Source organism: Pseudophryne corroboree, chromosome 10, assembly GCF_028390025.1.
Source record: "Pseudophryne corroboree isolate aPseCor3 chromosome 10, aPseCor3.hap2, whole genome shotgun sequence".
Classification (NCBI taxonomy): Eukaryota; Metazoa; Chordata; class Amphibia; order Anura; family Myobatrachidae; genus Pseudophryne; species Pseudophryne corroboree.
Window position 1 is genome coordinate 355,563,588 of NC_086453.1, and position 144,179 is coordinate 355,707,766.

Consider the following 144,179-nt stretch of genomic DNA (forward strand, 5'->3'; position numbering starts at 1 on the left):
AGAATCCGACAGCGTGATGATGACGTTCGGGCGCGCTCGGGTTAACCGAGCAAGGCGGGAAGATCCGAGTCGCTCGGACCCGTGTAAAAAAACATGAAGTTCGGGCGGGTTCGGATTCAGAGGAACCGAACCCGCTCATCTCTACACACAACACACACATACAGTATACACACACAGTACAAACTACACAAACATAAAGTACACCCAACCCACCACCACATAAATAAACACACACAATACACACTACACACACAATACAAACACATAGGGGTAAATTTACTAAGATGGGAGTTCTATTAAGGATGGAATGTTGCTCATAGCAACCAATCAGATTCTACTTCTCATTTATCTAGCACCTTCTAGAAGATAATACCTGGAATCTGATTGGTTGCTATGGGCAACATTCCATTTTAAATAGTACTCCCATCTTAGTAAATTTACCCCATACAGTATACACACCACACATACAGTATACACACATTCAGTACACACACCACACATACAGTATACACACATACCACACACATACAGTAGACACACACCACACATACAGTATACACACACCGATTGATGCTACTAATCAAGAAGCCATTAAAATGACCAGGCTTCATGCAGCAGCAACTTCCCGTGTAGTAAGGGGGCGGAGCCTGGGACTGTGAGTGACAGGCTCAGGACCCCAAGTAAAGGAGAGACTAGAGAAGGGGAGGGGCGGCCAGCACACTGCCTGCACAGATCTCAAGTGAGAGTGCTCACTGCTGAAGCCAGAGGAGGAGGTGTATGAGAGAGAGGATGGCCGCTGGTAGTCTGTGACAGGGAAAATATTTTCTTGTCAACGCTGTTACTTCTGTGGGACTATTTTCAATGGGGGCCTGGAGCTGCAAATCCATCCGCCCCCTTGTTAATCTGGCCCTGAATGTGACTAATGGGCACTAATGTGCGGCGTATCGTGACTAACTGGCACTGCTATGCGGTGTAATGTCTATTGGTACTATTCTGTGGCAACGTCCCATCCCCATGGAGCCATATCCCAATTTATTTGCTGAGCGCCTTCAGCACGCACTGTCTCTATATTTAATATATGGTGGCATCAGTTCTCCTTCTGACACAGCTCTGATAATGACCATCTGTTGTCCACCATTGCACATAAAAACAGCTGGAAGATGTAAAGGGTGCCTCATTCAAAGTGTACAATAATGCACAATTCCCATCATCTCTGAGGAACCCTTCCAGAAAACAAACAATGCCTCCCTAAATATTTCTTTCTCAGTTATTAAAGCTCCATATAAAACTGTATCCTATTTCTCATGTGGTGGCATGGCTAGTCCTAGATCCCAATGCACCTTATTGTGTTTGTATATTTCAGTGACCAGTGTCAGGACAACGACATACCTCTGAAGACGGCAATAACAAAGATAATGAAATGTGACATTGATGATGAGAATCTTGCAGACTCGGAGGTGGTCCCACCAGCAGACTGTATCATCTGCACAGGGATGTTGGACATCATTAGCAAAGACCAAGTTGATTATATAAGGAATTTCAAGAAAATCGTGAAGCTACTGAAACCTGATGGACACCTGATATTGATGGGGGCTTTAAATACATCTTATATGAAGATTGGGGGGGATAAGATTCATATGCTCCAATATGATGAGAACTTTGCAAGAAAAGTTATCATTGATGAAGGGTTTGTTATTGACCACTGTGCAGTCCAGAAAAGAACATCAATGAGTGACCTTACTGACTATGGGGCAATTCTATTTATTGCAGCTCACAGAGAGTAATAAGGGCCTGATTCTTAGTCACATGCTGGTTCAGGCGCAGTTGAGCATTTTATTTCTAGTGCGCGTGCATCTAAATTGCACCACGCATGTATCCTGCTTGTATTTGCACATATTTGAATGATTGATTATAGAAACATGCATATAGGAGTGTATTGACAGTGCCTTGGGCATTCCTGGGCGGTGATCGGGTGATGACAGCAGGTGGCATGCATTATTGTTTATTTATTACCAGTTTTTTATATAGCGTAGCATGTTCCGTTTGCACTTTACAATTGGAACAACGGTAATAAAACAAAATTGGGTAAAACAGACAGACATAGAGGCATGGAGATTGTCCAGCTTAAGGGAGTGCAGGTCTGAAGTGGTTGTGTACACAGACGTTTAGTCATTCACATTGAAGGCTGTACTCAGATAGAAAATCTACAACAAGTATGGGGCTGGGGCAAAAATCTATGGTGCGACTGATGGCAGGGCCGAAACTAGGACTTTTGACAACTGGGGCAAGGCAGTTATGATGTCATGCATGCAGTGCAGATATTAAAAAATAACTTTATTGCATCAGGTGATCCGGTCCCTCTCTGCCTGTGCCCTGCTGACTAGTCCAGTGGCATAGCCACGGAGCCTGGTCATAAACCTAGCCCCACCACGGCATACTTCCGGCTCATCAAGGGATTCCCATTTTTTGAATCCAACTGTCTTGGAGCCCCCTTAAATCTGAAACCCGGGAACGTACCTCCCCAGCTGCCACCTCCCTCCATTTGCAGCCCTGCTGATGTTGGCGTGTAAAGACACACCAAGCGGTATTACAGCATCTAAGGATGATGGAGGTCAGCGTCTCAGTCCTGGCACAGTCAGACACAGCTTGTATACCAGGAGAAGGGCTATTACCCGCATTAGCATATAGTCGCAGACACAACTACACCAACAGAAGCGGCTGCAGCGTGTGACTCAGATCAGCCCCTACTGTAAGTCTGAGATGCAAATAGACATAAATATACCAGATCTTCCTGACAATGTGCAAATGATAAACCTTAATAATAAATAATTTATATTGAGCTGATGTTAAAACCTGATCAACAGACAAAGTAATTGTCATTTCTTGCAGTTTATTGTGTGATTAAAGAGTCTGAGATTCATGTGTGATCTGTGATTGGTTCTGTCACCCACCAGGGACCATTGTTGTCATTCACTCAGCAGACTCGTAGTTACTACAATGACCCACATATCATTTTATTATCCCCCTGATATATGACATAGAGACAAGGAATAGATGAGGATTCATGTCACAGAGAACAAGAGATTGTTTGTGGATTACTTTAATGTAACCTTATAACATTTTCGATATGTTGTTAAATTAGAAGTTTGATCCTTCTAAGTAACTCTCTGATTCTCCCAGCCAGCAAACATTTACAGCAAGACCCCACATCTTTCTAATAGCAGTGGCGTCAGAAGGCAGGTGCGGGCAGAGCCGGCCTTAGGCATAGGCAAACTAGGCAATTGCCTAGGGCATTTGGTATGCTTAGGGGCACCAGCAGCTTCTGCTGATTAAAATGATATGCGGTATGCCTATATTCTGTGTGTGACTGCGGCTGTATCTGCATACAAAATGCTACGTTGCTGTGTAGTCCTGGAAACCATTGTAATGTAGCATTTCATATGCAGATACAGCCGCAGTCACACACAGATTATAGGCATGCTGCATATAATTTTAATCAGCAGAAGCTGCATGTGCATCCTAGCCACATAGTAATGCAAATAAGATGCATTTTTATAAACAAAAGGCGCCCGACATTAGCAGAGCTACCAGCTGACTCATACCATCATCTCCTGTAGAACTAGCGGCGGTGCTAGGGGGCACCAGCCAAAATCTTGCCTAGGGCATCATATTGGTTAGGGCCGGCTCTGGGTGCGGGGGGTGCTAGCCACACCCAGGTGTCACCCTCAGAAGGGGTGACACCAAAGTGCCGGCTCTTCTGTAGTGACCGGAGCCGAGTGCTACAGTGTGATAATCCTCTGCAGCACTCGGCTCCTGTCACAGATAAGGAGTCGGCACTGCACTGCACAGTCTCCGGGAAGCAGCCAGCATCTCCGACCCAGGTAAGCTGAACACGCCCCCGGAGTGAAGAGGAGACCCACGAGGCCACGCACCTTCAAATCAGGCCATGACCCCATTTCAGGTGGCCGCGGCTCCGACGAGGTGAGTGGGGGGTGCAGTAATGAAGAGTGCGCACCAGGTGTCTCCACACCTGGTGACGCCTCTGTCTAATAGGCCCCACATCAGACATTTTTCAGATCTGGTTGGAGGTGCTGCATCCATTGCAAAGTACCGATTATTAGTACTTTGTGCATGTGCAGGAGCTGTTCTACACACGCAAGTACGGGTCCTGCGACGACGGACACAGATCGGCATCAGGATATCAGTGACTCATAGTCTTATGCCGTTCGGTGGTGGGTAGGGGGTGGCGATGACCTACGTTTCCCCACACAGAGGGATCCTATTCTTTTACAGCTTTGACTCCTCTGTGAATAGGACATTCTCTAAGAAGCAATGTGTCAGTACACAGTTTTCCAAATTCTAGTTTAGATTATTTTTTTTTTAAGCGGAGTCCTCCTTGGTCTTCTTCCACAGAGCTGACTGTTTTGCTGACTGATTTTACTGCTTAACCACTTGCCCGGCATGGTCAAATCAGAGGCGACCACGCCAGCAAGTGCCTTATCTAACCTGGTCGCACAGGATGTGACCAGTCAGATAAACAGCATGTGCAACTGAAGGGAATGGAAACTGCATGTAGCTGCATGTCTCAGAGGGACCAAATGGTCCGTCTGCCTTCCTGCACCCTCCCCCAGTGTCTGCCGTGCTGCCTATCACTGTTGATCGATCAGCATGGCAGGACCCCACACCCAGTGGCTGCAGACAATAGTAGCCACTGGGAAAGTGTTCATTAACCCCCTCCAAGCCCACTTCCCCCCCATACCTGGTGGCTGTCCTGACTGTCCTGAGGCATGCACACCCACTTACGTAAATCTGTTCTTAGAGTGGTGGGAACATACCTTTATGCATGTCTTCAGTGATGCCAATGATGAATTTACCACAATTATACTAATGTAGATTCATTAAATTGATGAAATTTTACTTATTTAAAATGGAACAGAACTTCATGATGAAGCTCAACAATAACAACTTCAGTTGGAAATTTACCTGTGAAATATCAAAAAACTATAAATTTTCTTGACCTGAAACTTACATTTTATGAAGATGGCAATATTTTTTCTGACCTACTGTATATAGGAAGCCAACTGCAACAAACAGCCTTCTTTACTACAAATGCCATCACTTTCCACCAACAATACAACATTTCCTGAAAGGTGAGTTTATAAGATTACGGAGAAATTGCTCAAATAACCTCACCTTCCAAATGTAAAACGAAGACTTGGCTGAGAGATTATGAAAGAGGGGGTAGTGTAATAAACTGTTAAAAAAAAGCCCAATACATGGTTGCCAAAACAGCAAGGGACTCACTTATCTTCACTCATAAAAAAAAACTGCTGAGAAACAAAATTAGGGTTTATTGGTAACTTCTGTAGCGAGAGGAAAGATTTGAAGGTTAGCCTACAAAAACACTTACAGTACATATATTACTGCTGGACGTAGATTTACAACAATGGGGGTGATTCCGAGTTGTTCGCTCGCTAGCTGATTTTAGCAGCATTGCACACGCTAGGCCGCCGCCCTCTGGGAGTGTATCTTAGCTTAGCTGAATAGCGAACGAAAGGATAGCAGAATTGCGAATACATATTTCTTGGCAGTTTCTGAGTAGCTCCGGACCTACTCACGATCAGCGATCAGTTCAGTCAGTTTCGTTCCTGGTTTGACGTCACAAACACGTCCTGCGTTCGGCCAGCCACTCCCCCATTTCTCCAGCCACTCCCGCGTTTTTCCCTGGCACGCCTGCTTTTTTCCGCAAATGCCGTGAAAATGCAGAGTTTCCGCCCAGAAACACCCACTTCCTGTCAATCCTATTACGATCACTTCAGCGTGGAAAAAACTTTGTTCGCTCGTGAGTAAATCTACTAAGTTATTAGTAAAATTACTAAGCGCATGCGCTCTGCGTACCATGCGCATGCGCATTTTCCACCTATTCGCAGCGTAGCAAAAATCGGCAACGAGCGAACAACTCGGAATGACCCCCTATGCCTCTAATATCATCTACTGATCTGACTCAATAGCTATGCCAGTATAATCTAGCTCTGCATATTACAGCTGTACTTCTAGGACTATAATTATCATCATCATGATCTCTTAGGTATTATTTTTATTATATTATTCGAATATGTACTTTCTTTTTTTTCACTCTCTTTTCTATTTCTTCTTTCTTTTATCATCTTCCTTCCCTTTTCCCTCTTTCTTCTTTTTTGTATCCCCCACCTGCTTCCACTCTCTCTAACAATTATACGCTGTTCAAACTTAAAACTTGTTTTTAAACAAATGACTATGGCTTTGAAGTTTGATTCCACAATGGCAGGCCCAATATCTGTATACTGTATGTGTTTGCATTAGAAAGATTTTAATTAAATTGCTTAAATATTTGACAATATTTAAATATAAAATGAAAAAAATAATATTATGATAATTTATTCTGCTTTAGGAGATGATTACACTGTCATCTGCATTCCCATGACAGCTGCTGAGGCTGATAAACCATCATGTGATAACACTGATATCCTGGTTACTGATGAATATAAATAACTGGGTCCGGGTGAAATGTATATACTACACCTCACTCCCTCCTCATACCCCTCCATCTCACTACCTCCTTCCTTCTCATACTCCTGCACCTCACTACCTCCTTCTTTCTCTCACCCCTGCACCTCACAACCTCCTTCTTTCTCATACCCCGGCACCTCACTCCCTCCTCGTACCCCTCCATCTCACTACCTCCTTCCTTCTCATACTCCTGCACCTCAATACCTCCTTCTTTCTCTCACCCCTGCACCCCACTCCCTCCTTCCATCTCTCGACACTGTACCTCTCTCTCCTTCTTTCTCATACTTCTGTACCTCACTTTCTCCATCTTTCTCTCACCCCTGCACCTCACTCACTCCCTCCTTCCATCTCTCGACACTGTATCTCTCTCCCTCCTTCTATCTCGTACCCCTGCATCTCACTACCTCCTTCCTTCTCATACCCCTGCTCCTCACTCCCTCCTTCCTTCTCATACCCCTGCACCTCACTCCCTCCGTCTTTCTCATACCCCTGCACCTCACTCCCTCCGTCTTTCTCATACCCCTGCACCTCACTCCTTTCTCATACCCGTGCACCTCACTACCTTCTTCTTTCTCATACCCCTGCACCTCACTCCCTCCGTCTTTCTCATACCCCTGCACCTCACTCCCTTCTCATACCCATGCACCTCACTACCTTCTTTCTTCTCACACCCCTGCACCTCACTTCCTCCTCATACCCCTGCCTCTGTTCTTCCTCATACCCATGCACTTCAGTCCTTCCTCATACCCCTCCACCTCACTACCTCCTTCCTTCTCATACTCCTGCACCTCACTCCCTCCTCATACCCCTCCACTTCACTCCTTCCTCATACCCGTGCACCTCACTACCTCCTTTCTTCTCACACCCCTGCACCTCACCCATGTTCCCAGTGTACCTTCCCCTAGCATGAAGAATAGGCATTGTTATGGGAGAGAGGAACTGGGGGTTACACAAATGAACCACTGCATCCAGTACAAAGGCAGTGCCCCAGTGAGGTGGGTACTATAGAGATGCTGCTGGTGGACACAGGCAGCGATGCATGATAAGGTCCAGCACAAACAGAGCACATGCCGGCACTAGGCTCTACAGCTACTTTACATCTCATTACACTAAGCGTCACGAACCCATTAGATGCTGCGGCGCCAGTGTGCCTGCTCCCAAACTGTTCTCATAGCCGCCACTTCCTTTATTCCCAGAGCCACATCCTTAGCTGGGAGGCGGAGCCCAAGTATAAGAGGTGCAAGTGGCATGTGGGATTACACCTGCAGCGTCCCGAGCCGGACCTCCCTCTCTATCCACCAACCGATAACGAAGGGTGTGGTCTGTATATGCGGCAGCAGCCAGAGCACTGAGGGAGCGGTACTTTGAGCACAGAGATTGTATGTGGTTATTCCAGCATACTAGTTGTAGCCGGACAGAAGGGTAAATGGTGGGGGTGTTGGAAGGGGTGCGGGAACTCCGATGGCCTCCGGCGCTGGCTGAAACAGATAAATATTTTTTCCCCTTTACATGCTGCCAGCCTCCAGCGGATCCCTCTGGGCCTATTTTCAGTGGGGGGCCTGGAGCTGCAGCTCCATCCCTCCAATTGTTAATCCTGCCCTGTATACAGCAGTATCAATGGACATATACCGCAGTATCACTGGACTGTACATATACGCCAGTACTACTGGACTTATACGGCAGGATCACTGGAATTATACGGCAGGATCACTAGAATTATACAGCAGGATCACTGGAATTATACGGCAGGATCACTGGAATTATACGGCAGGATCACTAGAATTATACAGCAGGATCACTGGAATTATACGCCAGTACCACTGGACTTATACGGCAGTACCACTGGACTGGACTTATACGCCAGTACCACTGTAATTATACGGCAGGATCACTGAATTTCTATGGAAGTACCGCTGGACATATATGGAAGTATTATTGGACATGTTTATAATACGGCAGTATCACTGGACATATAATGCAGTATCACTGGACTGTACTTATACACCAGTACCACTGTAATTATATGGCAGGATCACTGGACTTATACGGCAGGATCACTGGATTTATATTTCAGTACCGCTGGACATATACGGAAGTATCAATGGACATATACGACAGTATCACTGGACATATATGGCAGTATCACTGGACATATACGAAAGTATCACTGGACATATACGGCAGTATCAATGGACATATACAGCAGTATCACTGGACTGTACTTATACACCAGTACCACTGTAATTAAATGGCAGGATCACTGGACTTATACGGCAGGATCACTAGATTTATACGGCAGTACCGCTGGACATATACAGAAGAATCAATGGACATAACGACAGTATCACTGGACATATACGGCATATGGACGTATTCGGCAGTATCACTGGACTGGACTTATACGCCAGTACCACTGTAATTATATGTCAGTACCACTGTAATTATACGGCAGGATCACTGTACTTATTCGACAGGATCACTGGATTTATACGGCAGTACCGCTGGACATATACGCAGTATCAATGAACATATACGGCAGTATCACTGGAAATAAATGGCAGTATCACTGAACATATACGGCAGTATCACTGGACTGTACTTATACGCTAGGATCACTGGACTTATAATGTCAGGATCACTGGAATTATACGGCAGTAGCACTGGACTGTACTTATACGCCAGTACCACTGTAATTATACAGCATGTCACTAGACTTATACGGCAGGATCACTGGAATTATACGGCAATATCACTGTAATTTATATGGCAGGATGACTGGAATTATACGGCAGGATAACTGGATTTATACAGCAGTTCCGCTGGACATATACAGCAGTACCTGCTGAACATATACGGCAGTATCAATGGACATATACGGCAGTATCACTGGATATATACGGCAGTATCACTGCACTGGACTTTTACACCAGTACCACTGTAATTATATGGCAGGATCACTGGACTTAAATAGCAGGATCACTGGATTTATACGACAGGATCACTGTAATTATATGGCAGGATCAATGGAATTATACGGCAGGATCAATGGAATTATACGACAGGATCACTGGAATTATACGGCAGGATCACTGGATTTATACGGTAGTACCGCTGGACATATACGGCAGTACCAATAGACATATACGGCAGGATCACTGGACATATAAGGCAGTATCACTGGACTGGACTTATACGGCAGTACCACTGGAATTATACGGCAGGATCATTGGATTAATACGGCAGTACCGCTGGACATATACGGCAGTACCACTGGACATATACGGCAGTACAGGGACACCACCATTGGCTGATGCAGCACAACACAGCACCACTGGACTGGACTTATACAGCAGCACTGGACATATGGCAGCTGAAGACACCACCAATGTGACTGGACTGATGCAGCACAACACACCACCACTGGACTGATGCAGCACAACACACCACCACTGGACTGTACTTATACAGCAGCACTGGACATATGGCAGCAGAGAACACCACCACTGTGACTGGAAGGATGCAGTACAAGACACGGACAATGAGGACGGAGACACGTCCTCTCTCTACACTCTCCAATGCCAGAGTGAAAATGGCAGTGACGCGCGGCTCCTTATATGGCATCCAAACCCCGCGGAAATCCGACAGCAGGATGATGACCTTTTGCCTCATTCTAGTTTCTGAGTCAGGCAGGAAAACCCGAGCCTTACTCGGATCCGGGCTCGTGACGAGAAGTCCGGTAGGGTTCGGTTCTCTGAGAACCGAACCCGCTCGTCTCTAATTACTGTACATCATTATATCTGTCACTGACATACTGTAAAGTTATAATGAAAACAGTGTAGACTGAAGAATCCTGTGTAATCACACTGTCAGATGACATGGACTAGCAGGGGCAAAGTGAGCAGTTGAAATGGCCTCAGACAAGACCAACAAAAATGTAGGTGGGGTTGGGACTAGTGATGAGCGCCTGAAATTTTTCGGGTTTTGTGTTTTGGTTTTGGGTTCGGTTCCGCGGCCGTGTTTTGGGTTCGACCGCGTTTTGGCAAAACCTCACCGAATTTTTTTTGTCGGATTTGGGTGTGTTTTGGATTCGGGTGTTTTTTTCAAAAAACCCTAAAAAACAGCTTAAATCATAGAATTTGGGGGTCATTTTGATCCCATATTATTATTAACCTCAAAAACCATAATTTCCACTCATTTTCAGTCTATTCTGAATACCTCACACCTCACAATATTATTTTTAGTCCTAAAATTTGCACCGAGGTCGCTGGATGACTAAGCTAAGCGACCCTAGTGGCCGACACAAACACCTGGCCCATCTAGGAGTGGCACTGCAGTGTCACGCAGGATGTCCCTTCCAAAAAACCCTCCCCAAACAGCACATGACGCAAAGAAAAAAAGAGGCGCAATGAGGTAGCTGTGTGAGTAAGACTAGCGACCCTAGTGGCCGACACAAACACCGGGCCCATTTAGGAGTGGCACTGCAGTGTCACGCAGGATGTCCCTTCCAAAAAACCCTCCCCAAACAGCACATGACGCAAAGAAAAAAAGAGGCGCAATGAGGTAGCTGTGTGAGTAAGATTAGCGACCCTAGTGGCCGACACAAACACCGGGCCCATCTAGGAGTGGCACTGCAGTGTCACGCAGGATGGCCCTTCCAAAAAACACTCCCCAAACAGCACATGACGCAAAGAAAAAAAGAGGCGCAATGAGGTAGCTGACTGTGTGAGTAAGATAAGCGACCCTAGTGGCCGACACAAACACCGGGCCCATTTAGGAGTGGCACTGCAGTGTCACGCAGGATGTCCCTTCCAAAAAACCCTCCCCAAACAGCACATGACGCAAAGAAAAAAAGAGGCGCAATGAGGTAGCTGTGTGAGTAAGATTAGCGACCGTAGTGGCCGACACAAACACCGGGCCCATTTAGGAGTGGCACTGCAGTGTCACGCAGGATGTCCCTTCCAAAAAACCCTCCCCAAACAGCACATGACGCAAAGAAAAAAAGAGGCGCAATGAGGTAGCTGTGTGAGTAAGATTAGCGACCCTAGTGGCCGACACAAACACCGGGCCCATCTAGGAGTGGCACTGCAGTGTCACGCAGGATGGCCCTTCCAAAAAACACTCCCCAAACAGCACATGACGCAAAGAAAAAAAGAGGCGCAATGAGGTAGCTGACTGTGTGAGTAAGATAAGCGACCCTAGTGGCCGACACAAACACCGGGCCCATTTAGGAGTGGCACTGCAGTGTCACGCAGGATGTCCCTTCCAAAAAACCCTCCCCAAACAGCACATGACGCAAAGAAAAAAAGAGGCGCAATGAGGTAGCTGTGTGAGTAAGATTAGCGACCCTAGTGGCCGACACAAACACCGGGCCCATCTAGGAGTGGCACTGCAGTGTCACGCAGGATGGCCCTTCCAAAAAACACTCCCCAAACAGCACATGACGCAAAGAAAAAAAGAGGCGCAATGAGGTAGCTGACTGTGTGAGTAAGATAAGCGACCCTAGTGGCCGACACAAACACCGGGCCCATTTAGGAGTGGCACTGCAGTGTCACGCAGGATGTCCCTTCCAAAAAACCCTCCCCAAACAGCACATGACGCAAAGAAAAAAAGAGGCGCAATGAGGTAGCTGTGTGAGTAAGATTAGCGACCGTAGTGGCCGACACAAACACCGGGCCCATTTAGGAGTGGCACTGCAGTGTCACGCAGGATGTCCCTTCCAAAAAACCCTCCCCAAACAGCACATGACGCAAAGAAAAAAAGAGGCGCAATGAGGTAGCTGTGTGAGTAAGATTAGCGACCCTAGTGGCCGACAAGAAAGAAAAAAAAACCTCGGGTAGGTGGTATACAATTATGGACGGACTGCCGAGTGCCGACACAGTGGTAGCTACAGCCGTGGACTACCGTACTGTACTGTGTCTGCTGCTAATATAGACTGGTTGATAAAGAGATGTAGTAGTATGTATGTATAAAGAAGAAAGAAAAAAAAACCACGGGTAGGTGGTATACAATTATGGACGGACTGCCGAGTGCCGACACAGAGGTAGCTACAGCCGTGGACTACCGTACTGTACTGTGTCTGCTGCTAATATAGACTGGTTGATAAAGAGATGTAGTAGTATGTATGTATAAAGAAGAAAGAAAAAAAAACCACGGGTAGGTGGTATACAATTATGGATGGACTGCCGAGTGCCGACACAGAGGTAGCTACAGCCGTGAACTACCGTACTGTGTCTGCTGCGACTGGATGATAAATAATGATATAAAAAAATATATATATATATCACTACTGCAGCCGGACAGGTATATATTATATAATGACGGACCTGCTGGACACTGTCTGTCAGCAGAATGAGTTTTTTATAGAATAAAAAAAAAAAACACCACACAAGTGAAGTCACACGACGAGTGTTTAACTTTTTCAGGCAATCACAATATAGTATACTATACTACTAACTATACTGGTGGTCAGTGTGGTCAGGTCACTGGTCAGTCACACTGGCAGTGGCACTCCTGCAGCAAAAGTGTGCACTGTTTAATTTTAATATAATGTGTACTCCTGGCTCCTGCTATAACCTATAACTGGCACTGCAGTGCTCCCCAGTCTCCCCCACAATTATAAGCTGTGTGAGCTGAGCACAGTCAGATATATATACATAGATGATGCAGCACACTGGGCTGAGCAGTGCACACAGATATGGTATGTGACTGAGTCACTGTGTGTATCGTTTTTTTCAGGCAGAGAACGGATATATTAAATAAAACTGCACTGTCTGGTGGTCACTGTGGTCAGTCACTAGTAAACTCTGCACTCTCTACACTTCTACAGTACTCCTAAGCTCCAGTAAATCAGGTCAATCTCTCTCTCTCTCTCTCTTCTAATCTAAATGGAGAGGACGCCAGCCACGTCCTCTCCCTATCAATCTCAATGCACGTGTGAAAATGGCGGCGACGCGCGGCTCCTTATATAGAATCCGAGTCTCGCGAGAATCCGACAGCGTCATGATGACGTTCGGGCGCGCTCGGGTTAACCGAGCAAGGCGGGAGGATCCGAGTCTGCTCGGACCCGTGAAAAAAACCATGAAGTTCGGGCGGGTTCGGATTCAGAGAAACCGAACCCGCTCATCTCTAGTTGGGACACCAATATCTCTAGCACTCTGCTGGTAAGTCAGGCTATAGACGATATACTCTTTCACCAGGGGTGTAGTAAGAGAGGAGGGGGCCTGTGTTCAGTCCCTGTCTGGGCCCCCGCTTTAGCCAGCAGAGCACTAATAGACTATGGCGCTGTGCCAGAGTCTGCTGCGCAATTCTCCAGGGAGATATTGCGGTGGCCATTTACCTAATGATTTAGCGTGTGACTCCAGAGAAGTTAGTGTTAGATAAATTGGTGCAGGGTGTGCTGTTTGGGCCTCCCTGGACCCAGGAGGTCAGTGTAGGCAGGGAAAGCAGAGCCTCACGTTGTGCGGTGTATTGTGAATTGGAACTATTCAGTGGGCATGCCCTTTCCCTGTGAAGCCATGCCCCTTTATTTTTGGTTCACCCCTTAGGCGTACACTGTCCCTATTTTAGCTATGGGGGGCACCAATTCTTTTTCCTGCACAGGGCACCAAAAAGTCTAGTTACGGCACTGGTCAAAATCTCCACCAAATCATATGTGTGTGTGTGTGTATTCTGGCTCGGATACTAGCCATTGCCCTCACCGCACTTCACTTCACCACACATCCTGCACCCACTATAGATATGCCACTGGCCTTCACCCTCATAATAAGACCCACTAATCCTAACCAACACCTATATTCTCCACATTTCATTTTTTTCTAATTTGTTCTTATTCCTACATCTATCCCCACTTAATAGTTCAGTCACCTCTTCTCTCTTTGGTGCTGCCTCACAGGTCCCACAGCAGCACTGAGGAGGTGTAGGTACCAGAGAGGAGGCACGAGCCATGCCAGCAATACGCTGCATAGTCCCCATAAAAGAAGGATAAAATACCTTTTGAAAAACATTGCTGATAAGGCTTCCTGCCTAGAGTAGCGCTGAGATGGGAAGGGCTGGGAATCTTACGTGGGGCCCAGAAGCTACAGGGGGCATGGCCAAATCCTAAAGGTGTGGCTATGTCTCCTCTAAAAATAGAATGAAAAACAATATGCATACACCTTAGACAGGGGCATTCATCCTCCTCAACAGCTGGGCCAGGATTCTGCCAGTACCCTCTGACAATCCTGGGCACAGGTAATGAGTCTCTATTTATATATGAAGTGCTACAATGCAGCGACAACAGTTTGTTTCCATGCCAAGTTCTGTTGTGCTTCGTATACAGACTGCGTATGCATCACTAGCCAGCTCCCATTAGAATAAAAGGGTGGTGGGAGCATGTATATGAACGCAACCACCAAGTCCTACTCAAAGCTAGCATAGCGTACAGTACACAACGCTATGCCGGAATTTGAAAGCTGTGATGCATACGCATTGGAGCCACAATGGATGGGGACATGTGACAGTAAGTGTGCATGTTTTCTAGTGATGAGCGGGTTCGGATCCTCGGGATCCGAACCCGCCAGAACTTCACCTTTTTTCTCACGGGTCCGAGCGACTCGGATCCTCCCGCCTTGCTCGGTTAACCCGAGCATGCCCGAACGTCATCATCCCGCTGTCGGATTCTCGCAGATTCGGATTCTATATAAGGAGCCGCGTGTCGCCGCCATTTTTCGCTCGTGCATTGGAAATTATATTGAGAGGACGTGGCTGGCGTCCTCTCACTTTGTTTCCGGAGGCTGCAAATATCTTTATTCTGGGGACCAGCAGTATTATAGGAGGAGTACAGCGCAGAGTTTTGCTGACCAGTGACCACCAGTATTATACGTTCTCTGTCTGAAAAACGCTCCATATCTGTGCTCAGTGTGCTGCATATATCTGTGCTCACACTGCTTTATTGTGGGGACTGGGGACCACCAGTATATTATATAGGAGGAGTACAGTGCAGAGTTTTGATGACCAGTGACCACCAGTATTATACGTTCTCTGCCTGAAAAACGCTCCATATCTGTGCTCAGTGTGCTGCAAATATCTGTGCTCACACTGCTTTATTGTGGGGACTGGGGACCAACAGTATATAGGAGGAGTACAGTGCAGAGTTTTGCTGACCAGTGACCACCAGTATTATACGTTGATCTATTACTGGCATATAATTCCACACATTAAAAAATGGAGAACAAAAATGTGGAGGGTAAAATAGGGAAAGATCAAGATCCACTTCCACCTCGTGCTGAAGCTGCTGCCACTTGTCATGGCCGAGACGATGAAATGCCATCAACATCGTCTGCCAAGGCCGATGCACAATGTCATAGTAGAGAGCATGTAAAATCCAAAAAAATAAAGCTCAGTAAAATGACCCAAAAATCTAAATCAAAATCGTCTGAGGAGAAGCGTAAACTTGCCAATGAGCCATTTACAACACGGAGTGGCAAGAAACGGCTGAGGCCCTGGTCTGTGTTCAAGGCTAGTGGTTCAGCTTCACCTGAGGATGGAAGCACTCATCCTCCTGCTAGAAAACTTAAAAGAGTTAAGATGGCAAAAGCACAGCAAAGAACTGTGCGTTCTTCTAAATCACAAATCCCCAAGGAGAGTCCAATTGTGTTGGTTGCGATGCCTGACCTTCCCAACACTGGACGGGAAGAGGTTGCGCCTTCCACCATTTGCACGTCCCCTGCAATTGCTGGAAGGAGCACCCGCAGTCCAGTTCCTGATAGTCAAATTGAAGATGTCACTGTTGAAGTACACCAGGATGAGGATATGGGTGTTGCTGGCGCTGTGGAGGAAATTGACAAGGAGGATTCTGATGGTGAGGTGGTTTGTTTAAGTCAGGCACCCGGGGAGACACCTGTTGTCCGTGGGACAAATATGGCCATTGACATGCCTGGTCAAAATACAAAAAAAGTCAGCTCTTCGGTGTGGAATTATTTCAAAAGAAATGCGAACAACAGGTGTCAAGCCGTGTGTTGCCTTTGTCAAGCTGTAATAAGTAGGGGTAAGGAAGTTAACCACCTAGGAACATCCTCCCTTATACGTCACCTGAACCGCATTCATCAGAAGTCAGTGACAATTTCAAAAACTTTGAATGACAGCGGAAGCAGTCCACTGACCACTAAATCCCTTCCTCTTGTAACCAAGCTCCTGCAACCCACACCACCAACTCCCTCAGTGTCAATTTCCTCCTTACACAGGAAAGCCAATAGTCCTGCAGGCCATGTCACTGGCAAGTCTGACGAGTCCTCTCCTGCCTGGGATTCCTCCGATGCATCCTTGAGTGTAACGCCTACTGCTGCTGGCGCTGCTGTTGTTGCTGCTGGGAGTCGATCGTCATCCCATAGGGGAAGTCGGAAGACCACTTGTACTACTTCCAGTAAGCAATTGACTGTCCAACAGTCCTTTGTGAGGAAGATGAAATATCACAGCAGTCATCCTGCTGCAAAGCGGATAACTCAGGCCTTGGCAGCCTGGGTGGGGAGAAACGTGTTTCTGGTATCCACCGTTAATTCACAGGCAACTAGAGACTTGATTGAGGTACTGTTTTCCTGGTACCAAATCCCATCTAGGTTCCATTTCTCTAGGCAGGCGATACCGAAAATGTACACAGACGTCAGAAAAATAGTCACCAGTGTCCTAAAAATTGTCCACTTAACCACGAACATGTGGACAAGTGGAGCAGGGCAGACTCAGGACTATATGAGTGTGACAGCCCACTGGGTAGATGTATTGCCTCCCACAGCAAGAACAGCAGCGGCGGCACCAGTAGCAGCATCTCGCAAACACCAACTCGTTCCTAGGCAGGCTACGCTTTGTATCACCGCTTTCCATAAGAGGCACACAGCTGACAACCTCTTACGGAAACTGAGGAACATCATCGCAGAATAGCTTACCCAAATTGGACTCTTCTTGGGATTTGTGACATCGGACAACGCCACCAATATTGTGCGTGCATTACATGTGGGCAAATTCCAGCACGTCCCATGTTTTGCACATACATTGAATTTGGTGGTGCAGAATTATTTAAAAAACGACAGGGGCGTGCAAGAGATGCTGTCGGTGGCCCGAAGAATTGCGGGCCACTTTTTAGTGCCGCCGCTCACCTTGTCAGCAATCGGCGTACGAGGTTACATCCAGAAAATGTGGAGAAGATGATGTTCATTAAAATGAATTATAATCAATTCCTCCGTGAAGAAATTCACCAGCAATTGCCTCCAGAAAGTACACAGGGACCTGAGATGGTGGATTCCAGTGGGGACGAATTAATAATCAGTGAGGAGGGGGATGTACACAGTAAAAGGGGTGAGGAATCGGACGATGAGGAGGAGGTGGACATCTTGCCTCTGTAGAGCCAGTTTGTGCAAGGAGAGATTGATTGCTTCTTTTTTGGTGGGGGCCCAAACCAACCAGTCATTTCAGTCACAGTCGTGTGGCAGACGCTGTGGCTGAAATGATGGGTTCGTTAAAGTGTGCATGTCCTGTTTATACAACATAAGGGTGGGTGGGAGGGCCCAAGGACAATTCCATCTTGCACCTCTTTTTTCTTTCATTTTTCTTTGCATCATGTGCTGTTTGGGGACTATTTTTTTGAAGTGCCATCCTGTCTGACACTGCAGTGCCACTCCTAGATGGGCCAGGTGTTTGTGTCGGCCACTTGTGTCGCTTAGCTTAATCATCCAGCGACCTCGGTGCAAATTTTAGGACTAAAAATAATATTGTGAGGTGTGATGTGTTCAGAATAGACTGAAAATGAGTGGAAATTATGGTTATTGAGGTTAATAATACTATGGGATCAAAATGACCCCAAATTCTATGATTTAAGCTGTTTTTGAGGGGGTTTTGTAAAAAAAAACCCAATCCTAAACACAACCGAATCCGACAAAAATTTTTCAGGAAGGTTTTGCCAAAACGCGTCCGAATCCAAAACACGGCCGCGGAACCGAATTCAAAACCAAAACACAAAACCCAAAAAATTTCCGGTGCACATCTCTAATGTTTTCTAAACATTACATAATGGCACATTATGGACACTTTTGAGATCTGTATATGTCTGTTTGTGTAGGCAGGAAAGGTGGCTCCAGTTACTGGAAATTCTGCTCAAATAACCCCTTACATTCCGCATACATTACACTGAAGGAACAGCAGGTATGTGGTGAGGCAGTTGCCTACCTGTAAGAGGACATTACAGAATGATACATAAAGTATATGCTCCATAACAAATTGCACTCTATAATAGTGATGTGCACCGGACATTTTTCGGGTTTTGTGTTTTGGTTTTGGATTCGGTTCCGCGGCCGTGTTTTGAAATCGGACGCGTTTTGGCAAAACCTCCCAGAAATTTTTTTGTCGGATTCGGTTGTTTTTTTACAAAAACCCCTCAAAAACAGCTTAAATCATAGAATGTGGGGGTCATTTCGATCCCATAGTATTATTAACCTCAATAACCATAATTTCCACTCATTTCCAGGCTATTCTGAACACCTCACACCTCATAATATTATTTTTAGTCCTAAAATTTGCACCGAGGTTACTGGATGACTAAGCTAAGCAACCCAAGTGGCCGACGCAAACACCTGGCCCATCTAGGAGTGGCGCTGCAGTGTCAGACAGGATGGCAGATTTAAAAAATAGTCCCCAAACAGCACATGATGCAAAGAAAAAAAAAGAGGTGCAATGAGGTAGCTGTGTGACTAAGCTAAGCGACCCCAGTGTCTGACACAAACACCTGGCCCATCTAGGAGTGGCACTGCAGTGTTAGACAGGATGGAAGATTTAAAAAATAGTCACCAAACAGCACATGATGCAAAGAAAAAAAGAGGTGCACCAGGGTCACTGTATGGCTAAACTAAGCGACCCAAGTGGCCGACACAAACACCTGGCCCATCTAGGAGTGTCACTGCAGTGTCAGACAGGATGGCAGATTTAAAAAATAGTCCCCAAACAGCACATGATGCAAAGAAAAAAAGAGGTGTAATGAGGTAGCTGTGTGACTAAGCTAAGCGACCCAAGTGGCCGACACAAACACCTGGCCCATCTAGGAGTGGCACTGCAGTGTCAGACAGGATGGCAGATTTAAAAAAAATAGTCACCATACAGCACATGATGCAAAGAAAAAAAGAGGTGCACCAAGGTCACTGTGTGACTAAGCACTGTATAGTACTGCGCACAACTAAAATGCACCACAGGTATGGATGAATAGTATACTTGACGACACAGAGGTAGAGCAGCGGACTACTGTACCGTACTGCTATATATTATATACTGGTGGTCAGCAAAATTATGCACTGTCCTCCTACTATATATACTGCGCACAACTTAAATGCACCACAGGTATGGATGGACAGTATACTTGATGACACAGAGGTAGGTAGAGCAGTGGACTACTGTACCATACTGATATAATACTGGTGGTCACTGATCAGCAAAATTCTGCACTTTCCTCCTACTATATACTACAATGTAGCACAGATATGGAGCGTTTTTCAGGCAGAGAAAGTATAATACTGGTGGTCACTGGTCAGCAAAACTCTGCACGGTCCTCCTACTATATAAGACTGGTGGTCCCCAGTCTTCACAATAAAGCACACTGAGCACAGATATTTGCAGCACACTGAGCACAGATATGGAGCGTTTTTCAGGCAGAGAACGTAGATATTTTCAGCACACTGAGCACAGATATTTGCAAGCACACTGAGCACAAATATTTGCAGCACACTGAGCACAGATAATTGCAGCACACTGAACACAACTGAGAGAACGCTGCACATCCTCTCCCTTTCATCTCCAATGCACGAGTGAAAATGGTGGCAACGCATGGCTCCTTATATAGAATACGAATCTCGCTAGAATACGGCAGCGGGATGATGACGTTCAGGCGCGCTCGGGTTAACCGAGCAAGGCGGGAAGATCCAAATCTGCCTCGGACCCGTGTAAAATGGGTGAAGTTCGGGGGGGGGTTCGGATTCCGAGGAACCGAACCCGCTCATCACTACTCTATAATCACTGTAATCTTTCCCTGCAGGTCACATTAAGGGAGATTTTTTGATTGACATCAGTATTGGATCCTTCATTCATCATCTCTATACAGCCAGTGGATATTTCAAACAGATCTGCGCGCTGAAGTGCTCTGAGCAATGCAATATGGAGCTGAACAAAAGGAATAACAAACGTACCGGGGCGTTTGATTGGTCTCATATAATAAAACATAATAATTGCCTTTCCTACAGCATAATTAACCTCAACAACATTTATTTCCAGTCATTTCCAGTCGATTTTGACCACCTTGCAGCTCACAATGGGGGTCATTCCGACCCGATCGCTTGCTGCAGTTTGTCACAGCGCAGCGATCGGGTCGGAACTGCACATGCGCCGGCGCATGGCAGTCGTCGGTGCCCAGCAATCGCCTCTGAGACAGAGGCGGTCGCTGGGCGGGAGGGGGCTGAACGGTGGCGCGGTCCGGCCAACGCAGGCGTGGCCGGACCGTTGGGGGGGGCGTGGCACCACGGCTGCGTGACGTATCACCTTTGTGCGATCGCCTTTGTGTGATGCTTCTGTATTTGTGCGGGGGGGCCGGCACTGACATGTGGGGCAGACTAGCCCTGTGCTGGACGTCCCCCTGCGTGTCTGAGTTTACGATCGTAGCTGTGCTAAGTTTAGCACAGCTACGATCAACTCAGAATGACCCCCTATAATGTTTAAATCCAGTTTAAGCCACAGGTGCAGTGAGCTGGCTGTTTACTAAGCAACAGAGCAGCGACACAAACCCACGGCAGTTTAGTATAGCATATCTATGAAACAATGCCACACAGTAGTGGAAGACAGAAAAGTCATGCAAGATGGAATTGTCCTTCTGCCTTCTCATCCACCCTTATGTTGGATATTTATAAGGACAAGCACAATTTAACAAACCAAGCACTTCAGTGACAGGGATTGACACTTTTGTGGTTGAAGTGCTTGGTTTGTTTGGACCCCAACAAAGCATGAAACCAATGGGCCTAAAGCATATAAGCTGACAGTGTTGTCAATGATCTCTACAGTGGCAAGATGTCTTTTATGGAATTCCAGCTCAATTGTGTAAGACCCCTAGAGCCCATGAGAGGGTCTTCTGCTTATAACAGCCACTCACTCTACCCTTAGTGCCCGATATGCACACCGGTACTTAAGTTACCAACAGGATTTAAACCTCTAGCTGTAGGGGCTTACTCAGTTAGCTGGAGATTATTGTCTGGAGTGGTAACTGCAGGCAAATGCAGAATGGCATTGAAACAGTGAACTGGATACGTAACTGTGGAATACTTGATGTGTTCAGGATTCTGGAGCAAGATATGACAGGGATTTTTCAGTGTAGTAATATGAAAACCGTGTGTGTAGACTTTACTATAAGGTAGTATTGTGAGGTCTGGAATGCAGTACAATGTTTAGCATAGATGAGTAGCAGCTGATTGGTGATTGCACATATCTGATCTTGGTCTTGAATGTAGCACTATGCCTCCTGCTGAAGGAAATGAATGTTCACAGATATGAAGGTATCCTTAGTACTTTGTTTTAGCAGCAGACTAACAATGTATAAACACAGGAACCCACAGTTGATATACAAAAGTACAAGGAAGGCAGTGATTCTATAGCAGTCCATTAGTTAGCTAGTAATGCCAGCAGTCACAGGTGAGATCCACAAGCTCAGAGAAAGTACTTTAGTAGCAAGGATAGAATATATTGCACAGTCACTTAGCTGAGAGTCTTTAGGTACTTGACTAGGCATGGGAAGGCAAGGTAGTGTTAAGGAACCAGCCAGCATAGCATCCAAACAAGATTCTTTGCACAGGAATCAGGTACTGGAACTCAGGAAACCCAGATAATATCACCGGCAAGACTGTGGAGGGCTGGCTGCCTATTATCATGAGCAAAGACCAGTAGCAGAATGCCAGGCAGACCAGCCCCCTTAATGATTAACAGATTACAGCTGTAGAGCTACAAGTACAGCAGGGCTGGCTGCCTATTATCAGGAGCAAGGACCAATAGCAGAGTGCCAGCAGAACAGCTCCCATAATGATTAAAAGATTGCAGCTGTAGAGCTACGAGTACAGTATCAGAAATGTCGGGTTCATAAATAGCACTTGTGGACACACTTAGACTCTCCTCATGGATTTGTGGTGTTTCTGAACACAGTTTTTTCTACTGCCTTAATGCTTTGTTTCAGTATTGATTTTCTGTTTTTCATTTTCTTGACACCTCTTCTTCACTCTGAATTAGAAGGGTTTGCATTGTCATGAGAGGCAGAAGAAAATACCTCACTGACAGTTGCATTATCACCACTCATAAATAAGGGCCAAGGACTGAGCCTTTCCTTGCCACTGCATGTGGTGAATGGCATGTTGCCAATTTTTTATTTTTTGGAAAAACTTTCCTTTTATTAGAGGTGTTTTTTTCTTTACCACTGTAAAATATAGTTTTTGATTACAGATACACTGACTTAAACCCTCTATGCCCTTAGGTATTGGCTTTAGTAGATGACAGTGTAGGACTGGTATCATCATGACTGGGGGCAGCAGCTGCAGCACTAGTATATAGTTGATGCTCCTGCTTTTCTCTCAACTGATCGTTATCCATACTGATGAACACATACAAGTTTTACAAACAAAAGAACAATTTTTTTATTTTTTCACAAATGACAAATCACACTGCAGGGATTTGCACTGCTTATGTTTATGTGAACAAAGATACAGCAGGGAACAGCACACACATGTTGTACAAACAAAAGAACAATGGGGGTCATTCCGAGTTGTTCGCTCGCAAGTGGATTTTAGCAGATTTGCTCATGCTAAGCCGCCGCCTACTGGGAGTGTATCTTAGCATCTTAAAATTGCGAACGATGTATTCGCAATATTGCGATTACACACCTCGTAGCAGTTTCTGAGTAGCTCCAGACTTACTCGGCATCTGCGATCATTTCACTGCTTGTCGTTCCTGGTTTGACGTCACAAACACACCCAGCGTTCGCCCAGACACTCCCCCGTTTCTCCGGCCACTCCTGCGTTTTTTCCGGAAACGGTAGCGTTTTTTCCCACACGCCCATAAAACGGCTGTTTCCGCCCAGTAACACCCATTTCCTGTCAATCACATTACGATCGCCAGAACGATGAAAATGCCGTGAGTAAAATTCCTAAGTGCATAGCAAATTTACTTGGCGCAGTCGCAGTGCGGACATTGCGCATGTGCATTAAGCGGAAAATCGCTGCGATGCGAAGATTTTTACTGAGCGAACAACTCGGAATGATCCCCAATCTTTTTTTTACTGTTTTCGCAAATGACAACTCACACTGTGGGGAGTCACTATGCTTATGTTTATGTGAACAAAGTCACAGTGAGGTACAGTGCACGCAGGTTGGCTGCCTCTGCCCCGTAACGCTCCGTCTCCACCTAGGAAACGGAGCATTGCTGCCCCACCCGCTACCGCCTCTGCCTGATTGACAGGCAGAGGCAATCACATTTCTGTGGCCCCCTTGCAGAAAATGCAGGCGGATGTGCAGGATGGGTGCTGTACATGCGCCTGCATCTTTTTAGCATTTTTTGCAGTTGGATCACATTTTGCAATCCGACCTGAATAAGGCCCTATATCTCAAAGAAGCCGAACATCAATTAGCGGAAAAACTGAGAATTTTCCCATCCTCTATAATCAGATCATCATTGAGGCCAAAGCAGATGGCATTATCACAAAATATTAAAATGCATTGATTCGTGTAGCCCACCCGAAGATACCCATGTTTTACCTCCTGCTGAAGGTGCATAAATATCTCACGACCCACCAGGTAGGCCAATTGTGTCTGGCATAGGAAGAGTTTCCAAACACGTGAACATCTATTTTTATTATATTATTGCAATATGCACTTACCCTCTTTGTTCTTAACTCTTTATTTACTATTTCTTCTTTCTTTTTTCATCTTCCTTCTCTTTTTCCCTTTTTCTTCTTTGTGTATTCCCCACCTGCTGACACACCCTCTCACACAATTATATCCTGGTTGGCAATGCATATATCTATTACTAGGTGATTCATCGCGCCCTATGGGTGCTCTTCACAACGTTGTAAGGGGCTATGCCTCCTTAACCCTTGCATACCCTTCTGGCGTGCAATTTTTGTATTATATGGAGTATTACCTCCAATCATAATTGTGTGAGTGGTTAAATATTGCATGGATAAAGGGCGTGCGATGGTTAAGGGGTCGTAGTCCCTTGCAATGGCGTAAACAGCGCACGCATGGCCTGATGAATCACCTAGTAGGTGCTGTGGTTGGGGGAGTAGTAGATGCGGGGGAGATGGGGAGGGGGTCCGAGGGTGTCGCGGGGGGAGGGGTGGTTGCGGGGTGGTGCAGGTGGGGCTGGTGTGGTGGTGGGGGAGGGAGCCTCCGCGGGTGCAGGGGTGACGCGGGTGGGCAAGGGGCAGGTGCGGTGGTGCAGCAGGTGGGGGAGGGGTGGTTGTGCTGCAGTTGGGGGAGGGGAGTGGAGCCACCATGGGTGGTGGAGGGTGGGTGTGCGGGTGCCAAGGATGGGGCCCAGAGGTACTGCGAGTGGGGGAGGGGTGGGTAATGCTTCTCCTGCTTCTCATGGAAGCAGCTAGTCTGCTGTCCTCCCTTTGCCAGTGGCTTTCCTGGAGACTCGCACAGCAGCCAATCACTATTGTTAGCGCCGGTGTCACAATGCACCACATTACAGGGAAGAAGATGCACTCAATAAATGACAGCTCCCAGCAGGCCTTAGTGCCAGAATGCTTTGGCGCTAAGGGCTGCTGGGAGCTGTAGTTTATTTATTGCGTTTACTTCCCTGTAATGCGGCGCGTTGGGACACTGGTACTAACAATAGTGACTGGCTGGAAGAACTGACTGACTCGCTGAATTAATGTAAAAGGTGAGAGTGCTTTGCAGTGTCAGTGACACTACGCACCAACTGCACTGCACAGCGCTGTCACCTTTTACATTGATTCAGCGTCCAGACATTACCCTCCGCGATATAACCCACTCTATCCATTACATTAGCCATCTCGGGGCTTCCAGGCCGGCAGGCCAAGTGTGTTGCGGAGTCAGGGCCTCTGGGGATCTGTGCGCGGCAGAGGAGGCTCCAGGGCTCAGAGAGTATGCGGCGCAGGGAGGGCTATGAAAGCCTTCTGCTGTGCCGCTTTCATACAGATCTATGCCGGTGGCCACAGCAGCTATTGTTCCATCTGCACCGCGGCAAGGAGGTGGGGATTGTGGATGCCAGAGGGAGCAGGTGGACTGGAAGCAGGATATAGGGGGTTATTCCGACCTGATCGTAGCTGTTCTAAATTTAGCACAGATACGATCATTTACACAGACTTGCAGGGGGATGCCCAGCACAGGGCTAATTCACCCCGCATATCAGGCCGCCCCCCCCCTGCGTAAGTACAAAAGCATTGCACAGCAGAGATGCTTTTGTACTTGAAGAGTAACTCTCAGCCAGCGCAGCTCTTGCGGCTGGCCAGGAGTTAGTCATCGCTGTCCTGGTCACAGCGGCTGTGTGTGACATCACGCAGCTGCTGCGGGCCACCCCCTCACGGTCCGGCCACGCCTGTGTTGGCTGGACCATGCCCACAAAACAGCGGCCAAACACCACTGTGCTGCCCCCTCCCGCCCAGCGACCGCCTATGCCTGAGGCAGAGGCGATCGCTAGACAACGACAGCTGTCGGCTGTCAGCCATGCGCCGGCGCACTGTGGTGCCGGGGCATGTGCAGTTCTGACCTAATCGCTGCGATGAACTGCAGTGAGCGATCAGGTCAGAAGGACCCCCATAGGACGCTGCAGTAAAAGGTTTTTTTTTCCCCTATCTACAGCACAGAGACTTGCTGCAGATGCAGTGGCATACCCTCCAGCTGGACCTTTTTGGCAGGTACAGTACCTTTTTATGGTCTGTACTGATTTCTGGCTCTCCATACTTCCATTGAAAGTATAGGAAAAGGGGCGTGAACACGCTACTGCACCCGTGGCCACGCCCCCTTTTCGAATTTGTACCGATTTTTATATGTAAATTGTTGGAGGGTATGTTGCTGCAGATGCAGTGGGCCTATTTTGGGGTGTGGAGCTGGAGCTGCAGCTCCATCAGCCACATTGTTATTCCTGCTCTGGGAACACAGCAGCCAAAGGGCAGAGCCTCCCATTGGATGTAACCTGTGTGGCAGGGTGTTTCTCACCCAATCAGCTGTGGACTGGGTGTGACAGACCTGCTGCTAACCCAATGAGAGCTCCTAGCCACGCCCAGTGTTATACACACAGTCACAGAGTGACAGATCTGGGCTATTATATAGGAGATATGTGTAGTATGTTATGACGGCAGTCGGGATCCCAGCGCCCAGCATACTGGTCTCGGGATCCCGACCGCTGGCTTACTGGCAGCGGGGCGAGCACAATAGATCCCCTTTTGGCCTCGCTGCGCTCACCACGCTGTAGGCACGGTGGTGCACTATGCGTGCCACGCTATTTATTCTCCCTCCAGGGGGGTCGTGGACCCCCCAAGAGGGAGAAAAGTTGTCGGTATGCCGGTTGTTGGGATTCCGGCGCCGGTATAATGAGCGCCGGGATCCCAACGGCTGGCATCTCAAATCCCACCCATCTATTATTAGTGTTCTACTTTCACTGTTCAAACTTCAATATTATTTTCAAACAAATGACTATGGCTTTGAATTTTGAATTCACAATGACAGGCCCAATATCTGTATACAGTGTGTGTTTGCACTAGAAGTATTTTAATTAAATTGCTTAAATATTTTACAATATTTAAATATAAAAGTAAAAAAATAATAGTATGATAATTTGTTCCGCTTTAAAGAGATGATAACACTGTCACCTGCATTCCCATGACAGCTCCTGAGGCTGATAAACCATCATATGATAACACTGATATCCTGGTTACTGATGAATATACATAACTGGATCCTGGTGAGTATACTGTACATAGATATCCTGGGCCAGTCATATATAAGAGGGAAGACGTGAGAGTCAGACAGTCTGTGATACAATAATACAAGATGGATTCCAGCTCACATAAATTCTATCCTGTACACGGCTTTGATTCTAGAGAACATCTGGAAACATATTTTTCTAACAAACCTGAAGTGGTCTTTGGAGACGATATAACGAAATTTCCAATGGAATGTTTACACCGTGCTTTCAGTGAGGGTATGTATATTATACTGACAGTGTGTATACTATACTGACCAGCTTACCCTAGTGTGAGTGTATGCTTGTGCACAGGTGTGCATTAGGGAATTTCGACTGTATTCTCCAATGGGGCAGGGACTGGTACACATGACAAATATTTTCTCTGTATACTGCTGCATAAGATGCTTGGATAATATAAATAAATTGTAACAATGAAAATTTATGATGAATCTAAGATTATATATTTTTATTTTTAGTAGAGATGAGCAGGTTCGGTTCCTCGAGATACGAACCCCCCCGAACTTCACCCATTTTACACAGGTCCGAGGTAGCCTCCGATCTTCCCGCCTTGCTCGTTTAACCCGAACGCGCCCGAACGTCATCATCCTGCTGTCGTATTCTCGCGAGATTCGTATTCTATATAAAGAGCCGCGCGTCGCCGCTATTTTCACTCGTGCATTGGAGATGATAGCGAGAAGACGTGGCTGACGTTCTCTCAGTTTCTGTGTTCAGTGAGCTGCAAATATCTGTGTTCAGTATGCTGCAAATATCTGTGCTCAGTGTGCTGCAAATACCTGTGCTCAGTGTGCAGCAAATATCCATGTTTTCTGCCTGAAAACACTCCATATCTGTGCTGCATTGTAGTTGTGTGCAGTATATAGTAGGAGTACAGTGCAGAATTTTGCTGACCACCAGTATATATATAGCAGTACGGTACAGTAGTCCATTGCACTACCTCTGTGTCATCAAGTATACTATCCATATCTGTGCTGCATTGTAGTTGTGTGCAGTATATAGTAGGAGGACAGTGTAGAATTTTGCTGACCACCAGTATATATATAGCAGTACGGTACAGTAGTCCATTGCTCTACCTCTGTGTTGTCAAGTATACTATCCATATCTGTGCTGCATTGTAGTTGTGCGCAGTATATAGTAGGAGGACAGTGCAGAATTTTGCTGACCACCAGTATATATATGGCAGTACGGTACAGTAGTCCATTGCTCTACCTAAGTGTCATAAAGTATACTATCCATATCTGTGCTGCATTGTAGTTGTGCGCAGTATATAGTAGGAGGACAGTGCAGATTTTTGCTGACCACCAGTATATATATATATATATATATATATATATATATAGCAGTACGGTACAGTAGTCCATTGCTCTACCTCTGTGTCGTCAAGTATACTATCCATATCTGTGCTGCATTGTAGTTGTGCGCAGTATATAGTAGGAGGACAGTGCAGAATTTTGCTGACCACCAGTATATATATAGCAGTACGGTACAGTAGTCCATTGCTCTACCTCTGTGTCGTGAAGTATACTATCCATATCTGTGCTGCATTGTAGTTGTGCACAGTATATAGTAGGAGGACAGTGCAGAATTTTGCTGACCACCAGTATATATATATATAGCAGTACGGTACAGTAGTCCATTGCACTACTTCTGTGTCGTCAAGTATACTATCCATATCTGTGCTACATTGCAGTTGCGCGCAGTATATAGTAGGAGGACAGTGCAGAATTTTGCTGACCACCAGTATATATATATATAACAGTACGGTACAGTAGTCCATTGCACTACCTCTGTGTCATCAAGTATACTATCCATATCTGTGCTGCATTGCAGTTGTGCGCAGTATATAGTAGGAAGACAGTGCAGAATTTTGCTGACCACCAGTATATATATAGCAGTACGGTACCGTAGTCCATTGCTCTACCTCTGTGTCATCAAGTATACTATCCATATCTGTGCTGCATTGTAGTTGTGCGCAGTATAAAGTAGGAGGGCAGTACAATATTTTGCTGACCACCAGTATATATATATAGCAGTACGGTACAGTAGTCCATTGCTCTACCTCTGTGTCGTCAAGAATACTATCCATATCTGTGCTGCATTGTAGTTGTGAGCAGTATATAGTAGGAGGACAGTGCAGAATTTTGCTGACCACCAGTATATATATAGCAGTACGGTACAGTAGTCCATTGCTCTACCTCTGTGTCGTCAAGTATACTATCCATATCTGTGCTGCATTGTAGTTGTGCGCAGTATATAGTAGGAGTACAGTGCAGAATTTTGCTGACCACCAGTATATATATAGCAGTACGGTACAGTAGTCCATTGCACTACCTCTATGTTGTCAAGTATACTATCCATATCTGTGCTGCAATGTAGTTGTGCGCAGTATATAGTAGGAGGACAGTGCAGAATTTTGCTGACCACCAGTATATATATGGCAGTACGGTACAGTAGTCCATTGCTCTACCTATGTGTCATAAAGTATACTATCCATATCTGTGCTGCATTGTAGTTGTGCGCAGTATATAGTAGGAGGACAGTGCAGATTTTTGCTGACCACCAGTATATATATATATATATATATATATATATAGCAGTACGGTACAGTAGTCCATTGCTCTACCTCTGTGTCGTCAAGTATACTATCCATATCTGTGCTGCATTGTAGTTGTGCGCAGTATATAGTAGGAGGACAGTGCAGAATTTTGCTGACCACCAGTATATATATAGCAGTACGGTACAGTAGTCCATTGCTCTACCTCTGTGTCGTGAAGTATACTATCCATATCTGTGCTGCATTGTAGTTGTGCACAGTATATAGTAGGAGGACAGTGCAGAATTTTGCTGACCACCAGTATATATATATATAGCAGTACGGTACAGTAGTCCATTGCACTACTTCTGTGTCGTCAAGTATACTATCCATATCTGTGCTACATTGCAGTTGCGCGCAGTATATAGTAGGAGGACAGTGCAGAATTTGCTGACCACCAGTATATATATATAACAGTACGGTACAGTAGTCCATTGCACTACCTCTGTGTCGTCAAGTATACTATCCATATCTGTGCTGCATTGCAGTTGTGCGCAGTATATAGTAGGAGGACAGTGCAGAATTTTGCTGACCACCAGTATATATATAGCAGTACGGTACAGTAGTCCATTCCTCTACCTCTGTGTCGTCAAGAATACTATCCATATCTGTGCTGCACTGTAGTTGTGAGCAGTATATAGTAGGAGGACAGTGCAGAATTTTGCTGACCACCAGTATATATTTAGCAGTACGGTACAGTAGTCCATTGCTCTACCACTGTGTCGTCAAGTATACTATCCATATCTGTGCTGCATTGTAGTTGTGCGCAGTATATAGTAGGAGGACAGTGCAGAATTTTGCTGACCACCAGTATATATATAGCAGTATGGTTCAGTAGTCCATTGCTCTACCTCTGTGTCGTCAAGTATACTATCCATATCTGTGCTGCATTGTAGTTGTGCGCAGTATATAGTAGGAGGACAGTGCAGAATTTTGCTGACCACCAGTATATATATATATATATATATATATATATATATATATATATAGCAGTACGGTACAGTAGGCCATTGCTATTGATTTATTACTGGAATATAATTCCACACATTAAAAGATGGAGAACAAAAATGTGGGGGGTAAAATAGGGAAAGATCAAGATCCACTTCCACCTCGTGCTGAAGCTGCTGCCACTAGTCATGGCCGAGACGATAAAATGCCATCAACGTCATCTGCCAAGGCCGATGCCCCATGTCATAGTAGAGAGCATGTAAAATCCAAAAAACTAAAGTTCAGTAAAATGACCCAAAAATCTAAATTAAAAAAGTTTGGAGGAGAAGCGTAAACTTGCCAATGTGCCATTTACGACATGGAGTGGCAAGGAACGGCTGAGGGCCTTGCCTATGTTCATGGCTAGTGGTTCAGCTTCACATGAGGATGGAAGCACTCATCCTCCCGCTAGAAAACTGAAAAGAGTTAAGATGGCAAAAGCACAGCAAATAACTGTGCATTCTTCTAAATCACAAATCCCCAAGGAGAGTCCAATTGTGTCGGTTGCGATGCCTGACCTTCCCAACACTGGATGGGAAGAGGTGGCGCCTTCCACCATTTGCACGCCCCCTGCAAGTGCTGCAAGGAGCACCCGCAGTCCAGTTCCTGATAGTCAAGTTGAAGATGTCACTGTTGAAGTACACCAGGATGAGGATAAGGGTGTTGCTGGTGCTGAGGAGGAAATTGACAAGGAGGATTCTGATGGTGAGGTGGTTTGTTTAAGTCAGACACCCGGGGAGACACCTGTTGTCCGTGGGACGAATATGGCCATTGATATACCTGGTCAAATTACAAAAAAAATCACCTCTTCGGTGTGGAATTATTTTAACAGAAATGCGGACAACAGGTGTCAAGCCGTGTGTTGCCTTTGTCAAGCTGTAAAAAGTAGGGGTAAGGACGATAACCACCTAGGAACATCCTCCCTTATACGTCACCTGGAGCGCATTCATCAGAAGTCATAGACAAGTTCAAAAACTTTGGGTGACAGCGGAAGCAGTCCACTGACAACTAAATCCCTTCCTCTTGTAACCAAGCTCCTGCAAACCACACCACCAACTCCCTCAGTGTCAAGTTCCTCCGTAGACAGGAAAGTCAATAGTCCCGCAGGCCATGTCACTGGCAAGTCTGACGAGTCCTCTCCTGCCTGGGATTCCTCCGATGCATCCTTGAGTGTAATGCCTACTGCTGCTGGCGCTGCTGTTGTTGCTGCTGGGAGTCGATCATCATCCCAGAGGGGAAGTCGGAAGACCACTTGTACTACTTCCAGTAAGCAATTGACTGTCCAACAGTCCTTTGCGAGGAAGATGATATATCACAGCAGTCATCCTGCTGCAAAGCGGATAACTCAGGTCTTGGCAGCTGCGGTGGTGTTAAACGTGTGGCCGGTATCCACCGTTAATTCACAGGGAATTAGAGAATTGCTTGAGGTACTGTGTCCCCGGTACCAAATACCATCTATGTTTCATTTCTCTAGGCAGGCGATACCGAGAATGTACACAGACGTCAGAAAAAGAGTCACCAGTGTCCTAAATAATGCACTTGTATCCAATGTCCACTTAACCACGGACATGTGGACAAGTGGAGCAGGGCAGACTCAGGACTATATGACTGTGACAGCCCACTGGGTAGATGTATTGCCTCCCGCTGCAAGAACAGCAGCGGCGGCACCAGTAGCAGCATCTCGCAAACGCCAACTCGTTCCTAGGCAGGCTACGATTTGTATCACCGCTTTTCATAAGAGGCACACAGCTGACAACCTCTTACGGAAACTGAGGAAGATCATTGCAGAATGGCTTAGCCCAGTTGGACTCTCCTGGGGATTTGTGACATCGGACAACGCCACCAATATTGTGCGTGCATTACATCTGGGCAAATTCCAGCACGTCCCATGTTTTGCACATACATTGAATTTGGTGGAGCAGAATTTTTTTTAAAACTACAGGGGCGTGCAAGAGATGCTGTCGGTGACCTGAAAAATTGCGGGCCACTTTCGGCATTCAGCCACCGCATGCCGAAGACTGGAGCACCAGCAAACACTCCTGAACCTGCCCCGCCATCATCTGAAGCAAGAGGTGGTAACGAGGTGGAATTCAACCCTCTATATGCTTCAGAGGATGGAGGAGCAGCAAAAGGCCATTCAAGCCAATACAGCTACCTACGATATAGGCAAAGGAGAGGGAATGCACCTGACTCAAGCGCAGTGGAGAATGATTTCAACGTTGTGCAAGTTTCTGCAACCCTTTTAACTTGCCACACGTGAAGTCAGTTCAGACACTGCCAGCCTGAGTCAGGTCATTCCCCTCATCAGGCTTTTGCAGAAGAAGCTGGAGAGATTGAAGGAGGAGCTAAAACAGAGCGATTCCGCTAGGCATGTGGGACTTGTGGATGGAGCCCTTAATTCGCTTAACCAGGATTCACGGGTGGTCAATCTGTTGAAATCAGAGCACTACATTTTGGCCACCGTGCTCGATCCTAGATTTAGAGCCTACGTTGTATCTCTCTTTCCGGCAGACACAAGTCTGCAGAGGTTCAAAGACCTGCTGGTGAGACACTTGTCAACTCAAGCGGAAGGTGACCCGTCAACAGCTACTCCTTCACATTCTCCCGCAACTGGGGCTGCGAGGAAAAGTCTAAGAATTCCGAGCCCACCCGCTGGCGGTGATGCAGGGCAGTCTGGAGTGAGTGCTGACATCTGGTCCGGACTGATGGATCTGCCAACGATTACTGACATGTCATCTACTGTCACTGCATATGATTCTATCACCATTGAAAGAATGGTGGAGGATTATATGAGTGACCGCATCCAAGTAGGCACGTCAGATAGTCCTTACGTATACTGGCAGGAAAAAGAGGCAATTTGGAGGCTCTTGCAGAAACTGGCTTTATTTTACCTAAGTTGCCCCCCCTCCAGTGTGTACTCCGAAAGAGTGTTTAGTGCAGCCGCTCACCTTGTCAGCAATCGGTGTACGAGGTTACTTCCAGAAAATGTGGAGAAGATGATGTTCATCAAAATGAATTATAATCAATTCCTCCGTGGAGACATTCACCAGCAATTGCCTCCAGAAAGTACACATGGACCTGAGCTGTTGGATTCCAGTGGGGACGAATTAATAATCTGTGAGGAGGGGGAAGGACATAGTGAAAGGGGTGTGGAATTGGACGATGAGGAGGAGGTGGACATCTTGCCTCTGTAGAGCCAGTTTGTGCAAGGAGAGATTGATTGCTTCTTTTTTGGTGGGGGCACAAAACAACCAGTCATTTCAGCCACAGTCGTGTGGCAGACCCTGTCGCTGAAATGATGGGTTTGTTAAAGTGTGCATGCCCTGTTTATACAACATAAGGGTGGGTGGGAGGGCACAAGGACAATTCCATCTTGCGCCTCTTTTTTCTTTAATTTATCTTTGCATCATGTGATGTTTGGGGCCAATTTTTTAAGTGCCATCCTGTCTGACACTGCAGTGCCACTCCTAGATGGGCCAGGTGTTTGTGCCGGCCACTTGGGTCGCTTAGCTTAGTCATCCAGCGACCTCGGAGCAAATTTTAGGACTAAAAATAATATTGTGAGGTGTGAGGTGTTCAGAATAGACTGGAAATGAGTGTAAATTATGGTTATTGAGGTTAATAATACTATGGGATCAAAATGACCCCCAAATTCTATGATTTAAGCTGTTTTTGAGGGTTTTTTTTAAAAAAGAAACACCCGAATCCAAAACACTCCCGAATCCGACTAAAAATTTTCAGGGAGGTTTTGCCAAAACGCATCCGAATCCAAAACACGGCTTCGGAACCGAATCCAAAACCAAAACACAAAACCCGAAAAATTTCTGGTGCACATCTCTAATTTTTAGACACATTTGTTAAAGAGAAGAATGACCTTTTTCATTTGCTAAATGCAATGCCTATGAGTCTGCCTTTGATGACGGAACATGACTGTGTACAGTTCATACTGATCACCACTGAGTGTTAGTAATATGCATAAGTCACCCATAACTTTATTGTGACACTTACATTTATAACTTAGCTAGCTTAGCACTATGAAATAACCACACGGACACCAACAGCTAGATCTAAAAGGTAAAAACTGGTATTTATTGTTTGATGACCTAGATTTTAAACTAAATATTGGAGGATGGCAAGAAAAGGCGCTACCAACTCACCAGCACTAGTCAACTATAATAAAACCAATAAAACTAGGAGGGGACTCACAACTGCCTCCTAAAACATGAACCGCACTGTGCAGGACTCACCCCTTTTACTCTAGCAGAGCCTTGGACGAAACCGCACGGGAACGTCTGTAGTCCACCCGCAGGGGGAGGACACACTTGCTGTCTTACCAAAAGGGGGTGCCCCACAATGACCACTCATGTTAACTTTGACCGCTGGCTGGTAGCGACTTTCCGCCCATCTGGCTATCAAATCCAACTAATAAATTGAACGTGAGGCCCGAAAGCGGACCGAGAGCACAAAATTAAAGAGCGGGTGGGAGGGCATCCAAAATGGCAAGAGGACGATGGCTGCCAGTTCTGCAACTATATACCCCTGTATACACTCCTCCTACGCAATGCCTGATAGGCCCACTGGGTCACATGACCCCATCCTCTCCATCACTAAGGCTAGCCCTGCCTATCTTCAACCAAATAGTCCCAAAAACTCAGGGTGCTTATGTGGCTTCAAGCCTATGCAGCTTTCTGCCTGCTTAAGTCACCCATAACTTTATTGTTACACACTTACATTTATAACTTAGCTAGCTTAGCACTATGAAATAACCACACGGACACCAACAGCTAGATTTAAAAGGTCAAAACTGGTATTTATTGTTTGATGACCTAGATTTTAAACTAAATATTGGAGGATGGCAAGAAAAGGAGCTACCAACTCACCAGCACCAGTAAACTATAATAAACCAATTAAACTAGGAGGTGACTCACAACCGCCTCCTAAAACATGAACCGTACTGTGCAGGACTCACTCCCTTTACTCTAGCAGAGCCTTGGACGAAACCGCACGGGAATGTCCGTAGTCCACCCGCAGGGGGAGGACACACTCGCTGTCTTACAAAAAGGGGGTGCCCCACAATGACCACTCATGTAAACTTTGACCGCTGGCTGGTAGCGACTTTCCGCCACAACAAGGTTTTCCAAAACCGCAGACCGCCATCCAACCAGAAACAAAAAGAAACTCAACCCGACAAAACTCGAAAAATACTCTAAAAAACACACCAATATCCGCAGGGGAAAGGTGAACACCGTCCTCACTATAAAACTGTGAATTATGAAGAACCAGAAGCGGAAGCCTAACCACCAAACCACCTATTGCCTGAACATACACTGACAACGCAGAATTAACTTTCTTATGAGCTTTCTCAATGGCTGAAAAACGAACCGCACCCCGCCAGTGAAAAAAGGGCACAATGTCAGACCATACTACTGTCACATGAGGCCAGGATGCTCGCAACGCGACCAGGTCTGCCTTGACACTCAGGATAAGGTCGATGCCCTTGACTCGACCTATGTCATTCCCCCCAAGGTGAATGACGATCCAGCCGGGCCGACCCCACCTTCGTTCGTGGCGAAACAGCAGCCGAAGCAAGCCAACCCAACGCAAGCCCCTAACCCCCAACCATCTGACAACCCTGTCCCCAAAGAAATCACATGTTCGCCCCGCCATAGGATGCCTCTCCGCCCAAAAGATGTAAGAATGGCCAATAAGCCAAATCTGTTCCGAGACATCCAATGCAGCTGTAAAAGAAAATTCCTAACATCAGCAACTATTCACAACACATTGAGACACAATGAAAAACATGCACAAAGAAGCACCCAAGTGAAGGAGAAAACTCAAAAAACCTCCCGTGGACCGTAAATGATGCCAATTGTAATTCGGCCCCCTCGGAGGAAAATTTAAAAATTCACTTCACACCCTCCATTCCTGAATACTATCCATTCAAGTACCGACGGGTAAACCACGTTTTTGGGTTATCGCAACAGGCGCAACAAACTAAAACTGAATATTTGCACTTAAACCCTCCAGTATCCCGGTCGTAAGACCAGCCGACTGAAGCTGGGCTTCCGCGACCCAAGCAGGAGTCCTCCCCGCATGGACAGGACCCACTCACCATAGGAGGGTGCACTACTGATGCCCGCCAGCATACTGTCCTTCAGCGAACAGAGACATCCAGCCATAAAACACCTCCCAGTTCCGAAACCAAGTCAACGAGCTACCAAAGGAAGGGTGGAACCGGTAAACCACACAACCCCGCATCAGGAACAAGCTCCCAGAACTTTGCGCATTCAAAACGAGAAAGCGCATCAGCAATTCTATTGTCTATACCCGGGACATGCGTAGCCGTGAAATGAATATTATGTTTAAGACATTTGAGCACTAAATAACGCAACAAGCGCAAAGTCTGCGGAGAGGACGTGCGTTGGTGATTAACAGCATGTACAACACCCAGATTGTCACAGCGGAACAAAATACTCTGATCCGACAAGCTAGATGACCACAATTCCACAGCCACAATCAACGGGAACAGTTCCAAAAGAAGCAAGTTCTTCGTGAAACCGCGTGTAACCCATGAAAGAGGCCAAGGCGTAGCGCACCACTCCCTCCTGAAAAATGCCCCAAAGCCCGAACCGCCGGCAGCATCAGTAAAAAGTTGTAATGCGGCGTTAGGACAACGCTCGGCTGGCCATAAAACCTCCCGGTTAAACTAAACCAAAAAAGTGGACCAGACCTGTAAATCCTCCCTAATCTCGTGCGAAAGGTACACCGTATGTTGAGGTTTGCGAACACCCGCCATGGACCTCTCAAGTTTACGGCAGAAAACACGCCCCATGGTTACGATCCTGCATGCAAAATTAAAAGACCCAAGCAACGCTTGCACCCGCTGCAATCTGACCCTACGACTGAGGAGGCATTGCTCTATAAGACCCAGCAATTTGTGCTCCTTATCATAGGGCAGCCGGCAGCAACCGGCCCCCGAGTCGATTTCAATGCCCAAATCACTGAGTCAACCCGTGGGGCCCTCGGTCTTATCAGGGGCCACAGGCACCCCAAGAAGACCGAACAACTGCTGTGCAAAACCCAGGACATCCCTGCAAACCGAACTGTCCCTTGGGCCTACAAAGAGAAAATTGTCTAAATAGTGGGCAACCCCAGAGTGACCGGAGGCTGACACTATACACCAATGCAAAAAAGAGCTGAATTTCTCAAAGTAGGCACAAGATATGGAGCAACCCATCGGCAAGCACCTATCGACGTAGAAACTACCCCCTAATCGGAAACCCAGAAAATACAGGGAATCGGGGTGAATAGGAAGCAGGAGAAATGCGGACTCAATGTCTAATTTGGCCATGAGGGCTTCGGGACCCGCCGCCTTAACCAACTGAAGAGACTCATTAAAGGATTGATACCGCACCCTACAGGACTCCGCCGGGATAGCATCGTTGACTGAAATGCCATGAGGGTGAGACAAATGCTGAATAAGGTGGAATTGACCCGGGGCCTTCTTGGGAACCACACCTAGAGGAGAAATGCATAGCCGAGGCAACGGAGGGAACGGGAGAGGGCTGCACATGCACCCCAAGCTAATTTGAGCCTGCACCTTACGTGAGACCACTAGTGGAAAATCCCGCGCGGACTTCATATTGCGACGGGAGACAATGAGGACCGAATTTGCGATGGGAAGCCTAAAACCGTAATGGAAACCTTCTAACAAAAATAGACCGGAGGGGATATCAGGATAAGAAACCAACCACTTGGTTAATTCCGATACGTTAAAAGGAGAAAGTGCCTTATTTACCACTTCCAGGTGCCTCGGCAGCATCAGATGGCTGGGACCCGGGAGTGGAAGTACAATCTTTGGCCGAGTTACTCCAGCCACACACTTTGCAGGGGTTGCGAAAACGGCAACTCAACCCCCGTGCACACTTGCCATCTTTGAAGGCAAAGCACTTTCCTTTATTCCCAGAGGCCGGACTCGGACGGACGCCCGAGACCGGTTTGCCACCTTGGGAATCAGTGAGGGGCTTACCGTGTTGCGTGACCTCAAGCCAAACCTCAACGTACTTAAACCCCAAGGGTAAGGTCGGTTTGCCATCCTGGTTGCGACGGAACTTTTCGTCATATTCCCGCCACGCGTAACCCTTGGAGGTTAAGTACATTTCGTGGACCAGAAATAGATATTTGACAGTGTTATGATACCGGAAGGCCTCGTTTTGGCGTAGCACACCGTAAATACCAAAAACCCGCGGAGCCACAGCTGAAAATTGCGAAATGCATTTTCACCAATGCCCCCAACTTTCTTAGCCTTATCAAAAGCCTTCATCATGTCATCCGTAAAGGTGAATGTGTCGACATATTTACCCTTCCTGATCTTTTCCCTCATCCGTTTCCGCAAACCCCTAGTGACCACCGTATTCGCTTAGTGGACCATTTCCGTAAAGAGGGGAGGCTCGATGCGACTCGAGCACCCTTTCCCTTGGCTTTCCTATCCTTCTTGTGTATGCTGATAATGTCGATATTATCTTAAACCATTAAAGCTATACCTTTAAACACACTTTTACCATGAGCCGCTGCGGCCGCTAGACTTAATACACACGCTACGTACTATGTACGCTATTTGCGTACAGAGTCCCGTAAGGTGTACGGACTTAACGTACACACGACGCGCTGGGGGTACAAAGTACACACAGCGCGTACACACTCAATTGATAAACTTTAAACCTTATCAGTAATACAATGCAATGATATGATTACTCTTTAAACCTTAATGCAGCAAAGCACTGCAGTGATGTTATACCTTAAACCTTAAGCAGCGCTGACGGTATAAAGTACCCGCAGTGCGTACACCTTATCAATACACTCTTAATCTTTAAGCAGTTAAATACACTTTAAACCCTAGCAGGGAAATGAGGACACAACACCGATATGTAGTTCACCACTGGGTTCTAGGCCACAGTGGATTATTTCAAAAAGGGGGTAACAGTACAAATTATACAGTACAGGCTAACAAGATAAATCTAAAACAGAGTAATGGCTACAGTCAATGTACATAGGTGAGAATGTTCGCTTGCACAACACGGCCGGTCATCCGCTTGTCAGGTAGAAAGCGTTCAGAGTCTTGTGTAACCAAGCCTGCTGCAAGCTCTCTTTATTCACTTCATCCAAAACAATACAATGGTCACTGTAATCCCTTTGTCTATTGGACACAGAGATGTATCTTTTCATTACAGGAGAGGTCATAGGTTGATTTGAAAAGGTGGGCTATGTCTTTCTCAACTGCTCTTGTGGGTGGTCTCCTCTGGATTCCCCCCGCATACATAATATACAGTAAAAACAGTTTAAACCTATATTCTGCTTCTGCATATAACTATCCTCAGGAACATGCAATCTTCCTCAAACCAACACCAGAATGTTTCCCTTAAAATATCCTACAGCTGGATACCAAACACCACCTTGTAACCTTGTTCTGTCCCCTCCTATCCTGTAAAGGTGAATCCCATTGTTCTGTTACCATTTTAAACAGCTATTTCTTTCTGATGTGGTGCAGGGGGCTATGTGTACAATGTGCACTATTTAGGTTAAATATGTAATGTTCTGATAACCCTCTATGTGCTCACAAACTCCGCCGTAAATACCCATACCACGCGCATGATCGCAGGAGCGATCCTACGCAAATTGCGGATATGTGCACGGACGGCGGAATAAGTGCTCGCGCAGCGGGCATGTGTATGGGGTTAGTACATGGTGTATGCATTACAATATTTTTCGACTTTGACAGTCCACCCTTTGGCAGTCAACAATAACTGCCACTATCTAAACATTAAACAGAAAAATATACAATACATATCTACAAATGATTGGATGGTACGAGGAGAGGTGTAGGTGGGAAATGTATGACCTAGTGAGATAGTAAAAGCATGTATGTATGAATCCATGTCTGAGGGGCATGTATCATCATGCCGTATATGTTCTAGATAAGCTTCGAGGTATTGCGAAGTATACATTAAATCCTTCTCATCCCATATTAAGGGTCTGTAAGTGGGCCAACAAACACTACCGAGCTCTTTTCGGCTTCTTGTTCCAACAAATGGGGTGCACATTTAGATGATGATACATGGAGGGGGAACATATGTGAGTGCTAGTATATGTGGATATCACCTGTCGACTATGTGTGTCACTAACTGAAGGTTGTAGTGATGAAGAAAAGACACATATGTACAATACATTCACATAACATTTGCGTAATCATTCTTGGGTGTTGATCGAAGTCTCTTCCGGATGGGTGTATTTTTGCTGAAACACAGGAAAAACGTGTGAAAGAAACGAGCCGTGGAATTCATTTGCAATCCTTATCACAACATCGTTTTTATAGATGGGTCATAAATTAAATCTGCTGCTGTAGCAATGTCCCCGCTCCTTAAACGCATCACTTTTGTACTGCGTTTGCGCCGCATTAAAATTCGAACTCACCTAAATATCAAGGTCAATAATTATGACGACTCCCAGGATACAAAGGAGAAACTTTCCTACACTCATATAGACATTTTGAGCCCATTCTCCTAAACCTGAGAACCAATTGCGTGGGTTCAACCATGAGACCCAGCCGGTCAGTTCATTACTCACAGCAGTCAGGGTAAGGTTGTGTCTCCATCGGAACTCCCACTTCAATTGCAAGATATCGTCCATCTTTTGATCTATGACCTCGGTTGGGTCATCAGTGCTGTTTGTAATATACGTGCAGCACTTCACACCATATTGAGTTGCCAAAGTGACACAGTACCCGCCTGTCACCGCTGTGATATAATTGAGGACCATCCTGTGCTGGATCAGTTCCGTTTTGTAAGCTTGCAACTCCCTTCCTGTATACCTGAAGGTGTCATCATACATCTCGGTGATATTATCTATTAGATTCGCTAGCACGTGGATATACCTATAATTTATAATTCCTCTGGCGGTACGGGTGATATCTAATGCGAGAAGGAACTGAATCCCGGTGGATTCGTGGATTAAATCAGAGGCTACGTGCTCTGTCCTATCTATGAGGTGTCTCTTAATGATGTGTTCATAATGAGTATGAGTATAAGGAGCTTGAGCACTGCGGTGAACGTCTTTCATCTTATCATGGGTTATGGTCATGACCTCTGGCAACACTCTTCCAATGTAACACAATCCCTCTGAGTTTGGGGCAAGCCACTTATACGCCTTCCTCCCACATATGAAATAAGCATCATCGGGGAGAACATATGGGACAGAATATGATATTACCATATTGCAAACATTCCAAGTGAAAAATCCTATCCCTAACTCTCTCATCTGTTCAGTGCACATATCAGGCTATATGATATGCGCACAGTACCCTGGTGATACTTCTCCAACCCGCATGGCCTTACTTCCTAGAGTATACCTATACCGAAAATACCTTTCACTGTTGGCTATTTGGTGTAAAAGTTCAGAGTCTACGGGTATCCTATCAGCTCTGTGCGAAAATGCCATGGTTTGGTTATTCCATGTCACTTCCCAATTTCCCGGCTTTCGGGAATTGGAAATGTTGAAATATACTAAGGATCTATCTACATGGTACTGGTGGAGCTTCAAACTAGGGGGCCTAGAAATATTAAATTTCTTGTCCACCGGTCTCCCACCCCGTAATTCAAGTACCTCATCTATTGCTAAAGGGTACGGTACTAATCCTGACTTGCTCTGACCTTGAGGTACTTGTGAGCACACCCAGCATTCTGTCTGGTTTAAGACCTTACCCACTAGTGAGTGGTAATCACTCAATGGATGACGGCCCATGTTGATATTAAAGCTGGACTGACATCTCTGGATGCACCCATCCTCAACTTTGTTTTCACCATTCCTACAAATGCATTCTTCCTCAGCCAATAACCCTTCACAGTGCCTCCTAGTTTCTAGACTACCAGATCGTTTTCTGATACTCGCCTTTGCTCGATGGATGTGTTGCTCTTGGAATTCTACAAATCCGTCCTTGCCATCAGAACCCATTCCAGATCCTTTCTCGACCTCTCTGGTACTCTCACCGAAACAGACTGTTCTCGTCAACAACAGGATTAACAGGAAAAGCCGGAACGCAGTCTCTTGGGGTAAGTCCATCTTGTTTAAGGGGAGAGAAAGGGAACAAGAAGGGGGAGGAAAGGAAGGTAATGGGAGATGGAGAAAATAATAAAAAGGAAAAAGAAAACTGGTGCGACAACCACCTCTGATCTTATTTTTCTCCGCGCTCAGGTGCCGTGACAACAGTGCTGCCTCTCAGCCTTCCCGGAACAGACACTACAGTGATACGATGTTCTCTCCGAGTCAGCAACCTTTCTATAGGGAACATAACTCTTGCATTACATTGTGTTTAACTGTTGTATGAAGTAAACCATCCGTGGAAAATGAAAAAGAGAGAGAGAGAGAGAGAGAAAATAATAAAAGGAAAGTTTGTCAGATTTGCGTTCACCATCAGGCTGTCACACCATCATGTCTATCGGTATCTATGCACAGTCTCCCTTCACCAGTATTTCCACTCTCCACCCTTTGTGCATGGCCAGGCTCAGTGATGCTGGTGAAATATACTGGTTTTGGGCAGACCTCTGAAAAGACCGAGTAGACATGTGACGTTTGAGCTGTAATTCTGTCGGTGAACGTCAGAGATGAAGATGAAACTTTAAAGGCAACTCACAGAGTTTAGTAACAAAGAAGATTTTACAAAGTTTGACATCTGGATTGGGCACTACGGGGAATGATTCCCTAATCGGTCTGTTCCCCTAAAAAAAAAATCTATGTGTGTTATATCTCTACTGGGACTATCCCAGCCCTCAATCCAGTATCTTGTCCATTCTAAGTTCATAGGGAACCCGGTATCTTTGAGATAATTTCCTCTATCTGTTATGGACATGCTTCTAAAACAGTGAAATGCAATATTAGTCTCTGTGGGTATTTAACATTTTTTGTGCTTCCTGGGTGGGAGCACTCTATATGTATACCATCTCTAACAAAACTCCTGTTAAATTACTTAGAGGTCACTTCTGCTAGAGAGAGAGATGCAGAAGTTTAGAAGCCTCCTCCTAATTTCCGTAAGTTCTGTCAAAAGGGTAAAGTTGCATTTATTCTGTTCTTCCCATTAACTGAATCTGTGTTTTTCTATACTGCTCGTGATTCCTTACTATATGTCCCTAGATCCTGTCTATGTGTTTAATAACGTGGCTTGTTTATTCTGTCTAGGGGTCTATATTGGCTATGTGCTCCACTACTCCTACAATTTCTAGCAAAATGTCCTTCATATTTACAAATGTAACATATCTTAGGTCTTTTGTTACTACTAGGGTTTTGGGGTTTGGGCTGATGAGACTTTGGTGTAAGAGCCTGCATATTTTCAATCCTCAGCCTCTCCTCTCGCAGTTTTCTACGCCTAGCAATATTCCTATGGTGTTCAATTGTGCACTCTCTAAGGCAAGCTACTGTGACCCCTCTCCAACCAGGCAAAGAGGTTTGTACTTTGTTCCTCACTGTCTGATCGAGTCCGTCCATTAGCACAGACACAGCTACCTTTCTGTAATTTTCATCGTTCCCTGCATCTAATACCCCCATGTATCTATCCATTTCCTGTAGTGCTCGGTGGAAATATTCAGATGTCATTTCATTTTTCCTCTGTTTTATGGAGAAAATTCTTCTCCACTCAGTGGGAAAACACAACTCTAGTTGTTTGTTAATTTGTTCTATATTTTCCTGATTGTTTCTGTCAGTCATAGGACTGTCCATCTCTAATCTATAATCAGTGATGAATTTTTGGGTGTCAATATTAGGGGGTAGGCATGCATTAAAAAATGTCCGCCAATGTTGGTTTGTTGGTTCATACACATTACCCAGATCTCTGATAAATTTCTGACATCTGGCTAAATGCTTCTGAGGGTTGGGGAATACTGAAATGATTGATCGTAGCTCATCTCTGGGCAACGGGCAATACATTGCATTATTCCTCGGTGAGGACTACTTCCTTTCTATTGGTTCCCCCATTGGGAGTTACTATTCCCAAGACAGGGTGTAATCTACCATTCCGTTCCTAATCTGTTTACTGTGTGGTGTTGTTTCTGTGCAATGAACTGTCTCATACTTACCGGTAGCCGTGACCTCACCCGTTCTTTCATTGGGGAATATTGTTACTGCACTACCTGGTTGGACAGGTCCCACCTGAGTTTCCTGCAACATGACTGCTTGGAGGTGTTAGGGTCTCCTGCTCTGTGCTGCCACGTCGTCATGGCAACCGGGAGACAAGTGCTAGCGGAGTAACCTGAGCGTAGCTGATACTCCGGTTCGGGTCTTTTGCTGTGCAGTGGTTACAGGCTCTGTGCACGGCAGGGGATCCGGTGCTGGTTTTTGTGCTCACAGTCTGTGAGGTCTGAGTGGGGCGTGGACAGCACCTGCTATATAAACCCTCTTCTCAGGTTAGGCAGATGCTGCTGAATCTTTGTTGGTTAGTCAGTTCCTGAAAGCTAGCTAGTACTGTGTAAACTTTGTATTTGTTTGTTGCTTACTGCAAATAGGCCTTGGGATTTGGTATTACACTCTGCCAATCCAGACCTAGCAGTAAGACTGGAGTCAGTCGTTTAACCTGCTGGGGTTCTTTTGCTACTCTGTGAACCTAGCAAGTTTGCGGCTGTATTCTCAGACTTGCCTGCCAAAATCCTTTCTCACTGTGCAAGGTGTTCAGGTGTCAGTTTAGTGGCAGTAAGCTGAACCAGTGCACTGCAAGTGAGGACTAGGATTGTGGAGACTCTCCTTGTGTCTATTATTCCATCTCTGACCAAGGAGTTTACTGCCACACCCGTTGGTAACCCTTTAGGGTTTTGCTGTTGCCCTTAGCAACAGCATTTCGGGTTCTCTACGTATTAAATCACTACATCTCGATTCTTTCCATCTGAGCATTCCTAATACTAGGGAGACACCCAGTTTCTTAGCCTTTGGGCTTCTCTGTTCACTTTGTGTTTATTTTGTTACCCTATCACCTTCTGTGTATGTAATGTCATATTCCCCAGTCTGTCTGTGAGTTCATTTGTTTTGCATCCCTCACCGTTCAGACACCAGTACATTCCTGCTGGCACTGGTGTGCATAACATATTCAGCAGCCTAATACTCCTGTTGAAATTTTGTGGGAATATGGAGCATACCCCTCAAAATACTTTGCAACAGGTGGTCGATCAGGTGCAGGTCCTGACTCGACAATTTAATGATTTGTCCATTAAAATGCACACCTCGCAGGCCGCTGGCGGAGCTCCCGCAGCAGCAGTACCTTCAGGGGTTAAGGAGCCGAAAGTAAATCTCCCGGATCGTTTTTCTGGAGATCGCTCGCAGTTCTTTTGTTTCAAGGAGAGCTGCAAGCTATATTTCCAGCTTAGGCCTCAGTCTTCTGGGTCGGAGATTCAGCGGGTGGGCATAGTGATTTCCTTGCTACAAGGAGACCCACAGGTCTGGGCATATGGGTTACAGCCTGACTGTCCGTCGCTTAAAAGTGTTGATGCTTTTTTTACGGCACTGATTTGTTGTATGATGACCCTGACAAGACGGCCTCAGCCGAGGCTCAGATTTCGATCCTTAAGCAAGGGCGAAGGCCAGTTGAGGTTTATTGTACGGAGTTTCGGAGGTTGGCCCATGATACCCAGTGGAATGACCCAGCCCTGAGACACCAGTACCGAAGAGGTCTTTCTAACCAGTTAAAAGACCAACTGGTACAATATCCCTTGCCTGATAGCTTGGATCAGCTCATGCAGTTATCCATTCGGGTGGATACACGGCTGAGAGAGCGCAGGCTTGAAAGGGAGACCGAGGTTTCCTTCTTTCCCAAGGGAACCTCAGACTCTGAGGAATTTTCCGAGGAGCCTATGCAGATTGGGGCTACCCGCCTCTCCTTGCGTGAGAAGACGCGGAGGAGACAGCAGGGGTTATGTTTGTACTGTGGGAATAAAGGTCATGTGGTAGTATCATGCCCAGAAAAGCCGGAAAACTTCAGGGCCTGAGGGTGATGGGAAATATCCTGTCAGGTCAGAAGTCGGAATTTCCCAAGAAGACTTTTATCATTCCGGTGACCTTGAAGATCCTCGGTCAAACTGTCAAGACTGAGGCCTTTGTGGACAGTGGGGCCGACAGGGTTTTTATGGACCGCCAATTCGCCCTGAAACACTCTGTTCCCTTAGTACCCTTGGCATCGGAAATTGAGATTTGTGGGTTAAACGGGGAACCATTATCCCAGGGTAAAATTACCTCTTGCAATAGCCAGATTTCTTTGTTTATTGGAGCCACACAGTCTGAAAAATTGTCCTTTTATGTGACTGTCTGTACTTTTGCCCCATTGGTGTTGGGGTTACCCTGGTTAAGGGCCCACAATCCTCAATTTGACTGGGTCTCTGGGGAGATTCTTAGTTGGGGTACTGATTGTTTCAGGAGTTGCTTGAACCTTCCAGTCAGGCTTTCGCAGCTAAGTTTGCCAGGATTGCCAGGATGTTATGCAGATTTTTCGGACGTGTTCTCCAAAAGAGTTGCAGAGGTACTACCTCCCCATCGCCCCTATGACTGTGCCATTGATTTGTTGCCGAATGCTAAGCTTCCCAAGAGCAGGTTGTACTCCCTGTCACGTCCTGAGACTCAGGCTATGGCAGAGTACATTCAGGAGAACTTGGCTAAGGGATTTATCAGACCTTCACAGTCTCCAGTTGGGTCGGGGTTCTTCTTCGTGGGTAAAAAGGACGGTTCGTTGCGACCCTGCATCGACTTCAGGGAATTGAACCGTATCATGATTAAAAACTCATACCCACTGCCTCTCATTTCGGTCTTGTTTGACCAGCTTCGCACTGCCACCATTTTTTCTAAGATTGACCTACGCGGTGCGTACAATCTATTTCGAATAAGAGAGGGGGATGAATGGAAGACTGCCTTTAATACCCACTCAGGGCATTATGAATATTTGGTGATGCCTTTTGGGCTCTGTAATGCCCCGGCAGTCTTCCAGGACTTCATGTACGATGTGCTCAGGGAATATTTGGATAGATTCTTAGGGGTATATTTACTAACATTCGTAATTCTCCCGATTTGGTGGGAGAATAATCACGAATGACATCGAAAGTGTAAAACTGCAACTTTTTGAATTTATTACGACTAATTTACTAAGCTGCCGTATTCTGCATTTTCGGGTTTTCCGATGTCGATGTCATTCGTTTTTTTAGGCAGTGTTTTACGTGAGTGACTTGTAAAACACTGCCGACTTTAATACAATGAATCTCGGCCGGATCTGAGAGATCCGTGCTGGGCTTCATTGTGCACTTTGTTTAAAAAAAAAAAAGTTTAAATGTTTAATAAAAATTGCGTGGGGTCCCCCCTCCTAAGGCAAACCAGCCTCGGGCTCTTTGAGCCGATCCTGGTTGCAGAAATATGGGAAAAAAATGGACAGGGGTTCCCCCATATTTAAGCAACCAGCATCGGGCTCTGCGCCTGGTCCTGGTTCCAAAAATACGGGGGACAAAAAGCGTAGGGGTCCCCCGTATTTTTAAAACCAGCACCGGGCTCCACTAGCTGGACAGATAATGCCACATCCGGGGGTCACTTTTATACAGTGCCCTGCGGCCGTGGCATCAAATATCCAACTAGTCACCCCTGGCCGGGGTACCCTGGGGGAGTGGGGACCCCTTCAATCAAGGGGTCCCCCCCCAGCCACCCAAGGGCCAGAGGTGAAGCCCGAGGCTGTCCCCCCCATCCAATGGGCTGCGGATGGGGGGCTGATAGCCTTTGTTGATAGTTATGAATATTGTTTTTAGTAGCAGTACTACAAGTCCCAGCAAGCCTCCCCCGCAAGCTGGTACTTGGAGAACCACAAGTACCAACATGCGGCGGAAAAACGGGCCCGCTGGTACCTGTAGTACTACTACTAAAAAAATACCCAAAAAAAGACAATACACACACACCTTGAAAGTAAAGTTTTATTACATCCATCCACACAAACATACATACATACTTACCTTATGTTCACACGAGGGTCGGTCCTCTTCTCCAGTAGAATCCATGGGGTACCTGTTGAATAAATTATACTCACCAGATCCAGGGTACCAGGCTCCTCGGATAATCCTTTTGTAATCCACGTACTTGATTAAAAAAATAAAACGGATACCCGAGCCACGCACTGAAAGGGGACCCATGTTTTCACATGGGTCCCCTTTCCCCGAATGCCAGAAACCCACTCTGACTGATGTCTAAGTGGGTTTCTTCAGCCAATCAGGGAGCACCACGTTGTAGCACCCTCCTGATCGGCTGTGTGCTCCTGTACTGTCTGACAGGCGGCACACGGCAGTGTTACAATGTAGCGCCTATGCGCTCCATTGTAACCAATGGTGGGAACTTTGTGGTCAGCGGTGAGGTCACTTTCGGTCAACCGCTGAGCAGAAAGTTCCCACCATTGGTTACAATGGAGCGCATAGGCGCTACATTGTAACACTGCCGTGTGCCGCCTGTCAGACAGTACAGGAGCACACAGCCGATCAGGAGGGTGCTACAACGTGGCGCTCCCTGATTGGCTGAAGAAACTCACTTAGACATCAGTCAGAGTGGGTTTCTGGCATTCGGGGAAAGGGGACCCATGTGAAAACATGGGTCCCCTTTCAGTGCGTGGCTCGGGTATCCGTTTTATTTTTTTAATCAAGTACGTGGATTACAAAAGGATTATCCGAGGAGCCTGGTACCCTGGATCTGGTGAATATAATTTATTCAACAGGTACCCCATGGATTCTACTGGAGAAGAGGACCGACCCTCGTGTGAACATAAGGTAAGTATGTATGTATGTTTGTGTGGATGGATGTAATAAAACTTTACTTTCAAGGTGTGTGTGTATTGTCTTTTTTTGGGTATTTTTTTAGTAGTAGTACTACAGGTACCAGCGGGCCCGTTTTTCCGCCGCATGTTGGTACTTGTGGTTCTCCAAGTACCAGCTTGCGGGGGAGGCTTGCTGGGACTTGTAGTACTGCTACTAAAAACAATATTCATAACTATCAACAAAGGCTATCAGCCCCCCATCCGCAGCCCATTGGATGGGGGGGACAGCCTCGGGCTTCACCCCTGGCCCTTGGGTGGCTGGGGGGGGATCCCTTGATTGAAGGGGGCCCCACTCCCCCAGGGTACCCCGGCCAGGGGTGACTAGTTGGATATTTGATGCCACGGCCGTAGGGCACTGTATAAAAGTGACCCCCGGCTGTGGCATTATCTGTCCAGCTAGTGGAGCCCGGTGCTGGTTTTAAAAATACGGGGGACCCCTACGCTTTTTGTCCCCCGTATTTTTGGAACCAGGACCAGGCGCAGAGCCCGATGCTGGTTGCTTAAATATGGGGGAACCCCTGTCATTTTTCCCCCCATATTTCTGCAACCAGGATCGGCTCAAAGAGCCCGAGGCTGGTTATGCTTAGGAGGGGGGACCCCACGCAATTTTTTTTCAACAAATTAACACTTTCCCACCCCTTCCCACTGATATATATGCACAGATCTCATGGATCCATGCATGCCTATCCAATCACGGCTCAAAAAAGCAGGTCTGGGTTTTTTTAGCACTTTTTTACGAGTTGTATTTTTTCACGGCAGTGTTTTTTGTTTTTTTTTTGCTTTGCACTTCTTAGTAAATGACCGAGATTCATTTTTAAACAGCCGCGTTTTGACCGATGGTGTATTCATTCGTATTTTTTTTGTTGGACTTGCAAAAAAATACGAATGGCCTCATCACTGCCGTGATTTCTGCTTAGTAAATTACCGAGATGACACTTTGAAGAAAAAACGGCATCTCGGACAAAATCGGGACCTTAGTAAATATACCCCTCAGTTGTATACTTAGATGACATCCTAATCTTCTCCCATTCCCTGGAGGAACATCGGAAGCATGTACGCTTAGTCCTCCAGAAACTCAGAGACCACCGGCTTGGGGCGAAGCTGGAGAAGTGCGAATTTGAAGTTCAGCAAATCGCATTTCTAGAATATATTATCTTCCCAGAAAGTTTCCAAATGGAGGGTTCCAAGGTACAGGCAGTCCTGGATTGGGTGCAGCCCACTAGTTTGAAGGCGCTTCAGCGTTTTCTGGGCTTTGCGAATTTTTATAGACGATTTATCGCTGGATTTTCGTCTATAGTGGCGCCCTTGGTGGCACTCACTAAGAAAGGGGCGGATGTTGCTCACTGGTCTTGTGAGGCCAAAGCGGCTTTTGCCCGTCTCAAAAGGGCATTTGTCTCGGCCAAGGTGCTGCGACACCCAGATCCAGAGCGTCCTTTTGTGGTGGAGGTGGATGCCTCTGAGATGGGTATTGGGGCAGTGCTCTCTCAGATGGGGGTGTCTGATAATCGCCTTCATCCCTGTGCTTACTTTTCCCGTAAATTTTCGCCTGCCGAGATGAATTATGATGTGGGTAACCGGGAATTGTTGGCTATTAAGGATGCACTCGAGGAGTGGAGACACTGGCTTGAGGGGGCTAAGTTTGTGGTCTCAATTCTCACCGACCATAAGAATTTGGCATATTTAGAGTCAGCGAAGCGCCTCAATGCCAGGCAGGCACGATGGGCTTTGTTTTTAGCTCGCTTTAATTTTTTGATAACATATCGCCCTGGGTCAAAAAACATCAAGGCTAATGCGCTCTCGCTGAGTTTTGCTCCAATCCAGGAGACCACCGAGGAGCCATTGCCCATTGGATCCCCATCATGTTTTAAAGTGGGCATTACCCAGGACCTCTTGTCATTAGTCCTTAGAGCACAGGAGCAGGCTCCTCCAGACCTTCCGGTAGGTCTTTTGTTTGTGCCTCCTAGGTTAAGACAGCGAGTGTTCCTGGAATTCCATGCCAAGAAGTCGGCAGGTCACCCGGGTATTGCCAGAACTCGGGAGTTGCTATCTAGGGCGGTGTGGTGGCCCTCGGTGGCTAGGGATGTGGATCAGTGGGTTCGGGCATGTGACATCTGTGCCCAAAATAAGACTCCTAGAGGGGTTCCTGTTGGCCCATTACATCCACTCTCTATTCCATCTAAGCCATGGACCCACATTTCAATGGATTTTGTGGTGGACTTGCCCAAATCCTCGGGGATGACAGCCATCTGGGTTGTCGTTGACAGGTTTTCGAAGATGGCGCACTTCGTTCCATTGGTTGGGCTGCCATCGGCCAGACGCCTGTCTGAATTATTTATGCTGCGCCTCCACGGGTTGCCACTTGATGTGGTCTCTGACCGCGGATCCCAGTTTGTGGCCAAATTCTGGAGGGCATTTTGTTCCAATCTCCAGATTTATGTCAGCTTGTCGTCAGGCTACCATCCGCAGTCTAATGGGCAGACTGAAAGGGTGAACCAGTCCTTGGAGCAGTTACTCAGGTGTTATGTCTCCAAGTGTCAGACTGACTGGGTGGCTCATCTGTCCATGGCGGAGTTTGCCTATAACAACGCGGCTCACTCTGCTACAGGGATCTCTCCCTTCCTTTGTGTGTATGGGCATCATCCTAAGGCCAATTCTTTTGACCCCCTGGACTCCACGCCTGGTGGTTCCTCTGTGGTTTCGGTCCTTAGAGGTATTTGGAGGAAGGTGAAGAAAGCCCTTGTGTCTGTGTCATTAGTGACCAAAAGGGTTTTTGATAAGCGGAAAAGACCCTGCAGCTTCAAATTAGGAGACTTCGTCTGGTTGTCTACCAAGAATTTGAAGTTGAGACAGCCATCTCATAAGTTAGGCCCCCGGTTCATCAGTCCTTATAAGATCACTAGGGTTATCAATCCGGTGGCATTTCAGTTAGATCTACCCCGTTCTTTGGGTATCAATAAAACATTTCATTGTTCCCTTTTAAAACGGGCGATTAGTAATCCTTCTTCCAGTGGAAGACCTTCCCCTCTTCTGATACGTGGCCAGAGGGAGTTTGTTGTTGAAAGGATTCTTGACTCCAAGATGGTTCGGGGTCGGCTGTCATTTTTGGTGCACTGGAAGGGGTATGGCCCGGAGGAGCGGTCGTGGGTGCGCAGTTGTGATCTTCATGCCCCCAGACTGTTACGCTCTTTCTTCTCGCAGTTCCCCGATAAACCCGGTGGTAGGGGTTCTTTGACCCCTCGTCAGAGGGGGGGTACTGTTAGGGTCTCCTGCTCTGTGCTGCCACGTCGTCATGGCAACCGGGAGACAAGTGCTAGCGGAGTAACCTGAGCGTAGCGGATACTCCGGTTCGGGTCTTTTGCTGTGCAGTGGTTACAGGCTCTGTGCACGGCAGGGGATCCGGTGCTGGTTTTTGTGCTCACAGTCTGTGAGGTCTGAGTGGGGCGTGGACAGCACCTGCTATATAAACCCTCTTCTCAGGTTAGGCAGATGCTGCTGAATCTTTGTTGGTTAGTCAGTTCCTGAAAGCTAGCTAGTACTGTGTAAACTTTGTATTTGTTTGTTGCTTACTGCAAATAGGCCTTGGGATTTGGTATTACACTCTGCCAATCCAGACCTAGCAGTAAGACTGGAGTCAGTCGTTTAACCTGCTGGGGTTCTTTTGCTACTCTGTGAACCTAGCAAGTTTGCGGCTGTATTCTCAGACTTGCCTGCCAAAATCCTTTCTCACTGTGCAAGGTGTTCAGGTGTCAGTTTAGTGGCAGTAAGCTGAACCAGTGCACTGCAAGTGAGGACTAGGATTGTGGAGACTCTCCTTGTGTCTATTATTCCATCTCTGACCAAGGAGTTTACTGCCACATCCGTTGGTAACCCTTTAGGGTTTTGCTGTTGCCCTTAGCAACAGCATTTCGGGTTCTCTACGTATTAAATCACTACATCTCGATTCTTTCCATCTGAGCATTCCTAATACTAGGGAGACACCCAGTTTCTTAGCCTTTGGGCTTCTCTGTTCACTTTGTGTTTATTTTGTTACCCTATCACCTTCTGTGTATGTAATGTCATATTCCCCAGTCTGTCTGTGAGTTCATTTGTTTTGCATCCCTCACCGTTCAGACACCAGTACATTCCTCCTGGCACTGGTGTGCATAACAGGAGGAGAGCTGCGATTTGGCTGAATCCTTCATCTTCCTGTGACCTAAAACCTTAGAGTGACTTCAAAACAGGATACATTTTGCAAAAGTTAGGGTTAATACATTGCTCTTTCATATTACTATAATTTACGGATGTATCATTGACTGTTGCCTTCTGTTCCCCTTCGACCTGTGTTGACAATGGTGTGTTTGTGTTCTCATTCCCGCTAGGTTTGGAACCGGTTGCATATGTTAATTTCTCTTGCATATCGCCCTCTTGCTGCCATTAATTTAAACAGTTTGTGTGTCTGACTCTTTTCTTTTGGGATTGTATCAGACATATCCTAAACCTTAAATTCTGCAACACCTCTGGATTAAACCTGCCTACCTTAGGGAATGGTTCCCTATCTTTCGCAGTCATACGTTCCCATTCATTGCATAAAACCTCTGCGTGTGATTCATATTTCTCACACATTATGTACCTCGCCGACCCCTTGGGCCGCGGAATATCAACCTGAACCCTGGTTGATCGTCCCTTACTTGAGCAACTGGCCCCCATCTTTTGCAGGTATTGCCTTCTCAGCTAATTCCTACAAAAAAAAAAATACTCAATATAAGGCAACGGTGAAAGTTCAACGAGTGCTCTCACCCACTCACGCCCACGTTGGCCAATACACCTAAACACTGTCGTCAGCGCCGGTACGTACCCAACCTAGGGCCCCTGTGTAACCTCTATTCACTGGAAGTATATGGGAGTAATTTACCCTTCCCAGTAAATATTGGTCGTTGGAGATTTCCTGAGTGACCAGAGAAACTCCCTTAAAATAAAAAAAATGTTACACAAATCACATTGCGTGTGCTACACCTAGCGCTTATGATCCCGCGATTTTACGCAAATGTCGTAAAAGGGTATCACATTGAGCTAAGTATTGCACCCACGAACGCGCGGTCCAATCACACAGCGTATAGGTAACTGTTACTTATCCGCCGTACGACCAATGGAATAGTTTTTCAGGCTGTGAAACCTCAGCCGGAGCGTATCTGAACGGGCCTACATGGGTTCAACGCCAACCACCTGGGCTGCGCTCTCTAAACAAAAACCTCGCTGACCTTTGGTCTGCGGTACTCTATACCTTCGCTGACCTTTGGTCTGCGATATCTACTACTTTGCTCCTTTGTACCTTAATCAATGTTAACGTGAGCAAGCCACAATCACGCCACCAAATGTCCACTCACCTGGTGTGGTCTCCTACGGGATCCCAAATTCCCTGGGTCCACAAAACCTTTATTGTTTGCACACTCACGCTCGTTTACTCATATACACTTTGGTTTTTTCTGTACAGAAAATTAACTTTCATTCAGATAAAACAGCCTTAGTTCCAGAGGTAATACAGTAAAAAAGGTTTTTAAACTAAATTATTGGAAACTGATCAATTTGTGCTATTATCGCGTGGCTATCGTCTCGCGCCTAAACTAAAACAATGCTATTGTGTGATTTGTACTTAGCGGTCGTACTTTTACGCACGTTGCGTAAAAACGCCACGTGTGTATACCTTTACGTTGCGTACGCAGTCCCGTACTCTGTCCGAGACACGTGTACAAAGGCCGTACATCCGCAGTACTACAAATCCCACATTTCTATAAATGTAAGCGATATTTAACTATAATCGCTCACTTAACACAACACACAGTTTCTTCTGTATAAACCTTTACAACTAGGCCAGGCTGCGTGTGCGTCTTACACTTACTTCCTTAAATATTAACTCTATGTTTTAATTAAATAGCAACAAATTTTCTCAGTACAGGTCAAAATGAATCTAATAATCATCAATAATTCAAATGGTATGATTCAGATTGGATAGCTATCTTGCAGAACATACATTGATATAAACACACACATTATTATAATATTATATATATGTACCATTCACTGGTCTCCTGAAACTCATTTACCCATTAAGTGCTTCTAATTTGCATATGAATGCTATGTGCTATTGGCTGCCTGTAAAGGTGGGTTTTTTTTTCACTGCTAGGAAAAAGCAGTTACACAGGTTAATTTGCATTTCAATGGCTATCTTATAGCAAACATAGTTAACTGAATCTTAGAGGTAAAAAAAAAAACTTTGTTTATATCTGAGTGTGGTTCTTACATCAAGTATTCATCTTACTATTTACTTTTCACTAGGCCCAGCTGAAACTATTTGTAATTGACTATGGCATGGGTTAAATAAATGCATTGGTAACTCATAAATGGTGATTGATTGTGACCAGGGAGAGCTGATTATTCCGGGCAGTGAAAATCAGCCATTTAGAAAAATGACCTTCCCAACATGGCCGCTGCTCCTCCCCCTTCCACATCCATGAGGGTTACACAAAATGGTGGACAAGCCATGTGGTTAGTCCAAAATGGAGGACAAACCATGCGGCTTCCTTTGTCACAAAGAAATCACACACCATGCAAGCCCCTAAAGTTATTTTAGGCCTGAGTTAAAAATAAAACTATATCAAAGCTATGCAGCAACTTTTAAATATACTTTTAAACCTACTTAAACAGATAAACAATCCAATCTGAATCAAACACAATATGACCTTTAAACCTTGTTTTGCAACAATAAAAATACATTTTAGCATCTTAAATATTATGAGAAACGAATTGTCACTTAAATTTCATATCAGCATCTTACTGATACCACAACAATACATTAACGTGAATGTTTTTTTGTCAGCATTTTGCGATGCGTCCATCATTAGCCGGTCAATTACAGCCGCGTTTGTAATGTACAGTGAATCATTAAGAACGTGATATCCCGTGAGAGCTCCCAATTGATAATGTTGATATTATCTTAAACCATTAAAGCTATACCTTTAAACACACTTTTACCATGAGCCGCTGCGGCCGCTAAACTTGATACACATGCTACGTACTATGTACGCTATTTGCGTACAGAGTCCCGTAAGGTGTACGGACTTAACGTACACACGACGCGCTGGGGGTACAAAGTACACACAGCGCGTATACACTCAATTGATAAACTTTAAACCTTATCAGTAATACAATGCAATGATATGATTACACTTTAAACCTTAGTGCAGCAAAGCACTGCAGTGATGTTATACCTTAAACCTTAATCAGCGCTGATGGTATAAAGTACCCACAGTGCATACACCTTATCAATACACTCTTAATCTTTAAGCAGTTAAATACACTTTAAACCCTAGCAGGGAAATGAGGACACAACACCGATATGTAGTTCACTGCTGGGTTCTAGGCCACAGTGGATTATTTCAAAAAGAGGGTAATAGTACAAATTATACACTACAGGCTAACAAGATAAATCTAAAACAGAGTAATGGCTACAGTCAATGTACATACGTGAGAATGTTCGCTTGCGCAACCCGGCCGGTCCTCCGCTTGTCAGGTAGAAAGCGTTCAGAGTCTTGTGTGACCAAGCCTGCTGCAAGCTCTCTTTATTCACTTCATCCAAAACAATACAATGGTCACTGTAATCCCTTTGTCTATTGGACACAGAGATGTATCTTTTCATTACTGGAGAGGTCATAGGTTGATTTGAAAAGGTGGGCTATGTATTTCTCAACTGCTCTTGTGGGTGGTCTCCTCTGGATTCCCCCCGCATACATAATATACAGTAAATACAGTTTAAACCTATATTCTGCTTCTGCATCTAACTATCCTCAGGAACATGCGATCTTCCTCAAACCAACACCAGAATGTTTCCCTTAAAATACCCTACAGCTGGATACCAAACACCACCTTGTAACCTTGTTCTGTCCCCTCTTATCCTGTAAAGGTGAATCCCTTTGTTCTGTTACCATTTTAAACAGCCATTTCTTTCTGATGTGGTGCAGGGGGCTATGTGTACAATGTGCACTATTTGGGTTAAATATGTAATGTTCTGATAACCCTCTATGCGCTCACAAACTCCGCCGTAAATACCCATACCACGCGCATGATCGCAGGAGCGATCCTACGCAAATTGCAGATATGTGCATGCACAGCGGAATAAGTGCACGCGCAGCGGGCATGTGTATGGGGTTAGTACATGGTGTATGCATTACAATATTTTTCGACTTTGACAATGCGATGCACAATGAGCCTGGCTAATTTACGCAGGCGCCTAGGGGACCCGAAAGACCTTGTATCTGAAGAAGAACTGGAAGAACTGTCGGAAGAAGAATTAATAACCAGCTCATCCATTCCAGAGGGACCTCCTGCCTCTTCGGTCGCAGCGGCGGGACAGGACAACTCCTCTTCGGAGACCCGGGATCCCCCAGCTTCGCCAGCTTCCAAAGGCCTGGTCTCCTGCACTGACGACTGCCTCTGCACGGCACCGGAACCAGCATCCACAGGGGTCGCGGATGACCTCACGGGTAGGGAGACCCGCCTGGTATCACCGACTTCTGAGGGGGGAGACAGAAGTAGGGGGCAGGGGGGGACAAAACCGGCGGCGGCCGGGGGGGGGGGAACGGGAGGCAAGGGAGGGGGAGCAGGGGGGAAGGGAAGCTGGGAAAGAGGAGCTGGCACGGTCAAAGGAGCTCCGCCCGCGGCACCACCGACCATACCAAAAGCAGGAGGCCAGTGTGGCTGGGCAACGGAACCCTGATGCAATGCATAAGGGGGGGGTGCAAAAGGTGGAACCCAATAGTGGTCCTGTGGGGCCGCAGCGTGGCCCAGTCCCAGTGAGTAAGACCCTGGAAACTGTGCGGGAGGGGCCGACCCAAGAGCCATAGACACGGGCCACGAGTATACCGAGCCCTGCACCTGTGAAAACACTGTAGGAAAATAAGGGGACAAAAAGGGAGCCCGGGACACAGACAAGCTGGGCGAGATGGCCGAACTCATGGTGGGCAAGCGCTGTGCCCCCGACCAGGTCCCAGACACAGAGGAAGTTTCCAGGAACCCCGAGGGGGTAGCATAAGTGACCCCGCTCGGCGCTGCAAAAGTGGTGGCCATGTCGCTGTGAGTGGAGACCACCTGCAGTAACACATTCTGGCCAGCAGATGGCACCACCCTCCCTGACGAGGGCCCTCCGGACTGCAGCAGCAAGATCTGGGAAACTGGGAGAGCACCCGGATATATCCCAAACGCCTGCCTGGCCGTGACCGGAGACGCCCCCTGCAACAGTGCCTGCGGGGAATCAGCAGGGGGACCGTCGCAGGACAACCTAACACTAGACTGCCCTTCATCACTCCCGGGAGGCCCAGCAGCCACATGTCCCCCAACCCCCGTGGCAGCCCTCAGACCCAGAGAGATGACAGGTATGTCATCTAACAGCCATGCACCAGCAGGGGAGCTGGCTGGAGAACACCTTGTACTGGCGCCGAGGTCAGTGGCATCGCCGAACCCGCTGACCAGTATGGATACCGGCGATTGCGTAGCTGCAAGCACTACTACGGACGGAGCGTCGGCTCGCGCAGCCCTGTTGCCACGCCTACCACCAAACGCGGAGGCCATAGCGGTCGAACGGCCGCCCACCGAGTGCACAGGCAATGGTCCGGTGGGTGGCGCAGGCAGGGCGGCAGAGGAAGGGACCACCCGCACTCAAGGCTGGCGGAAACCCGCAGAAGCAAGCGGGCGCGCGGCCTCGGCCAGGCGGCGGGGGGTGGGCAGATCTACGCGGGCGGGGCATTACTGACACAAGGTAAAGGGGGGAAACAACACTGCAGCACAGACTGGAAGGGGGGAAACTGACACAGGGGACACATTAATGCAAATTCCAAAACACAATACAAATAAACTGATCCTTACTGCATCCAAAATGGCAAGAGGATGATAGCTGCCAGTCCTGCAACTATATAGCCCTGTATACAATCCTCCTACACAATGCCTTTTAGGCCCACTGGGTCACATGACCCCAACCTGTCCATCACTAAGGCTAGCCCTGCCTATCTTCAACCAAATAGTCCCAAAAACTCAGGGTGCTTATGTGGCTTCAAGCCTATGCAGCTCTCTGCCTGCTTTACTGTTCATCATTATGGAGCCTAATTCAGCAAAGATTGCAAAGCAGCAAAAATCGCAGAAAATGCAGAAAATCGCTAAATCTGCACCATATACCACAAATAATTGAGAAAAAAAAGCAACTTCTGAGACGAAGCAAAAACTGCGTATGCACTACGAAAAGTAGGCATGTAGGGGGCGTACTAAAGGGATGGACTCGCAAAAACTATGAGCAGGGGCGCATTGTGGGGCGTATGCTGATGTTCAGTAGGCGGTGCATACGCAATTTTTACAACTGATCACACATGTATGGTGTGCATTTTCTGAGTGATTACAGGTCTACCTTAAAATCTGCACAAGCTGACCTCAGTTGTAGAATGTTCGATGTATACTGCAATCATTGCTTCATTACACCCAGCTGAAGAAGCTCACATCTCAGACCACAACACACTTCATTCAGCTGTATTAAAACTTCTAAACATGTAAGGGAGCTTTAAACTCTGTAACACAAGTTTCTTTATAAAATATAGGTTAGTAACCTAATTGTTTTTACACTTACTAACAATCGAGGTTTGACAACCACACTATTTTTTAAAAGCAAACGTAAATGAACATTTCCAAGCATTTTGTTTTGTAGGATCTGCTTAATGTCTTTTAGCTTCATAACAGTTTTTTATATCGCTACACACACAAACATATGTTCAAGAACAGCAACACAATTTTTTTCAAAAAATTTTTGGCCAGGAAAGTAGGTAGTGCAATATTTGAGGTTAAAACACAGTTGTTTGCAAAAATTGCAACATTAGAATCATGTAAGCAAAAAATGCGTAAAATTGTAAATTTATACTCAAATAATGCATATTTTTTTAGGTCTTCGCAATATTTGCACATTTCACAGGCCCACTTTGTTTTACTAACATAAAATTAGTGTTGCAGTTTTTCCGTTTGGGCGTGCTTTCGCAATTTTGCTTATGTTTGCAATTTTTGCAAATTTATAATTTTTACAATCCTTACTGAATTGGCCCCCATATCGGTCACTGACATACTGTAGAGTTATAATGAAAACAGTGTAGGCTGAAGAATCCTGTGTAATCACACTGTCAGATGACAAGGACAGGGGCAAATTGAGCAGTTGAAATGGCCTCAGACAAGACAAACTAAAATGCATACCTCACAACATGTCCCTCTCCAGGAGGGACAGATTGCTCTGCTTCTGGACTTTTTTCTTCATTTATGATTGCTGACACCTGTGTTGAACAGGTTAATGGAAAAGAAAGTTATTTCAGCACAGGAGATGGCAATCATAAATTAAGAGGTAAGTCCAGGAGCAGATCATTCTGTCCCTCCTGGAGAGGGTCATGTTGGGAGGTATGAAAATGTAGGTGGGGTTGGAACACCATTATCTCTAGCACTCTGCTGGTAAGTCAGGCTATAGACCGATATACAGTTTCCCTTCACTAGGGGTGTAGTAACAGTGAAGGGGGCCTGTGTTCAGTCCCTGTCCAGGCCCCCGCTTTAGCCAGCAGAGCACTAATAGACTATGGCGCTGTGCCAGAGTCTACTGCGCAGTTCTCCAGGGAGATATTGCAACGGCTATTTACCTAATGATTTATGTTGCCCTGCTGCTGCCAACGTGTGACTCCAGAGAAGTTAGTGTTAGATAAATTGGTGCAGGGTGTGCAGTTTGGGCCCCCCTGGACCCAGGAGGTCAGTGTAGGCAGGGGAAGCAGAGCCTCACGGCGTGCGGTGTATTGTGAATTGGTACTATTCAGTGGGCATGCCCTTTCCCCATGAAGCCATGCCCCTATATTTTCGGTGCACCCCTTAGGCACGCACTGTCCCTATTTTAGCTATGGGGGGCACCAATTCTTTTTCTGGCATAGGGCACCAAAAAGTCTAGTTACGGCACTGGTCAAAATCTCCACCAAATCATATATGTGTGTGTGTGTGTATTCTGGCTCGGATACTAGCCATTGCCCTCACCGCACTTCACTTCACCACACATCCTGCACCCACTATAGATATGCCACTGGCCTTCACCCTCATAATAAGACCCACTAATCCTAACCAACACCTATATTCTCCACATTTCATTTTTTTCTAATTTGTTCTTATTCCTACCTCTATCCCCACTTAATAGTTGATTCATCTTTTCTTTCTTTGGTGCTGACACACAGGTCCCACTGCAGCACTGAGGAGGTATAGGAACCAGAGAGGAGGCACGAGCCATGCCAGCAATACGCTGCACAGTCCCCATAAAAGAAGGATAAAATACCTTTTAAAAGCATTGCTGAAAAGTGGTTTTGGATTCGGTTCCGCGGCCGTGTTTTGGATTCGGACGCATTTTGGCAAAACCTCCCTGAAAATGTTTTGTCGGATTCGGGTGTGTTTTGGATTCGGGTGTTTTTTTCAAAACCCCCTCAAAAACAGCTTAAATCATAGAATTTGGGGGTAATTTTGATCATATAGTATTATTAACTTCAATAACCACAATTTCCACTCATTTCCAGTCTGTTCTGAACACCTCACAATATTATTTTTAGTCCTCAAATTTGCACCGAGGTCGCTGGATGGCTAAGCTAAGCGACCCAAGTGGCCGACACAAACACCTGGCCCATCTAGGAGTGGAACTGCATACAAAGAAAAAGGTTGCAGGTGCACAATTCAAACATTACCAATTTATTAATAATAATAATAATTGCAATAAAATTTTGCATTTTAAGCGAGGTTCTTCGCATAGTTATGGCCATAAGTAACGGCTTGCCCACCGCGTCCAGGTGACCTCATTAGTCGGGCGAGTCCCTAACATTTTGGGGGGTACAAATCTAGGGTGCGGGACCCCCCAAAATGAAGCAGCTGAGTGACCCCAGGGCAACACAAAAGTGAAAAAATATATAGTGAAAAAGTGAAAATAGGTTAGTGAGATAGGCTGCTGAAAACAGCAGGTTTAAATTAGTGAGAGGTAATGAAGGGGGAGATAAAGTAGTGAGAGGTAAAGTAGTGAAAAGTGAAGGTAGGAAATGAATTACATTGAAACAAAACACACGATAGGGATGAGAGTAAATATGAAAATAAGTGTTAATATGTATTGCTCCTGAGGCAAAACAGCCACAACAGTCCAGGGGGACCCACACCCCGGAAATGCACCCCCATCTGATAATCCAATATACATTTGTGCAGGACTCACCTTGCTCTGCATGCAGTCTAAGAAATGTCAGGAACCTAATTAAAACCAATATATAGGACAGGTGGGCGTGGGTGCTACCACCAGGCAGAAGGGGTCTCTGGCCTTCTATTGTGTATGTGAATACACAGCATTAGGTATACAGGGGAGGGGTCCTGGGGTGCACACAATGTTTGAATTGTGCACCTGCAACCTTTTTCTTTGTATGCAGTTCTACTGAAAGGTCTCCGCAGGGTCGCACCTCTCATTACCGGTGTGCACCCCAGGACCCCTCCCCTGTATACCTAATGCTGTGTATTCACATACACAATAGAAGGCCAGAGACCCCTTCTGCCTGGTGGTAGCACCCACGTCCACCTGTCCTATATATTGGTTTTAATTAGGTTCCTGACATTTCTTAGACTGCATGCAGAGCAAGGTGAGTCCTGCACAAATGTATATTGGATTATCAGATGGGGGTGCATTTCCGGGGTGTGGGTCCCCCTGGACTGTTGTGGCTGTTTTGCCTCAGGAGCAACACATATTAACACTTATTTTCATATTTACTTTCATCCCTATCGTGTGTTTTGTTTCAATGTAATTCATTTCCTACCTTCACTTTTCACTACTTTACCTCTCACTACTTTATCTCCCCCTTCATTACCTCTCACTAATTTAAACCTGCTGTTTTCAGCAGCCTCTCTCACTAACCTATTTTCACTTTTTCACTATATATTTTTTCACTTTTGTGTTGCCCTGGGGTCACTCAGCTGCTTCATTTTGGGGGGTCCCGCACCCTAGATTTGTACCCCCCAAAATGTTAGGGACTTGCCCGACTAATGAGGTCACCTGGACGCGGTGGGCAAGCCGTTACTTATGGCCATAACTATGCGAAGAACCTCGCTTAAAATGCAAAATTTTATTGCAATTATTATTATTATTATTATTATTATTAATAAATTGGTAATGTTTGAATTGTGCACCTGCAACCTTTTTCTTTGTATGCAGTTCTACTGAAAGGTCTCCGCAGGGTCGCACCTCTCATTACCGGTGTGCACCCCAGGACCCCTCCCCTGTATACCATCTAGGAGTGGCACTGCAGTGTCAGACAGGACGGCACTTAAAAAAATTGGCCCCAAACAGCCCATGATGCAAAGAAAAGAGAAAAAGAGGTGCACTGTGGTCGCTGGATGGCTAAGCTAAGCGACACAAACACCTCAATATTACAGGAATTATTTGTTCTAATCAATGGTATTATTGGTCCAAATCACTGGAAGAAAATGACAAAATCACAGGAATTATTCATTCTATTCAATGGTATTATTGGTCCAAATCACTGGAAGAAAATGACAAAATCACTAGAATTAAATGGCAGTAATGTTGGGAATTATACCAAATGGCAGTACCACTGGACATATACGGTAGTGTCAGACAGGATGGCACTTAAAAAAATAGTCTCCAAACAGCACATGATGCAAAGAAAAGAGAAAAAGAGGTGCACTGTGGTCGCTGGACAGCTAAGCGACACAAACACCTCAATATCACAGGAATTATTCTTTCTAATCAATGGTATTATTGGTCCAAATCACTGGAAGAAAATGACAAAATCACTGGAATTATTCGTTCTAATCAATGGTATTATTGGTCCAAATCACTGGAAGAAAATGACAACATCACTGGAATTATTTGTTCTAATCAATGGTATTATTGGTCCAAATCACTGGAAGAAAATGACAAAATCACTGTAATTATTTGGCAATATCACTGTAATTAATAATTATAAATCACTGATATTAATTGGTAAAATCTCGCTATCGCCTGCCTAGTGAAGTGGAATCTAGATGGGATTTTGTACCGGGGACACAATAACTTCATCAATTGTCTAAATCCCACAGCACTAATGACGGAAAACGGGCACACGTCTAACAGCGCACTGATTATACTGAGAACTGATTATACTGATCACTGATGATACTACAGAGAACTGACACTGAGCAGCGAGAACAGCACTGGACTATTGTACTGTAGTATACTGGTCACCACAATGCAGCACTGACAGTGAGCACAGATATTAAGCAATGATCAGGATACTAGTAGTGACACAGAGCTGCAAGATACAGCAATGGCCTACTGTACTGTACTATATGTATACTGCTGATCACCAAAATGCTGCACTGCCCTACTATATACTGCTCACAATAATGCTGCACAGAGATAGTATACTTGACACAGAGCTGTAAGATACAGCAATGGCCTACTGTACTGTACTATATGTTTACTGCTGGTCACCAAAATGCTGCACTGTCCTACTATATACTGCTCACAATAATGCAGCACAGAGATAGTAAACTTGAAACAGAGCTGCAAGATACAGCAATGGCCTATTGTACTGTACTATATGTATACTGCTGGTCACCAAAATGCTGCACTTTCCTACTATATACTGCTCACAATAATGCAGCACAGAGATAGTATACTTGACACAGAGCTGCAAGATACAGCAATGGCCTACTGTACTGTACTATATGTATACTGTTGGTCACCAAAATGCTGCACTGTCCTACTATATACTGCTCACAATAATGCAGCACAGAGATAGTATACTTGACACAGAGCTGCAAGATACAGCAATGGCCTACTGTACTGTACTATATGTATACTGCTGGTCACCAAAATGCTGCACTTTCCTACTATATACTGCTCACAATAATGCAGCACAGAGATAGTATACTTGACACAGAGCTGCAAGATGCAGCAATGGCCTACTGTACTGTACTATATGTATACTGCTGGTCACCAAAATGCTGCACTGTCCTACTATATACTGCTCTCAATAATGCAGCACAGAGATGGTATACTTGACACAGAGCTGAAAGATACAGCAATGGCCTACTGTACTGTACTATATGTATACTGTTGGTCACCAAAATGCTGCACTGTCCTACTATATACTGCTCACAATAATGCAGCACAGAGATAGTATACTTGACACAGAGCTGCAAGATACAGCAATGGCCTACTGTACTGTACTATGGCCCTCATTCCGAGTTGTTCGCTCGCTAGCTGCTTGTAGCAGCATTGCACACGCTAGGCCGCTGCCCTCTGGGAGTGTATCTTAGCTTAGCAGAATAGCAAACGAAAGGATAGCAGATTTGCTATTACATATTTATTTGCAGTTTCTGAGTAGCTCCGGACCTACTCACAGATTGCGATCAGCTCAGTCCGTTTAGTTCCTGGTTTGATGTCACAAACACGCCCAGCGTAGGGCCAGCCACTCCCCCGTTTCTCCAGCCATTCCCACATTTTTCCTTGGCACGCCTGTGTTTTTTAGCAAACGCCGTGAAAACGTTGAGTTGCCGCCCAGAAACACCCATTTCCTGTCAATCACACTACGATCACTCGAGCGTTGAAAAAATTTCGTTCGAGCTTGTGTAAATCTACTAAGTTCTTAGTTAAATAACTAAGCGCATGCGCTCTGCGTACCATGCGCATGCGCATTTTCCACCTAATCGCTGCGTTGCGAAAATCGGCAACGAGCAAACAACTCTGAATGACCCCCTATATATATACTGCTGGTCATCAAAATGCTGCACTGTCCTACTATATACTGCTCACAATAATGCAGCACAGAGATAGTATACTTGACGCAGAGCTGCAAGATACAGCAATGGCCTACTGTACTGTACTATATGTAGTGATGAGCGGGTTCGGTTCCTCGGAATCCGAACCCGCCCGAACTTCACCCTTTTTTGCACGGTTCCGAGCAGACTCGGATCCTCCCGCCTAGCTCGGTTAACCCAAGCGCGCCCGAACATCATCATCCCTCGGTCGGATTCTCGCAAGATTCGTATTCTATATAAAGAGACGCACGTCGCCGCCATTTTTCACTCGTGCATTGGAGATGATCGTGAGAGGACGTGGCTGGCGTACTCTCAGTTTCTTTGTTCAGTGTGCTCCAAATATCTGTGCTCAGTGTGCTGCAAATATCTGTGCTCAGTGTGCTAATTGCTTTATTGTGGGGACTGGGGACCAGCAGTATTATATAGGAGGAGTACAGTGCAGAGTTTTGCTGACCAGTGACCACCAGTATTATACGTTCTCTGCCTGAAAATCGCTCCATATCTGTGCTCAGTGTGCTGCAAATATCTGTGCTCACATTGCTTTATTGTTGGGACTGGGGACTAGCAGTATTATATAGAGATGAGCGGGTTCGGTTTCTCTGAAACCGAACCCGCACGAACTTCATGTTTTTTTCACGGGTCCGAGCAGACTCGGATCCTCCCGCCTTGCTCGGTTAACCCGAGCGCGCCCGAACGTCATCATGACGCTGTCGGATTCTCGCGAGACTCGGATTCTATATAAGGAGCCGCGCGTCGCCGCCATTTTCACACGTGCATTGAGATTGATAGGGAGAGGACGTGGCTGGCGTCCTCTCCATTAGAAATTAGATTAGAAGAGAGAGAGAGATTGTGCAGAGTCAGACAGAGTTTACCACAGTGACCAGTGCAGTTGTTGTTAGTTAACTTTTATTTATTTTAATATAATATATCCGTTCTCTGCTATATCCGTTCTCTGCCTGAAAAAAAACGATACACAGCAGCAGCCAGTCACACAGTGTGACTCAGTCTGTGTGCACTCAGCTCAGCCCAGTGTGCTGCACATCAATGTATAAAAGGCAAAGCTTATAATAATTGTGGGGGAGACTGGGGAGCACTGCAGGTTGTTATAGCAGGAGCCCCCAGGAGTACATAATATTATATTAATTTAAAATTAAACAGTGCACACTTTTGCTGCAGGAGTGCCACTGCCAGTGTGACTAGTGGTGACCAGTGCCTGACCACCAGTATAGTAGTATATTGTTGTATGTATTGTATACTATCTCTTTATCAACCAGTCTATATTAGCAGCAGACACAGTACAGTGCGGTAGTTCACGGCTGTGGCTACCTCTGTGTCGGCAGTCGGAACTCGGCAGGCAGTCCGTCCATCCATAATTGTATTACAATATATACCACCTAACCGTGGTATTTTTTTTTCTTTCTTTATACCGTCGTCATAGTGTCATACTAGTTGTTACGAGTATACTACTATCTCTTTATCAACCAGTGTACAGTGCGGTAGTTCACGGCTGTGGCTACCTCTGTGTCGGCAGTCGGCAGGCAGTCCGTCCATCCATAATTGTATTATTATTATAATATATACCACCTAACCGTGGTTTTTTTTTCATTCTTTATACCGTCATAGTGTCATACTAGTTGTTACGAGTATACTACTATCTCTTTATCAACCAGTGTACAGTGCGGTAGTTCACGGCTGTGGCTACCTCTGTGTCGGCAGTCGGCAGGCAGTCCGTCCATCCATAATTGTATTATTATTATAATATATACCACCTAACCGTGGTTTTTTTTTCATTCTTTATACCGTCGTCATAGTGTCATACTAGTTGTTACGAGTATACTACTATCTCTTTATCAACCAGTGTACAGTGCGGTAGTTCACGGCTGTGGCTACCTCTGTGTCGGCAGTCGGCAGGCAGTCCGTCCATCCATAATTGTATTATTATTATAATATATACCACCTAACCGTGGGTTTTTTTTCATTCTTTATACCGTCGTCATAGTGTCATACTAGTTGTTACGAGTATACTACTATCTCTTTATCAACCAGTGTACAGTGCGGTAGTTCACGGCTGTGGCTACCTCTGTGTCGGCAGTCGGCAGGCAGTCCGTCCATCCATAATTGTATTATTATTATAATATATACCACCTAACCGTGGTTTTTTTTTCATTCTTTATACCGTCGTCATAGTGTCATACTAGTTGTTACGAGTATACTACTATCTCTTTATCAACCAGTGTACAGTGCGGTAGTTCACGGCTGTGGCTACCTCTGTGTCGGCAGTCGGCAGGCAGTCCGTCCATCCATAATTGTATTATTATTATAATATATACCACCTAACCGTGGTTTTTTTTTCATTCTTTATACCGTCGTCATAGTGTCATACTAGTTGTTACGAGTATACTACTATCTCTTTATCAACCAGTGTACAGTGCGGTAGTTCACGGCTGTGGCTACCTCTGTGTCGGCAGTCGGCAGGCAGTCCGTCCATCCATAATTGTATTATTATTATAATATATACCACCTAACCGTGGTTTTTTTTTCATTCTTTATACCGTCGTCATAGTGTCATACTAGTTGTTACGAGTATACTACTATCTCTTTATCAACCAGTGTACAGTGCGGTAGTTCACGGCTGTGGCTACCTCTGTGTCGGCAGTCGGCAGGCAGTCCGTCCATCCATAATTGTATTATTATTATAATATATACCACCTAACCGTGGTATTTTTTTTTCTTTCTTTATACCGTCGTCATAGTGTCATACTAGTTGTTACGAGTATACTACTATCTCCTTATCAACCAGTGTACAGTGCGGTAGTTCACGGCTGTGGCTACCTCTGTGTCGGCAGTCGGCAGGCAGTCCGTCCATCCATAATTGTATTATTATTATAATATATACCACCTAACTGTGGTATTTTTTTTTCTTTCTTTATACCGTCGTCATAGTGTCATACTAGTTGTTACGAGTATACTACTATCTCTTTATCAACCAGTGTACAGTGCGGTAGTTCACGGCTGTGGCTACCTCTGTGTCGGCAGTCGGCAGGCAGTCCGTCCATCCATAATTGTATTATTATTATAATATATACCACCTAACCGTGGTTTTTTTATACCACCTAACCGTGGCAGTCCGTCCATAATTGTATACTAGTATCCAATCCATCCATCTCCATTGTTTACCTGAGGTGCCTTTTAGTTCTGCCTATAAAATATGGAGAACAAAAAAGTTGAGGTTCCAAAATTAGGGAAAGATCAAGATCCACTTCCACCTCGTGCTGAAGCTGCTGCCACTAGTCATGGCCGAGACGATGAAATGCCAGCAACGTCGTCTGCCAAGGCCGATGCCCAATGTCATAGTACAGAGCATGTCAAATCCAAAACACCAAATATCAGAAAAAAAAGGACTCCAAAACCTAAAATAAAATTGTCGGAGGAGAAGCGTAAACTTGCCAATATGCCATTTACCACACGGAGTGGCAAGGAACGGCTGAGGCCCTGGCCTATGTTCATGGCTAGTGGTTCAGCTTCACATGAGGATGGAAGCACTCAGCCTCTCGCTAGAAAACTGAAAAGACTCAAGCTGGCAAAAGCACCGCAAAGAACTGTGCGTTCTTTGAAATCCCAAATCCACAAGGAGAGTCCAATTGTGTCGTTTGCGATGCCTGACCTTCCCAACACTGGACGTGAAGAGCATGCGCCTTCCACTATTTGCATGCCCCCTGCAAGTGCTGGAAGGAGCACCCGCAGTCCAGTTCCTGATAGTCAGATTGAAGATGTCAGTGTTGAAGTACACCAGGATGAGGAGGATATGGGTGTTGCTGGCGCTGGGGAGGAAATTGACCAGGAGGATTCTGATGGTGAGGTGGTTTGTTTAAGTCAGGCACCCGGGGAGACACCTGTTGTCCGTGGGAGGAATATGGCCGTTGACATGCCAGGTGAAAATACCAAAAAAATCAGCTCTTCGGTGTGGAGGTATTTCACCAGAAATGCGGACAACAGGTGTCAAGCCGTGTGTTCCCTTTGTCAAGCTGTAATAAGTAGGGGTAAGGACGTTAACCACCTCGGAACATCCTCCCTTATACGTCACCTGCAGCGCATTCATAATAAGTCAGTGACAAGTTCAAAAACTTTGGGTGACAGCGGAAGCAGTCCACTGACCAGTAAATCCCTTCCTCTTGTAACCAAGCTCACGCAAACCACCCCACCAACTCCCTCAGTGTCAATTTCCTCCTTCCCCAGGAATGCCAATAGTCCTGCAGGCCATGTCACTGGCAAGTCTGACGAGTCCTCTCCTGCCTGGGATTCCTCCGATGCATCCTTGCGTGTAACGCCTACTGCTGCTGGCGCTGCTGTTGTTGCCGCTGGGAGTCGATGGTCATCCCAGAGGGGAAGTCGTAAGCCCACTTGTACTACTTCCAGTAAGCAATTGACTGTTCAACAGTCCTTTGCGAGGAAGATGAAATATCACAGCAGTCATCCTACTGCAAAGCGGATAACTGAGTCCTTGACAACTATGTTGGTGTTAGACGTGCGTCCGGTATCCGCCGTTAGTTCACAGGGAACTAGACAATTTATTGAGGCAGTGTGCCCCCGTTACCAAATACCATCTAGGTTCCACTTCTCTAGGCAGGCGATACCGAGAATGTACACGGACGTCAGAAAAAGACTCACCAGTGTCCTAAAAAATGCAGTTGTACCCAATGTCCACTTAACCACGGACATGTGGACAAGTGGAGCAGGGCAGGGTCAGGACTATATGACTGTGACAGCCCACTGGGTAGATGTATGGACTCCCGCCGCAAGAACAGCAGCGGCGGCACCAGTAGCAGCATCTCGCAAACGCCAACTCTTTCCTAGGCAGGCTACGCTTTGTATCACCGCTTTCCAGAATACGCACACAGCTGAAAACCTCTTACGGCAACTGAGGAAGATCATCGCGGAATGGCTTACCCCAATTGGACTCTCCTGTGGATTTGTGGCATCGGACAACGCCAGCAATATTGTGTGTGCATTAAATATGGGCAAATTCCAGCACGTCCCATGTTTTGCACATACCTTGAATTTGGTGGTGCAGAATTTTTAAAAAAACGACAGGGGCGTGCAAGAGATGCTGTCGGTGGCCAGAAAAATTGCGGGACACTTTCGGCGTACAGGCACCACGTACAGAAGACTGGAGCACCACCAAAAACTACTGAACCTGCCCTGCCATCATCTGAAGCAAGAAGTGGTAACGAGGTGGAATTCAACCCTCTATATGCTTCAGAGGTTGGAGGAGCAGCAAAAGGCCATTCAAGCCTATACAATTGAGCACGATATAGGAGATGGAATGCACCTGTCTCAAGTGCAGTGGAGAATGATTTCAACGTTGTGCAAGGTTCTGATGCCCTTTGAACTTGCCACACGTGAAGTCAGTTCAGACACTGCCAGCCTGAGTCAGGTCATTCCCCTCATCAGGCTTTTGCAGAAGAAGCTGGAGGCATTGAAGAAGGAGCTAACACGGAGCGATTCCGCTAGGCATGTGGGACTTGTGGATGCAGCCCTTAATTCGCTTAACAAGGATTCACGGGTGGTCAATCTGTTGAAATCAGAGCACTACATTTTGGCCACCGTGCTCGATCCTAGATTTAAAGCCTACCTTGGATCTCTCTTTCCGGCAGACACAGGTCTGCTGGGGTTGAAAGACCTGCTGGTGACAAAATTGTCAAGTCAAGCGGAACGCGACCTGTCAACATCTCCTCCTTCACATTCTCCCGCAACTGGGGGTGCGAGGAAAAGGCTCAGAATTCCGAGCCCACCCGCTGGCGGTGATGCAGGGCAGTCTGGAGCGACTGCTGATGCTGACATCTGGTCCGGACTGAAGGACCTGACAACGATTACGGACATGTCGTCTACTGTCACTGCATATGATTCTCTCAACATTGATAGAATGGTGGAGGATTATATGAGTGACCGCATCCAAGTAGGCACGTCACACAGTCCGTACTTATACTGGCAGGAAAAAGAGGCAATTTGGAGGCCCTTGCACAAACTGGCTTTATTCTACCTAAGTTGCCCTCCCACAAGTGTGTACTCCGAAAGAGTGTTTAGTGCCGCCGCTCACCTTGTCAGCAATCGGCGTACGAGGTTACATCCAGAAAATGTGGAGAAGATGATGTTCATTAAAATGAATTATAATCAATTCCTCCGCGGAGACATTGACCAGCAGCAATTGCCTCCACAAAGTACACAGGGAGCTGAGATGGTGGATTCCAGTGGGGACGAATTGATAATCTGTGAGGAGGGGGATGTACACGGTGATATATCGGAGGGTGAAGATGAGGTGGACATCTTGCCTCTGTAGAGCCAGTTTGTGCAAGGAGAGATTAATTGCTTCTTTTTTGGGGGGGGTCCAAACCAACCCGTCATATCAGTCACAGTCGTGTGGCAGACCCTGTCACTGAAATGATGGGTTGGTTAAAGTGTGCATGTCCTGTTTTGTTTATACAACATAAGGGTGGGTGGGAGGGCCCAAGGATAATTCCATCTTGCACCTCTTTTTTCTTTTCTTTTTCTTTGCATCATGTGCTGATTGGGGAGGGTTTTTTGGAAGGGACATCATGCGTGACACTGCAGTGCCACTCCTAGATGGGCCCGGTGTTTGTGTCGGCCACTAGGGTCGCTAATCTTACTCACACAGCTACCTCATTGCGCCTCTTTTTTTCTTTGCGTCATGTGCTGTTTGGGGAGGGTTTTTTGGAAGGGACATCCTGCGTGACACTGCAGTGCCACTCCTAGATGTGCCCGGTGTTTGTGTCGGCCACTAGGGTCGCTAATCTTACTCACACAGTCAGCTACCTCATTGCGCCTCTTTTTTTCTTTGCGTCATGTGCTGTTTGGGGAGGGTTTTTTGGAAGGGCCATCCTGCGTGACACTGCAGTGCCACTCCTAGATGGGCCCGGTGTTTGTGTCGGCCACTAGGGTCGCTAATCTTACTCACACAGCTACCTCATTGCGCCTCTTTTTTTCTTTGCGTCATGTGCTGTTTGGGGAGGGTTTTTTGGAAGGGACATCCTGCGTGACACTGCAGTGCCACTCCTAGATGGGCCCGGTGTTTGTGTCGGCCACTAGGGTCGCTTATCTTTCTCACACAGCTACCTCATTGCGCCTCTTTTTTTCTTTGCGTCATGTGCTGTTTGGGGAGGGTTTTTTGGAAGGGACATCCTGCGTGACACTGCAGTGCCACTCCTAGATGGGCCCGGTGTTTGTGTCGGCCACTAGGGTCGCTTATCTTTCTCACACAGTCAGCTACCTCATTGCGCCTCTTTTTTTCTTTGCGTCATGTGCTGTTTGGGGAGGGTTTTTTGGAAGGGACATCCTGCGTGACACTGCAGTGCCACTCCTAGATGGGCCCGGTGTTTGTGTCGGCCACTAGGGTCGCTTATCTTACTCACACAGCGACCTCGGTGCAAATTTTAGGACTAAAAATAATATTGTGAGGTGTGATGTGTTCAGAATAGGCTGAAAATGAGTGTAAATTATGTTTTTTGAGGTTAATAATACTTTGGGATCAAAATTACCCCCAAATTCTATGATTTAAGCTGTTTTTTAGGGTTTTTTGAAAAAACCACCCGAATCCAAAACACACCCGAATCCGACAAAAAAAATTCGGTGAGGTTTTGCCAAAACGCGGTCGAACCCAAAACACGTCCGCGGAACCGAACCCAAAACCAAAACACAAAACCCGAAAAATTTCAGGCGCTCATCTCTAGTATTATATAGGAGGAGTATAGTGCAGAGTATTGCTGACCAGTGACCAGTGACCACCAGTATTATACGTTCTCTGCCTGAAAAATGCTCCATATCTGTGCTCAGTGTGCTGCAAATATCTGTGCTCACACTGCTTTATTGTGGGGACTGGGGACCAGCAGTATTATATAGGAGGAGTACAGTGCAGAGTTTTGCTGACCAGTGACCACCAGTATTATACGTTCTCTGCATGAAAAACGCTCCATATCTGTGCTGTTTTGTAGTATATATAGTAGGAGTACAGTGCATTAAATTTGCTGACCACCAGTATATAATATATAGCAGTACGGTACAGTAGGCCACTGCTCTACCTACCTCTGTGTCGTCAAGTATACTATCCATCCATACCTGTGGTGCATTTAAGTTGTGCGCAGTATATATATAGTAGTAGGACAGTGCATAATTTTGCTGACCACCAGTATATAATATATATATATAAGTACGGTACAGTAGGCCACTGCTCTACCTACCTCTGTATTGTCAAGTATACTATCCATCCATACCCGTGGTGCATTTAAGTTGTGCGCAGTATATATATAGTAGTAGGACAGTGCATCATTTTTCTGACCACCAGTATATAATATATATCAGTACGGTACAGTAGTCCGCTGCTCTACCTCTGTGTCGTCAAGTATATTATCCATCCATACCTGTGGTGCATTTTAGTTGTGCGCAGTACTATACTATGCTGTTTGGGGACTATTTTTTTAAATCTGCCATCCTGTCTGACACTGCAGTGACACTCCTAGATGGGCCAGGTGTTTGTGTCGGCCACTTGGGTCGCTTAGCTTAGTCACACAGCGACCTTGGTGCACCTCTTTTTTTCTTTGCTTCATGTGCTGTTTGGGGACTATTTTTTAAATCTGCCATCCTGTCTGACATGCAGTGACACTCCTAGATGGGCCAGGTGTTTGTGTCGGCCACTTGGGTCGCTTAGCTTAGCCATCCAGTGACCTCAGTGCAAATTTTAGGACTAAAAATAATATTGTGAGGTGTGAGGTGTTCAGAATAGACTGGAAAGGAGTAGAAATTATGGTTATTGAGGTTAATAATACTATGGGATCAAAATGACCCCCAAATTCTATGATTTAAGCTGTTTTTGAGGGGTTTTTGTAAAAGAACACCCGAATCCAAAACACACCCGAATTCGACAAAAAATTTTCAGGGAGGTTTTGCCAAAACGCGTCCGAATCCAAAACATGGCCGCTGAACCGAATCCAAAACCAAAACACAAAACCCGAAAAATGTCCGGTGCACATCACTAACTATATGTATACTGCTGGTCACCAAAATGCTGCACTGTCCTACTATATACTGCTCACAATAATGCAGCACAGAGATAGTATACTTGACACAGAGCTGCAAGATACAGCAATGGCCTTCTGTACTGTACTACTATAATTATATACTGGTGGACTCCAGTCCCCACAATGCAGCACACTGAGCACAGATATTTGCAGCACACTGAGCACAGATATTTGCAGCACACTGAGCACATATATGGAGCGTTTTCAGGCAGAGAACGTAGATAGTTGCAGCACACTGAGCACAGATATTTGCAGCACACTGAGCACAGATATTTGCAGCACACTGAGCACAGATATGGAGCGTTTTCAGGCAGAGAACGTAGATATTTGCAGCACACTGAGCACAGATATTTGCAGCACACTGAGCACAGATATTTGCAGCACACTGAGCACAGATTACGGAGCTTTTCAGGGAGAGAAAGCAGCCACGTCCTCTCCGTTCAATCTCAAATGCACGAGTGAAAATGGCGGCGACGCGCGGCTCTTTATATAGAATACGAATCTCACGAGAATCCGACAGCGGGATGATGGCGTTCGTCCGCGTTCGGGTTAACCGAGCAAGGCTGGAAGATCCGAAGCTGCCTCGGACCCGTGTAAAATAGGTGAAGTTCGGGGGGGTTCGGATCTCGGAGAACCGAACCCGCTCATCTCTACTGAAAAGGCTTCCTGCCTAATATGGGGCTGAGATAGGAAGGGCTGGCAAACATATGTGGGGCCCAGAAGCAACAGGGGGCATGGCCAAATCATAAAGGTGTGGCTATGTCTCCTCTAAAAATAGAATGAAAAACAATATGCATACACCTTGGACAGGGGCATTCATCCCCCTCACCAGCTGGGCCAGGATTCTGCCAGTACCCTCGGACAATCCTGGGCATAGGTAATGAGTCTCTATTTATATATGAAGTGCTACAATGCAGCGACAACAGTTTGTTTCCATGCCAAGTTCTGTTGTGCTTCGTATACAGACTGCGTATGCATCGCTAGCCAGCTCCCATTAGAATAAAAGGGCGGTGGGAGCATGTATATGAACGCAACCACCATGTCCCACTCAAAGCCAGCATAGCGTACAGTACACAACGCTATGCCAGAATTTGAAAGCTGTGATGCATATGCATTGCAGCCACAATGGATGGGGACATGTGTAAGTGTGCATGTTTTCTAATGTTACATTATGGCACATCATGGACACTTTTGAGATCTGTATATATCTGTGTGTGTAGGCAGGAAAGGTGGCTCCAGTTACTGGAAATTCTGCTCAAATAACCCCTTACATTCCGCATACATTACACTGAAGGAGCAGCAGGTGTGTGGTGAGGCAGTTGCCTACCTGTAAGAGGACATTACAGATTGATACATAGAGTAGATTCTACATAACAAATTGCACTCTATAATCACTGTAATCTTTCCCTGCAGGTCACATTAAGGGAGAACTTTTGATAGACATAAGTACTGGAGCCTTCATTCATCATCTCTATACAGCCAGTGGATATTTCAAACAGATCTGCGCGCTGAAGTGCTCTGAGCAATGCATTATGGAGCTGAACAAATGGAATAACAAACGTACTGGAGCGTTTGATTGGTCTCATATAATAAAACATATTAAATGCCTAGAAGGAAACAGGTAATGTATCTTACAGAACATCTCTCAATCAAAATTAATCCCAGTGTTAGTACACACTAAACTAGAGATGTGTGCCAACCCCTGTGTTTTGGATTTGGATCTGTATATTTAATTTTTTTTAATAAAAACTGCTAAAATTACAAAATTTGAGACTTTTTTCCTACATGATAATTAACGTCAACATTTATTTCCAGTCAATTTCAGTCGATTTTGACCACCTCGCAGCTCACAATATTGTTTAAATCCAGTTTAAGCCAAAGGTGCAGTGAGCTGGCTGTTTACTAAGCAACAGAGCAGCGACACAAACACACGGCAGTTTAGTATAACATAGTTATGAAATAATGCCACACAGTAGTGGAAGACAGAAAAGTCATGCAAGATGAAATTGTCCTTCTGCCTTCTCATCCACCCTTATGTTAGATATTTATAAGGACAAGCACAATTTAACAAACCAAGCACTTCAGTGACAGGGATTGACAATTTTGTGGTTGAAGTGCTTGGTTTGTTTGGGCACCGACAAAACATGCAACCCATGGGCTTAAAGCATATAAGCTGTCAGTGTTTTCAATGATCTCTACAGTGGCAAGATGTCTGTTATGGAATTCCAGCTCAATTGTGTAAGACTCCTAGAGCCCATGAGAGGGTCTCCTGCCTTTCACAGCTACCCGCTGTACCCTTATACCCCTTTTCCACTTACGAGCATGGGTCGCAGCCGGGAGCCTGACACGGGAGCTGCCCCCTGCTGCGACCCGTGCTCGGCCCCTTTCCCATCAGCAGTCACAACCCGGCATATGCCGGGTTGGTGACGCTTCTAGTGACGCGGCAGGGGCGGCGCAGGGAGATCACATGATCTCCCAGCGCCGCCCTTCCACACAGTGTAAATGGGAGCCGTGTCGCATCGACACGGCTCCCGTTTACACTACAACCCTACCCGGATCAGTCCCGTGTCCTACCCAGGTAAATAGCCGGGTAGGATTCACGGGTCACTTGATCCGGGTTTACCCTTTTCCACTTGCAAAAAACACGGGTAAATGCGCGCCCCCGTGCATTTACCCGTGTTTTTTAAGCTAGTGGAAAAGGGGTATGTCTGATATGCACACCGGTACTTAAGTGACCACCAGGACTTAAACCTCTAGCTGTAGGGGCTTACTCATTTAGCTGGAGATTATTGTCTGGAGTCTTAACAGCAGGCAAATGCATAAATAGCACTCGTGGACACACTTAGACTCTCCTCAGGGATTTGTGGTGTTTCTGAACACACAGTTTTTTCTACTGCCTTAATGTTTTGTTTCAATATTGATTTTCTGTTTTTAATTTTCTTGACACCTCTTCTTCACTCTGAGTTAGAAGGGCTTGCATTGTGATGAGAGGCAGAAGAAAATACCTCAATGACAGTTGCATTATCACCACTGATAAATAAGGGCCAAGGACTGAGCCTTTTCCTTGCCACTGCATGTGGTGAATGGCATGTTGGCAATTTTTTTATTTTCTGGGAAAACTTTCCTTTTATTAGAGGTGTTTTTTTTCTTTACCACTGTAAAATATAGTTTTTTGATTACAGATACACTGACTTAAACCCTCTATGCCCTTGGGCATTGGCTTTAGTAGATGACAGTGAATGACTAGTATTATCATGACTTGGGGCAGCAGCTGCAGCACTAGTATACAGTTGATGCTCCAGCTTTTCTCTCAACTGATCGTTATCCATATTGATAAACACATACAAGTTTTACAAACATTTTTTTTTCCATAAATGACAAATCACACTGCGGGGAGTTGCACTGCTTATATTTATGTGAACAAAGATACAGCAGGGAACAGCACACACATGTTGTACAAACAAAAGAACAATCTTTTTTTTAAAGTTTTCGCAAATGACAACTCACACTGTGGGAAGTCACTATGCTTATGTTTATCTTAACAAAGTCACAGTGAGATACAGTGCTCGAAGGTTGTACAAACAAAACAAAAATTTTTTTTTTACTTTTTTTACAAATGAAACTCACAGTGCCTGTATTTATGTGAACAAATATGCAGTGGTGTACAGCGCACGCAGGTTGTTCAAACAAAAGAACATTTGTTTTTTTTTCTCTTATTTTTGCAAATGACACCTCACAATGCAGAGAGTCACACCGCTTATATTTATGTGAAATAAGTCACCGTGGGCTACTGCACAAACAAGTGGTTCAGACAAAAGAATATTTCATTTTGATGTTTTTTGCAAATGACAACTCACACTGTGGGGAGTCACACTGCTCATATTTACGTGAAGAAAATCGCAGTGGGGTAAAGCACACAGCTTTTACAAAAACAAGAACAATTTTTGTAAACTGTTTTTGCAAATGACAACTCACACTGTGGAGTCACAGTGCTTATATTATTAATGTGAATGCAGTGGGGTATGGCCTGCTGAGTCACAGTGCTTGTATTATTTATGTGAATGCAGTGGGGTATGGCCTGCGGAGTCACAGTATAGCACCAGTGTGACATACTCAGACAATAGACATGGATCTTTCACTATAAAAAAATAATACACTTTTACTTGCTAACTGCCTGTACTGTAATCTAGCTCGGCCAATAATAACAACACTAAAGGAACCTGAGGGTACTGATAGGTCAGATCTGCACTGGACAGATACATCATCTCAGCTGTACTTGAGTGGATGGACACTGAACAGATAGGTCAGCTCAGCAGCACTGGAGTGGATGGACACTTGACAGATAGGTCGGCTCAGCACTGGACAGATAAGTCAGCTCAGCAGCACTGGAGTGGATGGACAATAGACAGATAGGTCAGCTCAGCAGCACAGGAGTGAATGGACACTGGATAGATAGATCAGCTCAGCACTGGAGTGAATGGACACTGGACAGTGAGATCAGCTCAGCAGCAATGGAGTTGACAGAAAGTTCAGATCAGCCACTGGAGTCAGCACAATGGAGTGGATGGACACCAGATAGGTGAGTCAGCAGCACGGGAGTGGATGGACACTAGACAAGTGAGTCAGCAGCACTGGAGTGGATGGACACCGGACAGTTGTGTCGGCAGCACTAGAGTAGATGGACACCAGACAGCACTGAGCAAAGGAGCAGCCACTGGAATGTATGGACAGTGGACACTTGCAGCACAGCTGAGCAGCATAGAGCCGACGACACAGGATGGAGCAGCCACGAGCAGCAGCAGGAGCAGCACAGACAGCCGACGAGAGAGGAGACCACAGAGCAGCAGTACAGTAAGCAACTGGCTCTGAATTCACTGCCGCAGGGACTTATAAAAGAATCCAAAACCCAAGAGAATCCGATACAAGCTGATGACATTTTGCCCCGATGTGGAGCCCGGAATCAGTGAAAAAATCTGATCAGAAGGTCCAGATCCCCTCGGATCGGGTAAGTTTGGGTGGACTCGGATCTCAGAGATCTGAGTCCGCTCATCTCTAATATTAATTATGTAGAGAATTAATAGATGTGCGTCTGCCCCTGTGTTTATGGTTTTGGATCTCTATTTACTTCATGTTTTGTTTTTTTTTCCTTTTGATTTTGCCAAAACTGTCATCACGTGTTTTGGTTTTGAATCTATCTTTTTTTTCCGAAAATGTATTGGAATTGCTAAAATTACATAATTTGTGCCTTTGTTTGTTCCAACAGTATTAACTTTAATAACATTAATTTTCTGTCTTTTCCAGCCAATTGTGACCTCCTCACAGCTCACAATATTGTTTTCTTCTAGTTCAGGCCAAATGGTTGCATTGAGCTAGCTGGCTGAGTAAGCTAAGTGTCAGCAGTGGGCGGCACACACACATGTGGCTTTTCAATTTCATATATGGCACATCTGGAAAATAGAGTGGCAGTGCAGTGGCAGACAGGATGGCAGTTTAATAAACTATACCACCACATAGAAAATAACCAAGAATGTTTTCATTAATCAGACCTGAGGGCATACGGGGAAATGGAGGGAATAAAAGAAGAATACAAAAGTGATTGATTGATTGATTGATTGAATGATTAATTGATTGATCGATTAAAAATGAACCGTTGTGTCTGTGTGTGTGTACAGGTGGTAGGCAACTGTGTGGTCCACAAGGGCAGAAACTGATGTGAATGACTAAATATTCTCTGTGAGGCCTACAGGCCAAAAACACAATACAAGAAGAATAAAATTATACTTGATTGATTGATTGATTGATTGATTGATTGTGGTAGGTAATTATATGGTCCACCAGGGCAGAATCTAGTGTGAATGACTAAATATTCTCTTTGAGGCCTACCGGCAAAATGACAATAAAAGGAGAATAAAAAAATGATTTGATTGATTGATAGTGGCAGGCAACTGTATGATCCACTAGGGCAGAGACTGATGTGAATGACTAAATATTCTCTGTGAGGACTACAGTACCAGCAAAAGGACAAGAAAAGCAATAAAAGAAGAATACAAAAAGTATTGATTGCTCTATTGATTAATAAAAAATAACATTTGTGAAGTTGTTTTCCAAGGGTAAAAAGGACATAGTATACAAGAATATTGTTTGAGTGATTAATTAAAGATAACACGTGTGAAACACATTTCTTATTACAAATTACTTAGTAATTTTGGAGAAATAACCAATAAATATGTTTGTCTACGCAAAATAGATGAATGCCCCCCAAAAATATAGCACCTAATGAAAAGAAAAGTGGTGGAAAATGGAATTGTCCTTGGGCCTTCCAAACCACTTTTATGTTGGACATTAAAAAGGACATGCACAGTTTAACAAAACAAGAACTTCAGAGACAGGGACTACAGTACCTCTGGTCACTAATGGGGAGGTTAACTACTTGCCTGGTATGGTCGCATCAGATGCGACCATGCCTGCAAGTGCTCTATCTGACATGGTCGCACAGGATGCGACCAGTCAGATAGAGAGTGTTAGTAGAAGCAGGGAAGATAAACTTTCCTCCGCTGCTGCTGTCGGAGGGCCCCGAAGGTCCCTCTACCTCCCTGCACTCTCCCCCACTGATTGCCGTGCTGCCGATCACTGCTGACTCTTCGATAAAGCTCCAGCCAAGCAAAACGCGTCAGCGATATTGGTGACCAGAGGACCATCATTGAGGACAGACGTAATACGGACATCAGCTCACCACCAGTAAACGGCAGCAAACCAATTGGCGGTCAGTGGAAGGCGCAGCGGCAAATAGACTGGGGAGGACGGAGACGTCCAGCGCCTCCTTGCCGATTCCTTTACAACATAACATTGACTCACTGTGGGAGAAGCTGCTTGTTGAGCACTCATTTATTTGACTTTGGTGAGCCCGTTAATATCCTCACAGGTGGCCAGCACTTGGCGTGTACACGCAATGGTATACTAATATAATTAGCTCATTTATTCCATAATGCAAGTGTATGAATGGTTAATTTTCTGGAAAAATTTGCATCAGGATAATAATTATTAAAAGAAACATTGTGCGGGACTAAAAAGGAAAAGAAAAGGTCCGGTATATACAGTTTTTTATTTACGGATATTATTGTGGTCTTTTTCCCTTTTTTTTTTTTTTTTGACAGTGCACTGTCCTTTGCATTAATTGATCCACCTCTAGTAGTAGTCTATAGAGAATTGATATATTGATACATTTCAAGTAATTGGAGAGATATAAATGTAATAGACCAGGTTGTTTATTCGATGTATTAGTATTTATATAGATTTTTAATACTGTATTAAAATTGTGGGATCAGAAGCACTGATTGGTGCTAGTTTTTATTATATTAAATAAGAACATGCATGATAACGTGTCTGTACTCATCTCACTTAAGTCTTTAATTATTAGAAATAAGCGCAGAGTGAAATTCTTTTATCTTTTGGTAATCTCCTGTAGTAACAGGAGGTGTTGTTTATGCGTACACAGGCATAATCTCACGACTTGCAGCTGAATAGTAATTTAGATTGGGTGGTCATCACTCTTTGTCTATTAGTACATCAATTGAATAAAATAAAATAAAAATAAAAATTAGCGCCTAGAGACCTATTTGTGGAGTATCTGATCGGTCAGGACGCCAGGATCCCCCCCTCCAGCAGCTGCAGACAATGGCAGCCGCTTGGGAGTGTAAATGAGCCCTCCCAAGCCACCCCCAGACCCCCCCTGTATACCTGCAGGCTGTCCCGGCTTTCAAAATGAAAGCCGCGGTGGTCACGATGTTCCCAATGTTCCGATGGTCGCAATGTTCCCGATCGATGTTCCGATGTTTGGGAAAAAATATAAAAAATAAATAAAATCAAATATTTTTTTTTCTTTTTTTTAACTAAGATCATTTGGGATAGGGTTAAATTCTTGTTCTTCACCTAATTCACTCGTAAAAAAAAAAAACAATTTCGGAGCGGTTTTTAGCTAAATAAATCGTCAGTTAAGTGGTTAAAGATGAGGGTGTTATTTAATGATACTTTTTAAAAATAAAATCCCGACAACCATTGACCTACAGTTAAAATCCCGACAAGGTCAAAATACCAACATGGTCAAAAAACCGACATATAAAATACAGACAAGGTCAAAATACCGACACTTAAAAATGTTGACAGGTCAAAAAGTGGACATGAGTTTTTCGTGAGTTTTTCCATTGAAACCGACTTGTTCATACTTTACCATCCCAGTGGACTTGGAGGGGGAATATAATAATGTGCCAAGCGCAGCAAGGCACCGTGCTCGATGCATGGAAAGCAGAGCAAGCCATGCGACGGGACGTGGTACACTTATACAGTGTCCATTTTGACCTATGTCGACATACACACAAAAATATATATATGAAAAACGTGTGTCGACTTTTTGACCTGTTGACATTTAAATGTCGGTATTTTGACCTTGTCGGTATTTTAATTGTTGGTATTTTGACCTTGTCTGTATTTTGACCTTCTGGGGATTTTGACCGTCAGTCAATTGTTGTCGGGATTTTGACTGTCAGGATTTTAATTGTAGGTATTTCATACTAAACCCAATAGGATAGCCCCCAGTGATACAATTTCCCACAGTCAATGACCACTGGTAATTGGATACCCCCAATGTCAACAAAGATGCATTGGTGTACAGTGCACACAGCTTGTATAAAGCAGTGCCATTTTTTATTAAATGACAACACAAGCAACAAGTCACACTGCTTATATTATTGTGTCAACAAAGGAGCTTATATTAAAATGTCAACAAAGGTGCAGTGGTCTGCAAAGTCACAGTACAGCACCAGTCAATAGATTTAACTAAATTCCTGTATTATAAAAAATAACAATGACTTACTAACTGCTTGTACTGTAATATAGCTTGGCCAATATTAACACTAGGCAGCACTGGAATGTATTATGGACACAGTGGACACAGACAGGTCAGGTCAGCTCAGCCTCTGGTGAATTGACACAGTGTGGAGTGGTCACAGATAGGTCAGGTAAGCCACTGCAATGAATGGACATAGTGGACACAGATGCTGTAGGTCAGCTCATTTTAGGCACTGGAGTGGATGCACACAGCAGACACACAGATAGGTCAGCTCAGCTTGCACTGGAATGGGTGGACACAGCGTGGAGTAAGCAAAGACCGACATGAGCACTCAGCTTTCTCTGTGGTCTGCAGTGAAATGTTGCCAAGTCACCGATGCAGGCACTTATATCGAATCCAAACCCCTGAGAATCTGATGCCAGGATAATGATATTTTGCACTGATTTGGAATGCGAGCAAGGCGGGTAAACCTGAGCCGGAGCTCGGAACCTCTCGGATCCTGGTAGATCAGGTGGGCTCTGTTTTCAGAAAACTGAGCCCGCTCATCTCTAGAATTAATAGGAGATTGGTGGTCGAAGGTTTATGGGTGCTGTAGGGGTTTAACGAGTGCTGAGGGTGAATGCAGTAATGCACAATGTGAGAGGGGAGTTAATGAGTGCTGGGGTGAATGTGATAATAGGTGCTAGGTGGCGGGGTTAATGGGTGTTGAGAGTGAATGGATTAATAGGTGCTGGGAGCAAGTGGGAAGTAATTTGTAGAGATGAGCGGGTTCGGTTCTCAGAGAACCAAACCCTACCGGACTTCATGTCACGAGCCCGGATCCGAGTCAGGCTCGGGTTTTCCTGCCTGACTCGGAAACCAGAAAGAAGCAAAACATCATCATCTCGATGTCGGATTCTCGTGGGGTTTGGATTTCATATAAACAGCCGTGCATCGCCACCATTTTCACTCCGGCATTGGAGAGTGTACAGAGAGGACGTTTCTCCGTCCTCAGTGTCCTCAGTGTCCGACGCTTGTGCTGCATCTGTCCAGTCACAGTGTTTGTGTCCTCTGCTGCCATATGTCCAGTGCTGCTGTATAAGTCCAGTCCAGTGGTGCTGTGTTGTGCTGCATCAGTCCAGTGGTGGTGTCTTGTGCTGCATCAGTCCAGTCACAGTGGTGGTGTCCTCTGCTGCCATATGTCCAGTGCTGCTGTATAAGTCCAGTCCAGTGGTGCTGTGTTGTGCTGCATCAGTCCAGTGGTGGTGTCTTGTGCTGCATCAGTCCAGTCACAGTGTTTGTGTCCTCTGCTGCCATATTTTCAGTGCTGCTGTATAAGTCCAGTCCAGTGGTGCTGTGTTGTGCTACATCAGTCCAGTGTTGGTGTGTTGTACTGCATCAGTCCAGTCACAGTGGTAATGTCCTCTGCTGCCATATGTCCAGTGCTGCTGTATAAGTCCAGTCCAGTGGTGCTGTGTTGTGCTGCATCAGTCCAGTGGTGGTGTCTTGTGCTGCATCAGTCCAGTCACAGTGGTAATGTCCTCTGCTGCCATATGTCCAGTGCTGCTGTATAAGTCCAGTCCAGTGGTGCTGTGTTGTGCTACATCAGTCCAGTGGTGGTGTGTTGTACTGCATCAGTCCAGTCACAGTGGTGGTGTCCTCTGCTGCCATATGTCCACTGCTGCTGTATAAGTCAAGTCCATTGCAGTGGTGCTGTGTTGTCCTGCATCAGTCCAGTGGTGGTGTCCCTGTGCTGCCGTATATGTCCAGTGGTACTGATGTATATGTCCAGTGATCCTGCCGTATATGTCCATTGATACTGCTGTATATGTCCAGCGGTACTGCCGTATAATTCCAGTGATCCTGCCGTATAATTACTGTAGAGATGAGCGGGTTCGGTTCATCGAGATCCGAACCACCCCGAACTACACGTGTTTTACACGGATCCGAGGCAGCCTCGGATCTTCCCGCCTTGCTCGGTTAACCCAAATGAGGCCGAACATCATCATCCCGCTGTCGGGTTCCCGCGAGATTCGTATTCCATATAAAGAACCATGCGTCGCCGCCATTTTCACTCGTGCATTGCAGATTGAGCGGAGAGGATGTGGCTACATTCTCTGCCTGAAAAGATCAATATCTGTGCTCAGTGTGCTGCATTGTGGTGACCACCAGTATATTATAGTAGAATAGAACAGAAGGCCATTCCTGTATCTTGCAGCTCCGAGTCAGACTCAGTTCTAGTATCCTGATCAGTGCTCAATATCTGCTGCATTGTTGTGTGACCAGTATATACTATATAGTAGTACAGTGCAGCATTTTGGTTACCACCAGTATATAGTAGTAAAGTACAGTAGGCCAATGCTGTATCTTTCAGCTATGTGTTACTTCAAGTATCCATATCTGTGCTGCATTGTTGTGAGCAGTATACAGTAGTACAGTGCAGCATTTTGGTGACCACCAGTATATAGTAGTACAGTACAGTAGGCCAATGTTGTATCTTTCAGCTCTGTGTAACTTCAAGTGTCCATATCTGTGCTGCATTGTTGTGAGCAGCATATAGTAGTACAGTGCAGCATTTTGGTGACCACCAGTATATAGCAGTACAGTACAGTAGGCCATTGCTGTATCTTGCAGCTCTGTGTCACTTCAAGTGTCCATATCTGTGCTGCATTGTTGTGAGCAGTATATAGTAGTACAGTGCAGCATTTTGGTGACCACCAGTATATAGTAGTACAGTAGGCCATTGCTGTATCTTGCAGCTCTGTGTCACTTCAAGTGTTCACTTCTGTGCTGCATTGTTGTGAGCAGTATATAGTAGTACAGTGCAGCATTTTGATGACCACCAGTATATAGTAGTACAGTAGAGTAGGCCATTGCTGTATCTTGAAGCTCTGTGTCACTTCAAGTATCCATATCTGTGCTGCATTGTTGTGAGCAGTATATAGTAGTACAGTGCAGCATTTTGGTGACCACCAGTATATAGTAGTACAGTACAGTAGGCCATTGCTGTATCTTGCAGCTCTGTGTCACTTCAAGTATCCATATCTGTGCTGCATTGTTGTGAGCAGTATATAGTAGTACAGTGCAGCATTTTGATGACCACCAGTATATAGTAGAACAGTACAGTAGGCCATTGCTGTATCTTGCAGCTCTGTGTCACTTCAAGTATCCATATCTGTGCTGCATTGTTGTGAGCAGTATACCGTAGTACAGTTCAGCATTTTGGTGACCACCAGTATAAAGTATTACAGTACAGTAGGCCATTGCTGTATCTTGCAGCTCTGTGTCACTTCAAGTATCCATATCTGTGCTGCATTGATGTGTGACCAGTTTATAGTAGTACAGTGCTGCATTGTGGTGACCACCTGTATATAGTAGTACAGTACAGTAGGCCATTGCTGTATCTTGCAGCTCTGTGTCACATCAAGTATCCATATCTGTGCTGCATTGTTGTGAGCAGTATAAAGTAGTACAGTGCAGCATTTTGGTGACCACCAGTATATAGTAGTACAGTACAGTAGGCCATTGCTGTATCTTGCAGCTCTGTGTCACTTCAACTATCCATATCTGTGTTGCATTGTTCTGAGCAGTATAAAGTAGTACAGTGCAGCATTTTGGTGACCACCAGTATATAGTAGTACAGTACAGTAGGCCATTGCTGTATCTTGCAGCACTGTGTCACTTCAAGTATCCATATCTGTGCTGCATTGTTGTGAGCAGTATATAGTAGTACAGTGCAGCATTTTGGTGACCACCAGTATATAGTCGTACAGTATAGTAGGCCTTTGCTGTATATTGCAGCTCTGTGTCACTTCAAGTATCCATATCTGTGCTGCATTGTTGTGTGAGCAGTATAGCGTAGTACAGTGCTGCATTGAGGTGACCACCAGTATATAGTAGTACAGTACAGTAGGCCCTTGCTGTATCTTGCAGCTGTGTCACTTCAAGTATCCATATCTGTGCTGCATTGTTGTGAGCAGTATATAGTAGTACAGTGCAGCATTTTTGTCACCACCAGTATATAGTAGTACAGTACAGTAGGCTATTGCTGTATCTTGCAGCTCTGTGTCACTTCAAGTATCCATATCTATTTGGCATTGTTGTGTGTCCAGTATATACTAGTACAGTGCTGCATGTTGGTGACCACCAGTATATAGTAGTACAGTACAGTAGGCCATTGCTGTATCTTGCAGCTCTGTGTCACTTCAAGTATCCATATCTGTGCTGCATTGTTGTGAGCAGTATATAGTAGTACAGTGCAGCATTTTGGTGACCACCAGTATTTAGTAGTACAGTACAGTAGGCCATTGCTGTATCTTGCAGCTCTGTGTCACTTTAAGTATCCATATCTGTGCTGCATTGTTGTGAGCAGTATATAGTAGTACAGTGCAGCATTTTGGTGACCACCAGTATTTAGTAGTACAGTACAGTAGGCCATTGCTGTATCTTGCAGCTCTGTGTCACTTCAAGTGTCCATATCTGTGCTGCATTGTTGTGAGCAGTATATAGTAGTACAGTGCAGCATTTTGGTGACCACCATTATATAATAGTATAGTACAGTAGACCATTGCTGTATCTTGCAGCTCTGTGTCACTTCAAGTATCCATATCTGTGCTGCATTGTTGTGAGCAGTATAAAGTAGTACAGTGCAGCATTTTGGTGACCACTAGTATATAGTAGTACAGTAGGCCATTGCTGTATCTTGCAGCTCTGTGTCACTTCAACTTTCCATATCTGTGTTGCGTTGTTCTGAGCAGTATAAAGTAGTACAGTGCAGCATTTTGGTGACCACCAGTATATAGTAGTACAGTACAGTAGGCTATTGCTGTATCTTGCAGCTTTGTGTCACTTCAAGTATCCATATCTATTCGGCATTGTTGTGTGTCCAGTATATACTAGTAGAGTGCTGCATTGTGGTGACCACCAGTATATAGTAGTACAGTACAGTAGGCCATTGCTGTATCTTGCTGCTCTGTGTCACTTCCAGTGTGCATTTATGTGCTGCATTGTTGTGAGCAGTATATAGTCGTACAGTGAAGCATTTTGGTGACCACCAGTATATAGTAGTACAGTAGAGTAGGCCATTGCTGTATCTTGCAGCTCTGTGTCACTTCAAGTATCCATATCTGTGCTGCATTGTTGTGAGCAGTATATAGTAGTACAGTGCAGCATTTTGGTGACCACCAGTATATAGTAGTACAGTACAATAGGCCATTGCTGTATCTTGCAGCTCTGTGTCACTTCAAGTATCCATATCTGTGCTGCATTGTTGTGAGCAGTATATAGTAGTACAGTGCAGCATTTTGATGACCACCAGTATATAGTAGTACAGTACAGTAGGCCCTTGCTGTATCTTGCAGCTCTGTGTCACTTCAAGTATCCATATCTGTGCTGCATTGTTGTGAGCAGTATATAGTAGTACAGTGCAGCATTTTGGTGACCACCAGTATTTAGTAGTACAGTACAGTAGGCCATTGCTGTATCTTGCAGCTCTGTGTCACTTCAAGTGTGCATTTCTGTGCTGCATTGTTGTGAGCAGTATATAGTCGTACAGTGAAGCATTTTGGTGACCACCAGTATATAGTAGTACAGTAGAGTAGGCCATTGCTGTATCTTGCAGCTCTGTGTCACTTCAAGTATCCATATCTGTGCTGCATTGCTGTGTGACCAGTTTATAGTAGTACAGTGCTGCATTGTGGTGACCACCAGTATATAGTAGTACAGTACAGTAGGCCATTGCTGTATCTTGCAGCTCTGTGTCCCATCAAGTATCCATATCTGTGCTGCATTGTTGTGAGCAGTATAAAGTAGTACAGTGCAGCATTTTGGTGACCACCAGTATATAGTAGTACAGTACAGTAGGCCATTGCTGTATCTTGCAGCTCTGTGTCACTTCAACTATCCATATCTGTGTTGCATTGTTCTGAGCAGTATAAAGTAGTACAGTGCAGCATTTTGGTGACCACCAGTATATAGTAGTACAGTACAGTAGGCCATTGCTGTATCTTGCAGCACTGTGTCACTTCAAGTATCCATATCTGTGCTGCATTGTTGTGAGCAGTATATAGTAGTACAGTGCAGCATTTTGGTGACCACCAGTATATAGTCGTACAGTATAGTAGGCCTTTGCTGTATATTGCAGCTCTGTGTCACTTCAAGTATCCATATCTGTGCTGCATTGTTGTGTGAGCAGTATAGCGTAGTACAGTGCTGCATTGAGGTGACCACCAGTATATAGTAGTACAGTACAGTAGGCCCTTGCTGTATCTTGCAGCTGTGTCACTTCAAGTATCCATATCTGTGCTGCATTATTGTGAGCAGTATATAGTAGTACAGTGCAGCATTTTTGTCACCACCAGTATATAGTAGTACAGTACAGTAGGCTATTGCTGTATCTTGCAGCTCTGTGTCACTTCAAGTATCCATATCTATTTGGCATTGTTGTGTGTCCAGTATATACTAGTACAGTGCTGCATGTTGGTGACCACCAGTATATAGTAGTACAGTACAGTAGGCCATTGCTGTATCTTGCAGCTCTGTGTCACTTCAAGTATCCATATCTGTGCTGCATTGTTGTGAGCAGTATATAGTAGTACAGTGCAGCATTTTGGTGACCACCAGTATTTAGTAGTACAGTACAGTAGGCCATTGCTGTATCTTGCAGCTCTGTGTCACTTTAAGTATCCATATCTGTGCTGCATTGTTGTGAGCAGTATATAGTAGTACAGTGCAGCATTTTGGTGACCACCAGTATTTAGTAGTACAGTACAGTAGGCCATTGCTGTATCTTGCAGCTCTGTGTCACTTCAAGTGTCCATATCTGTGCTGCATTGTTGTGAGCAGTATATAGTAGTACAGTGCAGCATTTTGGTGACCACCATTATATAATAGTATAGTACAGTAGACCAATGCTGTATCTTGCAGCTCTGTGTCACTTCAAGTATCCATATCTGTGCTGCATTGTTGTGAGCAGTATAAAGTAGTACAGTGCAGCATTTTGGTGACCACTAGTATATAGTAGTACAGTAGGCCATTGCTGTATCTTGCAGCTCTGTGTCACTTCAACTTTCCATATCTGTGTTGCGTTGTTCTGAGCAGTATAAAGTAGTACAGTGCAGCATTTTGGTGACCACCAGTATATAGTAGTACAGTACAGTAGGCTATTGCTGTATCTTGCAGCTTTGTGTCACTTCAAGTATCCATATCTATTCGGCATTGTTGTGTGTCCAGTATATACTAGTAGAGTGCTGCATTGTGGTGACCACCAGTATATAGTAGTACAGTACAGTAGGCCATTGCTGTATCTTGCTGCTCTGTGTCACTTCCAGTGTGCATTTATGTGCTGCATTGTTGTGAGCAGTATATAGTCGTACAGTGAAGCATTTTGGTGACCACCAGTATATAGTAGTACAGTAGAGTAGGCCATTGCTGTATCTTGCAGCTCTGTGTCCCATCAAGTATCCATATCTGTGCTGCATTGTTGTGAGCAGTATAAAGTAGTACAGTGCAGCATTTTGGTGACCATCAGTATATAGTAGTACAGTACAGTAGGCCATTGTTGTATCTTGCAGCTCTGTGTCACTTCAACTATCCATATCTGTGTTGCATTGTTCTGAGCAGTATAAAGTAGTACAGTGCAGCATTTTGGTCACCACCAGTATATAGTAGTACAGTACAGTAGGCTATTGCTATATCTTGCAGCTCTGTGTCACTTCAAGTATCCATATCTATTTGGCATTGCTGTGTGTCCAGTATATACTAGTACAGTGCTGCATTTTGGTCACCACCAGTATAAAGTAGTACAGTACAGTACAGTAGGCCATTGCTGTATCTTGCAGCTCTGTTTCACTTCAAGTATCCATATCTGTGCTGCATTGTTGTGAGCAGTATATAGTAGTATAGTGCAGCATTTTGGTGACCACCAGTATTTAGTAGCACAGTACAGTAGGCCATTGCTGAATCTTGCAGCTCTGTGTCACTTCAAGTATCCATATCTGTGCTGCATTGTTGTGAGCAGTATATAGTAGTACAGTGCAGCATTTTGGTGACCACCAGTATAAAGTAGTACAGTACAGTAGGCCATTGCTGTATCTTGCAGCTCTGTGTCACTTCAAGTATCCATATCTGTGCTGCATTGTTGTGACCAGTATATAGTAGTACAGTGCAGCATTTTGGTGACCACCAGTATATAGTAGTACAGTACAGCAGGCCATTGCTGTATCTTGCAGCACTGTGTCACTTCAAGTATCCATATCTGTGCTGCATTGTTGTGAGCAGTATATATTTGTACAGTGCAGCATTTTGGTGACCACCAGTATATAGTCGTACAGTACAGTAGGCCATTGCTGTTTATTGCAGCTCTATGTCACTTCAAGTATCCATATCTGTGCTGCATTGTTGTGTGAGCAGTTTAGAGTAGTACAGTGCTGCATTGTGGAGACCACCAGTATATAGTAGTACAGTACAGTAGGCCCTTGCTGTATCTTGCAGCTCTGTGTCACATCAAGTATCCATATCTGTGCTGCATTGTTGTGAGCAGTATAAAGTAGTACAGTGCAGCATTTTGGTGACCACAAGTATATAGTAGTACAGTACAGTAGGCCATTGCTGTATCTTGCAGCTCTGTGTCACTTCAACTATCCATATCTGTGTTGCATTGTTCTGAGCAGTATAAAGTAGTACAGTGCAGCATTTTGGTCACCACCAGTATATAGTAGTACAGTACAGTAGGCTATTGCTGTATCTTGCAGCTCTGTGTCACTTCAAGTATCCATATCTATTTGGCATTGTTGTGTGTCCAGTATATACTAGTACAGTGCTGCATTTTGGTCACCACCAGTATATAGTAGTACAGTACAGTACAGTACAGTACAGTACAGTAGGCCATTGCTGTATCTTGCAGCTCTGTGTCACTTCAAGTATCCATATCTGTGCTGCATTGTTGTGAGCAGTATATAGTAGTACAGTGCAGCATTTTGGTGACCACCAGTATTTAGTAGTACAGTACAGTAGGCCATTGCTGAATCTTGCAGCTCTGTGTCACTTCAAGTATCCATATCTGTGCTGCATTGTTGTGAGCAGTATATAGTAGTACAGTGCAGCATTTTTGTCACCACCAGTATATAGTAGTACAGTACAGTAGGCCATTGCTGTATCTTGCAGCTCTGTGTCACTTCAACTTTCCATATCTGTGTTGCATTGTTCTGAGCAGTATAAAGTAGTATAGTGCAGCATTTTGGTGACCACCAGTATATAGTAGTACAGTACAGTACAGTAGGCCATTGCTGTATCTTGCAGCACTGTGTCACTTCAAGTATCCATATCTGTGCTGCATTGTTGTAAGCAGTATATATTAGTACAGTGCTGCATTTTGGTGACCACCAGTATATAGTCGTACAGTACAGTAGGCCATTGCTGTTTATTGCAGCTCTATGTCACTTCAAGTATCCATATCTGTGCTGCATTGTTGTGTGAGCAGTATAGAGTAGTACAGTGCAGCATTGTGGTGACCACCAGTATATAGTAGTACAGTACAGTAGGCCCTTGCTGTATCTTGCAGCTCTGTGTCACTTCAAGTATCCATATCAGTGCTGCATTGTTGTGAGCAGTATATAGTAGTACAGTGCAGCATTTTTGTCACCACCAGTATATAGTAGTACAGTACAGTAGGCTATTGCTGTATCTTGCAGCTCTGTGTCACTTCAAGTATCCATATCTATTCGGCATTGTTGTGTGTCCAGTATATACTAGTAGAGTGCTGCATTGTGGTGACCACCAGTATATAGTAGTACAGTACAGTAGGCCCTTGCTGTATCTTGCAGCTCTGTGTCACTTCAAGTATCCATATCTGTGCTGCATTGTTGTGAGCAGTATATAGTAGTACAGTGCAGAATTTTGATGACCACCAGTATATAGTAGAACAGTACAGTAGGCCATTGCTGTATCTTGCAGCTCTGTGTCACTTCAAGTGTCCATATCTGTGCTGCATTGTTGTGAGCAGTATACAGTAGTACAGTGCAGCATTTTGGTGACCACCAGTATAAAGTATTACAGTACAGTAGGCCATTGCTGTATCTTGCAGCTCTGTGTCACTTCAAGTATCCATATCTGTGCTGCATTGCTGTGTGACCAGTTTATAGTAGTACAGTGCTGCATTGTGGTGACCACCAGTATATAGTAGTACAGTACAGTAGGCCATTGCTGTATCTTGCAGCTCTGTGTCACATCAAGTATCCATATCTGTGCTGCATTGTTGTGAGCAGTATATATTAGTACAGTGCAGCATTTTGGTGACCACCAGTATATAGTAGTACAGTACAGTAGGCCATTGCTGTATCTTGCAGCTCTGTGTCACTTCAAATATCCATATCTGTGTTGCATTGTTCTGAGCAGTATAAAGTAGTACAGTGCAGCATTTTGGTGACCACCAGTATATAGTAGTACAGTAGAGTAGGCCATTGCTGTATCTTGCAGCTCTGTGTCACTTCAAGTATCCATATCTGTGTGTATTGTTTTGATCAGTATATAGTAGTACAGTGCAGCATTTTTTTGACCACCAGTATATGGTCGTACAGTAGGCCTTTGCTGTATATTGCAGCTCTGTGTCACTTCAAGTATCCATATCTGTGCTGCATTGTTGTGTGAGCAGTAAAGAGTAGTACAGTGCTGCATTGAGGTGACCACCAGTATATAGTAGTACAGTACAGTAGGCCCTTGCTGTATCTTGCAGCTCTGTGTCACTTCAAGTATCCATATCTGTGCTGCATTGTTGTGAGCAGTATATAGTAGTACAGTGCAGCATTTTTGTCACCACCGGTATATAGTAGTACAGTACAGTAAGCTATTGCTGTATCTTGCAGCTCTGTGTCACTTCAAGTATCCATATCTATTCAGCATTGTTGTGTGTCAAGTATATACTAGTACAGTGCAGCATTTTGGTGACCACCAGTATATAGTAGTACAGTATAGTAGGCCATTGCTGTATCTTGCAGCTCTGTGTCACTTCAAGTATCCATATCTGTGCTGCATTGTTGTGAGCAGCATATAGTAGTACAGTGCAGCATTTTGGTGACCACCAGTATATAGTAGTACAGTACAGTAGGCCATTGCCATATCTTGCAGCTCTGTGTCACTTCAAGTATCCATATCTGTGCTGCATTGTTGTGACCAGTATATAGTAGTACAGTGCTGCATTTTGGTGACCTCCAGTATATAGTAGTACAGTACAGAAGGCCATTGCTGTATCTTGCAGCTCTGTGTCACTTCAAGTGTCCATATCTGTGCTGCATTGTTGTGAACAGTATATAGTAGTACAGTGCAGCATTTTGGTGACCACCAATATATAGTAGTACAGTACAGTAGGCCATTGCTGTATCTTGCAACTCTGTCACTTCAAGTATCCATATCTGTGCTGCACTGTTGTGAGCAGTATATAGTAGTGCAGTGCAGCATTTTGGTGACCACCAGTATTTAGTAGTACAGTACAGTAGGCTATTGCTGTATCTTGCAGCTCTGTGTCACTTCAAGTATCCATATCTGTGCTGCATTGTTGTGTGACCAGTATATAGTAGTACAGTGCTGCATTGTGGTGACCACCAGTCTATAGTAGTATAGTATAGTAGGCCATAGCGTAATCTTGCTGTACCGTGTCACTTCTAGTATCCTGATCAGTGCTTAATATCTGTGCTCAGTGTCAGTACTGCATTGTGGTGACCAGTATACTACAGTACAATAGTCCAGTGCTGTTCTCGCTGCTCAGTGTCAGTTCTCCGTAGTATCAGCAGTGATCAGTATAATCAGTTCTCAGTATAATCAGTGCGCTGTTAGATGTGCGCCCGTTTTCCGCCATTAGTGCATTGGGATTTAGACAATTGATGAAGTTATTGTGTCCCCGGTACAAAATCCCATCTAGATTCCACTTCACTAGGCAGGCGATAGCGAGATTTTACCAATTAATATCAGTGATTTATAATTATTAATTACAGTGATCTTGCCAAATAATTCCAGTGATTTTGTCTTTTTCTTCCAGTGATTTGGACCAATAATACCATTGATTAGAACGAATAATTCCTGTGATATTGAGGTGTTTGTGTCGCTTAGCTTAGCCATCCAGCGACCACAGTGCACCTCTTTTTCTCTTTTCTTTGCATCATGTGCGGTTTGGGGACAATTTTTTTAAGTGCCATCCTGTCTGACACTGCAGTGCCACTCCTAGATGGGCCAGGTGTTTGTGCCGGCAACTTGGGTCGCTTAGCTTATTCATCCAGCGACCTCAGCGCCAATTTAAGGACTTAAAATAATATTGTGAGGTGTGAGGTGTTCAGAATAGACTAGAAATGAATGGAAATTATTGTTATTGAGGTTAATAATACTATAGGATCAAAATTACCCCCAAATTCTATGATTTAAGCTGTTTTTGAGGGGTTTTTGAAAAAAAACACCCGATTCCAAAACACACCCGAATCCAACATAAAATTTTAAGGGAGGTTTTGCCAAAACGTGTCCGAATCCAAAACACGGCCGTGGAACCGAATCCAAAACACAAAACCCGAAAAATTTCCGGTGCACATCTCTAAATTACAGTGATCCTGCCGTATAAATCCAGTGATCCTGCCGTATAATTCCAGTGATCCTGCCATATAATTACAATGGTACTGCCGTATAAGTCCAGTCCAGTGATACTGCCGTATATGTCCAGTCATACTGCCGTATATGTCCAGTGATACTGCCGTATATATGTCCATTGATAATGCCGTATATGTCCAGCGGTACTGCCTTATAAATCCAGTGATCCTGCCATATAATTACAGTGATCCTGCCGTATAAATCCAGTGATCCTGCCATGTAAGTCCAGTGATCCTGCCGTATAATTACAGTGGTACTGGCTTATAAATCCAGTCCAGTGATACTGCCGTATATGTCCATTGATACTGCTATATATGTCCAGCGGTACTGCCGTATAAATCCAGTGATCCTGCCGTATAATTACAGTGATCCTGATTTATAAATCCAGTGATCCTACTGTATAAATCCAGTGATCCTGCCATATAATTCCAGTGATACTACCGTATATATATATATATATATATATATATATACCCTGTTGCAAAGCGGATTACTGAGGCCATAACAACTATGCTGGTGTTAGACATGCATCCGGTATCCGCCATTAGTGCAGTGGGACTGCAGTGCCAACCCTAGATGGGCCAGGTGTTTGTGCCACACACTTGTGTCACTTAGCTTAGTCATACAGCTACCTCATTGCACTCTTTTACTTCTTGGCATGATGTGCTGTTTGGGTACTATTTTTTTTTAAGTGCCATCCTGTCTGACACTGCAGTGCCACTCCTAGATGGGCCAATTGTTTGTGTCGCTTAGATTAGTCATATAGCTACCTCATTGCACCTCTTTTACATCTTTGCATGATGTGTTGTTTGGGGACTTTTTTATATATGCCCTCCTGTCTGACACTGCAGTGCCACTCCTAGATGGGCCAATTGTTTGTGTCGCTTAGCTTAGTCATACAGCTACCTCATTGCACTTCTTTTATATCTTTGCATGATGTGCTGTTTGGGGCCTTTTTTTATATCTGCCCTCCTGTATTATAATGCAGTGCCACTCATAGATAGGCCAGGTGTTTGTGCCGCACACTTGTGTCGCTTAGCTTAGTCATACAGCAAACTTGGTGCACCTCTTTTTCATCTTTGCATCATGTGCTGTTTGGGGCATGGTTTTTTAAAGTGCCATCCTGTCTGACACTGCCATATAAGTCCAGGGGTGCTGCTGTATTAGTCCAGTGGTACTGCCGTATAAGTCCACCAATTGCAGAATTTTTGAAAAATGACAGGGGCATACAGGAGATGCTGTCAGAGGACTGAAAAATTGCATGCCACTTTCGACATTCAGCCACTGCATGCCACTACTAGATGGGCAATGTGGTTGTGTTGCTTAGCTTAGTCATACAGATACCTCATTGCACCTCTTTTACTTCTTTGCATGATGTTCTGTTTGGGGCCTATTTTTTAAATCTGTCATCCTGTCTGACACTGCAGTGCCACTCCTAGATGGGCCAGGTATTTGTGCCGCACACTTGTGTAGCTTAGCTTAGTCATACAGCAACCTCGGTGCACCTCTTTTTCTTCTTTGCATCATGTGCTGTTTGGGGCCTATTTTTTAAATCTGCCATCCTGTCTGACACTGCAGTGCCACTCCTAGATGGGCCAGGTATTTGTACCGCACACTTGTATCGCTTAGCTTAGCCATACAGCCACCTGGGTGCAACCTTTAGGCCTAAAAACAATATTGTGAGGTGTTCAGAATAGACTGGAAATGAGTGGAAATTAATGTTATTGAGGTTAATAATACCGTAGGATCAAAATGACCCCCAAATTCTATTTTTTTAGCTGTTTTTTAATGTTTTTTTAAAAAATCATCTAGATCCAAAACCAAAACACGAAAAGGGTGGTTTTGGCTAGAGATGAGCGCCTGAAATTTTTCGGGTTTTGTGTTTTGGTTTTGGGTTCGGTTCCGCGGCCGTGTTTTGGGTTCGACCGCGTTTTGGCAAAACCTCACCGAATTTTTTTTGTCGGATTCGGGTGTGTTTTGGATTCGGGTGTTTTTTTTCAAAAAACCCTAAAAAACAGCTTAAATCATAGAATTTGGGGGTCATTTTGATCCCATATTATTATTAACCTCAAAAACCATAATTTCCACTCATTTTCAGTCTATTCTGAATACCTCACACCTCACAATATTATTTTTAGTCCTAAAATTTGCACCGAGGTCGCTGGATGACTAAGCTAAGCGACCCTAGTGGCCGACACAAACACCTGGCCCATCTAGGAGTGGCACTGCAGTGTCACGCAGGATGGCCCTTCCAAAAAACACTCCCCAAACAGCACATGACGCAAAGAAAAAAAGAGGTGCAATGAGGTAGCTGTGTGACTAAGCTCAGTGACCCAAGTGCCCGACACAAACACCTGGCCCATCTAGGAGTGGCACTGCAGTGTCACGCAGGATGTCCCTTCCAAAAAACCCTCCCCAAACAGCACATGACGCAAAGAAAAAAAGAGGCGCAATGAGGTAGCTGTGTGAGTAAGATTAGCGACCCTAGTGGCCGACACAAACACCGGGCCCATCTAGGAGTGGCACTGCAGTGTCACGCAGGATGTCCCTTCCAAAAAACCCTCCCCAAACAGCACATGACGCAAAGAAAAATAAAAGAAAAAAGAGGTGCAAGATGGAATTGTCCTTGGGCCCTCCCACCCACCCTTATGTTGTATAAACAGGACATGCACACTTTAACCAACCCATCATTTCAGTGACAGGGTCTGCCACACGACTGTGACTGATATGACGGGTTGGTTTGGACCCCCACCAAAAAAGAAGCAATTAATCTCTCCTTGCACAAACTGGCTCTACAGAGGCAAGATGTCCACCTCATCATCATCCTCCGATATATCACCGTGTACATCCCCCTCCTCACAGATTATCAATTCGTCCCCACTGGAATCCACCATCTCAGCTCCCTGTGTACTTTGTGGAGGCAATTGCTGCTGGTCAATGTCTCCGCGGAGGAATTGATTATAATTCATTTTAATGAACATCATCTTCTCCACATTTTCTGGATGTAACCTCGTACGCCGATTGCTGACAAGGTGAGCGGCGGCACTAAACACTCTTTCGGAGTACACACTTGTGGGAGGGCAACTTAGGTAGAATAAAGCCAGTTTGTGCAAGGGCCTCCAAATTGCCTCTTTTTCCTGCCAGTATAAGTACGGACTGTGTGACGTGCCTACTTGGATGCGGTCACTCATATAATCCTCCACCATTCTTTCAATGTTGAGAGAATCATATGCAGTGACAGTAGACGACATGTCCGTAACCGTTGTCAGGTCCTTCAGTCCGGACCAGATGTCAGCATCAGCAGTCGCTCCAGACTGCCCTGCATCACCGCCAGCGGGTGGGCTCGGAATTCTGAGCCTTTTCCTCGCACCCCCAGTTGCGGGAGAATGTGAAGGAGGAGATGTTGACAGGTCGCGTTCCGCTTGACTTGACAATTTTGTCACCAGCAGGTCTTTGCACCCCAGCAGACTTGTGTCTGCCGGAAAGAGAGATCCAAGGTAGGTTTTAAATCTAGGATAGAGCACGGTGGCCAAAATGTAGTGCTCTGATTTCAACAGATTGACCACCCGTGAATCCTTGTTAAGCGAATTAAGGGCTGCATCCACAAGTCCCACATGCCTAGCGGAATCGCTCCCTTTTAGCTCCTTCTTCAATGCCTCCAGCTTCTTCTGCAAAAGCCTGATGAGGGGAATGACCTGACTCAGGCTGGCAGTGTCTGAACTGACTTCATGTGTGGCAAGTTCAAAGGGCATCAGAACCTTGCACAACGTTGAAATCATTCTCCACTGCACTTGAGACAGGTGCATTCCACCTCCTATATCGTGCTCAATTGTATAGGCTTGAATGGCCTTTTGCTGCTCCTCCAACCTCTGAAGCATATAGAGGGTTGAATTCCACCTCGTTACCACTTCTTGCTTCAGATGATGGCAGGGCAGGTTCAGTAGTTTTTGGTGGTGCTCCAGTCTTCTGTACGTGGTGCCTGTACGCCGAAAGTGTCCCGCAATTCTTCTGGCCACCGACAGCATCTCTTGCACGCCCCTGTCGTTTTTTTAAAAATTCTGCACCACCAAATTCAAGGTATGTGCAAAACATGGGACGTGCTGGAATTTGCCCATATTTAATGCACACACAATATTGCTGGCGTTGTCCGATGCCACAAATCCACAGGAGAGTCCAATTGGGGTAAGCCATTCTGCGATGATCTTCCTCAGTTGCCGTAAGAGGTTTTCAGCTGTGTGCGTATTCTGGAAAGCGGTGATACAAAGCGTAGCCTGCCTAGGAAAGAGTTGGCGTTTGCGAGATGCTGCTACTGGTGCCGCCGCTGCTGTTCTTGCGGCGGGAGTCCATACATCTATCCAGTGGGCTGTCACAGTCATATAGTCCTGACCCTGCCCTGCTCCACTTGTCCACATGTCCGTGGTTAAGTGGACATTGGGTACAACTGCATTTTTTAGGACACTGTTGAGTCTTTTTCTGACGTCCGTATACATTCTCGGTATCGCCTGCCTACAGAAGTGGAACCTAGATGGTATTTGGTAACGGGGGCACACTGCCTCAATAAATTGTCTAGTTCCCTGTGAACTAACGGCGGATACCGGACGCACGTCTAACACCAACATAGTTGTCAAGGACTCAGTTATCCGCTTTGCAACAGGATGACTGCTGTGATATTTCATCTTCCTCGCAAAGGACTGTTGGACAGTCAATTGCTTACTGGAAGTAGTACAAGTGGGCTTACGACTTCCCCTCTGGGATGACCATCGACTCCCAGCAGCAACAACAGCAGCGCCAGCAGCAGTAGGCGTTACACGCAAGGATGCATCGGAGGAATCCCAGGCAGGAGAGGACTCGTCAGAATTGCCAGTGACATGGCCTGCAGGACTATTGGCATTCCTGGGGAAGGAGGAAATTGACACTGAGGGAGTTGGTGGGGTGGTTTGCGTGAGCTTGGTTACAAGAGGAAGGGATTTACTGGTCAGTGGACTGCTTCCGCTGTCGGCCCAAGTTTTTGAACTTGTCACTGACTTATTATGAATGCGCTGCAGGTGACGTATAAGGGAGGATGTTCCGAGGTGGTTAACGTCCTTACCCCTACTTATTACAGCTTGACAAAGGGAACACGCGGCTTGACACCTGTTGTCCGCATTTCTGGTGAAATACTTCCACACCGAAGAGCTGATTTTTTTGGTATTTTCACCAGGCATGTCAACGGCCCTATTCCTCCCACGGACAACAGGTGTCTCCCCGGGTGCCTGACTTAAACAAACCACCTCACCATCAGAATCCTCCTTGTCAATTTCCTCCCCTGCGCCAGCAACACCCATATCCTCCTCATCCTGGTGTACTTCAACACTGACATCTTCAATCTGACTATCAGGAACTGGACTGCGGGTGCTCCTTCCAGCACTTGCAGGGGGCGTGCAAATGGTGGAAGGCGCATGCTCTTCACGTCCAGTGTTGGGAAGGTCAGGCATCGCAACCGACACAATTGGACTCTCCTTGTGGATTTGGGATTTCGAAGAACGCACAGTTCTTTGCGGTGCTACTGCTTTTGCCAGCTTGAGTCTTTTCATTTTTCTAGCGAGAGGCTGAGTGCCTCCATCCTCATGTGAAGCTGAACCACTAGCCATGAACATAGGCCAGGGCCTCAGCCGTTCCTTGCCACTCTGTGTGGTAAATGGCATATTGGCAAGTTTACGCTTCTCCTCCGACAATTTTATTTTAGGTTTTGGAGTCCTTTTTTTACTGATATTTGGTGTTTTGGATTTGACATGCTCTGTACTATGACATTGGGCATCGGCCTTGGCAGACGACGTTGCTGGCATTTCATCGTCTCGGCCATGACTAGTGGCAGCAGCTTCAGCACGAGGTGGAAGTGGATCTTGATCTTTCCCTAATTTTGGAACCTCAACATTTTTGTTCTCCATATTTTAATAGGCACAACTAAAAGGCACCTCAGGTAAACAATGGAGATGGATGGATACTAGTATACAATTATGGATGGACTGCCGAGTGCCGACACAGAGGTAGCTACAGCCGTGGACTACCGTACTGTACTGTGTCTGCTGCTAATATAGACTGGTTGATAAAGAGATGTAGTAGTAGTATGTATGTATAAAGAAGAAAGAAAAAAACCACGGGTAGGTGGTATACAATTATGGACGGACTGCCGAGTGCCGACACAGAGGTAGCTACAGCCGTGGACTACCGTACTGTACTGTGTCTGCTGCTAATATAGACTGGTTGATAAAGAGATGTAGTAGTAGTATGTATGTATAAAGAAGAAAGGAAAAAAAACCACGGGTAGGTGGTATACAATTATGGACGGACTGCCGAGTGCCGACACAGAGGTAGCTACAGCCGTGGACTACCGTACTGTACTGTGTCTGCTGCTAATATAGACTGGTTGATAAAGAGATGTAGTAGTAGTATGTATGTATAAAGAAGAAAGAAAAAAAAACCACGGGTAGGTGGTATACAATTATGGACGGACTGCCGAGTGCCGACACAGAGGTAGCTACAGCCGTGGACTACCGTACTGTACTGTGTCTGCTGCTAATATAGACTGGTTGATAAAGAGATGTAGTAGTAGTATGTATGTATAAAGAAGAAAGAAAAAAAAAACACGGGTAGGTGGTATACAATTATGGACGGACTGCCCAGTGCCGACACAGAGGTAGCTACAGCCGTGGACTACCGTACTGTACTGTGTCTGCTGCTAATATAGACTGGTTGATAAAGAGATGTAGTAGCAGTAGTATGTATGTATAAAGAAGAAAGAAAAAAAAACCACGGGTAGGTGGTATACAATTATGGACGGACTGCCCAGTGCCGACACAGAGGTAGCTACAGCCGTGGACTACCGTACTGTACTGTGTCTGCTGCTAATATAAACTGGTTGATAAAGAGATGTAGTAGTAGTATGTATGTATAAAGAAGAAAGAAAAAAAAACCACGGGTAGGTGGTATACAATTATGGACGGACTGCCCAGTGCCGACACAGAGGTAGCTACAGCCGTGGACTACCGTACTGTACTGTGTCTGCTGCTAATATAGACTGGTTGATAAAGAGATGTAGTAGTAGTAGTATGTATGTATAAAGAAGAAAGAAAAAAAAAACACGGGTAGGTGGTATACAATTATGGACGGACTGCCGAGTGCCGACACAGAGGTAGCTACAGCCGTGGACTACCGTACTGTACTGTGTCTGCTGCTAATATAGACTGGTTGATAAAGAGATGTAGTAGTAGTATGTATGTATAAAGAAGAAAGAAAAAAAAAACACGGGTAGGTGGTATACAATTATGGACGGACTGCCGAGTGCCGACACAGAGGTAGCTACAGCCGTGAACTACCGTACTGTGTCTGCTGCGACTGGATGATAAATAATGATATAAAAAATATATATATATCACTACTGCAGCCGGACAGGTATATATTATATAATGACGGACCTGCTGGACACTGTCTGTCAGCAGAAAGAGTTTTTTATAGAATAAAAAAAAAACCACCACACAAGTGAAGTCACACGACGAGTGTTTAACTTTTTTCAGGCAATCACAATATAGTATACTATACTACTAACTATACTGGTGGTCAGTGTGGTCAGGTGGTCACTGGTCAGTCACACTGGCAGTGGCACTCCTGCAGCAAAAGTGTGCACTGTTTAATTTTAATAATAATATGTACTCCTGGCTCCTGCTATAACCTATAACTGGCACTGCAGTGCTCCCCAGTCTCCCCCACAATTATAAGATGTGTGAGCTGAGCACAGTCAGATATATACATAGATGATGCAGCACACTGGGCTGAGCAGTGCACACAGATATGGTATGTGACTGAGTCACTGTGTATCGTTTTTTTCAGGCAGAGAACGGATATATTAAATAAAACTGCACTGTCTGGTGGTCACTGTGGTCAGTCACTAGTAAACTCTGCACTCTCTACAGTTCTACAGTACTCCTAAGCTCCAGTAAATCAGGTCAATCTCTCTCTCTCTCTCTTCTAATCTAAATGGAGAGGACGCCAGCCACGTCCTCTCCCTATCAATCTCAATGCACGTGTGAAAATGGCGGCGACGCGCGGCTCCTTGTATAGAATCCGAGTCTCGCGAGAATCCGACAGCGTCATGATGACGTTCGGGCGCGCTCGGGTTAACCGAGCAAGGCGGGAAGATCCGAGTCGCTCGGACCCGTGAAAAAAAACATGAAGTTCGTGCGGGTTCGTATTCAGAGAAACCGAACCCGCTCATCTCTAGTTTTGGCAAAACCAACCCAAAACCAAAACAAGAGCAGGGAATTAAAACCAAAACCAAAACACAAAACACGAAAAGTAATCTCTAGTTATTTGTGCTATGAATTGGTCTAATGAGCTTTCAGGGTGAATGTATTAGTAGGTGCTGTGTGGTGGGAAGTTAATAGGTGCTGACAGTGTGGACAAATGTGTAAATAGGTGCTGTGAGGATAAATTGATAAATGGATGTGCATATGAAAAATTACTCATAGACATTGGTAACCACATAAGTGTGGTTTTATGTTAATAGGCTGAAGGATTGTATTGGGGAATTAGGTTAATGCTGTAAATCTTTGTCTAGGGAGCCTAGAAACCTCACACCAGCCCTGCTCACATCCCAATCATAATTGTAGACACCACTAAATGCTTCTACTAACCCAAAAGTGCCACAAATGCTCTGAGTTCCCACATGTAAGCGATGATGAAATGTGATGCTCTGATCATGTTCAGTCTTATTCTATGTTGTATACTTGATTTTAGATGAGCTTTAAGCAGAGAATACGTCTGTGTAATAAAAAAAAAACTGGAAGGAGCTGGGTGTCACAGATAAAGTTATCCAATGACCACCACGTATTCCCACCACTGCCATATAAAATGCACCTAGAAAATGAAAGGGGTGCCTCTTTAAATGTATAGAATACTGTTCAATCTCCAATACATTTGAGGAACCCTTCCAGTAAACCAACAATGCCTCCTTAAATTTTAACTTCCCACCCATTGATTCTCCATATAAAATCATGGGTCTAATTCAGACCTGATCGCTTTTGTGCAAAATCGCAAAGGCGCCCGATTATCGATCGACTGCACATGCATACGGATAATAATGCGCAGGCGTGAGACCAAACTGCAAAAAAATCCTGCGTCTTTTATGCTAGGCGAACGAAGATTGATTGACAGGAAGCGGACATTTAGGGGAGGTAACTGGCCGTTTTCTGGGAGTGTCTGGAAAACCGCAGGCGCGCCAAAGTGTTTTCAGGGAGGGTGTGTGATGTCAGCTCTGGCCCGGTCAGCCTGTTTCTTTTGCACTGGAGGAGTAGGTCCGAGGCTACGCACAGACTGGAAAAAACATTTGATGGTGAGTGAGTTGCAAACTGATTTGCAGCTGCCAAACATTTGCAAAGCTTTGCACATGGCGTAAGCACAAGGCATGGGACAGATTTTCACTCTGGCTGGGCGGCGACTATTTGATCGCAAACCTCTGCAAATCCGCAGAGGAGCGATCTAGTCTGAATCAGGCCCTAGATCTTGCAGTATTTCTCATGTGGTTGCATGACATTGACTAGTCCTAGATCCAAATGCAACTTATTGTGTTTGTATATTTCAGTGACCTATGTCAGGACAAAGACATAACGTTGAACACAGCAATAACAAAGATCATGAAATGTGACACTGACAAAGAGAATCTCACAGACCCGGAGGTGCTCCCACCAGCAGACTGTGTCATCAGTGCAGTACTATTGGAATTCATCAGCAAAGACCAAAATGATTATATAGGGAATTTTAGGAAATTTGTGAAGCTACTAAAACCTGAAGGATACCTGATATTGTTCGGTGCTTTAAATACAACTTATGCGATGATTGGGCAGGACAAGGTACATGTGTTCAAATATGATGAGAGCTTTGTAAGAAAAGTTCTCATTGATGAAGGGTTTATTATTGATCACTGGGCAGTCCAGAAAAGAACAGCAGTGAGTGACCTTATAGACTATAAGGAAATTATATTTATCACAGCTCGCAGAGAGTAATAAGGGCCTGATTCTGAGTCACATGCTGTGTCGGGAAGCAGATGAGCATTTTCTTTATTTTCTTTGTACTGCACGGGATGTAACATTTGAAATGACAGCGGCCAGAATACTGGTGCCAGAGCCCCAACAGCTGACATCCCAAATGTAAGTATGCTAATGAGGGGAGGGTAAAGCTGTTGGGGGCGAGTGTTAGGGTTAGGCTGAGGGAAGGGAGAGTTAGGAATAGGCTTCATGAAGGGAGGGTTATGTTTAGCGTTAGGGTTGGGAAAGGGCTAGTATACCTACGTATGCAGTGTTTGGATTGCAACTACAGAACAAGAAGCGGTCGCAACGTGTGACTCAGATCAGCCCCTACTGTAAGTTTGAGATATAAATAGACATACATATTCCAGATCTTCCTATCAATTTGCAAATAATAAACCTTAATAAAATTAATTCACATATATTACTGTACATTTATATTGAGCTGATGTTAAACCCTGATCAACAAATAAAGTAATTGGTCACTTTATGCAGTTTACTGTTTGATTAAAGAGTGTGAGATTCATGTGTGATCTGTGAGTGGTTCTGTCACCCACCAGGGATCATTGTTGTCATTCTCTCAGCAGACTCGTAGTTACTACAATAACCTGCATATCATTTTATTATCCCACTGATATATGACATAGAGACAAGGAATAGATGAGGATTCATGTGACTGAGGACAAGATACTGTTTGTGGATTACTGTATTGTAACCTTATAACATTTTCAATTGAAATATGTTGTCAAAATACTGTAGAACTTTGATCCATCTAAGTAACTCCCCGATTCTACCAGCCAACATACATTTACAGCAAGACCTCACATCTTTCTAATAGGTCCCACCCTGCTAGGCAGCTGGAATCAGCACCATGAGACATGGGACTGTCAGGGGAGTATGCTATTCATTTTATGCTAGCTGTTAATTTACCACAATTCTGTATTTCAGCCATCAGTAAATTTACTGGCACATGTTAAGTGGGAATTCAATTGTGCCCGTTAAGTTTCCAAGCAAAGAAAAATTGTATTTAACCGTTGGTCTATTTTGAGCAACTCAATTTAAGCCCTGTTTTGTCATATGAAAACTGCCCCATTTTTCTTGCACAAACACATGGATCTGGCATAAGTTCCCGGATCCATGCGTTTTTGCGGGGGTAATCATGAAATCGGGTCAGTTCTCAGGGGTTTTCTCAGGTCAGTTCTCAGCGATTTTCTTTTTCTGCCACTGGTCAGATGAAAAACAGTTCTTGATAGTGCCTGCTTTTGGGGCTAATTGGATAACCTTCGGGGGATCGATTAGCCGTGGTAAATTAATGCGGGTTAATTGAATTACCCTCTGTTTTTTTTTTTAATTCAGCTCCAAATCATTGATATGGTCTGTACCATGTTACTGATGGTGAAACAGAATCCCTAGGAATGGTGAAGTGAGCGCACTCAGGTTACACAGGGACAAGTAACCACCCTTTATTCCAAGTCAGCAGACAAAATCGATGATAGCCTGGCTGAGCGAGGTCATCCGGTTACAGCTTCCGGGGAAAGAGAAGAACGCGTGTTTTTCACTGAAATATCTTAAAAGCAGCAGCGGGCTGCAGCGCCGACTACCTTGTGCATGGGGGGAATGTTAAGCACATATAAACATTCATGTATGTATGAAATATATGTGCTGGCATGTGTCTGGGATTGGCAGAGGTGCCTTATACCACAGCTACCGTGCTGAACCCAGGACTCACCATTAGGATTGTTTATTCCATATCTAATATAAATCAGACTTTGCATTAGATTTTTGATTCAACAGAATATCTTAAATAATTAAACAAATGCAATAGCATGGACAAAAATTATGGAACCCTTCACCATTTATTTTTGCACAATCTCTAGAGGTAATCACTGCAATCAAGAAATTTCTGTAGCTCTCAAAGGTGGTCATTCCGAGTTGTTCGCTCACTAGCTGCTTTTAGCAGCATTGCAAACGCTAGGCCGCCGCCCTCTGGGAGTGTATCTTAGCTTAGCAGAATAGCGAACGAAAGGTTAGCAGAACTGCTACTAAATAATTCCTTGCAGTTTCTGAGTAGCTCCAGACCTACTCCTAGATAGCGATCACCTCGGTCCGTTTAGTTCCTGGTTTGACGTCACAAACACGCCCTGCGTTCGGCCAGCCACTCCTGCTTTTTTACCTGGAACGCCTGCGGTTTTTAGCACACTCCCTGAAAACGGCCAGTTTCTGCCCAGAAACACCCACTTCCTGTCAATCACACTACGATCACTCGAGCGTTGAAAAAACATCGCTCGAGCTTGTGTAAATCTACTAAGTTTTGTGTTAAATTACTAAGTGCATGCGCGCTGCGTACCATGCGCAAGAGCATTTCCCACCTAATCGCTGCGTTGCGAAAAATGGCAATGAGCGAACAACTCGGAATGACCACCAATGAGCAGTGGCCCAAACTGCCTGTGAGCAAACTGTTCCAGTTGTGTGCTGATGTGATGCATGCCTTCTCCAGGCTGCATGTTTCAGCTCGTTCCATAGGATACAGATCAGGGCTCATAGAGGCAATTTCAGATTAGTTCAATGTTCTACTCACATCCATTATTCGGTGCTTTTAGCTGTGTGTTTTGGGACATTATCCTTTTGGAGGACCCACAAAATGCAACTGAGACAGAACATTCTGACACTGGGCAGTAAGTTTCGCTCTAGACATCATGACTTCTCTCCCACAATGCAGGACACAGGAGATGCAGGAGCGCATGCAGCGGGCGTCAGGTGAGCAGGGCGAATTCTACCCTCAGGACAACCTGCCATGTGCGGTCATATTTGCACTGTCCTCCTTACGGCCTTGCCTTGGAGTACAGCTTGTATCTTGAAGATTTCCTTTGTTTCTTCTGTTTAATCTGGGGTTGATTTTCCTCTTGTGGCTGGATCCATAGAGGTTGATTATAATCCTAAGTACTTTAAAGTTCATAATTATATTTGCAACTGTAGTCACAAGAAAGTCAAGCTGCTTGGAGATGGTCTTATAACCTTTACCTGTAACATGCTTGTCTATAATTTGTCTTTCTGATCTCCCCAGAAAACTCTCTCCTTTGCTTTCTCTGGTCCATGTTCAGGAGTGGCCCACACTGTGATGCCAAACTGCAGAGTGATGACTTTTTTCCATTTACAGTAAATAGGCTGAATGGCTGATTAGAAGATTGCCACTATAATCCAATTGTTTATTATCTAAGAATAAGCAATAATTTAGCTTTATTTGCACAGTTTCTTTGCTTTATTCTTTGACATGACAAAGGCAGCAAGTATACAAGAGACAATAGTTTTTAATTTGATAACTTTCCAGGAGCAATCAAGCTTTGTTTTAATGAGCTGTAAGAGTACTATTAAAGTAGTCCACGTGTGTGTGTGTGTGTGTGTGTGTGTGTGTGTGTGTGTGTGTGTGTGTGTGTGTTAGAGATGAGCGGGTTTGGTTTTACTCGGTTTTACTCGGATTTACTTGGTTCTCAAAACGGCATCTTATTGGCTCACGGACATCACGTGTTTTGGATAGCCAATAAGAAACATCCGGATAAAACCAAACTGGCGTTAATTCTGGCGTTACATTCGAACCCACTCATCTCTCGTGTGTGTGTGTGTGTGTGTGTGTGTGTGTGTGTATGTATATATGTATATGTAGACAATTGTAGTAGCACTCCCAATAAGATAACTTGCCGGTGCCCTCCTTGGTAACCTGGCGGAGTTACCGAATAGATGCAAAACACTGAAGGCGGCACTCGGATAAATTCCACGTTCAGACACAGGTATTGTTCAACGTTTCAAAGCTGTTTATCTGTATGTTTATCCTGATGCACGCACATAGTACCACTAAGAAAATTTGAGTATTTGCACCACTGGGTACAGGTTTATTTTCTTTTATGTCAAACGATCACATGCCTGTATCATAGTACAGTATATCTGATAAAGCAGATTTATACACAGGAATGAAAAACTATACCTTCTACACACTCTAACTACACTTTAACCTGAAGCCGCTGCGGCCGCATTACTCTGTACACCACCTACGTACTTTGTACACTGTTTGCGTACAAAGTCCCGTACCGAATACGGACTTTGCGTACAAATGCCGCGCAGGGGGTACAAAGTACACACAGCGCTACACACCCAGAGATACACGGCAAACCCTTTACAGCAATGCTAGCAATGGTAATACACTTCTAGACCTTAGCAGGGAAAGAAAATCACGAGACCAATTTGCTATTTAAAATACTGGGTTCCGACACCACAGCATATTATTTCTGAAAGGGGGTTACAATACAAACAACACAATATAACAGAATAATGGCTACAGTCAATGGTACATACGTGATATCGCCGCGCTACCCAGTCTGGTCCTCGGTCATCTGATAGATAACTTTGTGAGTCTTGTGTCTGACCAGGCCTGGAGCAGGCTCTCTTTATACAATTCTTGCAAAACTTAACACAATGGATACTGTAATCTCTTTGTCCATTGGACACATGGATGGTCATTTACAGTACAAGAGAGGTCATAGATCGGTTTGAATAGGTGGGCGATGTCTGTTCCAACTGCTCTTGTGGGTGGTCTCCTCCGGATTCCCGCCGCATACATAATGTACAGTACATACAGTTTATATCTATTTTCTGCTCCTGCCCATAACTATCCACAGGAACATGCGATCTTCATCAAACCAACACCGGAATATTACCCTTAAAATACCCTACAGCTGGATACCAAACACCACCTTATAACCTTATTCTGTCCCCTCCTATCCTGTAAAGGTGAATCCCTTTGTTCTGTAACCATTTAAACTGTTGTAACTTGCTGATGTGGTGCAGGGAGACTATGTGTACATTTTGCACTACTTGGATTAAATAGGTAATGTGTTTGGATGGCTTTCCATGTGTTCACAAACTCTACCGTAAGTACTCATACCACGCGCCAATGCGCAGGACTGCGGGAGGGACCATACGCAAATTGCGAATATGCGCACGCACGGCAGAGCAAGTACGCGCATGGAGGCCATCTGTGTGTGGTTTGTACGTGGTGTGTGTACTGCAATATTTTTCGACTTTGACAGTTCACCCTTTGGCAGTCACCAATAACTGCCACTATCTAATCACTAAACAGAAAAATATCTATACAAAATCTACAGAGGTTTGAATGGTTGGGGAGAGTTGTAGGTGGGAAATGTATGACCTAGTGGGATAGTAAAAAGCTTGTATGTATGAATCCATGTCTGAGGGGCATGTATCATCGTGCCATATATGTTATACATAAGCTTCGAGGTATTGCGAAGTATACATTAAATCCTTATCATCCCGTATTAAGGGTGGGTAAATGGGCCAACAAACACTACCAAGCTCTTTTCGGCTTCTTGTTCCAACAAATGGGGTGCACATTTAGTTGATGATACACGGAGGGGGAACATATGTGAGTGCTAGTATATGTGGATATCACCTGTCGACTATGTGTGCAGTTAACTGAAGGTTGCAGAGATGAAAATAGGAGACATATATAATATACATTCACATAAAAAATTTTTGGGTAGGGCTGATGTCTTTTCCGGATGGATGTATCTGGGCAGAGGGGGAGACAAAAGAAAAACGGGTGAAAGAAACAGGCCATGAAATTCATTTGCAATCCTTATCATAACACTGTTTCTATGGATGGGTCGTAAATGAAATCTGCTGCTATAACAGCTCCCTCGCTCCTTAGACTCATCGAATTTGTGTCGTGCTTGCGCCGCATTAGAATTCGAACACACTTAAATATCGAACCAATAATTATGACGACTCCCAGGATACAAAGGAGAAACTTCCCTACACTCATGATGACATTTTGAGCCCACTCTCCTAATCCTGAGAACCAATTGCGTGGGTTCAACCATGAGACCCAGCCGGTCAGTTCATTACTCACAGTCGCTAAGGTAAGGTTGTGCTTCCTCCGGAACTCCCACTTCAACTGCAAGATATCATCTTTTGATCGATGACCTCCGTGGGTTCGTCAGTGCTGTTTGTAATATACGTGCAGCACTTCACACCATATTGAGTTGCCAGAGTAACACAGTACCCACCTGTCACGGCTGTAACATAATTAAGGTCCATCCTGTGCTGAATAAGTTCCTTCTTGTAGGCTTGTAACTCCCTTCCCGTATACCTGAAGGTGTCGTCATACATCTCAGTGAAATTATCTATCAAGTTCACCAGCGCATGGATATACCTATAATTTATAGTTCCTCTGGCAGTACGGGTGATGTCTAATGCGAGAAGGAACTGAATCCCAGTGGATTCGTGGATCAAATCAGAGGCTGCGTGCTCTGTCCTAACTATGAGGTGTCTCTTGATGATGTGTTCATAATGAGTATGAGTATAAGGAGCCTGAGCACTGCGGTGAACGTCTTTCATCTTATCATGGGTTATGGTCATGACCTCTGGCAGTACTCTCCCAATATAACACAATCCCTCTGAGCTCGGGGCAAGCCACTTGTACGCTTTCCTCCCACATATAAAATAGGCATCATCTGGGAGAACATAGGGGACAAAATATAACATCACCATATTGCAAACTTTACATGTAAAGAAACCAATCCCTAGTTCTCCCATCTGCTCAGTACAAGTATTGGGCTGGATGATATGGGCACAATACCCTGATGATACTTTTACAACCCACATGGTCTTTCTTCCATGGGTGTACCTATACCGGAAATACCTTCCACTTTTGGCTATTTGGCGTACAAGTTCAGAGTCTATGGGTATCAATCAGCTCTGTGTGAAAAGGTCATTGTCTGATTATTCCACGTCACTTCCCAATTTACTGGTTTTTGGTAATTGGAAATATTAAAGCACAATAAGGACTTGTCTACATGATACTGGTGGAGCTTCAAACTAAGGGGCCTAGAAATATTGAATTTCTTGCCCACCGGTCTCCCACCCCGCAATTCGAGTACCTCATCTATTGCTAAAGGGTACGGTACTAATCCTGACTTGCTGTGACCTTGAGGTACTTGTGAGCACACCCAGCATTCTGTCTGGTTTAATACCTTACCCACTAGTGAGTGGTAATCACTCAACGGATGACGGTCCATGTCAATATTAAGGTTGGACTGACATCTCTGGATGCACCCATCCTCGACTATATACTCACAATTCCTACAAATACAATTTTCATCAGACAATAACCCTTCACAGTGCCTCCGAGCTCCCTGACTACCAGAGCGCTTACTGATGCCAGCCTTTACTCAAGCGATGTGCCGCTCCTGAGATCCTAAAAAATACGTACTCACCATCAGAACCCATTCCAGATCCCTGCTCGACCTCTCTGGGACCCTCACCAAAACAAGTTGTCCTTATCAATACCAGAATTACTAACAGAACCCGAAACGCAGTCTCTTGTGATCGATCCATTTCGATAGGGGAAAGAAAGAAAATAAGAAGGAGAAAAGAAAGGAAAATGCAGGGGGAGGTGAAAAAAGAAAAGTGGTGCGACACCCGTTCTAGATCTTGTTACTCTCCGTGCTCAGATGCCTTTCAACAGTCCTGCCTCTCAACTTTCCTGGAACATACACTCTAGTGTCTCTTTAGCTTGCTCTTTGAACACACAGTTACCAAACTACACAAACTTGATGAAACTGCACGAGTTATCTCCGGGTCAGCGACCTTCTTGCAGTGGGACGAGTGGACCCAAGTCTCTCTTTCGGCAACCTTCAATGCTGTCGTGCTGGTTAACAAGACAGGATACGGTCCTTCCCACTTGTCTACGAGGCAACCTGAGCGTAAGAAATTTCAAATCGTCACATAATCCCCAGGTTCAATGTCATGACAATTACTGTTCGGTAGGTCAGGAATCACCAGCTTTAAATTTCTTTGTTGCTGCTGGCTCATCCCAACCAAAAATCTCACATTCACTTTGTTATTACATTCCAAATCAACCTGGGGGTCTATCATTACATGAGGTTGTCGACCAAAAAAAGATTTCAGAGGGTGATAAGTTAAGGGGACACCTGGGAGTGGTTCTGATGCTGTACAACACTAGTGACAAAAGCTTCTGGCTACAACAATCCAGTTTCAGCCATTACTCTGCTTCAGCTTGTTCCCATCAGTTTGCACATGACCTGAAAGACTTCACCTGTAAAATGGGTACCCCTATCACTTTCAATCATTCTAGGGATACCATATCTACACACAAATTCCTGCGCAATTTTCTTTGCAGTGAATGTAGCAGTATTTGTGGCAGCAGGAAACGCTTCTACCCAATTGGAAAGTACATCAATACAAACTAACACATATTTTAAATTTCTACAGGGTGGTAACTGCATGAAATCGATTTGTATTACCTGAAAAGGCCCGTCTGTCAGAGGGATATGGGATGGCCCTGTTGGTATTGACTTACCAACATTCTTCCTCAAGCAAGTAAAAAATGTTTATCTTACCTGCATGAGAAGAGAATCCTGGTGCACACCAGTAGGCTCTCATCAGCCTTTACATACCCTCTTTGCCTAGATGAGTCAGACCGTGTGCCACCTCAGCTAGACTTGGAAGGTATGCTCTGGGGGCTACTGGCTTACCGTGTCCACCTGTCCACAGTCCTGCGGACTCCTGGCCATACCCCTTTGTCCTTCAGACTGCCCCTTCCTGTAAAGAACACACATTTTTGAAGGTATTTAACTGTTGTGTGTTATCAGTTGTGTGAAGTACCATCTGTGGAAAGTGAAAAGAGAGGGGAATTAATAAAAAGAAAATTAGTCAGATTTGCGTTCACCATCAGGCTGTCACACCATCATGCATATCGGTGTCTATACAAAATTTCCCTTCACCAGTATTCTCATCCTTCCTCCACCCTTTGTGCATGACCAGGCACACTGCATTAATACTGGTGTCCCTATGCTGGTGAGATATACTGGATTTGGGCAGAACTCTGAAGGACCGAGTAGGCATGTGGCGTCTGAACTGTAATCCTGTTGGTGAACGCAAGAGATGAAGAGGTGAAGACAAATCACATAGAGTTTAGTAACAGATAAGTTTGTAGAGGCAAAGAAGATTTTACAAAATTTGACATCTGGATTGGGCACTACGGGGAATGATTCTCTACTCGGTCTGCTCCCCTAAAAAAAAATCTATGTGTGTTATATCTCTACTGGGACTATCCCAGCCATCAATCCAGTGTCCTGTCCATTCTAAGTTCATAGGGAACCTGGTATCTTTGAGATAATTTCCTCTACCTGTGATGGACATGCATCTAGAACAGTGAAATGCAACATTAGTCTTCGTGGGTATCTAACATAATTGGTACTTCCTGGGTGGGAGCACGCTATATGTATACCATCGCTAACAAAACTTCTGTTAAGTTAACCAGAGGTCACTTCTGCTAGAGAAAGAAGCAAAAGTTTAGAGATCTCTTCTCAACCCCAGTAAGTTTTGCCAAAAGGGTAAAGTTGCCTTTATTCTGTTCTTCCCATTAACCGAATCTGTGTTTTCTATATGGCTCATGATTCCTTACTATATGTCCCTTGATCCCATCTATGTGTTTAATAATGTGGCTTATTTTCTCTGTCTAGGGGTCTATATTGGCTATGTGTTCTACTACTGCTACAATCTTTGACAAAATGCCCTTCCTTTTTACACATATAACATATTCTAGGTCTTTTCCAACTACGAGGGTTTTGGGGTTTGGGCTGATGAGACTTTGGTGTAAGAGCTTGTATACTTTCAATCCTCAGCCTCTCCTCCTGCTGTTCTCTATGCCTAGCAATATTCTTATGGTGTTCAATTGCGCACTCTCTAAGGCAAGCTACTGTGACCCCTCTCCAACCAGACAAAGATGATTGTACCCTGTCCCTTACTGTCTTATCGAGTCCGTCCATTAACACAGAGACAGCCACCTCCATGTAATTCGCATCGTTCCCTGTATCTGATAACCCAATGTATCTATCCATTATTTGCATCGCCCGATGGAAATATTCAGATGTCATTTTATTTTCCCTCTGTTTTATGGAGAAAATTCTTCTCCACTTAACAGTTGTGGGGAAATACAACTCTAGTTGCATGTTAATTGCTCTAAGTTCTCCTGATTGTGTTTGTCATTCATAAGACTATCCGACTCTAATCTACAATCAGTGATACATTTTTGGGTGTCAATATTAGGGGGTAGGCACGCTTTCAAAAATATCCGCCAATGTTGGTTTGTCGGTTCATACGCATTACCCAGATCTCTGATAAACTTCTGACATCTGGTTAAATGCTTCCGAGGGTCGGGGAATTCTGAAATGATTGACCGCAGCTCATCTCTGTGCCACGGGCAATACATTGCATTATTCCTAGTGAGGATTACTCCCTGACTATCGGTTCCCCCATTGGGAGTTACTATTTCCAAGACAGGATGTAATTCTACCATTCCGTTCCTAATCTGTTTACTGTGAGGTGTTGTTGTCTCTGTGCAATGAACTGTCTCACACTTACCAGTAGCTGTGATCTCACTAGTTCTTTCATTGGGGAATATTGTTACTGCTCTACCTGGTTGGACAGGCCCCACCTGTGTTTCCTGCAAGGTGACTGCTTGGAGGAGAGCTGCGATTTGGCTGGAACCTTCATCTTCCTGTGACCTAAAACCTTGGAGAGACTTCAAAACAGGATACAACTTGCAAAAGTTAGGGTTAATACATTGCTCTTTCATACTACTATCATTTACAGATGTATCATTGACTGTAGCCATCTCTTCCCCTTCGACCTGTGTCGACAATGGTGTGTTTGTTGTTCTCATTCCTGCTAGGTTTTGAACCTGCTTGGCGAATTTGTTCCCTTTGCATCTCCCCCCCTTGTTGCCATAATTGTAAACAATCGTTATGTCTAATCCTTTGTTTTCTGGATTTAAGAAGACATATTTTACTACTTACATTCTGCAGTGCCTCTGGTTCAAAGCTGCCCACTTTAGGGAATGGTACCCTATGTTTGTCAGTCATACATACCCATTCAGACAAAAAGTCTTCCGTGTGTGAACCATATTTTTCACACATATCAAACTTCGCTGACCCCTTGGGCTGCGGCTCTTCAACCTGAACCCTGATTACAAAACGTCCACCCCTTGTGCAATTGGATCCCATCGCAGACTTTTTCCTTTTACGCAATCCCCAATGCACAATACGAATAGACGGTGAAAGTTCTTAGAGCGCTTTCACCCACTCACGCCCACGTTGGCCAGTACTACCATACACTGTCGATAGCGAAGGCAATGTACCCAACCTAGGGCCCTATTAGACCTATATTTACTGGAAGATTTTAGGAATAACTTACCCTTTCCAGTAAAGTATCGGCCGTTGGAGATTTTCCTGAGAGAGACCAGCGAAAACTCCCTATGCACTTTATTATACACAAATCACGCTTGCGTATGCTCTATACAGCGCTAATGATACCGTGATTTTACGCAAAAGCTCGTAAAAGTATATCACGTTGCACTATGTATTGCACCCACAAACGTGCGGTCCAATCGCACAGCATATAGGTACTTGTTACTTATCTGCCGTACGACCACGGGTCGATGTACAAACTGCGACCCTCAGTCCGGAACGTAATACAAAAAAAACCTTTTTACTTCAATACTTCGCAATATTATGCACTATCACGCTCCTCTGCAAATCACCTCACGATTTGCGTATTTAAATCTTATACTAACGTGAGTCAGCCTTCTCACGCCACCAAGCCTCCACTCACTTGATGTACCGCACAATGGGATTCTGAATTCCGGGGTTCGAATATCCACTCACTCCTATGTTCGCTCACTCAAATATTCTTGGTTTTTCTGTACAGAAAATGTTCATTCATTCAGATAAGCAGCTTTACCCCCAGAGGCACTACAGTTTAAACAAAACGTTTTATACTAATCTTTGGAAACCGAGCAGTTTTGTGCTATTGTAGCGTGGCTACTGTCCCACCTTTAAACTAAACGACACTATTGTGTAATTTGTACTTAGCGCCCGCACTCTTACGCACTTTGCGTAAACACGCGACCGTGCATGTCTTTTACGCTGCGTGCGCAGTCCTGTACTTTGTCTGAGACCCGTGTACAAAACCGTGCGTCTGCAATAAAGCAAATCCTACAACTTCTATAAATGTGAGCAAATAAAACTACAATTGCCCACTAACCACAACCCACACTTGTTCCGTTTCAACCCTTCTTACTACTGGGCCAGAACTGCGTTTTGTGATTTTACTCTTACTTCCTTAAACACTGTACAGGTAATTCTATTTTTAACTTTATAGCAGCAAATGTATTCGGTTTCACACAGATCTAAATGAATCTAGTAATCAGTCCTATGGCAACAATGTGAGTGGGTATGCAAAGCATGGGTGTCTTTTGTGTACACTTTTTGGCACCCTATACAGCAATGCTAGCAATGGTAATACACTTCTAGAACTTAGCAGGGAAAGGAAATCATGACACCAATTTGCTATTTAAAATACTGGGTTCCGACACCACAGCATATTATTTCTGAAAGGGGGTTACAATACAAACAACACAATATAACAGTATAATGGCTACAGTCAATGGTACATACGTGATATTGCCGCGCTACCCAGTCTGGTCCTCGGTCATCTGATAGATAACTTTGTGAGTCTTGTTTCTGACCAGGCCTGCAGCAGGCTCTCTTTATACAATTCTTCAAAAACTGAACACAATGGATACTGTAATCTTTGTCCATTAGACACAGGGATGGTCATTTACAGTACAGGAGAGGTCATAGGTCGGTTTGAATAGGTGGGCGATGTCTGTTCCAACTGCTCTTGTGGGTGGTCTCCTCCGGATTCCCGCCGCATACATAATGTACAGTAAATACAGTTTATATCTATTTTCTGCTCCTGCACATAATTATCCGCAGGAACATGCGATCTTCATCAAACCAACACCGGAGTATTACCCTTAAAATACCCTACAGCTGGATACCAAACACCACCATATAACCTTATTCTGTCCCCTCCTATCCTGTAAAGGTGAATCCCTTTGTTCTGTAACCATTTAAACTGTTGTAACTTGCTGATGTGGTGCAGGGAGACTATGTGTAAATTTTGCACTACTTGGATTAAATATGTAATGTGTTTGGATGGCTTTCCATGCATTCACAAACTTTACCATAAGTACTCTTACCACGTGCCAATGCGCAGGACCGCGGGAGCGACCATACGTAAATTGTGAATATGCGCACGCACGGCAGAGCAAGTACGCGCATGGAGGCCATCTGTGTGTGGTTTGTACGTGGTGTGTGTACTGCAATATTTTTCAACTTTGACATACCATATAGCCTCTTGCTCGTGCTGTATTTGTTTTACATGACCTATGTATAGGAGTGTAGTATATATATATATAAATTTATATAAATAACAGTCATACACCAGGAATAAGACTGAATATATTTTATTTTGAGGTATAAATTATACTGAAATTGTACATTAATCAACTTTTTAGGATAATTAGCTGTGCTGCTGTCAGTATATGAAGTTGGTTACGATCCATCTATAGATACAGGATTAAACATTCCCTATACCTTAGATCGGTATGTATTGTTTTCTTCCCTGAATTTACTGCTTAGGCTGTAGAGATAACCTTGTGGCCTTTATTAATTAAACCCCGATTTTTTAATCCTTAATACAGGTCACCAAACAGACCATACTCTGAGTTATTATCTTTTGGATTCCATTTTAACATGGAATCGTGTCAGTGAGTTACCTGCTACAAGTAACTCGGTATGTATCATTATTTCCCTCCCTTACCTGTTCATCTATAATTTATATTAAAGATTTTGAATATATTATCTTATTCATTAGGTTTTATACTTATTCTTATCGACATACACAGTGATGTATATGCTCCTTCAGGATTCTTTTAAATTATTTGGCATTTGGTATGTATGGTTACAATATATTAACTCCCTTTGATAGGCTGTTAGTACTGTTCTATCACGTAGTTGTTGTATTCTATTATTTAGTGTCTATACCCCTGAGGAAGTCCCAGAAGGTACAAAACGCGTTGGATTTTTTCAAGCATTCTATTTCTATCTGTGCTACATGCTGATAAAGAACTGTTTCAGAAATCGAATACAAATCAGATAAGACTCGGATCTTCATTTCTGTGATATTGTATTGATGTATTGATGTTATGTTTAATTTTATGTACACAATAAAAACTAAAATTGATTTTTAACAAAGTTGTTTTTATGCTGATTATGAATTAATATGATGAACAGTACTATAGATTAGCGCCCTCAGATCTTTATGTTATTTGTTATCTTTGAACCTTGTCTAACAGGAGGTTCTTCTTGAGGTTCAGCTTATATTCTTTTCATTAAGCGCCTTTGGGTACCCCTTGTTTTATATATATATATATATATATATATAAACATTTGGTACTAAGGCCCCCATTTATCAAGCCTTGGAGAGTGATACATTGCACAGTGATAAAGTACCAATCAATTAGCTCCTAACTTCCATGTCACAGGTTGTGTTTGAAGAATGACATTTAGTTAGCTGGTACTTTATCACCGTGCTATTGATCACTCTCCAAGGCTTGATAAATCTGGGTCTAACTCTTTTTAGCAATCAAATGTAACAGGTACTTCACCCTGATAAAGTATAATTTTATTAACAAATCTGCATATTTGTTAATAATATACTAAATCAGGTTACATTATTTGTTAATATAAAAAAGGACTGAGGACATTTAAGAAAAAAAAATAACTATATTATTATGATCTAATTTACTACTAACACAGTCAAGCCACACTGTTCGGCTCTCACAACAGTATTGTGGGTGGTAAGTATGTTGATAAAGCTAATTATTTATCTTGAACCTAAGCAATATACTTATTAAAGACAACATACGCAATAGGCGCACGAGGTGCCGTAATGGTACGCACTTAGCGTAGCAGACACTAGGCCGTGGTCGAGACGCACGAGCAGCACGTTGGCTCACAGCTTACGCTTGGTATCGAGCACGCTATAGGCGGCCTGAGTACCGTAATGCTACGCTAATAGCGTAGCAGACGCTGTACTGCGAGAGCGGGATACGAGCGGCGCTGACGCTCACTGATTTACACACAGACAACCTTGTAACAACACACTATAAGGGTATGCTTATACTGTAAACCTTAGTACTGCAATATTATCACAATGTAACGCTGATTAACCTTTATGATATGAAAGCTGTTTGAGCGACTGAGACGCTCAAAAACCCTTTATACTAACTAGTGAAACACACACTCCTTGCTAAGGTTCCAACACCTTTACTGACGATATTTAGTACGTAAAAAGGGGAAAACAGATACAGTTCATACACTACAGACCTGACATTAATACCTAAACACCATAACTAAGCAGAAATACAAACACTAGCAAACGATTGCAAATACAAATAAACAGAAAGAGGATAAATGGCAAACACTTATAGGTTAGCTACAAAAGAACAATTGCATACATACAGAGTAACGAAATGGCCACAGAGAAAAACTTACACACGTGGGAATGAATCGCATGCGCTATCTGGAAACCAGCTCTCAGTCATCACGGGGAAAACCTTGTGGAGAGAAGTGAGTCTGGTCTGGCTATGGGGGTCTTTATATACACAACATACTGTACAATACAATGGGCCCTACAATCTCATTGTTCATTGGACACAGGAATGTCTCTCTGCACTATGACAAAAGGTCATAGGTGGATTTGAACAGGTGGGCTGTGACTATTTCAAACTGCTCAGATGGGAGGTATCCTCAAGATTCCCGCCGCATGGATAATGAACCGCAAATACAGTAAATGTCCATGAACTACTCATAGACATAACTATACGCAGGAGCGATTAATCTCTACCTAACCAGCACCGGATTGTTTCTAATAAAATACTCTTCAGTTAGGTACCAGACACCACTGTTCAACCTTTGTCAGACCCTTTGTATCATGAAAAGAGGAATTCCCAGGTCCCTGAACCATTTACACTAAACATACTTGCAGACATTATTAAGGGGATTAATATCTACAAAACACTTATAATTTTAATAATTAAAAAATATTGGTTAAATATGTAGCGATCGAGTCGCTCGCTAGTCGCACACAAAGGCCCTCATTCCGAGTTGATCGGTCGCAAGGCGAATTTTGCAGAGTTACACACGCTAAGCTGCCGCCTACTGGGAGTGTATCTTAGCATCTTAAAATTGCGACCGATGTATTCGCAATATTGCGATCACAAACTACTTAGCAGTTTTAGAGTAGCTCCACACTTACTCTGCCTGTGCGATCAGTTCAGTGCTTGTCGTTCCTGGTTTGACGTCACAAACACACCCAGCGTTCGCCCAACCACTCCTGCGTTGTTCCCGGAAACGGTAGCGTTTTCAGCCACACGCCCATAAAACGCCGTGTTTCCGCCCAGTAACACCCATTTCCTGACAATCACATTACGATCGCCGGAACGATGAAAAAGCCGCGAGTAAAAATACTATCTTCATAGCAAAGATACTTGGCGCAGTCGCAGTGCGATTATTGCGCATGCGCACTAAGCGGAATTTCACTGCGATGCAATGAAAAATACCGAGCGAACGACTCGGAATGAGGGCCAAACTCTACCGTAAATGCACATCCCCACGCGCAGGCGACGTGGGAGCGTCCCTTACGCACCTGAGGGGATGCGTACGCACGGGGGAGTGGGTGCACGAGCAGCAGGCATGTGCATTGGGGTTAGTACATGGTGATGAGAATAACGATATTTTTCGACTTTGACAGTCCACCCTTTGGCAGTCACCAATAACTGCCACTTCCTAAACAATTCAAACAGAAAAATATATGCCATCATGTAAATACCTTTTTATGATTGGGTAAAGGGAGGAGAGGAGAAGGTGGGAAAGATATGACCTAGTGAGATAGTAAAGCATGTGTGTATGAATCCATGTCTGAGGGGTTATGTATCATTGTGCCGTACATGTTTTAAAGCAAGCTTCGAGGTATTGCGAAGTATACATTTGAATCCTACTTATCCCGTATTAAGGGTCTGTGGATGGACTGTCAAACTCTACCGAGCTCTTTTCGGCTTTTGGTTGCAACAAATGGGGTGCACATTAGTTGATGATACATGAGGGGGGGGGAGAGTATGTGGATGCTAATATGTGAGAATCACCTGTCGACTATGTGGGATACTACCTGGAGGTTGTAGAGATGAAGATAAGAAACAAGCGTTATAAATGCAGTCATATAACTATGTGAGTTTTAGTATACAGTCGACGATTGAGGTCTTGTTGATGTCTTGTCTGATGTACGTGTTGTCTGATGTCTCGCGGTGCTTTTGCTGTAAGTGGTGAACAAAAGCTTTTCCAGTGTCCATAAAATTACAGTCTCTAAAGTATTGGGTTTCCAGTAGATAGTTTAAGTCACTAAAAGTATTGGGTGTCTGTGTTCATCAATGGTCTGTATAAAAGAGGTTGTCATATTCTTCTTCCAAGTGGATGTCCTTGTACCTTGGAGGAAAACAAAGGAGAAACGGGTGAAAGAAACGGACCGTGGAATCACATTTTCATCACAACATTGTCTCTATCGTTGGGTCGTAAATTAAACCAATTGGTATTACAGTGTCCTCGCTCCTCAGACTCATCACTGGTACTACGTTTACCCTTCATTAAAGTCCGAACGCATCTAAATATCAGACCAATCAATATGACGACTCCCAGAATACATAAGAGAAATTTCCCTACATCCATGATAATGCCTTGGGCCCATTCTCCTAAACCAGAGAACCAATTTTGTGGGTTCAACCATGACACCCAGCTGGTCAGTTCATTACCCACAGCAGCGAGAGTAAGATTATGCCTCCTTCGAAACTCCCACTTTAATTGCAAAATGTCATCCATCTTTTGGTCTATGACCTCGGCCGGGTCCTCAGTGCTGTTTGTAATATACGTGCAGCACTTTACACCATACTGAGTTGCTAGGGTAACACAATACCCGCCTGTCATTGCTGTGAGGTAATTGAGAATCATCCTATGCTGAACCAGCTCTGTTTTGTAGGCTTGTAGCTCTCTCCCAGTATACCTGATCGTGTCGTCATACATTTCGGTGATATTGTCTATCAGGTTCGCAAGTGCGTTTATATACCTAAAGTTTATCACTCCTCTGGCGGTACGAGTGATATCTAACGCGAGTAGGAATTGAATCCCGGTGGATTCATGGATCAGATCAGAGGCCGGATGCTCTGTCCTCTCTTTCAGGTGCCTTTTAACAACGTGCTCGTAATGAGTGTGAGTATAAGGAGCTTGGGCACCGCGGTGAATGTCTTTCATTTTGTTATGGGATATAGTCATTACTTCAGGCAGTACCTTTCCAATGTAACACAATCCCTCTGAGTTTGGGGCGAGCCACTTATACGCCTTCCTCCCGCATATGAAATATGCATAATCGGGGAGAACATATGGGACAGAGTATGACATAACCATGTTACAAACTTTCCATGTGAAATCTCCTAACCCTAATTCTCCCATCTGTCTAGTGCACGTATCCGGTTGTACGATATGTGCACAGTATCCTGGTGATACTTCTCCAACTCGCATGGTCCTACTTCCTAGAGTGTACCTATACCGGAAATATTTTCCACTGTTGGCTATCTGGCGTATAAGCTCTGAATCTATGGGCATTCTATCGGCTCTATGTGAAAATGTCATGGTTTGATTACTCCATGACACTTCCCAATTTCCCGGCTTTCGGGGATTGGAAATGTTAAAGCATACTAAGGACCTATCTACATGATATTGGTGGAGCTTCAAACTAGGAGGACTAGAGATATTAAACCTCTTGTCCACTGGCCTCCCACCACTTAACTCAAGTACCTCTCCTGTCGTTAAAGGGAATGGTACTAGTCCTGATTTGCTATGACCTTGAGGTACTTGAGAGCACACCCAGCAGTCTGTCTGGTTTAACACTTTACCCACTAAGGAGTGATAGTCACTCAATGGATGCCGGTCCATGTGGATATTAAATCTGGACTGACATTTCTTGATGCACCCATCCTCGACTACACTGTCACAATGCCGACAGATGCAGTTCTCTTCAGCTAACAATCCTTCACAATTTCTTCTATTGTCAATGAAACCAGATCGTTTTCTGATACTCGCCTTTACTCGGTGATTGTGTTGCTCTTGGGAATCTACGCCTCCATCCTGGTCATCAGAACCCATTCCAGATCCCTTCTCGACCTTCATGGTACTCTCACCGAAACAGACTGCTCTGGTCAACAACAGGGTCTACAGGAAAATCCGGAACACAGTCTCTTGGGGCAAGTCCATCTTAGAGGAGGGAAAGGAGAGAAATAAGAAAGGGGAAGGAGAATAGGAGGGAGATGGGAACTGGAGAAAATAACAAAAGGGAAAAAGAAATCTTGGCTCGACAACCGCCTCCGATCTTATTGCTTTCAGTGCTCAGGTGCCGTCTCAACCTTCCTGAAACAGACACTCTAACGATACAATTTCCTCTACCGTCTGTTATTTGTCACGGGACCTCTCTGGGTCAGCGACCTTCTTACAGTGAGACGAATGGACCCAAGTCTCCCTCTCGGCAACCTTCAATGCTGTTGTGCTGCTTAATAAGACTTGATATGGTCCTTCCCATCTGTCAATAAGGCAACCTGAGCGTAGAAAATTCCGTATCATTACATAATCCCCAGGTTCAATGTCTTGACAATTACTGTCTGGCAGATCAGGAATCACCAACTTTAGATTATCATTCTGATTCCTCAATTGCTTACTCATCTTAACCAAATATTTTACGGTTACTTCATTGTTACACTTCAAATCATCCTGGGGGTTTATCATAACATGGGGTTGTCGACCAAACAGAATTTCAAAGGGGGGCAGGTTAAGAGGGGACCTGGGAGTTGTTCTGATGCTATATAGTGCAAGTGGCAAAGCTTCTGGCCATAACAATCCTGTTTCAGCCATCACTTTGCTTAACTTGTTTTTAATAGTGCTGTTTACTCTTTCCACTTTCGCACTCGCCTGGGGGCGGTACGGAGTATGCAGCTTACTATTAATTCCCATTAACTTACTCATTGCTTGAAAGACGTCACCTGTAAAATGGGTACCCCTATCACTTTCAATGATTCTAGGGATACCATACCTGCACACAAATTCCTGCACAATTTTCTTTGCAGTAAACACAGCGGTATTTGTGACCGCGGGAAATGCTTCAACCCAATTTGAGAACACGTCAATACAGACCAATACATACTTTAAATTTCTACAAGGTGGTAATTGTATGAAATCAATTTGTATTACCTGGAAAGGACCATCTGTAGGAGGGATATAGGATGGCTCTGTTGGTATTGCTTTTCCAATATTCTTCCTCAGGCAGGTGAGACATGTCATTGCTCTTTTACCCGCATGGGAAGAAAATCCTGGGGCGCACCAATAAGCTCTTACCAACTTACACATCCCTTCTTTGCCTAGATGAGTCAGCCCATGTGCCATTTCCGCTAGACTTGGAAGGTATGCTCTGGGTGCGACTGGCTTACCCTGTCCATCTATCCAGAGTCCTGAGGACTCCTGGCCATATCCTTTTGACCTCCAGACTGCCTTCTCTTGTGGTGAACACAAATGTTGCATTTCACACAATTTCTGTGTGTTGACAGTATTGAATACCATCAGTTGTGTGATGTATGTCTGTATGGGGGTACTGGCTGCTGATTTAGCAGCTTCGTCTGCTCGGCTGTTACCAAGTGATATCGTGTCTTGGCTATACGTGTGAGCTTTACACTTGATAACAGCCACTCTGTCGGGTTCCTGTATCGCTGTTAGGAGTCTTTTGATGTGGGCTGCATGCGCTACGGGTGTGCCAGCTGCCGTCATGAAATTTCTGAGGTGCCATAGGGCCCCGAAATCATGGACTACTCCATAGGCATACCTAGAATCCGTGTAGATATTGGCCGCTTTACCTTTAGCCAATTCGCATGCTGTGGTTAGGGCAACCAGCTCAGCAACTTGTGCTGAGTGTGGTGGGCCTAGCGGTTCCGCTTCTATGATACCTTGGTCATCTACAACTGCGTATCCAGTGCACAAGTCTCCCGAGTCCGTCTGTCTGTGACAACTACCGTCAGTGTAGAAAGTAAAATCTACATCTTCCAGTGGGATGTCACTGATGTCAGGCCTTGCCATGAAATTTTGGGTCAAATATTCCATACAATCATGTGAGTCAGTGTCTATACTAAATCCTCCTTCGCCATCACTCTCATCCTCCAAACTTTGTGCCTGTCCAGGCACACCTGGGAGATATGTTGCAGGATTTAATGCGCTGCATCTCCTTATGGTGATATTTACCGGGGCCATTAGTGCTAATTCCCACCTTGTAAACCGTGCGGATGAGACGTGTCTGGTTTGGGCCGAATTCAGTAAGGCTGACACTGCATGAGGTGTATGGATGGTCAGGTTGTGTCCTAGCACTACATCTTCGCTTTTACTCACTAGCAATGCTATCGCTGCAACACTTCGCAAGCATGTGGGGAGGGATCGCGCTACCGTGTCTAGCTGAGCGCTATAGTAGGCTACCGGCCTGCTGGCATCACCATGCTTCTGGGTTAAGACACCTGCCGCGCACCCAGCACTCTCTGTTCCGTACAACTCAAAGGGTTTCCCATAATATGGCATACCTAATGCTGGTGCCTGCGTTAGGCACTGTTTAAGTCTTTCAAATGCCATCTCAGACTCGTCTGTGTGCGAAATCCGATCTGGTTTGTTTGATGAGACCGTCTCCTGCAAAGGTAGGGCTAGTATGGAAAACCCTGGGATCCAGTTACGGCAATACCCACACATTCCTAAGAATGTTCTAATCTGTTGCTGGGTTTGTGGCAGAGTCATGTCATGAATTGCTTGAATTCTATCAGCGGTGAGGTGTCTCAGTCCTTGTGGCAGACAGTGTCCCAAATATTTTACCTTGGTCTGGCATAATTGTAACTTATCTTTGGAAACCTTGTGTCCTGTGTCTGAAAGATGAAACAGAAGCTGTTTCGTATCTCTCAAGGACGATTCGAGTGAATCAGAACACAGCAGTAAGTCATCTACATACTGTGTTAATACTGATCCGCTCTCAGGTTGAAAAGACTGTAAACAATCATGCAAGGCCTGCGAGAAAATACTTGGACTGTCAATGAAACCTTGTGGTAATCGAGTCCATGTGTACTGAACTCCTCTGTATGTGAATGCGAATAAGTATTGACTGTCAGGGTGCAGAGGTACCGAGAAGAAAGCGGAGCAGAGGTCAATCACAGTGAAAAATTTGGCAGTGGGAGGGATTTGCATAAGGATGACAGCTGGATTTGGCACTACAGGGAATTGACTCTCAACTATTTTGTTGATCCCCCTTAGATCCTGCACTAGTCTGTAACCCCTCCCCCCACTCTTTTTAACAGAGAAGATGGGACTATTGGCAGTGCTGGACGTCCTTACCAGAATGCCCTGTTGTAGCAAGCGTTCTATTACAGGGTAAACTCCTAACTCCACCTCTGGCTTCAGAGGATATTGTCGGATTTTTGGAGCTATCCTACCATCTTTTACTTGAACTACTACAGGAGCTACATTTGCCATCAATCTAGTGTCTTGTCCATCCTTGGTCCAAAGTGATTCCGGTATCTGGGAAATCATTTCCTCTACCTTGGACGGACATCTATCTGTAACAGCAGTATGCGTCATTAACCTTTGTGGGGTATCTAACATATCCTGCACTTCCTGAGCGTGATTTTCAGGTATATCTAAAAACACACCTTCAGGAGTACAATATATGACACATCCCATTTTGCATAGCAAATCTCTACCAAGTAGATTAGTCGGAGCCGATGCAGCCAGCAGAAAAGAATGTTTGGTATGCAAAGGCCCTATCGTAATCTCTGCAGGTTTGCTTAAAGGATAGTGCTGTACTACTCCTGTTACTCCCATGGCTGGAATTGTCTTACCAGTGGTTTTCATGCCCACGGTCGAATTTATCACTGACTTGGCCGCCCCCATATCTACAAGGAAAGGTAGAGATCTACCAGCTACATCAATTGTGACCTCGAGTTCACTTCCAAGGTTCGCAATCAATTTCACTGGCTGCAAACTACAGGTGTGGCCCCACCCCTATGGTGTGTGGTGACCTCCCTGCATTGCTATTACCTGTGGAGGGGGTAAATGGGAATTGTCAGAGGCTTGCCAGTCTCTTCTTGGGGGATACCTTCTTGTTTCCCCTGCGTGTGGCTCATAACTCAGTCTCTGCGGTCCTTGATCCCAATTTCGTGTGTCATGTCGTTGTCTAGGGGTTTTATATAACTTTGGTGTATCTCTAACCATACAATTCCGTGCATAATGTCCCTCTTTGTTACAGCTATAACAAATTACCACATTTGACTTACCCACAGGGGTCTGGGGCTTATGCTGAGGTGGCCTTGTTGTAAGGGCTTGTATGCTAACTGCCATCAGCTTATCGCCCTGTGACTCCCTGTGCTTCGTGATGTTCCGATCATGATCAATAGCGGCCTCTCTCAAAGTAGCCACCGACAAACCTCGCCAACATGGTTGGGTGGTCTGTACCCTCGTCCTCAATACTTCCTTTAAACCATCCATTAACACAGAAACTGCTACTTCTCTATGATTCACATTTGTCTTAATGTCTTCTATCCCTGTATACTTAGCCATTTCCTGCAGTGCCCGATGGAAATAATCAGCAGCTATTTCTCCCTCCTTTTGTCTTATGGAGAAAATTTTGTTCCACTTGACAACAGCTGGGAAATATGCTCCTAACTGCAGGTTTATGCGTCTTACATTCTCCTGATTGTACTCATCAGTGAGGGGCATTTCTTCATCTAACCCACAATCTGTGACAAATCTCACAGAGTCAATGTTGGGGGCAAACATGCCCTTAACACTGTTCGCCAATCTTTGTTATTGGGTTCTGAGGAGTTACCCAGTTCTCTAATGAACTTTTGACATGCAACTAGATCTTTCCTCGGATCAGGGAATTCAGACATAATTGCTCTTAATTCTGTCCGGGAAAAGGGGCAGTGCATCGCAATGTTTCTGACGGGAGTGACTCCCGAAGCGTCAGTTTTCCCATTTGGGACCGCAATTACCCTGACAGGATTAAGTTCAATAACATCCCTCTGGGTTGATTCTACAATATATGGTGTAACTGTTTCTGCGTAGTGTATTGTGCCGTACTTACCTGCCGACACGACCTCACCTGTCCCTCCACTAGGGGCCTTTACTACTCCTCTTACTGGTTGGGCTGTGCCCACTGTAGTCTCTGCTATGGTGGCTGCTAGAGAGAGTGCCGATATTGTGGTAGGTTCATCTTCCTGCTCGCAATCCTGAGGGAAGTTTAAAAAAGGGTACAACTTGCATGTGTTAGTATTAGTATCAATACAATTGTCTACATTACTCTTAACATTTATACATTTATTAAGTGCACGTTTCTCATATACCAGTGTGCTGTTCTCTGCAGCCATTTTCTCTCCTGTTATGTATGGTGGGGGTGCGGTGGCTATCAGTTTCCTGATAGAATTTGTACCAGCCGCTTGAGCCAATCCTCTTTGTATATCTCCTTCTTGTTGCCATAATTGTAAATAATCATAATGTCTGATCCGCTGCTTGCCAGATTTAATTAGACATATCCTTCTCCTTAAATTTTGTAACACCTCAGGACTAAAACTGCCTACTCGTGGGAACTTTTCCCTATCATGCACAGTCATTTGTTCCCACTCATTGCATAATACCTCTGCGTGTGATCCATATTTCTCACACATTATGTACCTCGCTGACCCAGCTGGGCGCGGAATATCATCAACCTGAACCTTGGTTGATCACCCCTTACTTGAGCAACTGGCCCCCATTATTTGCAGGCGTTGCCTCAGCGAACCCATACAAAAAAACAAGTTCCCAGAGGTAAGGCGACGGTGAAAGTTTACCGAGTACCTTCACACACTCTTGCCCATGTCGACCAATATGCCCACACACTGCCTTAGCGCTGGCGTACTCAACCAAGGGCCCCTGCAACCTGAACCTCTATTTACTGGGACGTGTGGGTGTGATCCGCAGAGCACTTACCCTTCCCAGTAAATATCAGTTGCTGGAGAATTCCTGAGTGATCAGCGAACCTCCCTTAAAATAAAAAAAAACCTACACAAATCACGTTAGAATGTAAAAGTAGCGTTTATGATCCCACAGTAAATCTTAGTGGGTATCAAGGTAACAAACTAATGCACACACTTACATGCGGTACAGTCGCACTGTGTATAAATAACTATTATTTATACGCCTTACGACCAACGGAATCGGTTATTTGGGCTGCGAAACCTTCAGCCGGAGCTTTTTTAACACGGGCCTATATGGGTCTTTCCTTTTACCTTAGCGGACCTCCTGGTCGGCTATAACACTATTTGCTCTCTTTTGCATCGCTAACCCTTTCTTGGGCGCGGAATATTTATTTTAACGCGAGATGCCTCCCACGCCACCACGCGATATCACTCCACGGATGTACACACCTACGAGATTCGATTTCTAAAGTTCACCAAAGAGAAAAAAACTTTTGCATACACACGATCTTTCACCTCATATACTCTTTGACTTTTCTGTACAGAAAATTTTTCTTTCACTCAGGTAACACAGGCTAATCCCAGAGGAGTTGCAACAAGAGAAGGATTTTTTTTAAACTAGTTTTAGAAGACTGAAATCAATTTGTGCTATTATCGCGTGGCTCCCGTATCGCCTTACTAAAACAATGTTATCGTGTGATTTGTGTTTAGCGGGCGTTTCCGTATGCTTGTTGCGTAATACACGCTACTTGCGTAGGCCTTTGCGTCGCGTACGCTTGACTCGCACTCGGTGAGAGACACGTGTACACAGCCTAGATACGTCCGCAGTAACACAAGTAACACGCTTCTATAAATGTAAACAATATTTAACTATAATCGCTTACTGCACATCACACAGTATTCCACTGTAGCAACCTTTAATTAGGCCAGGCTATGTGTGTGCCTTACAATTACTCCCTTTAAGTATTTAATCTTACGTTTAACTAAAATAGCAACACATTTTTCTCAGCACGTTATCAAATGCAAATGGCAAACAGGAAGGAGATATGTGAAAAATACACAAATGAAAAGTATGCAATTTGTATCAGTACAGAAATTTAAACCATATTTAAAATACAATAGCTTACCGTTCTTACTTTCCGGTTCCGGATTCCACCAGCATCTCTACAAACCAAGAGAATCAGATGCAGACGCTCATCTGATCAGCACTACGAGATACTACTTATTCGCCCTTTGCTGATCGATAAAGTCTGCGTGTCTTCGCCTGACTGCGGATATGAGGAGCCCCCAATTGATAAAGCTAATTATTTATCTTGAACCTAAGCAATATACTTATTAAAGACAACATACGCAATAGGCGCACGAGGTGCCGTAATGGTACGCACTTAGCATAGCAGACGCAAGGCCATGGTCGAGACGCACGAGCGGCACGTTCGCTCACAGCTTACGATTGGTATCGAGCACGCTATAGGCGGCCCGAGTACCGTAATGCTACGCTAATAGCGTAGCAGACGCTGTACCGCGAGAGCGGGATACGAGCGGCGCTGACGCTCACTGATTTACACACAGACAACCTTGTAACAACACACTATAAGGGTATGCTTATACTGTAAACCTTAGTACTGCAATATTATCACAATGTAACGCTGATTAACCTTTATGATATGAAAGCTGTTTGAGCGACTGAGACGCTCAAAAACCCTTTATACTAACTAGTGAAACACACACTCCTTGCTAAGGTTCCAACACCTTTACTGACGATATTTAGTACGTAAAAAGGGGAAAACAGATACAGTTCATACACTACAGACCTGACATTAATACCTAAACACAATAACTAAGCAGAAATACAAACACTAGCAAACGATTGCAAATACAAATAAACAGAAAGAGGATAAATGGCAAACACTTATAGGTTAGCTACAAAAGAACAATTGCATACATACAGAGTAACGAAATGGCCACAGAGAAAAACTTACACACGTGGGAATGAATCGCATGCGCTATCTGGAAACCAGCTCTCAGTCATCACGGGGAAAACCTTGTGGAGAGAAGTGAGTCTGGTCTGGCTATGGGGGTCTTTATATACACAACATACTGTACAATACAATGGGCCCTACAATCTCATTGTTCATTGGACACAGGAATGTCTCTCTGCACTATGACAAAAGGTCATAGGTGGATTTGAACAGGTGGGCTGTGACTATTTCAAACTGCTCAGATGGGAGGTATCCTCAAGATTCCCGCCGCATGGATAATGAACCGCAAATACAGTAAATGTCCATAAACTACTCATAGACATAACTATACGCAGGAGCGATTAATCTCTACCTAACCAGCACCGGATTGTTTCTAATAAAATACTCTTCAGTTAGGTACCAGACACCACTGTTCAACCTTTGTCAGACCCTTTGTATCGTGAAAAGAGGAATTCCCAGGTCCCTGAACCATTTACACTAAACATACTTGCAGACATTATTAAGGGGATTAATATCTACAAAACACATTATATTGGTTAAATATGTAGCGATCGAGTCGCTCGCTAGTCGCACACAAACTCTACCGTAAATGCACATCCCCACGCACAGGCGACGTGGGAGCGTCCCTTACGTAACCTGAGGGGATGCGTATGCACGGGGGAGTGGGTGCACAAGCAGTGGGCATGTGCATTGGGGTTAGTACATTGCGATGAGAATAACGATATTTTTCGACTTTGACAATGTATACATTATATTGTGGTTATAAGCAGTGGTCGAAGTGGAAATTTTGAAGTGTAGGTATGCAAAAGTCAAGGATGTAATTATGCGCGCGTCAAAGGCGCGCGCGCTCCAGAAAAGGGTGTGTGGCCACTCAAAAAGGGGTGTGGTCACCCAATAGGGGGCGTGTCCCATGTAGTAGAACCCTTTATACTATCTAGTACTGGTGCCCCTTTCACATTATAGCACACTGAATGAGCCGAAATTCACCTTGTAGCACACTAAATGAGCCGAAATTCACCTTGTAGCACACTAAATGAGCCGAAATTCACCTTGTAGCACACTGAATGAGCCGAAATTCACCTTGTAACACACTGAATGAGCCGAAATTCACCTTGTAGCAAACTGAATGAGCCGAAATTCACCTTATAACACACTGAATGAGCCGAAATTCACCTTGTAGCACACTGAATGAGCCGAAATTCACCTTGTAACACACTGAATGAGCCGAAATTCACCTTGTAGCACACTGAATGAGCCGAAATTCACCTTGTAGCACACTGAATGAGCCGAAATTCACCTTGTAGCACACTGAATGAGCCGAAATTCACCTTGTAGCACACTGAATGAGCCGAAATTCACCTTGTAACACACTGAATGAGCCGAAATTCACTTTGTAGCACACTGAATGAGCCGAAATTCACAATGTAGCACACTGAATGAGCAGAAATTCACATTGTACCACACTGAATGAGCAGAAATTCACCTTGCAGCACACTGAATGAGCAGAAATTGTGACAGCAGGGACAGCCAGAGTGATGACAGGGAGAGAGAGACAGTGACGACAGGGAGAGAGAGACAGTGACGACAGGGTGAGAGAGACAGTGACGACAGGGAGAGAGTGACGACAGGGAGAGTGATGACAGGGGGAGAGAGGGACGACAGGGAGAGATACAGAGGGAGAGAGTGACGACAGGGAGAGAGTGACAACAGGGAGAGTGATGACAGGGAGAGAGTGACGATAGGGACAACAGGGAGAGTGACGAGAGTGACGACAGGGAGAGTGACGACAGGGGGGGAGAGAGTGACGACCGGGAGAGTGACGACAGGGAGAGAGAGTGACGGGGAGAGAGAGAGAGAGACGGAGAGAGAGAGAGACGGTGAGAGAGAGAGAGAGACGGGGAGAGAGAGACGGGAGAGAGAGACGACAGTAACGACAGGGAGAGAGTGACGACAGGGAGAGAGTGACAATGGAGAGAGTAACGACAGGGAGAGAGTGATGACAGGGAGAGAGTGACGACAGGGAGAGAGTGACGACAGTGAGAGAGAGACGACAGTGATGACCAGGAGAGAGAGACGACAGTGAGAGAGACGACAGGGAGAGAGATTGACAACAGGGAGAGAGAGATGACAGTGACGACAGGGAGAGAGAGACGACAGTGACGACAGGGAGAGAGAGATGACAGTGACGACAGGGAGAGAGAGACGACAGTGACGACAGGTAGAGAGAGACGACAGTGACGACAGGGAGAGAGAGAGACAACAGGGATAGAGTGACGACAGGGATAGAGTGACGACAGCGATAGAGTGACGACAGCGATAGAGTGACGACAGAGAGAGTGACGACAGAGAGAGACAGTGACGACAGGGAGAGAGGCAGGGGGAGAGAGTGTGACGACGGGGAGAGTGACGACAGGCAGAGTGACGACAGTGACAACAGGGGGAGTGACGACAGGGAGAGTGACGACAGGGACGACAGGGAGAGAGTGACGACGGAGAGAGTGACGACATTGACGTCAGGGAGAGAGTGACGACAGTGACGACAGGGAGAGTGACGACAGGGAGAGTGACGACAGAGACAGTGACGACAGAGAAAGACAGTGACGACAGAGAGAGAGAGAGAGAGACGGGGGAGAGAGTGACGACAGGGAGAGAGTGATGACAGTGACGACAGGGAGAGAGTGACGACAGAGGGAGAGTAACGACAGAGAGAGTGATGACAGGGAGAGTAACAACAGGGAGAGTGACGACAGGGAGAGTGACGACAGTGTGAGTGACGACAGTGAGAGTGACGACTGTGACGACAGGGAGGGTGACGACAGGGACAGTGACAGTGACGACAGGAACAGCAGGGAGAGAGGTGACAGCAGGGGAACATTACCTTATTTGATGCTGGCAGCAGTGACTTGGCGCCGGGCGGCTGGTGAGCGGGGCCGGCGGCCGGCTGGTGAGCGGGGCCGGCGGCCGGCTGGTGAGCGGGAGCAGCGGGCGGATGGTGAGCGGGGCCGTCGGCCGGCTGGTGAGCGGGAGCAGCGGGCAGCGGTGAGCGGCTGTGAGCTAATACAGCGCTCTACATAGCCGCCGGCCGCCGCGCAGGGATGGGGAGCACCATGTGCAGCAGGATGGCCACTTCCCTCACCTCCTGCTGCACTTTCTGGGCTCATTTCCGGGTCAGTGGAAGAAGTGGCGGTATACAATACCGCTGTATACTGCCCCACTTCGACCACTGGTTATAAGTATATACAGTACACATATCACCTCTATATGTACTTTATTATACATGCAGTTCTCATGCATCTGCTACATGAGCCCTACTATGTCTAACAAAAAGGGGAACATTTAGCAGCTCTCATGCTGTGATAAATCTACAATCTGTAATTTACCTATCAAACACTAAAGGGGACGTCCTATAACAATGATCTGTGTGGTTCAGTATAAAATAAGTTTACAGCCTCATATGTCCTTTTTCATAAATAAAACCGTTTTCCTGAAGAAATCTCTGTTAGCTGATGAAACATCAGAGCTGGATAAATGTTTGTTTGGGCTAAAAGGCAACTAACTTGTGGGCGCCCTATCAACAAAACTGTCAATAAACTATGCTGGTGATGTGAATAAAAAGTGCAATGTGTAAATACCCCAGCACCACACTTCTGTTAGACACACTGCAGTGCCCCCAGTTCACATTATGCCACACAGTGCCCCCAGTTCACATTATTCCACACAGTGCCCCCAGTTCACATTATGCCACACGGTGCCCCCATTTCACATTATGCCACACAGTGCCCCCAGTTCACATTATGCCTTACAGTGCCCCCAGTTCACATTATACCACACAGTACCCCCAGTTCACATTATGCCACACAGTCACTCCAGTTCACATTATGCTGCAGCCATGATGGTGTTGTAACTATATGTGGGTGGCTCTGGGCTGACCTCCCTAGCCACCCATTTGTCAATCTGGTTCTGTCTACAATAGGATCAGAGTTAAAGATAGGTGCCATGGTGCCTGGAGCAAGGGTATGTGTCGGCACCCCCCCACTGTACTGAATTGGGGATCTGGCAAATTACATTTAAAAAGACAAACAAATATAAAAAATATCCAACACAATACAGACAGTTAGTAAAGGCTGAATAGCCCCCCCCCCCCAAGTTAGATACATACAGCATTGCACCAATAAGGCAGAATGGATAGTAAAATGGTTACCATTACTTCCTCACATGACTGAGGTCTTTTTTTTCAAAATTCCCACCACAACCCTAACTGTGTGGAGTTTGCGTGTTCTTCCCATGTTTGCGTGGGTTTTCTACAGGTACTTCGGCTGCCTACCACAATTCAAAAATATACTGGTAGGTTAATTGTCTACCAACAAAAAATAACCCTAGTGTGTAAATGTGCTAAGGAATATAGATTGCAAGCACCAGAGGAGCTTGGCCAAATAAACTCTGTAAGGCACTGCGGAATAAATATATATATATACAAAGAGGTACAAAGAGCATTGTGGTTTTGCACAGGTTCTAGCGACGATTCCATTTGCACAGCCAATCGCAAGGAGATTGACAGGAAATGGGAGTATATGGGTGTCAACTGACCATTTTCTGGGAGTGTTTGGAAAAACGCAGGTGTGGCCAGGCGTTTGCAGGGCAGGTATCTGACATCTATGCCGAAACTTTCGTCGCAGCAAACATCGCACAGAATAAATAACTACAGGACTTGTCTTGTTCTGCACAAAATGTGTTTGTAGCCGCTCGGCTGCACAGGTGGTCGCACTCTTGCAAAGCGAAAATACACTCCCCCGTGGGTGGTGACTATGCGTTTGCATGGCTGCTAAAAGTAGCTAGAGAGCGATCAACTCGGAATGAGGGCCTCTACCATCAACTGGTGTGATAAACTCACCAGTCAAATTGCAACATATAAACGTTATTTGGTGGCAAGAAAAAGAAATTAATTAAGGTCAATCTTGATTCATTGGGATGGCAGCAATAGTGGTGATCGCGGGGGACGTGACAAAGGTGGATATCACCGTCTCCGTTTCCACAAATATAATGATCACTGTGATTCCTCACGTGAGGGTATTTCTACTAGTGAATCTGATGGATATACAATTGGTGATACTGGACGATCTAAATCCCCTTTAGGGGTACGAACTTGTACAAAGAGGGAAGGACAAGGAGACGCTGCACAAGGAGAGGTGGTCAGGAGAAGAGGTTGCGGGAGAGTAGGGTGACCTCCGCTCCCGCAGAGATGATAGTGTTCAACCTATCCTCCCACATCTTGACTGATATCGAGTTGTGTGTTTTAAGCAAGGGTCTATCATTTGTCCCAACTGTTTCTTTTGACCCTATGAAATGGGAGATTGAGAAGTATAAATTAAACAGGCAATTAAAGATCCATGAGTTCTTTAATAGTTCTAAAGCCCTCAAACAACAATCACAGAGTGGTGACAATGATATTCCCTTGCAACTTCGTAAATATCTTAAAAAAAGTTGTTTTGATCCTAATTCTGATAATGCCTCTGTACGTACAGTTAGCCGCATGCCTGAACACGATATATCGGTATTTCCCATTAAAGACCATGTAGATGGTAAGAAGCAGTGTAACAACTTATCTAAATGTGAAACTAATACATTGCGTGACTTGTCAGGTTATGTAGATATTGTGATTCGCCCCGTGGATAAAGGCAGGGAGATTGTAATACAGTATCTACAGGCCTATAAAAATGAAATTGAAAGACAGCTAGCTGATGATACAGTATATAGCCTTCTGACAGGTGACCCTATGTGTTCGTTTACGTCACAACTGTCTACATTACTTTAGGCAGTAGTGGAATTGGGTGGGATGGCGCAGGGATTGATGAATGCACTTATACCTGTGTGTCCATCAGTCCTTGTGTTATACACGTTACCCAAAATCCACAAAGATCTAAAGCACCCTCCGGGGCACCTAATTTTTGCGCCACGTGGATCACTCTTTCAGGTGGTGTCCATCTATATTGATTCATTACTGCAGCCGTGTGTTGTCAATAGCAAAGGATACCTGCTTGATACTACTGCGTTTTTTAACTTACTTGAATCTATTGAGGATGTTCCAATGGGCAGTTTTCTATGTAGTATTGACATATCAAGTCTATATACCATCATACCTAATGGGGATGGTCTTGGTGCTGTTCGTAAACTGATTGAAGGAAACCCCCTGTATGTTGGCCCTGAGGTGGGCGTGTTTGTTGACCTCTTAAATATGATTTTGACTCATAACTACTTCATATATGATGGACGTTTTTACTTGCAGGTGTCCGGGTGAGCGATGGGGTCCAATGTGGCCCCATCGTACGCAAATGCATATATGATGGTAGCAGAGAAGGAGATCTTCTTTTCGTCTGTACCTGTTGCGCGTTATATTAAAACATACGTCAGGTATTTAGATGATATTTTTGTTATTTGGACTGGCACTAAATCCCAGTTCATAGAATACATGGAGTTGCATAATGCGTCGACAAGCCCCATTAAATTTACATATGCTGTTAGTCCTGAGAAGGTAAACTTTTTGGATGTTGAGGTCTCTTTAATGAATGGGTCAATTCACACTTCATTATTTATAAACCTACTGACCGCAACACTATATTGCATGCTAATAGCTTTCATCCTAAAGCATGTAAATATAGCCTACCATATTCCCAATTCATACGTGCTAGAAGAATTTGTAGTAATCCAGCGGTTGCTGAGGCCCATATAGATAAAATGCTTGATAAGTTTCTGAAACGGGTTTACTATGTGGAATCTCTGTTGAAAGCTAGGGACAAGGCAATGTTGGTGCCACAAGAGCGTTTATTACGACATAGTACCAGAACATCTGAAACAACCCAATTCCCATGGGTAAATCATTATTACAACAGAAGTGGGTATATACGTCAGTCTGTAAAACGATTATGGCCAATGATGCAGACTGATTACACCTTGAATTTTGGCAATGTTGGCATTATGCCCTGTTACACAAGGGGCCGGACTCTCCGTGATTGGGTAATGAAAACAGACATCACAGGCATGGATCAGTGACAAAGTGAGACACACACCCAGTCTGGACAGAATTACCGCTGATGCCAACTATGTAGCTTTACAATGAAAATATTTTTACTGAGTTTTATCAGTAGTGGACAGAAAAACATAACAGGATAAAAGAGAGAGAGAGAAAATAGAGCAGTGCATATCTCTCCGGAGGAATAGATTGCTGGACTGGAAACTCGCTTTGCTTTATCTCAGCAGCCACCAATGTTTGCAAAAAAGATATTTGCATTTAATAAAAAACATGCACCCTTCCTGGGACTTCTTATACCCCAGCACTTGTGGCTGATATGGTATTAGCACTTAGTGACTGGATCGAGCTAGTGCCCGATGCCAGCAACCACGATGGTGAGATACGCACAGTCTCTACAGATGCCCTGTGTGATTACCCTGTGTATATCTCATAGAACGTGCAGTATAATATTTTTGCTGCCAATTTTGATGAAATGTAATAAAGATATGTTTAAGAGAGACAGTTTGCTCGCTGTACCTGCACATATTTAAATACTCTTTTTCTTGTGCAACTCATTCTCTCTTTTTTACATTGGGGGTTATTAAGAGATGGATGCAGATCACTGCATATGATGCAAAATCTGCGTCCATCCAGTCACCCAGCACAGGGCAAGACTACCCAGCATGTGTGTGGCGCCACCTCATGAAGCTTCTGCAATGTAATCGCGGATGCATCGAATTAAGGTTGACCCCTGGCAGTCCATCCAATTTTTAATTGGAGCAGCTGTGTGTGGCATCACAGATACGCCCTGAAAGCGCTCCCAGCATGCCCCCATTCTGCCTGCTTTGCCAGCAAATTGCTGCATCACTACCCTCCGAACAGTTTTGAAAAGATATGCAAAGATCATTAAGGTTCTAATTCCCAAGACAACCATGGCTCAAAGGCTGCTGGAGTACAGCCCGGAAGGAAGTCCTTATTATTGAACAGAGAAATAAGAGTACTGGGGTAGGGCTAGATTAAATTTAGCATTTTCTCTGTCCCAAATTATAAGCAAAAGGGAGATAATGGGTTGGGAGTGAGAAGTAGGGCATCTATGCCCTGGAAGCCAAAACAGGACAGAGACCAATTCCACTCCAATAGATGCTGCTTCTGTCTGTGACCACACCCTAGTATAAGGACTGTTCCAGAAGTAGATGCTGAAAACCAACCCTGTGATGTTTATTTTGCCCAACAAATAGGACATCAAGATCAGAAAGATCTGAAACACATAAAGCCTCGGGAGGATGTTAATCTTCATGGCCATAATATGACCCAGCCAGGAGATAGAGAGGGACTTTAATGTGCTAAAATCATTGTTTATCTTAGAGAGGAAATGGGGAAAATCAGCCTGGAACAGCTTCTAGAGGGATTTTATGATGCAGATCCACAATCAATGAAATTTATTAGTGTCATTGAGATAGAAAGTATCCATCTGAAGATGCTTTTATGGCACCCAAGAGGTAGAAATTGAGACACTCATTTAACAGATTAATCTTATATCCAGAGATACATCTTTTAGAGTCGATCTCTTGGAGCAAGTGCATAACTGATTAAGTCAGATTAGCTAGTGTCAGTAGAACATTGTCAACAAACAAAGCTAACTTGTGCTTTAGCCCACAAGTCCGAATACCTGAGAGGCAAGGGTAACATTGAATTTTGGCTGTGAGAGCTTCCATGAGCAGCATAAATATAGTGGCTGAGAAGGGACAGCCATGATGAGTGCCATTGGAAAATTACACAGCTGCTGACTGGGAGTTTATATACGGGCAAATGGAGCACTATGTGATTGCACGTAGTAAGAAAGAAAAGAATTAGACTGTTGCACTATGTGGATACATGTAATTTAAAGGTATAAAATAATTAGACTATTGCGCCACTACCTGTAAAAAAAAAATTGGTTAGCAAGAGAATGTTATACAGCCCCTTTTTGATTTTGTAAGGGAGTCCATTTGTTTCAGGGTTCCAACAAGTGCCGGCTTTGGGAGCCTTCCGTGGACACAGTACTTTAGCAGCAGTCACTCTATCTGTCCCTACCGCTACTTGCCTTCTTGCAGGTTCAGGTCCTGGCGTCTGTCTCCGGATGGTTCCCTGCAGCATGCGGCCGGTACGAGTGTTCATCGGCGCTTAGTCTCTGACGTCACTCCTCCACGGCCGCCTGGTCTCTGTCTTTGTCCCACAGATTTACCAATGCGTTTCGGGTGTGTATGCCCTTTCTCATGGATAATGCAGTGAGCATAGAGTTGCTCTTTTATCACAACACTTTATTGGTTAATAAGGTTCAATAAAAACTTAATTAAAACATAATCTCCAAAAGCGGAGCAATTAGAAAGTAGTAGTAAACATACAGGTAGTGCACTGTTAATAATGAATCGATCAAGGAAATTATTTATAAAAAACAATTAAAAAATCTATATTTAATCCTAATGGCTCCAAAGTTTGTAATTGGTAAATCCATTTGGATTCAGATCTTTTTAATTATTGTATTAGATCCACGGGCAGAACTCACAGAGGCAATGGAGACACCTGCCTCCGGGCTCCAAGCCCTGAAGGGGTGCCTGCATGTACAGCAGCACCTGTGTGGTTCACAGCGAGATCAAAGTGTGATTGCTGCTCTTCCTACGGAGCTCTGCGGCGCACCCGCTGCTGCAGAGTTGTCTC

At 44.9% G+C, this 144,179-nt stretch overlaps 1 protein-coding gene across 1 annotated transcript; it reads left to right on the plus strand.

Moving 5' to 3' along the window:
- Positions 1–27,602: 27,602 nt before the first annotated feature.
- On the plus strand, positions 27,603–107,410 carry LOC134965366 (nicotinamide N-methyltransferase-like). The gene is made up of 4 exons (XM_063941833.1): positions 27,603–27,753; positions 61,246–61,368; positions 77,339–77,546; positions 106,990–107,410. The coding sequence occupies exons 1-4, from the start codon at positions 27,603–27,605 to the stop codon at positions 107,408–107,410; spliced, it is 903 nt and encodes a 300-aa protein (XP_063797903.1).
- Positions 107,411–144,179: the final 36,769 nt, after the last annotated feature.

Bases quoted from the DNA above. Each gene is read 5' to 3' on its own strand.
- LOC134965366 (XM_063941833.1), top strand. From the start codon at position 27,603: ATGGATTCCAGCTCACATAAATTCTATCCTGTACACGGCTTTGATTCT. The intron at 61,369-77,338 runs GTAAGTCCAGGA...CTTTCCCTGCAG, and splicing joins TGGCAATCATAAATTAAGAG to GTCACATTAAGGGAGAACTT. The intron at 77,547-106,989 runs GTAATGTATCTT...TGTATATTTCAG, and splicing joins AAATGCCTAGAAGGAAACAG to TGACCTATGTCAGGACAAAG.